Source organism: Squalius cephalus, assembly GCF_949319135.1.
Source record: "Squalius cephalus genome assembly, chromosome: 13".
NCBI classification, from domain to species: domain Eukaryota; kingdom Metazoa; phylum Chordata; class Actinopteri; order Cypriniformes; family Leuciscidae; genus Squalius; species Squalius cephalus.
Genome location: NC_137134.1, coordinates 19,914,121 through 20,058,299, shown reverse-complemented (window position 1 = coordinate 20,058,299; position 144,179 = coordinate 19,914,121). Strand labels below are relative to the sequence as shown.

Below are 144,179 nucleotides of genomic sequence, written 5' to 3'. Positions count from 1 at the left end.
CGTGTAATAGATGCATGACACAAACCGAGTCTGAGGTGCAGCGAGAGGCCTGTCTGAGAGGCGCCCCAGACATTTTCCCACATTAATATGTGTCTGGTCCTGCGTTAGGGGCCCCAGCAGATGGAGTCTTGTCTTAGCACCTGGCATACGCAGCACTGCTATTGTCTACGTCTACTAATCTGAATTAAATGTAACCAACTCTGCATCCTGCAGTTTAACTGCAGATTCAAAATACGAGGATAGATGCTGCAGGCAGGGTTATGTGGGGATATCTGAGCAGTTTTCGATGCATTGCCTTTATTTTGTTCTGATAATATATATTTAAAGAGTCTATTTATTATTAACAATATGCATAATTCATTTGATGCTTATAGAGACTGTGTTTGTGAATTTAGTAAAAGATAAATAACACAATGATTATTTTATCATGCTATATATGATGTCAAGAAGCAGTTGTACTTTTGCAACAAGGCCTTAAAATCGGCCACAGTGTGTGTGTTTCGATTTTCTTTGGGTGTGAGTATAAGGGTGTGGCTGTAAATTAAATATTTCGAGTGTGTTTTGGCTCAGTTTTGTAAGATGCATGCTAATTTACAGTCAGGAAAGTGGTAATACAATTTTATTCGGTTTGCCTGACTACTCTGTTCTGAAAAACTGCCATTTTTAAGGTCAAATCCCTTTTTTTTGGTCTAGCAAAACTAGCTTGTAAATATCAGATGACAGACTACATTATTTAGACAGTAGTATTTATTTAAAAAAAAGATGATGGCAATTGTATAATATCTATTGTTTCCTTAATGCTGACATCCTGTTCACTATCAGTGGTGGAAGCTTTAGTGACAGTACTGGAGTTAAGTTTGTATTATTAAAATTGGTGCTAGTGACAAGTTGTATTTTTTTAACACACATAACACATTATATTTAACCTATATACCTTGTATTTTCTTGTAATTTTGTTTGCAGTCCGCTCTCTGAATTTCATTCAAAAAGATTAAGTTTCAAACAGGATACTGCTACTCACAATAAAATTGGACGTTTTATCTATTATTATTCCTCTTTCATTTTTACCTCAAAAAGCAAATGTCAATCATTTCTCCGCTGAACTTATGAATTCTGAGTTTGGTATCTTAGCAACGGCCTCTGATCCAAGAAATGAAATGGGAACGAAAATCATCCTTTATTTGCAGTCTTACATTGGCAGATTTAAACGGGCCCAATACAGTAGGCGGCCTATATTAAAATATTTTACATACACCAGAGACTCGCTGGCTTTTTTAACTGCCTCGCTATGCACTGTTGTATGTCCAAATAATGTGATAAAACCTCCGTTTTTAAATATTTTAATTATTTATTGTATTTGACGAAATATTTTACTAATTCACATACAGTTAAATGAAAAACAAGAAGTCTGCGTGACTGGGTCTCAAAACGAAATAAACTACAGTCTACCTAGTCAGCACTTTTGTTTATCAACGCGCCCAAATGTGCCAAAACCCCTCAGGTGACTCTCGACGCGTCGGTAACGCCCAAAAACTCCTGTTTAGCCGAACAGCTGACTAGATTAAGACACCACCAAATAATAGCCGAGATAAAAGATGACTGACTCGATTTTTGTTCTCATTAGGCAGTTTGAAGGTTGAAAATATGAATCTATTCACCTAAAGTATTTTCCTTTGACGTTACTGTTAGGTCTCTCTAAAGTTACGTCACGCGCTTTTAACCGTCAAAAGAAACTTTAAATTGAATTCCGCGCAAACATTGATAAAACTGACATGAACCGAAAGAACTGAAGCGAAGAAATATATTTTTTATTATGTATTCCGCTACTACACTTAATTTCATTAGTCTGTAATGTGCTAAATTATTTTCGCTCTTTTTTAGAAAGCATTTACAAAGTTTTGTTTCTCATATTGTGTCAGGCATTGTTTCTCATTAATGCCAAACTTGAACTTTTTTGAAATGCATGTGGAAAATTAGTGACCCTTCACCCAGATTATACATTATAATTCTGAACAGATCATTAGTAAATGTTCGTTCAAATAGTTAGAAATATAGGCTAGTGAAAATTCAAGAAAATATATATATAAAAGGCCTAATATGGCTTTATTATTTCGCCAAACACCCTTGAGTGCCTTCAGGGACCCTCAAGGGTTTGTGGACCCCTGTTTGAAAACCATGGACATAGATTATTAAAGCTGAAGTCACAGAATTTTATTTTTTTTAAATCTGCATAGCTTTTTAGTGGTTATGTAAGAAGATGTATCTATTGCATAATAAGCTTTTTATATCTTTTTTCAAGCATGCCATATTATTTTTGAGTCCTGCATAATTTGCCTGCATGCCATTGTGTTCTGAATCCTCATGCATGACAAAGAAAGCGATGTTAAACATGAATTCAGGTGACCTTTTAAGATCTCCTAAACATGTTTGAAAAAGAAAGTTGTTTGAAAATTAGTTTACCTATTTATGTCCACTTGAGTAGCTCTGTGAATGATCATCAGTACATGAGCCTCACAAAGATGAAAGATCAGCGAAATTCAAGCAAACTTTTAAATAAAATAATAACAGCATCATGTTGAAATGTCCCGAAACACCCAAAGCTAGATTAAAAATGCTTGTATTTTGACTTGATATGCTGAAATCATTAAGATGTGTAATTTTGTGTTTTTAAAGGGAAAGAAGACTTCAGAAACCGGTGATAAGACAAAGAAATCGAGTGACCACGGATCAGGTGAGTGATGAAGCATTGTCATACGCTCTATGACCTTGAGTTTCCTTCTGCATGAGGTTGCATGTTTAAGAATAAAATATGTAACATATTCTCTTGTTGCTTAGCACTTTAGTTTATTGGTTGTCCTTTATGGACAGATATTAACATAAGCATATGCAATTAATAATTAAACCTTTATAATGACTAACCATATGTTATGTGTTTTTAGAAACTAAGAGTAGATGTCTGGTTATTGTTAATATTTCAAGTTAAGCCATTTTTTGGTCCAGATGTTCAGTATTTATATCAAGGGAATATTTTTGTTGAGATTCTGTGGCGATATGGCTTTCGCGTGACATCAAAACGGGTTTCTTTTTTCCCCCAAAAATGCTGGATGGCAAACATAGGAGGGATTACTATGGCAACAGTGTTTGCCCTTGCTCATTGGTGGTAAGGAGTAAAGCAGACTTATGTCACATGACTCTAGTCAGAGCCGTATCCTGCCAGGCATTGGCTTACATGTTCATTTCGAAGCTCAAATTTATGTTTATGTTTTACCCAGGAACAAGGAGACAGAGGCTAGCATAGGATGCACTGTGTTTCATGTTCTCTCCCAGCAAAGACCAATATTTTGTGCACTATTTAATATCATATATTGTTATTTATGTGACACACAAATAAATATATATTATATAAAATACCATTTTAAAAGTAATCGATTGAACTGCAAATATTCTTAGTACAAGACCATCTTAAAGTTGAGGATCTAATTAAATATTTATATGTTACTCTGATCATAGTAGTTTAATTTATCGCTGTCTTAAAGTGTGATGCTCATCTTTACGAGCTTGACAGTGTAGCGCCGTACTCATTCACTCCCTCTCTCATCCAATTTGTTTCCACACTGTTGCCGGACAAGAGATGGGAAGGCCGTTTGTGTGATCTATATTTTAATTCTTTTGTTCAGAGCCTTATCCCTTTAAAATATTGCAGTAGTCGAGGCGGTGTGTGTGTATATAAGGTGTGCTCATGTGGAAAGGCTATGAGGGTGGTTCAGTCCTTCACCTTCCTAATTCCCTTCTTTCTCTCCTCCGCCACCCCCCTCTCCTCCAACCAAAGTCCTCACTCTAACCCTCTTCAGACTCACACCCTCTCTCTTTCTCTCCCTTCACAATCTCAAGTCAGAGTTCAATGGCACTTTTTTCATTCTGTCCTTTTTTCCAGCCCCCCTTCCTCTCCCCAACTCTAGTGGGTTTTGCGAGATGGGGGGCAGGTACCTTCCCTCCCCCATGTGAACTTTAGCTGCAATTCTCCAGGCACACATGCATTGTGAAACACAGATTGAAAAAGAAATGAGCACCTTTTTTCTCTTTCTCTCTCTCCCTTTGCCTTAACACTGAATTCTCAAACTCACCCACTCTCTCCCACGCAGTGTATTCAGCGCGCTTACGCCGCCACACAAGAAAGTAGCCTCGTTTTATGGCACTTTCGTGAAGGTAGTGTGGCGCAAGTCAGTCAGAAAGCAGTCCATATAAGTACTAGAGTTCATAGAATTTCATATTGTATCATACAGATGAAATATAGAATATATGGACTATGGAAGTCTTTTTACAGTTGAAGTACTTCCATGTGAAGATCTAGGATGGTTTTTGAGGGATTGAACAGGGTTGCATGCCAGCGGCCATGTTAGTAAACTTGATATCCTTATATGTAACATTTAGGTACTAATATGTGACCCTGGACCACAAAACCAGTCATAAGTCGTCGCACGGGTATATTTGTGACAGTAGCCAACAAAACATTGTATGGGCCAAAATTATCGATTTTTCTTTTATGCCAAAAATCATTAGGATATTAAATAAATATCATGATCCATGAATTTCCTACCTTAAATATATCAGAAATGTATTTTTGTGAGTGGATGCAGCAAAATCACCAACAGAAATGGACAACTCTAAAGGCGATTTTCTCAATATTTTGATTTCTTTGCACCCTCAGATTCCAGATTTTCAAATAGTTGAATCTCCGCCAAATATTGTCCTATCCTAACAAACCATGCATCAATTAAAAGCTTATTTATTCAGCTTTCAGATGATGTATAAATCTCAATTTTAAAAAATTTACCCATAAGACTGGTTTTGTGGTCCAGGGTCACATATGTATACTTTAGGTACTAACATGCAACCTTTAGGGGTAAATAAAGTACAAAGGTGTACCTTTTAAAAGGATAACGCCCCAGTGTCTTTTCCCCCCTAAAAGTGTAGGTGCGTTCCAATTCGCGTACTTATGCACTAATCTATGCTGTTTTGATAAATAGTGCGAGTAGTGTTCACACTGAAAATTCCAAATAGAAAAAGTGGACTTTAAATACCTGGATGATACAGTAAATTAACTGAAAAACCTCATGCACTCAACTGTCCCAGCTTTAATTATGTAGCAGAGAGGGAATGGTGATCAGACTCTGATGTTGAATGACAAAATAACCTTATGAAATTCATAAACTACACAGTTGAGTACATAGTGTATAAGTGATTAGTGCGTCATTTGGGACACAGCTTGTATGTTGAAGCGCTAACTATGAAAAGGGCTAGTGGAGGGATATCAAGTTGGTCAAGAGAAAGATTAAGAGAGAGCAAGCAAGCGAGTCTCTTTTTCCCCCATTCTTTAAGCCAGAAAAACAGTCTGTGACATTGGCCTAGTTCTAGATCGCGATTGCCCAGAGGAAGAATTGAATTGTGGAATCAGAGACAGAGGATCAGAGGGGGCTTAGCACCCTGTGGCTATGAGCCTTCTCGCTCCATACCAGCTAGCCACCTTTCACCCTCATCCATGGCTTTCCCTTACTCTTCACGTACCCGGACGAGCCCCCACTTTTTATAGAGGAACTCAATATCGCGCTCGCAAGGTTCGATAGTTCAATGCGAGGCAAAGTTTCTGAAATGATGCACGTAGGAGAGAGAAGAGGCAGCATGTATAAACAAATTCTCCGCGCCTCACGCACACACACAAATCTATAGATTTCTCAAGATGTTCTGTCTGTTGACTTGCACTATTACCATTTGTAAATGCCACGGAAGATTGCGCTGTTAGTGCAATGCTTTGAAAATGTATCAGGAATTATTGATATTCAGTTAGAAGGTGTATATACGCACATGGACAGAACCATTGTGATCAAATGTTTATGGGCAAACGTGGGATCAGAAAACCAGGAAATTACTAGTGCTTTAGATCAAGTTCCTACAATTTTCTCACTAAAATGATTGTCATTGCTCATACTTATTATTTTCCACGCAAAACCTCTTTCTGTGCTACAGACATGAATGATACCACAATATGTTATTGAGATACACTACCATTGAAAAGTTTGGGGTGAGTAAAAACATTTACTTTTATTCAGATGCATTAAATTGATCAAAGGTGACAGTCAAAGACTTTAACATTGATACAAAAGATTTCTATTTCAAATAAATGCTGTTCTTTTAAACTTTCTATTCATCATTGAAATCCTGAAAATAATGCATAATGTATTGCTTTCCACTAAAAATATGAAACAACTATTTTCAACATTGATAATAAGAAATGTTTCTTGAACAGCAAATCAAGCATATGAGAATGATTACTGAAGGATCATATGACGCTGAAAATAAAAAATTCTACTCTATTTTTATTTCTATATTTAATATATTTTTTTAAATATACTGTGTTTTTACTGTAACTTAAACTTTTCAAGCAATCAGATGATTTTATTTTCGCCTGGCTGATTAAAACATAGGAAAAAATTCCATAGACTTCCAAGACCTCAAGCATTTTTTTGGGGTACAGAATATCATGTAAACTTGAGGTTGGACTCTTTTGGTGCATAGTAACTTCCCAGAACACCTTAGCATTCCCCTAGCAATGCTATAGAAGCCACTCAGAATGCTTACTAGGAAAGTTATCAGACCAGCTCTAATATTGTGGCAGTTTTAGGGTTAGTACGGGCAAACAATGCACATTTACTTCAGAAAACATAAAAATCTAGCTTTATCTCTCCAGTTGATTGCTGTGAAGTATCTTACTGGTAATTATACTAGTTGTATTAGCATTACAATGCCGAACAGCACTCTAGAACAGCATTGCATCATAAACTTTGATTCCTTTTGTGAAGAGAATTCGTCCGGCTAAAAGTTTCTTAGCAACAATTTATTTTGAGATTTATGGAGTGGTTTTCTCAGGCTGTGAACCAAACCAAATTGTAGATATATTACTCATGGTAGTTTTCATTTGTTTGAAAGCCTCTGGTCTACAAAAAAACAAAAAAAAAAACAAAAAAAAAAAAGCAGAAAGGAAAATTCTTTATAGATTGGAATTCATATACAGGGCTCGATAGCTGGCTTTGTAAGTTCATTTGAATTATAGGCTACCCCCTGCATTATACGCCTTGATAGGAAATAAATCTCTTTTAATGCATGCGCTCGAGGGGGTTGCGTTCAAGGGAGGGTTTTGTTGGTAGCGCTAGCATATGCTAACATAAATTAAAGCCTATGTTTCTCTGCAGAAAACTGATTGATGTTTCTTACTGTTTAAAAGCTAAAAAAAGCCTACATTTTCTCACAGCGGATTGCTTAAAGTGGCTACTGTGTGCTGGCGACGTCAAAAGCGGGTGCAGAAATCGGCTGATTTTCTCAAGAATAGAAAAGCTAGCCAAGCTGAGTAAGGCCTCTGTGACATTGCCATGCAAAACACTGCCTCAATGGTGAAGTGTATTTATGAAGATGAGGGTGGTGGTGGTGGTGGTGGAGGGGGGGGGGGGGGGGGATAGAGGGAGAGAAGGAGGGAGGTTTAGCGGGGGACGTTATGAAAAGGCAGCAGGCTGCGAAGTGAATGGGACCAGCGGGGAGGGGGCCGGCAGGGTCCGCGCCTCCATTGGTTCAATGCAACGGCCAGAGCAGCTGTGAAAGGAGGTCTCCCCTTTTTCCCACGACCCAGCAATGGGGCAAAACAGTGGCCCGAGTCTGCCAGGGTCAAGTCACTTTGCTAATATATACACTGAGCTTGTGTACGCAGACAATGCATACACACAACTCATTTATTTGGTGTGTGCACACAGCCACCTTCAGACTGGGAAGACGTGGCAGCGTGAAAAGACCCTGACTCTAATTTCGGTCACATTGAGGCCATTGTCTAGTTCTAGACCAACAGTCCTAGATTTTGAAAATTAACAATCTAACCGGGACTTGGTCAATGCACACGCACAGGCATACACCTGCTGTTCAGAGATCAGTCCGTTCCCCAAATATTGACATGTTTTTGTCATATATTTTGATCTTAGACGCATGGATATTCAGATAGATAGATGGATATTTGCATATTCGGATGGATGGATGGATGGATGGATGGATGGATGGATGGACAGAGATTGATTTTAGGATATTCAGACAGAATTATTGGGCCGGGCCAATTGGGATGCTAAACCAGAGCCATTTTTTTATATTTTTCAGAGAAAACAGCCTTACTTTTAGTAGTTAATTCACAAGTTAATATTAATATATATTAATATATATTTTTTCACGCTTCACCTTTTTTGTAAAATATGTGAAAATAATGAATAATGCAGGAAAATTACATTATGAATTTATAGTTAAAAATCTATTTTTAGAGTGTATCTTTTGTTGGTTTTTAGTGTGTTTTTATGTTGAAAGGTCCATAAAATGCTTGTTAGTTTTAATTGCATGTTTGTTTTTCCATCTTCTGTAGAGCTCACTCGCCTGACTACACGTTTATGGCCCTATACATGCAGTCTATTAGCGAATATGGACCCTGCGTCTCTCCCGGGTTCGTCTTCTATAGAAAGTGCCATCTTGTTAAAGGCGTATTACAAACTCCGCCAGTGTGTCACAGTCTTTCTGCCTCTCCCCACCCACCTTGTGCCATTTACACTCCTTTATGGTACATTTGTCCTGCAATAAGCCCCATTCTTTTGATAAACAAGCACAGGCTCTGGCATCGCCCCTCTCCTCTTGCCTCCCTCTCCTATTCAGAGGCTCCTGGAGTACAGCAAGACAAAGAAGAGACTCACTTAATTAGCTGAGCGAGAAGATGCATTGGGGCAATCACCCTGCACAATGAGGGAAACGTACAGCATGTTAATTCAGCGTGGGGTTGTAGCGAGCTTCCCGGGGCCCAGAATGGCCTTTTGTTTAGCGCCTGGCCGGCGTAATAGATCAGATGTGCTTCAATTAAAGAGAAAGTGTTCTGAGCCTCGTTTGGAGAAGGTGCGGATGTATATTATCGTTGTTTGTTTAAGGATCCTGCTTGTTTGGTGCGGTTCTAGCTGTTAGCCATGCTACCAACCAGTGAAGACTTTCTAAAGAAGCTGTTTGACCAACGTTCAAATTTTGGTCCCTTCCTCATACATTTGTTATTTACCGCTTCTGAAGAATTGACCATTAGTGTATCACTATATTACTATTAGTGTATCACTATAGTCATTTTTTGTTGTTGTCTTTTTGCAGCTAGGAAAAGCGCAGCCAGGATAGCTCACTTTATCATTATGAAGTGAAAAATATGTTTTGCACTTAAAAATAATAGTCCAGATCACTAGTAGTTCCTGCAGACTGACTAGGCAACACTTAAGTAATTAGTGATGCATTTTATGACCACGTTCTGAGTAAAAAAGATGACTGATTACGTCTCAGACACACAATAATGTTTAGTAATTAATTAGTAATGCTTTATAATTTGTCATAGTTAGTTGATAGTTATTAATGAGGCTAATCACAATCAGTAACTATTGATTACCTAATAAGTAACTATATCAGTCCTAAATTTGCTATTACTTACTGATTAGTTAAGCTTTTTTCCATAGTAGTAGCTGAAGTGTTAAGGCAGTATAAGTCATGCATTACTTCCTGCATAGTTACCTATTAATGTTGGACCATTATTCTAAAGTGTTACTGGATAGTTCACTCAAAAATCAGTCAAAAATACACTTTTTATGTTTGGAAGAAATAAGGTCATATAGATACTGTATATTCTCATATATCTTTTCAACAGAGGGACTTTCGCTCCATTGTATTGTTAGTTTTTTGTTTTACTCATTGTTTTTCCGGTTGCACTTTATTTTACAGTACATGTACTTATAGTGTGCTTACCTAAAGTACTGGTCAATATAAGGTAACATGGGTTAAGGTTAGGTTTTGGTATAGGTTCAGGGTTAGTTACATAGTTATTAACCAGTTATTGTAATTACTATAATAAGTACAAAATATGTACATGGGGAACAGGACTGTAAAATAGAGTGCTAACGTTTTTTTTTTTCAGTATATTTAGTATATATATATATTCATACATTTTTAGAAAATTTTACTCTGATTAAAATGGAAATTTCACTCAGTGAAAATAACATTTTACACCAAATATTCAATATCCTTCCATGTTTAGCATGTTGTTTTCGGAAAGAGTGTATTCACAATGTGACTTACACATTCTAACTAGCGCATAACTTTAAGTTTCCTTGTGTGTTCATGTCATGTCATAATTATGTTTATGTTGTGTAAATATTAGATTAATCTCATACTGTAAGTATAGCATGCAAACACTAGTAAATTGTTTATTCCTTGTTTAGCTGCTGACACTGCTCAAGCTTGACATTATTGACTCTGATTTGATTACTTGAAACAATCATATTTGTCAGATTTTTCTTCCAAAAACTTTCTTAGCGCATTAATACAATGCGGTGTTAAATGTTTAATTATCATCATGATGTGCATTTTTTTGTCTAGACTCAGTTATCATTGACAGTTATCAAAAAACCTTTAAGTTTTGTTACAAGATAAACACCGTTTGAGCAATTAGCGCAAACTTCCATGAACGATGCTGTGTTGCGATCTGCGGTCGTAAATCTATTTCTGTTCAATTGAGTGGGAGGTGTGATTGTGTTTGGGGTTGAAGTGTGGGGGGGGGGGGGGCTTATTCAGGTTGCTTCTGTTACAGTGGCACCCTGAGGCGGTTACTTTCATGAAGACAGATAAGCTCACCGTGAAAATCCCTCTCTCTCCCCTCCACCACGCCGCACGAGTACCACCCTAGCCTTCTCTTCCTCTTTCTGGAGAGTTCTTTAACCTTGATGAGTGAGATGAAGGGGTCAGAGAGTATAGACAAGTGACTGTGCTGTTACAGTGTATGTATAGAAAAAGCCCACCCCTCCTCCTTGTCAGGATCAATATGGCTAACAGAGAGCTGGGCTAGTCAGGCATTGAAGGTGGTGGTGGGTGTAGGAAAGCTCTACTGAGGGCCATAAAGAGTCTTAAGTGCACCTGGTATCTCGCGCCTCTGTTTCGGCTGTCTTTACACATAGCTGTCATAGGCTCGCCTGTTAATACCAGATTTGTGAGATTTAGCATGCTCTGCGGTCAGAGCTTTGTGTCCATGTCTGTTTCATTTGGCTCTGCCCTACTTAAGAAGATCTGTTTTTGTGATCTGCTTCTTTTTTTGAGGAGGGGCTCGAGTGTGTTCCCCCCCCCCCCCAACACTTAATGACAAAAATGTGTTTAGACATAATAGACGCCATAGTGTAAAGTATGAGAATGTATAGTAACTCGTATACATTTTTTCAGGAAGTTTGTGATATCGACATGGCCTTATTTTGTTTATTGGCTCTCGAATCCGGAAACTTTTTGCTGCAGATATGGAAAAGTATTTCATGCTTTTAAGAGTCATCGAAAGAACTTTTAAATGGTAGACAGTGATGAAAGTTGCTTTATGCTGGCATGATGGTGTAGTTGTGGTATTTACCACTAGGGCAAACCAAAGTTAACTTGACTCAGGCTGCATCCGAAATTGCATACTTCCCTACTATATGTGACAAAAGAAGAATGTCCGAATTCACGTTACTCAAAAATTAGACAAAAAGTACCTGGATGATCTACTTCTTCTGGTGAGATATTGAAGTGTGGATTCGATGGACACTTTACTATCCCATGAGGCCACGGGAGAGGATTTATGAATGGCAGCGAAGCGACACAACTGACGCTGGTAGGTCGCATGATAATGCGGCATGACGAATGTAGTACGTCCAGATCACATATATACTACACACATTCATACTATATAGAACATAATTTTTTAGTGGTCGTGAAGTAATTATTTATTCAAAATACGTACCTACTGTACTCAAGAGAGTATGCGAATTCGGATGCAGCCCTGGACTTGTTTCAGTAAGAGTATTACATTTATATTTTGTCAAAAAAAGAAACATCTCTAATCATTTACTTATATATTTTAAATAGTATTATTTATTACTATTAGTGTTATTACTCATATTTATTATTTTATTTAATATATTGGGATAATGTACAGTCAGCCCATCATTATCGCAAAATAAACCCTTTCTGAATAATACAAGACTCTTCGCGGTTGTAGGTTTAATTTGTGACAATGACCAGCTAATGTTACACTGTAACAAAATATTGTTGGTTTAACTTAAAAAAGTAAGTTACCTGGTCGCCAGGTAAAAATTTGAGGTAACACAATGAAGGAGATTGGTTTAATCAACAGAAAGTTATTATCCCTTGCTTGTTAGCTATAATTAGTCTTTGCTAGCCCTCCTGTCATTTTCCTCTCCCAGGTTGTTGAGACGTTCTCCTGCTCGTGAGTTCTCCACTCCCGCTCAGCTTAGGTAATTGAGTTGAGTGAGAAGTTAACCACCCGCCTCAATGGCAAAGAATCCTGGTGCCCCTCCCTCTCAGGAGGGTCACATTGTCCAACCCCTCTCCCACCGGTGTAATCCCTTCCACTGGGACAAAGGACCTACCCACGGGCCACAGAGGTACATTAACCCACCAGCCAGCGAGCCCTCTGACCTGAGCGGCAGAGCCCCGTTCATCCAGCCCAGCTAACAGCTACCGGCACTCGGCACATCAAAGCCGAGAGCTGAGCTCGTGTGTGCGGTTACTTATTCATGCGGGCCTGGGAGACAGTCCATGGAGATGAAACGGCAGTGGCGAGGAGGAGACCCACTGATGTGCAGAGTGGAACAGCTCCCCTGTGGTCTCAGTAAGGAGTTAGAAAAGCCAGATCCGACGCTGGTTGGTGCTGTGATCTATGTCGCAGCGCTGAGGGGATATCTGGCCCCTACATCAAACATCTTGTCCCAATAATGCGGCCTGTTATCAGAGCGAGTGATGCCCACAGCTTGGCTTTAGCCGACTGTGTACTGTACTGTGATCTGCTGTAGTTGAGCTGCAGCATTTGTGATGTGGAGATTATGTCAGACATATCGGCGACATGTGAATCCAATACACTGTGAAGGCCGTGGAAGAAGGGAAATTCAGTATTGTTGATCTTTAAGTGCATTGTGTTAAAGTGAAGTGAGACCAAGCAGAATGGTTGGCCGCGTCCGAAATCGCATACTCTCTTGAGTAGGCACTTATTTTGAATAAGTGATTACTTCACGACTGTATGAATATGTGTATGAATAAATTCCGGAAATACATTCGCCATGTTGTCATTATCATGTGACCTACCAGCGCCAGTGCGTCGCTTCACTGCCATTCATAAATCCTTTCCAGTGGCCTCATGGGATAGTAAACCGGTCATCCGGTTACTTTTTGCCTACTGTTTTATGAGTACTGTGAATTCAGACATACTACTTTTGTCACATACTTTTTTTCGCCTACTATATAGTAGGGAAGTATGCGATTTCGGATGCAGCCGTTGTTTTCGAACTGGTGTCAAGAACCGCTCCTCTCATCTGCTATTGGTTGGTCAAACAGGTAGCCACACCCCCAAACCCACAGCATCGGTTGAGCCAGTGTTGCTAAGCAGGCCGGTCGAAATGTTCAAACAAAACAAACAATGTTTTGACAAAGTGGCAAAGTGTAATGGTAATCAACCAACAATTGGCTTACTTATAGTTGAAGGGATAATTAAAGAATAATGTTAGCATTTATTCACCATCATGTCATTCCAAACCTTTAAGTAGGCCTATTTCTTCTGTGAAATACAAAATATTTTGAAGAATTTTTCCATACAATAAAATGCTTTGGACCCCTTTGACCTTTATTCTATGGACAAAAAAGCCTTATGTATTCTATTAATAATGTGAATACCACTACACTACGTGGTCAATAGTATGTGGACACCCACATATCACACTTATTATTTCAAAACCAGTTCTCCTCATTGTTTTTAAAGGTCTTAACCAAGGGGAAAACGTACATTTGGCCATATAGCGTATTTGATCACATTGTGTTTCTCCTTCATGGGCTGCAGTGAGATGCAGGGGGCGTGTCCTCGGACGGGCCGCGCCCCCGCTGCCCCAGCATCAGTCAGAGACGGAAGAGGAGGTGAGGTTGCCATGGGAACAGATGCTCTGTATTAACCAGGAGGGAAACAAACAGTAGCGTTTCATAAAGTAGCGTTCTTGAAAAGCAGGCTTGGTGTTGTGCAGAAGAAACTGGAGCTTTTTTGAGTATTTGTGTAAGGACAAAACCGGTGCCATTTAGTTGTGTGTGTGTGTGTGTGTGTGTGTACTAATGTTTTGTTTCAAGTTGTGTTGAAGTAAGCATGAAGAGTCAAATAGATTTTGCAGGGATCTTTTTAAACCTTTGCAACAAGGGGAGATTGATTGGCCTTGCTATTGTAAAAGTGAGAGGCAATGCTTTGGTATCTTTTTCTTTAGTAAAAATCGTTATGGCAAATACAGTCCTTGGATTCAAGTATTCCACATCTGTAAAAAAATGAAAGCTCATGTTCAGCACAGTGTACCTTATTGCAGAGGAATAGTTCACCCAAAAACTAAACTAAAAAATGTAAATTGAAAAATCAAAAAATTGACTTAAAAGCATCGTAAAAGTAGTCCACGTGATATTTGCTATACATCATATTATAGCTTTGTGTGATTAACATTCAAATCATTATTCATTGATAATCTTCCCCTCCACTGTAGTTTTCTCTTTCATGCTTGAGCATATTTGAACTTGCTGCATGATAACATTACGGCATGTTTGACTTTTGATGACACCAAAAACAATTGGTATCTATTAAACGTTCAAAAGAGAGCGAGAGATACAGCGGAGGAGAAGAGTTTCCGCAAATAATAATTCTAATTTTAGGGTGAACTGTTCCTTTAATAAAATGGTAATTTGAGATGTATCATGATGCATATCTTCCTTATATGAGATGTATTGACTTTTGTTGGTGAGTGTTACAATGCTACTTATTGGCATACAAATGCATAGCATTTCTGCAAGAATGTAGCCACATATTTAGGATTAGGTGGGAACAAATGTAATTATTTGAGTATCAAGCATGTATCAAAAAACATGTATCAGTCAATCACTAATCTAAATATGGAGTAAGACCTCCTCAATACCTAAATATCATGTTTGTCATTATTTAATCTGATATCTGCAATGCTTTACCTGCTGAACTAGTACTGCAAAGTTCGCACCCTCAAATCGCCTCTCCTCCTTTCTGTCTTGCTCCCCATGTGGACACACAGGAAAGACAGGAGAAGCTAGCGAGAGATACTTCTCGCGGTAGTTGGATGTCAGTGGCGTACCTGATTTCGAGCGTGAAGCGACTGCAGCAGCGCCCTCCCTCTTTCGCTCTCTCGTATTCTCTCACGCTCTCCCTTGTAAGCTCCCTGAATAAATTTTTTTTTATCCATCGCCACACAGTTTCATTGTTCCCCTGTGCTTTGTAACTATGGCAGGCATGAAATTCACCTAAACGCAGAAAGCGGCTTCCCAGCCCCAACCTTCATACCCATCCCCTCCGCCTTCTTTCCCCGCCCCCCCTTCAATAATATTTATAGTGCAATCTTTTTCTCACCCCCATCTTCTTTTTAGGGAATTTTTTTCCTTTTCTTTTTCACAAGTCCAATGCCATGCCTCAGCCTCCCACTCTCCCATCCCCTTTTTTTGCCCCAGCCCTCTCCCTTCGAGCTGACAGATACACTGTTCTCTCTTTCTTCGCCTTTCACCTCCCTCCGCCCGTCCTGCCGGCCCGGCACAATGCCGACGCTTTCTCCCGCGGCCGGCCGAATGCTGCCGTGAACTAACAATATCAGCGAGGCTGTCTCAATGCCAGGGAGCCCCATTGTGTGCTGCCAGAGGGGTGTTAACACCCATGTCTGGACCCAATGAATAGTATTATTGTGTCTGAGACATGCAGCTCGCCCCCTCGGTTGCACCCTGCCCCCAAACTCAGAAGCGGTCCCCCATTTTTCAGCACTTAACCTACTTGAAGACAACGTCATTTTGAGGTGAAACTTTGAGCACTGGAACATGTATAAGTGTCGTTTAAAAATAATCATTGTAGTTTAGTCGCTGGGTAAAATATGAACGTTGTGGGATGTTCCCACGGTCAAGAAAAGTCCATAAATAACATGGAAAATGTGATTCCCTGGCCCGGAAAAGTCTTTAGTCAAGTTGCTAGCTTTACAAGTTCTGTTTAAACCGCCTGTTTAAAGTCCCGGTTTTGTCCGCTGTACGGGGGAAGCATCAGCATAGGGGCTCTAAGTGCACTTGGCAGACAGTTTCTTTCAGCCTGACATCCTTAACTCAAAAAATCTCCTGCCTCAGCTTTTTTATTCCAAGGTTAGAAAGTTCACATTACTAACTGAGAGCAGATGCCAAAACATTCACCTTGCACATCTCCCTGATCAAAGCTGCGGATTGACATTTGCAATGGGCAAAATGCTGAAAGTTAAGCTAAACTTGTTTTCTCTCTCTCTCCCTCGCTGTTGTTTTGGCAGGAGTCGGAAGACGAGCGGAGAGTGGGAGTAGTGATAGTGGTGGAGGAGTGAACCCGGAGCAGGTGAACACAGCTGCGGACCGCCATGGGCTCTCTTCCATCGGTCCCGACTCTCCGTCTTCGGGTCTCTGAGAGACGGCAGGGGCCAGCCAGGGAGCGTCGGAGTGGGCAGGCGAGGCAGCTCGCTTTCCCCGCCGGCTACTGGCTCCTCAGCAGCGAGGAGGGAGAGAAATCAATACTGAGGAGAGATGCTGCCAGGGGTCGCCCAACGCTGCCTCCAGCCATGGAGCCATGGGAGCCTGTGTTCCGCTTTCTCTCTCTCTCAGCCCAATCTCAGTCAACTTGCATCAGCTAAAGAGAGGGCCAACAGCCTTGACGCTCTTCATGCAACACCGAGTGTGTGCGTGTGCGTGTGTGGTTCTGCCAGAGGGCCTTTCCAGGCTCGGCATCACTTGATAAAACTTTGCCTGCTGGAGAACGAGTAGAAAAAGAATGTCAAAGGTCTTTTTTTCCCCCGTCTTTGATTCCTTTTTCGCTATGAGTGCACATTCCCCCTGACTGTTGTAATGAGTGCTTGACGGAGATCTCTTTTACGCTAAATCAAGAGGCCTTCTTTTTTTAGTGGTCCTCCTCCTAAGCATGCACAAAGTGCTCTACATCTGATGGGCCGGGATAAGAGAGCATTTTGAATTCTTTTTCACCTTTTCCACCATGGTTGGATTTTTTTGATGGTTGCCACTATTCGAGTGGCTTGGAAAAGGACTTGGCTTTGATTTGTAGGTGAAGGGCTTGGCACTTCGTAATGGCTTTCACCCTTGACCAAAGCATTTGATGGGTATTAATAAAATCATGGACCAATGGAGAACAGTGCGAGATGGAGCAAGTTCCAGAAAAGTTGCTCCTGCAAGGCCGCAGTTCCGCTTGGGATGTGAATGACTGAAACGTGGCCTGCCCATGATGCTAACAATTCAAAAAGTGGAGTGCTGGTTGCATTGGATAGTTCCTGTGTCCCTGGATGCTCAACAGGAACGAGTTGGATTCGGTAAGGAAAGATTTCAGTAATCTGTCACGCGTTGGTTCAGTAACATCAGCTTTACGTTGTGTTCCAGTTGATGGGGTGTCTTGTTTTAAGGTCCTTATTTGCGTTATGTTAATTGAACAAAGTGGCAGATGATTGTATAGATTTCCGTCATCCTGTCTCGTCTTCACTGGGCAGCGCCTTCGACAAAATGGCCGCCGATGCCTGCCAGCTGTCTCCCTGCCAAGATGGCGGTTCTTTAAACGCTGCCCATCTGCCTAATCAAGGGCCAGTATGCAGATTCCAGATAATTGCATTTGCATATGCTTATTTTCCTCGCCCGTTATTGGTGGGGTCAGTTAACCACGCCGCCTTTGAACACGCAGGGCATATGCACATGTTTCCTTTATCGCTTAAATCTTTTTACAGTCTGTCTGCTTTATGTTAAGCTGCAGTAGCGTTCTATCATTGGAAATGGGTGAAAAATATGGCGTTAACACACACAAAGCATCTGATGCCTGTGCCATCTGTGACATCTGTGACTGGGTAGTCTAGCTACATAAATCCCTCACTCGCAGGGCCCGGTTCCAGACAGCCTCCCATAATGACCTCATTAGCATGCACAGCACTCCTCACTGTAGGCCCTGGTGCACTGCTGTGCCGTGGGACCCGACAATCCGCGCCCTTCACACAAACGCTCGCCGGGCAACATTGTGTTCCTCCTTACAATACAAAACTTCACACTTGTTTTATTACAATCATGTCAGTGGAGCTGAAGATCTGAAAGGGGCTTAGGCAGTTAGCCTGCATGCTCTGGGAGATGTCTGTGTACATGTCTGTTGGATTTTTCAGCCAGGCTAATGAAGAAGTTGTTGGGTTGATTCAGATTTTATTTATTTTATTTTCATTTCAATTGATTTTAAGCTCTGTGTGCTGTTTCACGAAAACACAGAGTTTAAAAAGTCCTCAATAGATGTAAACTATTTAGCTTGAAATTGCAGCATCGTAGTAGTCGAAACTGACTAGATCCAAACTCGCGCAAAGACATAATAATTTGTAGTAGATGGCAAAATGGCAAGAAATTGTACAAGTTGGGTTTGACAAAAATGCATGACCAAAACCGTAAAGCTTGTATAAAAGGGTACTACGTTATACATTTTTTTCCTATTACATTTACGAGACAAATTTTCGCCATCTTGTACGAACCATTACGAGTCATGATGAAGTGTGATGACTAGTTCCTGTCTCTTATTATTATGTTTCATAGTGATAAAAGGGGTGAAATTCTGAAACTAGGGTGGGGTGACTAGTACCGTACGGCAGTAAAAAGAGAGACTGCTCTACGATATTTGTAAGAGCGATAAAGAAAAAAAAAGACCCTACAAATTTATTTGGTAGCATTGTTAGGGACAGCATGACGTTGTCTCAGCAACTGTAAACAATTTGACACAATAATATCGAATGCTCGTTTAAACTATTTTACATACTTAACTCATTCAATCAGTATTTCTCAAAAAAGGTAAAAAAAGAGAGATTCTTTTTAGCCTATTGTAGCTTTGTTTCAAGTCTCTTTTTTCAAATTTGATTAGCTTTTTTTAAAAGTAGCATATTGGATGCTAGTGATGCTAACTAGAATAACTGTCTGGAATAACCGTTTCTCTTATTGGTTTTATCGTTTGTGGTTCATAGGTGTGATATGCCATGTGGGTGGGGTGATTTGGTTTAAATTGGGCGGAGAGGGCAGTTAAATTTTGGGGTGGGTGTGGGGTTATGCGTCTGTCTGGACAAGTTGATGTCTAAAACGCATATTAGCAGCAGAGTGGTACGTCTGGGTCAGGCAGTCTGCGTTTGTTCCATATTTGCATATTTACAACAGCTGGGGAGCCCATATGTTTTAGCCTGAGCCAGACAAAATTATATATAGCCTGACACGCTAGCAAGGCTACCGCACCCTATGCCCCCCCCCCCCCCCCCCCCGCCCCCCACAAACAAATACACACACTCACACATGCTGCAAATCTAGTGCCATTCAAGTTCTCTTCAAAACACAAAAATATCCCCCTCCCACCTGAAAAAAAAGGGCAACCAAAAAGCTTTTATGCTAATCGCAGCGTTAGCCATGCGTGTGAGTACACTAGTGCAATTATGCATAATTCAACGCAAAGCTAGGCTGGGAGACTGAGTACAGTAAATCCTGTTAGCAACCCTGCAAAGGCGGGAAACGAAAGGAGGGGACGGTGGGGCGAGTGTTACGCCCATTAGGTGCCAGAATAAAGGCCACGTTTTCACTAGGACCCAGCGATATGTTAACCTCCCACCCCTGTTGTACAGGTATACACGTGTGGTGGACGGCACAAGATTTATGTGTCATAAGATTTTTATTTTTTTTAGAGACTTTCATTTAATTTATTAGAGCTGCCTTTTTATTATCTGCTGTAACAGCTACATGTATCAGGCTTCAGTTTTTCTCACAATATGAAACCACACTCCTTATGGCTGTCTTACTTGTAAACCTTTTACACTTCTACCTTGAAGGCCTGAAAGTTTTGAAGCTTAATAACTGGGTTGAACTATCTCAAATGAGTGGTATACTGGCTCCAACGCTCTATCAAAATATAAAAACGACAACATAAAAATTCCCTTCACTGCCTGTCTGCTACAAGCTTTTCTCCAATTCCTGATTAGGCTTGAAGAAAAAAAAAAGTCTGGACCATTTTTACATTCCACGAGTGCTGTAACATCATGTGAGAGCGTTGTGGCTCCCCTCTGTGCAGAGACCGGCTTATATGTTTAATGTTTTAATGTTAGCCGTGCCTTAGTGCCGTCTCACCGTTATGAGGGGGTTTCTATGCTCTGAGTACCCGCTGCTTTTATTTGCTTGGTTATTGATTGAATGTGGTCCACCCACAGAAGTAATAGTTGCTAAAAGCATTTATTGGCACTGCTCAGTTCTGCCAGGGTGATATGCAGTTTTTTTTTTTTATTTGATTGTGTTCCACCTGTGATCTGACAAGTGGCTAGCCAGGCTAAAGACTCTTGGGAAAAAGGGAAACTGGCTACTCAATGCTTGTGTATTTATTAACAGCTCATTTAATAATATTTTAAACTTATTTACCACAAAGCATTCATGGATTTTTTGTATAATAAGTCTCTCTTTTTGTCAAATTGATTAGCATTTAGCATGTTAAGCTGCATATAGCAGCGTTTAAGAAAAGAAGACCTTAACTGATTTTGGTTGTTGCCTTTCTATTTTTTTTAAAACAACCTTCATGAATATTACATACATATAAGCAGTGCATTTTGTAAGATTTTAAGATGTGTCTGTATATATATATATATATATATATATATATATATATATACAGCATATATGATTAGCATGTCATGTTTGACTTTTGTTTAAGCACTAATAAGTTATTTTTAAGATCAAGTACAATATATGCAATATCAAAAGCATCAAATTGTGCTTCATCTACACAACTTGATCCAAAAAGAGCTACTGGCCCTTTAAAACACACTAGCGTCAACCATGGCTGATTACAGTCTGAGAGAAAACAGGCGTTTATCCAAGTCACTGATTATGTCATTTTTAAGCCAAAACACAGCGCTGCGTGCGTGCGGAGTGTGTGGGGCGCAGAATTATGAAGCGAGGAGTGGAGTGTGTGAAGGAGAGAGCTGGAAATGGGAATGGAGTGCTGTTTGTATGATTAAACTGTCGGCTCGGTGGCACAGGCCACGTTGAAGAGCCGGGCCTGAGATTTGACCGTAATGAAAATGCCCCCGAACTGCACCCCCCACCCTTTCAAAACGTTGCTTCAGACCAGCCCGGGCCTGTCTGTACGCTGAGAAGTGAAAGGAGACGTGGAACAAGATAGACAGACAGGGAGAAAGAGAGGGAATGAGAAAGTACCGTTCCGTGGCAAATGGTTTCGTGGCTGCACGGGATGTAGACGGATGTAGACAGGAAGTGAAAGGTTGGGATGAGGGCTTGACGAGTAAACTTCAAATTGTGCTGTACCTCATATTCGGCCATTAAAGGGATAGTTCACCCAAAAATTAAATTTTTGTCATTATTTACTCACCCTCATGTCATTCCAAACCTGTATCACTCTCTTTTTTTTCTGTGGAACAAAGAAGATATTTTAGAGAAAGGGTTTTTTTTTTCATACAATGGAAGTCAATGGGGTCCAAAATGTTGTTTGGTTCCCCAATGTTCTTTATAACAAATTCTCTTGTGTTCTGCAGAAGAAAGTCCTACAGGCTTACAATGACATTAGGGTGAGTAGATTATGACAGAATTAAAACATTTTTGTGAACTATCTGAGCGTTTACACTGAAACGCATTTTAATCTGATTTCACTCCACATTTGGATTGCATTAATAAACATCAGACTTTGTGTTTTTAGTTGTTTAGACTACACAAAATCTAACAGATTTGAGTCAGATATACCCCCTCCCCCCTCCCCCCCCCCACCCAGATTTTTGCTGCTTTCTGTCTGAACAAACTTAAGATGTCACATATGAGTCAAAATCTGCTAAGGGGTAATAATGGAACAACAGTTTTAAAAAGGGAATTTTCACTATTTTTTACAACAGGATCTGCATTTTCATGAATTTAAATATTAGATTTTTGTTATAAGAGACAATAAAAGTAACTTTGTGCATCAAAACCACTCCTTTTTCTGGTATTTCTTTTTTACTTTTTTACGAATTTTGAAAAATCATTGACAAGCCAAACATATCAGTCACTGAGTAACATGTAATCTATTTTAAGTCATGAAATTAACTTCATTCCGTAAAATAAGTATAATGAACTACGCAAAAAGCATTTCGTCTCCAGTGCATTTTATAATTACCCAAAAATCAAACAGTTCACACCTTAAGGTCCTTGCACACTGAGTCTGAAATTTTGTATTCGCCATTCGGTGGCTCTGGATTGTCAAAACACCATTCAAAATGCTTGCTGTGGATGCGAAAAACGCAAAAAATCAAACCCGATCTGAATTTTTTTATGACGGATGAAAATTTCGGAGGCAGTGTGTAAACGTGAGTGACACAACGTGAGGTCGTATTTATTTTTCTGATGCGAATTTCGTGCAAGGACCTTTACTCTCGCTATCGCGTCCGTCAAAAACTTGGATGGAATATTAGAAGTAAAAACATCGACATAACACATTCATGGGCATCAATCACTTCCCTGAATACTTGCCAGCTAATAAATGAATAATTATTACCTTACGATCCATCTGTTTTCAGATCTACATCATTTGAATATCACAACATCAATGTCTGTCAAAAAATAACGTGCACAATACACACTAGAATTTACGAGAAGCAGAGGTCCAGGGAGTAGGCCTACACGCATTTCCTGGAAAACCCACACTACCGGATGTTTTGACTATGTCATCGCTTTCTGAGAAGAGGGAGAAAATGGCGGCCTGAGCGGCTTCAACATGCTGTCTGTCAGAGAAGATAGTGCATAATATATAACGCACGTGAGTATAAATTTGTTCTTCACTCGCTGAAATTGAATCGGAATGATCAGAGAACTGAGTGAAATACTTCACACTGCATGCTAAAGAGAATAAATGCCAATCCAATTGAAAAATTTCACCGGGTTAGTGAACATCGTTCAACGTGTTGGTTTTGACAGACATTTTTTATACTACGCATTCTGATTCTGACATTCCTTATTTAAACATTTTAAAAATATATATATTCTTGACTGATCTTGTAAAAAAAAAAAAAAAAGCCAATAGATGAACTCGAGATGAATCCATGTGGTGATTTTTATCAAATGTAGCTTGATAACTATCTTAGTTGTTTAAAAGACTAAGGCAATTATCAAAGTTTGGTAAAATGTTGTTTAATTTTCCAATAAAAGATGATTTTGATTTGTTTCCCCTTAGCAGATTTTGACTCTTACATGACTAAAGGCCTACTCATACCAAGGATGATAACTGTAACAATAACCATAACCATAATGTTTTAATAATTGTTTTAATTTAATAAGAATAGGAAAGTCCTCATCACTATAACAACACAGAGGAATGATTCATTATAGTCACTTTGATTGACAGCCAATTAGAATCTACCCAACTTTAAAGAGCTTAAGCATTTAGAGTGATAAAACTGCAAGCACACTTACTATATAATAAACAGAAAGGTTTCGTTCCTTGGTGTGGACGCTAATAATCTTTATCATTGGTGTAAACGGGCTTTAACTAGGAGAAATATCGCAGATAATCGAACAACGAGCACAGCACACATTACTCCCTTCCACAAATACTAAAGATTGTCTCGGTTGAGCGTGGGAACGAGTAAAAGTGTCAAATATTCAGCCATTCGCTGGCTAGACGGCCCAGCTGCTCTATTCAGCTGCAGGTGAAGAAGGACCCTAGAGGTCAAGGTCAGGGGGGTTTGTTGTACGGTCAGACGTCTCGCTACACCCCAAAACGTATTTGACTAGCAAATAAGGGGGGCGCCTATTACTGCGGCTTTTCTGCGCAAACCTAGCAACCGTTTTTTAAATATGTGTTCATTTACATGATCCTAAGCATGTTTTAATGAAGTCCAAGGACATTTATTTATAGCATCGTTTGCAAGGAATCAACATCGCCGCTATGCCACAGTTGTTCCTGCTGTCCATCTCCTGCAGTGTAAACAATGATACCCCTTTAAGAGGAGGGCTTTTCTTCCTCTCAACATGTTTCTCCAAAGAAACCAAGTTTTTGAATAGGTTACGAAGACACCAGCCCACCCTCTGGAAGATTCCATTATTCATCTCCACCTATGCTTCATTAGCTCAGCTGAAAAAGCCCCCCCCCCCCATACCAGCGTCTCAATGGACCGGTCCCCATCTTTCCCAGAGAGCCCCCTCTTCCTTGTCCTTCACCGTTCCCCCTAATCGTCTCAGCTCGCGCTGAAATCAACCTTAGAAACGTCGCTGCTGTGAGCCTCGCTCCTTCCTTCCCCCCTTTCCGGCTCATTCTCTCACCTAGCTCACACACGCATGCACACACACCCACCCACTGCTTAAATCCCTATCAGCATGTCAACAAAATGTCCGCCCAGCTGGGGTTGACACTCGCTCGCCTCTGGAGCTTCACCTCCTCCTCCACCTTCACCCCGATCTCTCATGGTCATTTGTTCTGTCTCTAGAGCTGCTCTCGGACTCAAGTATATGATGTTAGTTTGTGTTTTAATGATGAAATGGTTCTTGCAGAATCCAGTAGTTTTTAGTTTGTAGTTTTTAACTAAAATATGGATGATGAATAATTTCAGTACTTAGAAAAAAGTAACTCAAATTAGAAAATTATTGTCATTAGAATGAGCGTTAAGTAAAAAAATTATATATATATATATATATATATATGTGTGTGAGTGTGTGTGTATGTATATAGTATTAGGGATGCAAGATATATCAGCCACCATATCGGTATCGGCCGATATATGTTCATTTTTAATGTTATCATTATCGGCCCGATAAGAAAATTTGGCCGATATATTAAAGCCGATAAATAATGGATTATTTCCTTCACCTGAGACACATCAGATGCACACTGTTCACCATGGTTTTGAATTGCATGAAATATGATTGGAATCACTTCAAAAAAGGAAAATACAGTTAAGTGCAACACAAGTCTGTCATATAGGCTACATAAAATTATAATGAGGTCATTATAATTGTGTTTGGGACGTGGCTTTTGACGGTGAAACTTCTGTTTTTGTAATCAGGCTCTCGAACATTATTAAAAAAAATTGGATTTAGATTTATCGGCCAATATATCGGTTATCGGCTTTCAAATATCGGCTATATTTTTAAAAATATTTTCTAATTATTTTTGTTACTTAAGTCTTTCATGTGAACTATTAAGATAGGGACTATTATTATTATTTATTAACAAAAACAACACCAATACTTAATGTCAGGCGTTGGCTGCAGTGAAGAGCACGACGATGGAGAATTCAATAACTCATAAAAGTCTTTTATCACAAATATAACTGGGAAAACATAGGAGAAACTCAGGAGAACTATAGATCTTATTCAAATTAGCGCCATCTTTGATTTTCAACGGGAATGAAAGCGAGGCTGTGAGGTATAGGCATGCATCTCTTCAGTGGGTTGAACTGTTATTTAAGGTGTTTTTGGTTTGTTCTGCTGATGAAACACTGAATAAATGTCTTTCAGAGACATTTCAGTAGACAAAAAACTCCAGACAAACGAGCTGTGGAAAATTTTAATTGATCTGGGAGCTTTATGCAGCTTTTTACAGCAGATGCCATTGAAAACACGGGTAAGTCTGTCCCTCACAGCCTTTCATACATGTCATGCTGCTCTGAATAAGATCTATAACATATAGACGTAAAACATCAACGCAAACAAGACCGAACACGAACTGAGGAAACTCAGGGCTTAAATACATGGGGAGAGTAATCAAGGTAAAACAGAACATATTTTTAAGTATAAGTATAACCAGAATACTGAATTATCTATTTATTTTTAAACATGTGGATGTCCAGTTGTGTATGTTTATGTGCATTTTAGAAATTAGGCATATGGACATATTTTTATACCTAATCTGTCCCTTAAAATCGTTTTCATTGGACTCTTATAATTATTATTACATTTTTCGTTTACCTGACCAAAACATTTTTGTACATGTTGATTTGTGTATTTGCATTAGTTTGACTTTGTTTTATAATATTCTAATGCATTTGGCTCATCCTGTCCTGCTTGGCATCTCTTTTCCCATCTGGATTGTTCAGTTATGATAACGTAATTATGGGATTGCAGTAAGATCGTGACACTGTGGTAAATATGTGGCAGATTTAGTCGAGAAGCTGTCTGATATGCCTGTATATTATGGGTTTTTTGGACACTGTCTTGCTCAGTGAAGTCTCAGCGGTGCTTAGTGTCTGCCAGCCTAGCACAATTTGCATGTAAATGTATTCAGATGAAGGCAAGCAGGGAGACCACCAGCTTTGCTGGATCTTGTGTACCAGAATACAGGTGTCTGTAAAAATGAGTCACATCCCAGCAGTAGATTATGAGAAGAAGAAAATGCCTGTATTGCCAGAACAGGTCACATAAACCCCCAATAAATCGCATCTGAAAGTAATTACATTCACCTAAAGCTCTGTGATCCACACTGAATAATGAGTTTTTACGTTCAGCTCCCGACACGTCAACCCCGTTGTTTTGCATTTCAGACAGGCACGTTGCAGGCAGCCACAAGGAAGTATCCTGGGGTCCTCATGCTGACAGTGGAGAGAGACGGGCGAGGGAGGGAGCGTGATGGTCTACAGTACAGTACTGGCTGTGTCCGAAATCTAAAGTGAATGACTAAACAGGCAGCATTTTGTGTATGGAGCTACTTTTTTTGTTCAGATAGGCTTAAAAAATCATGTCTAATGATCTAAAACAATTTCAAATGAGCAAATATTAAGTGACGACAATTCTTTCACTCTAAAAAATGCTGGGTTGTGTTAACCCAATATTGGGTCAAATATGGACTAACCCAACGTTGGGTTAAAAATTCAATTTAAAAATGGACAAACCCAGCCGTTGGTTTACATTTTTAATGTAACCAATGCAATTTGTCCATTTTTAAATTGCATTTTTGTCCATTTTTGTCCATTTTTGATTTTGTCCAAAATGCAATTTGTCCATTTTTAAATTGCATTTTTTAACCCAACGTTGGGTTAGTCCATATTTGACCCAAAATTGGGTTAACACAACCCAGCAGTTTTTAGATAGACAATTAAAAATATGAGCGTTCACACTAGCACATTTGAATCTGGTTTCACACCACATTTAAATTGGATTTGTAAACACCAAATTTCATGTGTTTCGATTACACAAACACAAACATGTGTGTCAGATATATGCCTGAAAAAACTGATTTTTATGCTGCTGCTTGTCTGAATAAGGCTTGCAATGACCTGTGTGGTCACCGTGATTTTGCCAAGTAAAACATGTTCCTGGATCAACATATTTTGTTGATCCTGGATCAACATTCCTGTCTGAATATTTAGCCCTAACCCTACCCATAAGTTATCCCTAAAATCAGAGGGAAATGATAAGGGTGAATAACACTGATGTAGAAGCACCTAACCCTGGTTGTCGCTCAAATCTGATTGGTTGATTGGAATATTGTTCCAGGATCAACAAAGGTGTTGATCCAGGATCATGTTGTACTTGGTGAAATAATGTTCACCCTATCCCCCCCATGATAGAGCATGGGAACGAGTAATAGTGTCAAATATTCAGCCATTCGCTGGCTAGACGGCCCAGCTGCTCTATTCAGCTGCAGGTGAAGAAGGACCTTAGAGGTCAAGGTCAGGGGGGTTTGTCGTCTCGCTACACCCTGAAACAAATTTGACTGGCAAATAGGGGCACAATTATTACCGCGACATTGGATGTAAATGTTCGTTTCACTGCAGACCTGGCAACCCTAGGGAAGTCTACATATCCTTTCTTTCTCTTACAGTGCTTAAAGTTTGCTTTGCTGAGTCCATAAAGAAGAGTTGTTTTAAAGCAGTGTTAAACAGGGGAACAAAGCTTGGTATGAGCCCCCCTTCATTGGAGACTGGATGCTTTTCTCCACTGGCCTTGCCTGGTGTCTGTCTCTCATTCAGCCTCTGTAAAGCCCAGCAGAATACATGATTGAAGAAACAGTGATCCAGTGGCATGTATTTTAACGCCTTTTTACAACTTTTCAAAAAACATAGATTGCACTTACTATGATAATATCATCAGAAGGCAGAATTATTACTGTAGTATCAAATTGAAAGTAAATTTATTAAATGTCCATTTTTATTACATATTTTTAAACATTAAATATAAAAAGACTGAAAAAAGTTTTGTTTTATTAAAATATTAAACAGATTTTCTGAAAATATTTTAAAAGCACAATAATGATTAAATTAAAATATGTAATAACTAGGGCTGTCAAAAGATTAATCGCGATTAATCGCATCCAAAATAAAAGTTTGTTTTTAATAATATATGTGTGTGTACTGTGTATAATTAAATTTGTATATATAAATACACACACATGCATGTATATATTTAAGAAAAATGTGTTATTTATATATATATATAAAAAAAATATATTTATATATAATATAAACTATATAAATATATATACAGTATATATATGCAAATATTTCTTAAATATATACATGCATGTGTGTGTATTTATATATACAAAATAATTATACACAGTACACACACATATATTATGTAAAAACAAACTTTTATTTTGGATGCGATTAATCGCGATTAATCTTTTGACAGCCCTAGTAATAACATATGATATTTAACATGTTAATATTTTAATAAAATAGGAATACATTATTAGATTTATTTTTATACTGTATATTTTTATTTTGTATTTATATTACATTTTAATAAAGTATAATTTTAGTTTTAGTTTAATGTGCCAGTTCTTTCATTACAGTTTTTAATTATTTGTAATACATTAATAACATAAATATTACAATTGAAAATAAAAAATATTTTAAAATAAAAACCATATTTAGTCATATTCTATTTTAATAAAATATCTATTTTATTTTGATAATAAGGTAGTCATTCTCTATATTTTAAAAAGCTTTATTTTGTTACAATTTATTATAAAATAATCTATAAATGATATAATGGTGAGAAAAGAACTTAAACTAAAATGATACCAAAAATATTTAACTTATTTTATAATGTATTTTATTTTAATTTATTGTGCTTTTAAAATATTGCTTAATAATGTTTTAGTAATATTTCAACTAATTGTAAATATAAAAAATGTCCCTTCACTTCAATAATAAATATGAACATAAAAGTTCTATGTAAATGGTCTAGTGGTTAGTGCATGAGCTCTGACACATTAATCTGTGGCGCTCCTGTGGATGATGCAAGTTCAAGTCTGGCTCACAACATTCCCTGCCATTGCTGCTCCCCATCACTTCCTTTCCTCTCTCCTGACAGTGTGTATCATTAGGCCAAAAGGCCTAAACTAAATGAAAACGAATGCGGGTCATTTCAGCTGCATGATTCCAGGCTCCTCCTCTTCCCTGCAGAATGATGCAACTAACCAGTTAGCAAGCTGTGTTAACCAAGCGAACCCTTTTTTATATCGTTGCACTGGACGTTTGCCAGTGCGAGTGTGTTTAGTGAGCATATGCTTCCTTCCTTCCATACAGGGCCTCCCTTCTGCACCACCTTTATTTCAAACGCCGCTCCTCGTACAAGCCCGATTCATGACTGAGTGATGCAGAATTAGTATGCAGCCAACAGCTTGCCTCAAATAATAGGACCCAGGAGCGGTAGCAGAAGTCCAGGGGGGTTAACCAGCGCTCTGCCCCTCACCCTCCAGTCCTGGACTCAAATCTTAATGGGACATCAGACTAGACTGTCTGAATCGAGGACTAGCCCCCCCTCTCCACAAAATCCCTGCCTGCATCCTAGGCGCTTTCCTTCTCTATGGAGGGGGGGTCCCAGATGGGCGATTCCTGCCCCCATCCGAACGCTGGGTACATTAGAACGTCTCCTGACGGCTTTGGTGCGACTCGTCCTCCCAACCTGTTCCCTACGGTTGCTAGCCTAGCATCAAGCTAGCTGTTTGTTTACAGTAGAATTCAAATAAATCACATCCGCGCCTCTCGTCCAATAAAACACGTCCTGTTTCAGACGCTATGAATATTGTATCTTTGTAAGATGGAGATGAAATAACTTTAAAGCTAGATCTGTTCTTTAATACAATACCATAATATTGTGCAGTTGTTGTTTTTCAGCTGTTTTGGGTTTACCTTTGTGTTATTGTACTTTATTATCTTGATGGTTTTGGTCTGGTTTGAAAGATCTCACTCAAATTCATCAGAAATGCATTGCAAAAATATTGCATTCTATGGACAAAATACATATTGTGTTTGAATTTTTATTTACAGATTTTTTAAAACTATATATGTATGCATGCATGCGTGTGTGTGTGTGTGTGTGTGTGTGTGTGTGTGTGTGTGTGTTTGTATATATATATATATATATATATATATATATATACATATATGTATTCACACACACACACACACATTCGCATCAAGTTTTTGTTAACATAATATGCATATGTGTGTGTGTATGTCCGTGTATATATACATATATAAATATATAATATATATATATATACATATATATAAATTTACACACACACACACATGTATATTATGTAAACAAAACCTTTTCTTAGATGCGATTATTCGCGATTAATCGATTTTACTGCACTAATATATATATATATATATATATATATATATATATATATATATATATATTGAATTATTATATTCAAATAAAATACGATTATGGCAGCCATGTTTGACTTCCATAACTCATGACTTGTACCATGACCAAGCAGACTAGACGTTGCGCACTGATGATTAAGCTGGGTCAGTCGTTGAGCTGTCTGCACCTCAATCCCCAGAGGTGATATTAAGCACCCTAGACTGGAACCAACAAGCACCCCCCACCCCCACAGCCCTGAGGTCAATCCCACTGCCCAGACAGTCCTTCCCCTGACCCCTGTCTGGCTCTAGGCTCGGGGTCAAACATCACGGCTGATAAAGTCTGCTTCCCCGCCCCTTCAACCTGCGTGCTGGTAAACACACTCATGCCGTGGCGTGGCACACACGCAGCGTCATCCCCACACACACGTGACTCTGAGCATCCCGGCATCCGTGTGCTGTCAATCAACTCTCAACCCCCTCCCTTCTCATCCGAGTCTGCGCTCAAGCCACACCTCATTCAGACGGTGTGCAGTCAATGGCTTGACCATTTGCAAAAAGACACCACAAAAATGTTCATGATAGGAAGTGCATTATTGGTATAACATTATAATTCTTCAAATATTGAGTGAAACTGATACTAATTGTCTTCTATTTTCTTGTGTCTCCTCAGGTTTTGTGAGACTGCAAGAGAAACGGACTAAATCTTGATCCCAGGACCATCAAGAGGAGATATTTTTTCATTTTTTTCCCCTTTATTTTTCTATTATTTAATTACTGTACATAACTGTTTTTAGAAAGACTGTCTGTGTTGCTTTTGTCGGATCTCTTTCTTCATCAAGTAAGTATTTTTGGACAATAAAGGTAAGTTCAATATTTGAATAAAGATGTTTGAAATCTACAATACAATGGACAGGTAATGATACTGAGACTTTGACTTACTGATAATTTGAATATTGTACAGACAGATAGATGGATAGATGGATGGATAGATGGATGGATAGACAGACATATTGATAGATAGACAGATAGATAGATAGATAGATAGATAGATAGATAGATAGATAGATAGATAGATAGATAGATAGATAGATAGATAGATAGATAGATAGATAGACAGACAGGTAGATAGATAGATAGATAGATAGATAGATAGACAGACAGACAGACAGACAGACAGACAGACAGACAGATAGACAGATAGATAGATAGATAGATAGATATATAGACAGACAGACAGGTAGATAGATAGATAGATGGATAGATAGATAGATAGATAGATAGATAGATAGACAGACAGGTAGATAGATAGATAGATAGATAGATAGATAGATAGATAGATAGACAGACAGACAGACAGGTAGATAGATAGATAGACAGACAGACAGACAGACAGACAGACAGATAGATAGATAGATAGATAGATAGATAGATAGATAGATAGATAGATAGATAGAAAATGCTATTGCTGTCAACTATTCCATTTTACTAATTTATGCCTATTGCCTTGTATAAAAAATAGAAAATTACTTTAATAAATCTTGAAAAAAACGTCCTTGTTATCTTTGTGATTTTTTTTTTCTTTCTGTGTCTTTTGTATTTTTTTTTTTTTTTTGCCACTTTCCATAAGGAACATTTTGGTGTCTTATGAGTGTTTCAAAGCATTGGATGCAAAACTGAGAGCCAGACAGCATTTGATCACTGGTTTACAGAAATCATTTAACCATGTATTACTGTCTTTGGAAGGCTTTTTTCTTTCAAACACATTCAAATTGACAAATTCACATAATTTCATATTTACATGCAATGCAGGGATTCCACAACTGTTTTGTCAGCTGACCCTCTTTGACCAAATATTTACTTGAAGTACCCCCTGAGATTTTAAGTTAATAAGTTAGGTCAATAATAGAATTAAGTCAATATAAATAATAATAATTTGGTTATTACTGGTGTCGGTTAATGTTCACATGACATACTGGTAAAAAAATCAAATATTTTCTTAGTAAGTGCTTTATTTTGATTGTTTTTATTTTAAAATTATTTTCATTTTACATTCTTATGATTTAATTACTTTAGTAGCTTTTGATTAAACTCACAAACCCCTGTTCCATCTCACAGTCTGGGAAACCCTGACATAATATAATATTTAATGCACTTCATGTTGTTAATAACAAAGAATGGGATATATTTTCTTTGTATTTTCTTTCTTGTATTTTTATATCAATATGGTACAAGATTATCCTATTCAAATCAATGTGATACACAACAAGTTAGGTCAAAAGTAATCTAAAAGTAGTCCGATTACATTACCTTAAATGTGTAATGTAATGGATTAACTACAATTTGTCATGTAATTTGGAATCAGTTACCAATTACAATTTGTAAGTAATCTGCCATCACTGTGTACAAATCCCATATTGTTTGGTGGGGGAAAAAATATTAGGCTTGTTTAATGAACTATTAATTATCCCACAATGAAAAGTAACTCACTTTTAAACACCTTAAAGGCCCGTATGGTGATTTTGGCCTGTCCCACCTCAACGGTCATGATACTTTATACAACTTTATAATTTTGTCATGATCTGTTGAATTACTATTAAAAATCATTAACTAATTTTCTTTCACAAGTGTAATACACGCTCAACCCTGTTACTGCATTATTCTGTTGTGAAATTGTTTTAAAATTGTATCATTTGCCCTTTTATATTTGTATAACTAATAGAAAATTATATATATAAAAAAATCACACAAATCAGGATTATGAACTGTTTAGAAATGTATTTGGTAACAGGGTTGCAAAACCAAACGTCCTATAAATCTAACAGAAAGTAAACCACCTTATATAATATTTACTTTGACCTGACATGAAGTTGAAAATCAGAATTTTCTTAAGGTTAAACACTGCCTTTATTTAACCTCAGGTTAAATAAAAAATAATTTTGTAAAGTGCCTTTTGTCAGCTGTTAGGAGGAACTGAGTCAGAAATGGTGAGTTTCGCTCAGCCAGAAAGTGTTCATTACCAGAGAAGGAATCCAGTTGACTCAAACACACACACATCAGGCTTCTCCGGTGGCAGTCCTGCTTCCTATTGTTTTCCTTTACTGTCAGCTCAAGCGCTGGTCCAGTGCGCTCCAGTGCACCTACTGAAATCTGCCCCTCTTCTCAAAGCGCCTGCGGTCACCCAGCCACACTGACCCGGGATCAGGGCCAAGCCACCCTGGCCATGACTCAGACACCGGGAGGCCAGACTTTGGCCTGAAAGAAAGCGAGAAGGAGAGATTATCCTATTCTGGGCCGGTCCGGCGGAGGGTACGGCGGTATTGACCAGGAGGGGCCACCCATGGAGCATCCATTGAGCCATGAGATGGCCTGATATACATGCTTACTGAGCATGGCAGATTCCCTTACTCTCAACGGGATAAACCCACAGCGAACAAGCCTCTTTCGGAGAGATTAGGGTGGCAGCTCTTGTCCTCTTGTTCACCCCCCCCTCCTCGACCATCCTCTGCCCAGAGACAGGGCTCAAAATCTCCGGTGAAACAGTTCTTGGTGGTCTGCCAAGACATTCATTGTCTTTGCCATAAGAGGTGAGGAGTGAGTTTAGCCGTGAAGTCCAGCTACCTCAGGCTGTTGCGTCATATTACATTTAGGGTTCTTCTAACAAGAAAATACACAGTTTAGTCACCTCTACAAAATATGCATGTAAAAACCAAAGCATAACAATATGTATTGTTATGGTGTATTTAATTACAGAATGTCCCTTTACCTTTTAAAAAATAGTTGGAAATGTCTTTTGAAAATTCCCATTTGTTCTGTCACTATGATTTCAGAAGTCAAAATAATTGTCAGTGATTTATCTAACAAAATGTTTCCAGTATGATTTTTGAATTCACTGGATGTTTGTGTTTATTTAAATTATTATTTTTTTTCAATAAAAATACTGCATTTATATAGTTTTGGTTCTTGGTTTAATAATAATAATACATATTATTTTTATGTTTAATTACTTTGTATTTATTTTATGTTAACCATTATAAAATGTTTATTGTTGATTGTTGAAATATTTAATGTTGATGACTCTTATTATAACAAGCCTTTACAAGATGAAAAGACAAACAAAATGTGTCAAACAATATGTTTTGAAAATCTGTTTTACATTTTTTGTTGTGACTTGCTGTTTCTTTCATCTTTGTGGTGGTTTAATAAATAAATAAATAATGATTATTTCTCTGAACAAACGGATCTGAAAAAATATTTATGTATTAAGAAAACAATTATTTATGTACAAAAGTGTTTGTAATGCAGTCTGTGTTTGATGATGATGATGAATGAGCTAGTGTTGGCAATCATATTTAAAATAAATAGGGAGATGAAAGAGTGAATGTCGATTTTGAGGTGAATTATCAATTACATTTAACATTAGTCAAATTATAACATATATACTACATATTAGTATATGTAACATAAATCAGGACAAGTGATAAAATATAAACAAATGCAGAAAATAACTAAAGGGGGGAAAAAAAACAGTTTCACAAACATCAAATAATAAATCCATTATTTAAATTTAAATAATTGTTAAGATTGAAGATTATCTTGAATATGATAGATTCTGTGCACGTCTTAAATTTGTACATTACATGAAAAGCCAAACACACACATCACATTAACAAAAAAACTTCCACAATAGCTACATTTCCTAATACATTTTTAATAGATAAATAGTGTTGCGTTTTCAGTTTGAATTACCATGTGAGAAATGCTTCGGTTGTTCTTAGCCTACATAAATAGGCTAAATAAAAAGAAACTCGTGACCTTAAACACATTTCCTCCCAAGCAGATAGCATTATTGAAATTTCAGAAGTAAGATGCCCTTTGACTTGCCTGAAATAGACTTGAGAATGAACGAGGGTCAACAGCGGGAGTGTGTGTGTGTGTGTGTGTGTGTGTGTGTGTGTGTGTGTGTGTGTGTGTGTCTGCGTGCGGGACGGGGGAGGTTAGGCTCCTCTGTGAACTTGAAGAGCAGTTTGTCATGCTAACCATGCTGGAGCTATTGAATTCACACACAGGGAGCAGAACTTTCACAGGACCTCGTCTTTTTTTATGCAAAACCAGTGAGACCCCGCACCCCCTGGGTTCATATATGTGTCTGTATGGCCGTCCGCTCAATGCACTTGGGGGGGCTCCCATATTTCTCTGAGAAACTTGACCACGTAGTTAATAGACTAATCCATGTGGAGAGGTATTAACTCGTTTTATTATTTACAAGTGGAATAATGTAGCACCATTGCTGATTAAAGTAGAAATACATTTAATAAGCAATAAGGCCTACAAGAGGCCGCGTTACATTGTGCGATTAGTAACGGTTACAGCGAGCACGGTATTTAGGCTATTCAGCAGGCCCTGAGTGCCTTAATTGCTTTAAAAGATTAATATAATAATAAAAAAAAAATCATAATACAAATATTAGGTAGGCTACACATTTAAAAAAACTTCATTTTATTAACAAATTAAATGGAATTATGCCGCTACAAAATAGTTCTGCACGATGATGTGGCAAAGTGTTTCACGTCAAATCTGTATATTGACCAATCAGATCTCAGGACCGGAAAGCCTTTCAATTATAACGCTTTATTAATTAAATACGATTGTTTAATTTATTTCAACCTGCAGTTGAACTTGAAAATATCTGATATTTTGACATTTAAATAGCATTATTAAATTTTCGTTTCAGGGAACATTTTTATTATCAGCAGACAGGCCTCTGTCGATTTTTAAATAAACACCTGCTCTCGTTTTTGCTTTTATTCTGTTCACCTAACCAGTTTATTTGTGAATATCTTCTGTCTGTTTCTTGTTAATACACCAAATGGCTTGTTTGAATCAAACAGCCATGCATGTTTCGCAGTCTATAATCTTCAGATTGTAGAGAAAGGGTCACTCACAATTATGTGCAATTTATTTTTTTAAATCATATGGGGGGAGTCTAGAATGCAGACTTGCACTTGGAACAATAGTACGGCGAGCGCATCTGATTGGCTGAAAGGAAACTCGGGTTGCGCGCTTCTTCTAATGGAAGAACCAATCACGGTTCAGTAATGCTCTGACCCTGAACGCTTTTACTGCACCGCCCGCTGATAAGCAGCAACACGCTCTTTCATATAAAACCAACAAGACTGTAGAAACGTGGGAAAGGCAAAAACAGGGGTAGATGCAGGTTAGCGACTAAGTGTGTAAAAATAGAGATTTTTTTTCCCCCTCTGAAAATGCCATTTGTCTTGTGCGTGTAAATACTTTTTTTAAAAAGTTTTTCCTTGGGTTTTTACAAGCCTTTCCATAATGTCGTGTGAGGCATTTTAATGTGGCGGTAATTTATGGAAGGTTCTAGTAAGTGGATGCTTGTGAAGCTGCCAAAAAGGCCATATAATGGGACGTCGCTCGCATATAGCCTAACTAACACACACACACACACAGTGCCGCATTTGTTTTTACCTGAAGGAAGCCGTAGATGTGTTTTTAGGACCGTTTTCCTTTTTGTACTGGCCGAAGATGATCGCGAGTCGACTGATATTCTGTTTTGTCTTCTTCAAGCCTTGTGTAAATTATTCATGCGTTATTTAAATACATGCAAATGAGATTTCACCCATCCCTGGTACCCTAGTGTGTAGAAACAACCGTGAGTTTGGCGAGAAAAGCTGCCCGGAAGTTCAGGAAAAACAGTTTCTCATCTCTAACAATCACTCAGTTTATTAATTAACAGGCAAATAATTCAAGATAAACATTACGGTTCAACACACACAATATCTAAGGACGTTTGGGAACCAAATGGTTTTTATTTAGAATTTAAGGTATTATTGTATATTGCATTTACAATTATTAATAAGTATATTTATATGTATTGGTATTGTTTTCTTAATTCATTTGTTAGTTTGTGTTGAAAACCTTATGTAAACCTTACTGATTTTATAACTTACTTTAGCCCTAAAAAAAACTTCAAGCATGATGAATAATAATAATAATAATAAAACATTATTAAATAAACACACCATAGGAATTTATGTTGCAATGTGTTGTTAAAGGGCACATATATTGTACTGCCAAGGTCAAGTTCAGGCCAGAATCTCATCAGGGTTTTTGTCAATACATTGAATTGCTATATAATAACGCCACCTAGTGGTAGAGGCCCAAACTGACTCTAATCTGACGTGTCCTTTTTAGCCTGGAGAACTATTAGGGTAATTAACTCTATGATGTTCTAAGGTCAAAGATTTGGTTCAAAATTAGACGAGAAGTATTTATCAGACTCTTTTAATACGCATCTCAACATAATTCATATATTTGCTAATCATTGTAGGGATACCCTAGCCTTTGCTGCCACCTAGTGGTGTGGAATGGGTGTTTAAGCACGTCATCATTTAAAGAATTATTTAAAAACCCGAATAAAATCTTTAAAATGAAATGCAATTAGCGATTCTATAAATAATTAAACTGGGAATCGTAGTAACTGGACGTATGTTGCTTGTTTCCAATGGTATTTCATATTAAATATTTTATCTAGCTATAGCCTATTTTCTAAAATTATTAGTAATAATAATTATTAACAGAATTATTGTATTATTTTATGCATATTAAAATAATATAAAGCGTTATTCTAAAAATAAACATATTTATTGTTTAGTAATTGATTTGTTTTACTATTTTTTTTATTTTTATTTTTTATCCTTGTTGTTAAACTTTTAGGCTCTTATTAATGTCACTTGAAGATGTAACACACGCCTTTAATAACCCCCATCATGTAAAAACACAAACTTAATTTAGGATAATAACTGATGAAGTTAGTTTAAAATTAATACTGCCCTCTAATTCTTGGTTAATGATTTTTGAACTTGCTTCTCTTGTGTTTCTTAAGAAATTATATATATATATATATATATATATACACACACATCCCCAATTATGTCTTAGAATTGAGATATGGTTGTAAAGTAAACCATAGTAAAGTGCTCGAAATTGCATCACTAGTTAAATAGGTTGTTCATCATGAGCTGTCATACCTCAAAACAACCAGTAGATGTCACTGGATATCCAAACAATCTATGGGTGGATTCTGTGGCCTGTTGCACAAAGCTGGTTTCAGTTTCTACCCAGGTAAGTTCAAGATAAGTTTGAGCAAACTCTGGGTTTTCGGGCCCATTTAGGCTACCCATGAAGACAGAAACAGTCCACACAGACCCAGCCTCAAACCCCATCTCTGCAATAATAATTAATAAAGGCTGGTTTCTAAAGTACTTCTTCCTGCCTCTATGTAGTAATGATCATGGGTAGCCGAAATGGGTTCCATTCAGACCTGAACATTAAGTATTTTACTGTTATGTGTCAACAAGACATTTTCACCTGGCTATACCCAATGTTTAGATCTGTTGTGGTATTTATGCAAATTAGCACATACGCAATTAGATTATGCTCTGTTTGTACATGTTAACAAACAATTTCAAAAAACCTGTAATACATTTTTTGTTTGTCTTGATGTAAGTAATCAACTCAGTAATTTTCATGGTGATATCTAAAGGTTAAAGTTTTTACTCTATTCACGTGAGAAGAAGAACGAATAGGCGTATGAATGTGGGTCTTTTTCGAAACTTTCCCCTAATGGGATTCTTCGTGGATTTTTCTTCCTTACTCAGGACATATTGAGGATACAAAATCAGTTGAGTTTGCTTCTGTTGCAATTTGTTCAAGGTTGACCCCCATTTTGGCTTAAAATGACTGGACTATACAGGGGGAGAGGCTTTATATCATCAGAGACATGTCACTTTACTCACAGCGGACTGGTCCAATTTTGTTAATGCGATCCAATGTTTATACCAAGCGTTGTGAGCCCGTTAAACCTGATCTAAACCAGGTTGGATTGGGTTTGTCAACTCTAAACTCACTCTGAAACCATTTGTTCAACTAGCTTCATGCAACAGGCCTCAGATCTGAATTCTTTTAGCAATATTGGCCCGGGTTCACAGACAGGGCTGAGATTAAGCCAGGATTAGGCCTTAGTTCAATTAGGACATTAAGTAGCTTTTATTAACTTGCCTTATAACTGGTGTGCATCTTGAGACAAAACAATGACAGACATATTTTAATATATATCAGAGCAAGTTGCTTTCAGTGCAGCTCAAACGTGCATTTTAGTCTGAGACTAGTTTAAGCCGTGTCTATGAAACCAGGGATAATATAATCTCATATAGCCAACAGTAGGCTATGCGATCATTTTACTTCATGATAAAACTTGTAGACATTGAAAATGTGAAACTAGAAAAATCATTTTGGGATGAAAAAAAGATAAATATCCTACGATTTAGTGTAAGCTAAGTCCAAACCACAGCTGACAACTTGTAAAACCTCTTCTAAACCTTTTTAAATGCTTTAAATATTTATACATTTTACGTTTTTTATAATCTAAGTAACTATATGTTGTACTGCTCAAAATAAAAATAAAGTTTGGTTTGGAAAACAATGCGACTTCACTCTATTTCCGTTTGCCGGTGTTCTACTTCCGGTCCGTCTCATTAAAAAAAACAAAAAACAAATATTTTTATATACGCATACAGCGAACTTGAGTTTAAAATGAGCTCCGGTTCGACATGTGCTGTATCTGGTTGTTACAACAACTCGAAAAAGCTCAAGGGTTTTCAAGAAAATATATGTATTGAACACCAAAAAACCAGGGATGAATGTCCGTGTCCTGCGCCGTATGCATTACACTGTATGCCGACGAAAGAGGAGAGGAAACAGGCTTGGCTCGCGGCTCTAAAATTAAAAAATCCTCCGAAGAGAGTTTATGTGTGTTCGTTTCATTTCGTCGATAAGAAGCCCACGGAGCTGCACCCGGACCCTGAGCTATACCTGGGTCACACTCGACTTCTTCAACAAGGCAAGCGGAAACTAATTCAGGAAGCTAACGGACTTGGTATGTTTACGGAATTTGAAAATTTGATTTACATGTTTATAAGACATAAAACCATGATGTATAAGACTGTTACGGTATTACTTTTTTCTGTTATGGTATTACTATATTAGTTTGAGTCTGCTTTTCGTTGACGGCGTTATAACGTGGTTTCTGTTACTTTTCTCAGCGCTTGTGGTTTGGATAGACAAAATACAGTCGTTTGTGATTACAGGACGAGTTTTTATTTATTTATCATTATTATTTTATTTATATTTGTGCAGAGGATTTTAATTTGCACGCCAGTTACTAATATTTTACATTTAATAGATTAAAAGATTAAATATATTTTGTGAGCCGTAGAGCGCCCCCTGTTGGAATACAACTGTTTTTTCATTCGGTTTGGATCGAGATAATAATAGTTGACAAGTTATTAGATGAAGTCTGGTCAAATTGGCCAAATTATGTCGGAGTGTTCTAGAATCGCGTTTAAGATTCAATAGCAAATATCTAAATCAATGTACATTACTTTAAAACTTTTGCCACATCTGAACTTGTCATGAAGCAATTTGATTTAGGCCTACCTGAGGAAAATTTGTGTCTTGACATTTTAAAAATAAGGCTGTTCTTCATAAGGACCAACATATATTCTAATGGCACCACTTTACAATAAGGCTCATTAGTTAACATTAGTTAATGTATTAACTAGCATCAATTAACCATGAGCACTCCATTTGTTACTGTATTTGCTACAGCTGTTCAATGTTAGTTCACAGTGCGTTAACTCATGTTAACAGTATTTTAATAAAGTATTAGTAAATGTTGAAATTAACATTAACAAAGATTAATACATGCTGTATAAGTGCAGTTCATTATTAGTTCATTCATGGTAACTAATGTAGTTACTAATTAACCTTATTGTAAAGTGTTACCATTCTGATGAATGTAATTTAAAGTGTTTTTTAGCCTTTATTTAATCAGTTAAGTTACTTCAAATCAAAATTATTATTTACATTCACGTCATAGCAAGAGGAAATTATGGTACAATTGATATTTAGGAGGTATTTCTATTTTATAAATGTAATGGTTTTAATTGAAATATTTCAACATTTATTTATGTTGTCAGTCCTTCGTAATATTAAGGTGATTTCTTTTATTGAAACAACATGATCTAGATTATTATATTTTAACAGTTCCCATTTTGCTTTGCATTTTTATAGTCGTGAACTATTTTTTTTGTAGCAAAAAAATAAACATTTGGTTTGTTGTCACCATTTCACTGATAAATAGGCTATCCAAAAATGTGACTGACATCATTGCCTTTACAAAAAAAAAAAATAGTAAAGTCAAGTCATCTTCATTTATATAGCGCTTTTAACAATGTATATTGTTTCAAAGCGGTTTTACAGTAACAAACGGATAATTTAAGGTAACAGAGATTGTTTTGGCTTTATAGCGGTTCTTGAATAAAGATATTTTCCAGCTAAAGTAATAAGGAGTCAGCAGAATACAACAGTAGCCATTTAATCTGAAACTATGGTTACCTGAGTAAACACTTGTAATGGTGACTATGGTGTTTGGATGCTCTTCCTCATATAAATCTCCTCTTCATATGGGCCAGTGGGCCAGTGCGCCAGTGCGCATGCGCGCTGCGGTGTCTCGGGTCCATGTGTAGGCAGCAGCAGCGAGGATCTTTATTTGGCGACCGGAGCGGCAGCGGGCAGGGCAGATAGACAGTGAGGGGATCCCCGGGATAGTTTTACACCAAAATACTAGGGTAAATAACAACAACCAGACGCGTGGAGGTCCCCCAGAAGACCAATAAGCGTTTCATCTTCTCAGTAAGTTCTTCTAAAGAGAGATTGAGTGATACTTGAGGCTTTCAGGGTGTTTTGACTTCACATTAGCTTTGCTAGCAACTGGACTGTTGAGTTAAACAGGGGATTTACCAACTTAACCATCCATTTCATCAAATAAATTTGACAGATTCCATCTAACTATATCGATACCGATACAGTGCGATATAATAATCAACTTTAGAGAAGAAACTGCTCAATTGTTTTCTGTTTGGGGGATATAAACTATTCATTTAGCTCGCCTGCTAATTGGACTTGATGAGTAAGTCAGCATTAGCTGATGTTAGCCGGGTTAGCTAACTAGTTTTGCTTCCTCAGCACTAAACTCACCGAGGTCTTATTTATTCAAGAATTGGTTTGTTGCCACTGAGCAAACTCCTTTTTAAACACAAGTTAAGAAATGTTGGATTTAGTCATTGGATTATCTGAGAGAAATTGATGTTTATGACCATTGTATTGGATTTGATTAAATATAGGGAACTGGGTAGTCAAATTAATTAACCCATTTAATCCCATATTCTTCCAGATAAAGTGGACATGTGCATTTTAGTCTTTGAACACCCCAGTGAAACACTTTTTATAATTTTCAAAGTTATGAAAGTGTGTGTGTAATTCCTGCTCACAATTGAAACCAGTGGGAAACTACAGGGTTAAAATGGCTCTGTTGGTCAATAAGACCCAAGAAAGTTGAAAGCAATAAAGCAATTTTACTTTCACTTTGTCTTGGTAAATTTAACAGTACAGTACAGGTCATCAAAATGAGTCTCTGGGTTTCCCACTGGTCACAAATGACTGTTTTCATTGTGTATTGTGATTATGATTTAAACGAGACAGATCTCTCGTAATAATATTTTAATAATTGACCCTTTAAATATATATACCAAATGTGGTGGTATCTGTATTATGCCATGTTTTACATACTTCTGGACCTTTGACACAGACATAATTCTTCAGAGAGGGCAAACTGGCCATTTGATATTTACACCAGCCATGTAAAAGTGTTCATGTGAAACCAATACGCTCTGAACTTTCATTTACAGTGTCCATTGCTCTTAGATGTTTCAATGGGTCTGAATGGGTTAAAGATTAAGAGTTGGTCTGCTTATTGTATTCCCATCATAGTACCGTTTAAAAAAATGTCGTCTGCCTGGTTTACGCTGTTAGATTTGTGACTAATAACATGTAAGTCGTTAGTTCAGAGGTTGAGACCGAGGTCAAGGTTCAGAGTTTCACTAGTTTAGGCTAGTTGTCCTACCATTGATGTTTCATGTAGCGCATTTAAATATGATGTTTTAGACAATATTTACTCACTACCATTCAAAAAGGTTTAGGTCAGTAAAGAAATTGATACTTTTATTCTGCAAGGATGCATTAAATCGATCAAAAGTGACATTAAAGTCACTGATAATGTCATAAAAGAGTTCCATTTCAAATAAATGCTGTTGTTTTGAACTTTCTAATCCACAAAGAATCATGAAAAAAGGTATCACCGTTTCCTCGGAAATATTAATCAATATGTTTTCAACATTGGTAATGATAAGAAATGTTTCTTGATCAGCAAATTAGCATATTAGGATGATTTCTGAAGGATCATGTGACACTGAAGACTGGAGTAAAGATGTTGAAAATTCAGCTTTTGATCACAAGAATATATTTCATTTTTAAATATATAAAAATTATTTTGGTGCGCAGAAGAGACCAACTCCAAACTTTTGAATGGTAGTTTTAGATGAAATACAGCATAAAGGATTTTGTTTTGTTTACGTGCACACTTGTAATTATCTTCTAATATTTAAATCCAGTAAACATACACCAACTGTCCCAAGATGAATTTAAGCATCTGTGTTGGTTATAAAATGCCAGTTTCAATTCTGAGACTTTGGACTTGTGTAAAAGTGTAACTGACCGTCAGCTCTGATGATGTATGATATGGGATGATATCATGATCATGCCGAAATACTTGTGCCGTTTCTCATGGTGGAGCAGAGGTGTTGTTCAAGGTTGGTCTGCATGGGTGTGGTGGCTTAAGATGTTTTGTCTGAAGGATGACTTGAGGTGGCTTTTTGTAAATAAATAGGGTGGGACCAATTTAGTGTCACAAGAAACCAACAAGTATAATCAGAGTACATAAAAAAAAAAAACATTTCCACTTTGATTTCAGCCCTACCACACAGCTTTTCCCAATGTTCTCCTGGCGTTATGTGCGGGGTGTTGTCGAATGCTTGCGTACCATCTATTAGGCAACCAGTTAAGCCACTTTGCACCTCTCATGTGAGTTGTAGTAGGCATGTCTCTCAATCTCATGCCATGCCAAGCCTGAATACCAGTGGGCTTCTCCTCCATAACCGACTTGTTGAAAAATAATAGTTTTGTTTCCATGTATAGCAGAAATGAGGGCTGGGATCCATTCATCAGTACCTGAGAAACACACCAGAGCTGCTGTATCTGAGATGGTGGCTGCTGGTAAACAGGAAGGGCTGGAGACTGATACACGGCCACTGCAATCTAGTGAGATCTTTTTACTGTTTTACCTCAACTTCCTGATAACGCCAGATAAGGAAAGTGAGGAGCTGGAGACTTATAGATGTGTAATATGAAGGACACACTAGAGCGTTTACATGGATGGAGGAATTCAAAGTGATTGGGTTGATGTGCATGTTTGTCTCAAGCTTCAAAGCGGAATTGATTTTTCAAAATGCACACACTGCATGAATATGAATGTAACATTAATGTAACAGTTTCCTGCTGTTTACGCATATTGTGGATCCTTATTAGGAGACGACAAACAGTTTGTCCTGCTGCTTATATTTATCAAGCAGTAAAAATTCCCATTGCCCAATGAGAGTCCGAAGGACTGGTGGGACGTTGTCCTGCTCCACTTCACAGACGATGAATGGAGGGACATTTTAGAATGACACTTCATACACCAACAGCTCATTATGTGTGACATGTCATTACGCCATTTCCACAACATTGCACATGCGCAGTACTTTCCAGTTTTGGTGGATCAGATTAGAAAAGGATTAAACCACCCCATACAATCCGAATGAAATTTCAATCGGATATGGCCAATTTATTCCGACTGATGTGGCTACTTGTGACTTTTTTATTCTACAATTTTTTGAAAGACTCTTCTGTCTTGGCTATAGACCAAAAGTACATGCCATTGTATTAGCTACAGTTTGAGCGTTTCACTTTCAGCTGATTGTCATTATCAGTAAGGTGTTGTTTTGTGTAGGGGTTGCTCACTGGATTTCTTGGAAATCGCCACCATTTTGCAGGGTTCATAAAAATAGAATTATGAAATTAACTTGTCTATTTCTTACTATTAACGGTTTATTACTTGTCAATTAATAGTATATCTTTTTCATTTCACTTACATTACAGTTTTGAATTGGCACAGTTTGGAAATAGGGTTTTTCTTTTGTGCATATTTTATCATTTGGTTATTGTTATTGGGTAAAAAAAAGGTTGTTATTAATACTATTATTATTATTATTATTATTGGGCATAGTTCATAATTATAATTTCCTGAAGCTCAAAATCAAACAGTTAGTTATTTGAGTTACTTACCATGAATTTTAACAATATTTTGAGTTTCTGACTATTTGTATTTTGTAAGTTAAATCATATACAGTATACCGTTAATGTATATCAGCAGTATACGTCAACAGGTGTGTAATTAAGTACTTTTACGTTTAAATACTTTCTCATATCCCAATTTAATATGCAGAAACAAGAGTTCTTGTGGCTTATTTGGTTTACGAATGTGTGTTTACGTTTTTGCCAAAACCTGATAATTCAAAGTTTCATGTATAGAGTTGTTGGAATGACCAGTGATAATGGTTTGGTCGTGCAGAAATTAGGTTAACTTTAACATAGCATACCCGAGCAAAAGCATGAAAAATTGGTGTAAAAAGCTATTTCTAAAAAAATGTGTAACACCCTTAATTTCATAGATTTGTTCATATTTATGTTTTCATGTTACTGTCATTTAAAAAAGCAGCAGAACAAGTTTTTTTTTTTTTTTTAAACTCCTCCTTGTAAGAGTTTAACTATAAATGCTTCTAATTTGGATCATTTACTTTTACAGGCAGTTTAAGCTTAAGGACTTGTTTAGTAAAAATTTGCCAGAAAAAAAGTTTGATCATATCTAAATGTGAAAAACAACTGCTGCTTTTTATTTTATTTTATTTTTTTAGTTATTGTATTTCTGCAACTCTTGTAGGCTATAACTTAGCTCAAGCTCTTGCCATGAAAATAGCCTCAGCTGCTGACATGGCAGTAACATTTCTACTTCTACTACTAGGCTACTATACTGCCCAAGGAAGGTTTAGTAGAGCCCATAGTAATGGTAAAAAGTCTGTGAATGTAAATCAAGGCTAGTGAATTCAAGTTCTTGAAGTTCAAAATCAAGTGGTAATCATTTTTGGAAGAGAAAAGGGAAATTAAGTTGTCTTGAGTAATAAACTACACATTTATACATCAGACATGTTTTTTTTTCCCCCAGTGCATTGAGTTGTATAAGAAGGGGGCTTGTTTTGAACCAAGAAGCTAATTCTGTGTTTTTCTAGAGTTTCTCCAGTAGTATTTTCCACTGTGTGTCAAAGCTGGACTTTGCTGACGCGGCAACTCTGGAACACTCTGTGTGCCGTAGTGACATGAATACACCATTAAGGTATTCATCCAGGAGTGAAGACTTATGGGTCCTCGCACACCTCGGACACATTGGGGCTTGTTTGCATTTCGCCCAAGCGTAGAAGAGATGTCAGCGATGATTTTATTGTCCTAGATATGGCTTGGGTCCCTCTGTCAATGTAATTTCGGGTTTTTGTTGTCCATCTTATTGTGCAAATTGTAAATCTGATCACTTGGAAAAGTTTTAGCACACCTCTCCTCAACAAGCTGCATGATTTGTGGTATGATACCATGTGCACCACAAATTAAGATGCAGTTGCAAAGTTCAGAATCATGTCTGGGGTAATACGCTTCAATATTTGATCAAAATGTAGAAGTGCAGAAGTTTTCAAGATCAGACCAAGCCTATCCACTTGTTTCCTCTGTCAGTTCTTGTAGATCTGGCTCTCGGCCTGACAGACCAGAGAGATTAACTGCAGAATCCGGCTGCCATTCAAAATAAGTGCTTCAATCTAAGTTTAAGTCTTCAGCCGATTAGTTAAGTTTGACACTGGGATTATGAAGGTGAACTGTCCCTATGGATTTGTTCATACATCCTGGATTTATAACGATCAAATGGCTGTCATAGACCTACAATTGTTGATTAGCTTTAACTAGTCTTAATAATAATATATAATTGAGCTGGTTTGCGTTAAAAGTTGAGAAACATTAGAAAAACATTAGTCTGAATGTGATATGCGACAGCGCTTAAAGGGAATTGAACTTAGACATAATTTTTTCCAGAGGGTTTAATGTCTTTTTGCATACTAATTAGGGATGCACTGATATGAACATTTTGGCTAATACGATAACCGATAATTCTTTATATTGGAAAGCCGATAACTGATATATTGGCTGATAAATCTGAATCCAAATTTGTATAGAATTTTTGAGAGCCTGATTTCAAAAACTTGCAATTAAAAGCCTTGTCCCAAGCACACAATTACAATGTTCTCATAAAAAAATGTATCTAGCCTCATTGAAATGTGACCCAATTCCGACCGTGTAAACAGGAAAAACATGCATGCATTCGGATATTTCGAGATCGGTTTGTCCATATGTGGAAATAAATCAGATATAAATCAGATATGTGCCAATGTCATGTAAACAGGCAGATCGGATTTTCTGAGGCATTAGGCTACGTCTCCGAGGTTTAATGACGAGAGCAACCCCGATGCGGATCTGCAAAGGGATGGATGGCTCGACGAAACGTTGTGTTGTCGTAGGATAGGAATGTGGACAAACGTTGACACAACATATCAAATCTCATCCTAAAATTTTGGACCCACTGCTCCTCGTTAAAGCCCGCCACAATATGCTCCCACCAGTCCTGAGATCTCTCTCGCTCACAATAACTGAAGCATATGCACAGGCTGCAATGATGGCACTTTACGTCCTCCTCCGCCTCAAAATCATGGTGATGTTTGGCGAACTTCGCATATATCGCAGAGTTAGCATCAATCATCTTTCGCGTTTGTCCATCTGTGCAAGAGAATTTAACCCTTTAAGCATGCACAATGTTTCAGATAGTATGGTGAGTGTAAACACATGAATCGGATATGGGTCACAATTGAAAGAACGTGTAAACGGATGGTCAAAAAAATCGGATATAGGCAACAAATCAGAATTGGGCATCAAGACATCTTTTTGAAGTGGTCACTTTCCCCTTTTGAAGTGATTCCAATCAAAGTTCAATGCAAAGGGAGATATTTTCTTTTACAGAAATCGCTTTATGGACTACAACAAACATCACAAACCCTAAAATTAACATAAACTCTGCCCCCGGGGAACACACAACAAAGGGGTTGAGGCCATGTTGGGCTGCTTTAGAGAAGAGGAAGAGTTTTGTCGCTGGTTTTTACTCCCTGGATAAAGTTTGTCCTAAGGCTGACGAACGTAGAGAGGTTAAAATTTATTTTTAACATTGTTCCTGAACATTATCACCTCAATGTTTGTCTTTGCGCTGCACATTTTACGGAGAACAGCTTACAGAAGAGAGTATAATGAAGGCTATACACGCACAAAAGCTTCTCCTGAAAGACGTAGCCGTTCCCATTTTGTCTGGACAATCTGTTGTTTATGGATCACAACTTGTAAGTATGTCTTATTATTTGTAGTTGTGTTTTCTATTCACAGGTCTAATTATAAGCTTTATGTAGTTGCTAAGATAGCTATGATGTAAAAGAAGGGCAAAGCTTTGCCTCCGCTAGCCTGCTAATTAACATTATAGTATTGATGTTGTGTTTACTTTAGTTTTTGTAAGCCCCTTAAGAAAATTATTCATGATTTTGTGATCGATTACTGTTTGTATTACCATAGTTTTCCAACAAATATGATTAAATAGTGGATAACATCGTATCTATAAGACATACCACTCTTAAACGTCCTGTGAAATCCGTGCTTTCAAAGTCTGTGCACGAAATCCGTTCAGCACAATCCTCTTGCTCGTAAACATTGTCAGGGTCTGAATCAGGCTCGAAATGGTTTGAAATTGACAACATCATTAATATTTACATCTGAGTAGAGCTCGCAGTTATGAAGGGGTGTGACATTTCTCGAACGCGCTAAGCGCTGCCAATCACAACACACTGGGCCAGCTAACCAATCACAGCTCTTTTCGGAAGGAGGAGCTTCATCTAACAACGCGTTCGAGCCAGATAGGGGAGAGAGGAGCTGTAATAAAGTAAAATATGTGAAAAAGAATGTGTTTTTTTAACAATCAAGCATGAAAACATATTCTAGTACACCCCAAAAACAAAATCAAGACTTAGTAAAGGGCATAATAGGACCCCTTTAAAAGTTGCCACCCCATTTGAAAAAAAAACACAGCATGTTCAGCAACAAAACCGGTTTTAATTTGTTTGGGTGTAGCAATGGTGCTCAAGAGGGATGTATTTCCAAGAGAGTTTTTGTGTCTTCTGACATGCATAATAAACCACACTTAATGTGGTTTGTCCAATCCCACTCAGATGCATTTCTTACGGGGCGTCTACATAATATGCTCTTTTTGTGTTCAAAAACAGCTAACGAGCATAAAAAAAAAATAAAAAAAAGTTGGTTGTGCTGGCTAAAATGACATTTGATTGAGTGTGTTTGGCTATAGCAACATCAAGGGCGCAACTTTTCCAAAAGTTTTCTTTTGTATTGGATGCTTCTTAGGGGGCGTTTAAAAAATAAGTATTTTGTGCCTTTTTAAAAGTTTTTAAAAAGATACTTTTTACTTGACGCACCATAAGATTACTGTTTATTGACGCACCATCTTAAAAATGCAACACTCATGACAGGATGTTCAAAAAAACATCTGTTTGAATGTGTTTGGCTATGGCTATAGCAGTCGTGCTTTGAAAGGGATTTAACCCAGTCAGATATGACTTGTCTGAAATGGTTTGACTATCTTTTAGCATGCTAATTTAAAATATTGAAGTTGAAAAAAAAAATACAAGTTGACCTCACTAATCAACAAGTCATTGGTTATGACCGTCCCCAGTAATTACTGGAAATTTTAACACACTGTGGTGCCCCAGTGGTGGTTATTCTTATCTACCAATTTGACTATAGCTAACTGATCTGAAGACCAGTATTGTAAATGTGTGTGCGTCAGTGTACATTTGCACTCTAGTCTGTTTGAGATCACAGTGGGGGATGGGTAAATGCGCGTGCATGTGTGTGTGTGTGTGTGTGTGTGTGTGGAGAGAGGGGGTGGCTGCTCACGACTGTTCTTACAGCACAAGTTATTCTTGTGCCCACATGAAAAGCAATCGGGTTTACTTTCTTTCTGTGTCGTCCTGTTGTTAGGGGGCACACCAGGTGGATCTTCCAGCAGATACAGGGTTAACAACGTCCATTTTGTTAGGTAACACCCTCGTGGCCTGATCTGTCTGTGGTGTTAAAATGGCAGGGCTTAACCCTTGATATGCAGGACTGGAGACGACAGAGGCACCTTTGGCTCAACCCTCTTGGCAGCCACTTCGCCATTGTTGGATGACAAGATGAGCTAGTTGTTAGAGATCCAGAGGAACATCTGTAGTACGTTAGACTTACCTGGAACTTTGTTTTTCAGTGCTTATCTAATTGGTTTTTTAGAAATGTGTTGGTGACTCAATCAGGAAGTCCTTCTGAACTGGACAAGCTCTGTTAAAGCAACTCTACTGTCCAGGAAGCTCTTAGACTTAGGCACGATAATCCTGTGCAGTTTGGCCTGTGTCTTGGTTCTCATCTCTATTTAAGGTGACCTGTTGGGGTGTTTTTTCTAACTTCTAACTATAGTTAAAGGCCTGTGGTGAAAAATGAAAATCAAGTTTTTAATGTGGTTTATGTGTCTGTTGTTTTTAATATGCTTTAAGACAAACCATGTGCACATTCATTAGTCAACACCATTGCTGAGTATTTTCTCCTTAAAACTGCAGGGAACCAAAGACAATCTCAAAAACGCGGTTTGAAAACGCCCTGGTTCTCTACTACGTCACATATGTTGTAACCAATCCCGTCAAACGTATATGGGCCGAGCTTTAGCATTTCATTTACTATGACGCTCTGAAGCAGGGGAGTGCCAAGAGAAGCCAGTTATCCTGGTATTTTTTTCTGCTGATAGGTTATGTATATGATGTATATTACAATGTTATAATGAACTATATGCCTTTTGTTGTTCAAAGCGTTTCTAAGTATACTGATTTTTAGAAGGCAGCTGTCTTACTCTGAAATGGCGAACGAAAACATGGTTTGTGTAATATTAGCAACACTTTATTAGCTGTTTGATAACGTAGTCAAGCAAAAGGCTAATCATATTAATTACTGTTATGTGTCCGTTACCGACTTTGTTGAGAGCGATACATAAAACGCATTACCAATTCTGATATGTTGACTTGTAGACGAGCCTGTATAATTCACTCTTCCACTTCTTCTTCTGAATCAGTTTGTTTCAAACATACATGGCTGAATTAAACCAGTATTTCCACTTGCCATTGTGCAGCATTTACTACAGTAAAGTGGACCGAGTGGGGCCAATTTGCATATTCGTGGGTCATTAAACTTGATTTGAATCCATTAAATTCGTAGTAATTTGATAAGGATTTAATAACAGTAGCTCAGATTTCAACTTGTTTTGCAACACACACATACGTCACCTACACAGTCTCAGACTAAAATGCATGTTTGAGTTGCTTTAACTGAAAGAGTTGCTTTTGCACTGACATATCTTAAAATATGTGAGTTTATGTCTCAAGATGCACACCAATAATGTTTTCCGAGGCACGTTTCTAAAAGCTACTTAAATGTCCTAACTGAACTAAAGCCTAATCCCTGTCTGTGAAACCAGGCCTATAGGTTTTATATTAAATAATTTTTTATACATTTTTTCTCATATACTTTCACATATGCTTCATATATTCTTTACAAAGAATATATTTTAATATAAATGTATTTATTTATTATTTTTAAATAAAATTTTAATTTTAGCCTATTCTTATTGATGCTATTAAAAGTCATTCTTGCGATGTCAACCAGCTTGATAATTTTAACTAGATGACAAGTTTAATAAGGTCCACAAGCAGAATTTGTCCCAGAAAATCAAACGTGTACAGTTGCAGTAGGTCAAGTGACAATTTCATCTCTTCTGGGCCAGCGGGTCGTCCTTATAGTTGACCAGCTGGATGTACCGATCCAGTTTGGGTTGTGTTGCCGCCATGCTGTGTTGTTGTATAGCACTAGCGATGCCTCCTATTGTCTTGCTCGGCCTGCGCCCTAAGGGCAGTCATTACATCAGACGACCCCATGAGGATAGTCGCCGTGCTCCCAGCTCATCGTGGCGTTGCATGAACAGACATGTTTTTCACACAGCTCAAGACAATCCATTACACCGCCGTTTACGTTTTATCGAATGCAGACGTCACCGAGATTTGAGTATTTCCTCACTGTAATTGTTAGTAAACAAACAAATGCTAAAACCTTTATGTGGCAAGTGGTTTTACATGACGTCTCAATCCGATTAGTAAAACCCAAACACTGATGTATAAATAATCCTCTGCAAACTGTTTGTTGATATTAAAATATTAAGCTTCCTGTCTAGCGTCACACTGTGGTTCGTTTTAAGCTTCGGTTATATGAAAGTGAGGAAAATGTGTAGGTTGACAACCTTTGATTCTTTTTAAAAAAGGGTTTGGATTCATCATTTCAAAACTTGTTGTTGTTGAGGCACGAGCGTTGCATATATATGATGCCATCCGCTTCCCATGAGGCTGTGCAAGCCACGTGTCTGCAGCTTTAGCGACAAGCATCCATTTCCTAACCAGAACAAGTGGCTTGTGTATGACTCAACTGGTCGCTCAGTATGAAAACATGGCAGTCCGGTTCTCAGTATGACATTAAGTGGTGAAATGCTTCTCTTTTTTTTTTTTTTTTTTAAAGCTTTACTTTGTCTTAGTTGGAGATCATTTGGGATTTAGCATGTACTTTAAAAAGTCTCTTTACTGTCATATGTTTATTATGGACAGCAAAGACTCCTTTAAGCTAATGATTTTCTTTCTGATGGACATGTGATTGTGCAATGGGCTCGGCTGACTCCATTTCTAACTGACAGAATACATTGACAGGTTTGGTGACCTACTTTTAAGAGCCCTGTCCAGTGTTCATTTACATGGACGATTATATCTGTGACCCCACAAAAAAAAAATTGACCAGAAGCTACTTTAAACGTTAGTGTGGATCTTTCAGAAGTCAGGGAATTGAACAGTACAGTTACTTAATACGGTTGTAATATCATTTCTCTTCTGCTCACCAAGGCTTTGATCAAAAATACAGTACAAACAGTAATAATGTGAAATATTTTCTATTTTAAAATGTAATTTATTCCTGTGATCAAAGCTGAATTTTCAGCATCATTGCTCCAGTCTTTAGTGTCACATGATCCTTCAGAAATCATCCTAATATGTTGATTTGATGCTTAATGTTAAAAGAGTTGTGCTGCTTATTTATATTTTTGTGGAAACCGTGATACATTTTATTTTAAGATTCTTTGATAAATCGAGAGTTCAAAAGAACAGCGTTTATTTAAGTAACAATATAAATATCTTTACAGTCAGTTATTTCATTAGTTTTGAGCAAGTTTGACTCAAGGCCACCATAGTGTTGTAAGAAAAGGATCATTTACTTTTATTAGCATTTTAAAGATCGGATTATTCAATTACCGGCCAATTCAATGCTGTCCAGTAAAGCAATTCATGATGGAAAAGTTGTTTAAAGTTAATACATCAATAAAAATGAGTTTGTTTTGTCTGTTACATACTTAGCTTTGATGTTCTTCAGAATCTTGGCAATATTAGAAATTGTGGTTTCCAGGCTTAATAAAGCTTTGGAAAAAGTACCTGTAATGAATATATACGTTTCTACTCTAAAAAATATTTCATCACCTTTAACTTGTGAGTGCTATCTCTAAACATCCTTGTTTGATAACCACAAACAAATGTGAAAGTCATGGATCACGAGACACCGAAACTCTTTCAATTTCAAGGATTAAGATTATCAGATCCTGCAGTTTGCATAAGCCTGTTTGGATCAACATGATCAAATGTGCTCTTAAAGTCGTTTGGTTTATTGACTACCTTTATTGTCGAGACCACTGTGGCGGTTGTTATTTTGCGAGCAACAAAGGGGCGGACACTTCCTCCTCATCTCTGAAAGACTTGTGTTTTGGAATGCGTGCGGCCCTTCCCCCCACTGGCAAAACTCCTGCGTCTGTGTGGCCGCATTCGCTGCCAGTCAGTCTCTGAAAGGGTTAAAAACCTGCTTCAGTCTCTCGGCTGCGTCCACCAACCGGTTCAAACTGGTTTTCAGGGGAAATGCTTTATGTGTCCCATGGAATCTTGGGAAGGGTCATGTGGAGCCCTAGTGATGTCATGGCAGATGAGAGCAGGCCTGGGTGTTGAGTCAGCTGTCTTGCTATCAGATGGCTGATATCATATGTAAGACAGGTAGGTCGGCACGTTTCGTATGTGCCTTGATGTTCCCAAATGATGGATTTGCTTCCTGTAAAGTGGCTGTTGGGGTTTGAATGCATGTTTTAAAGCTCACGGCCTGGCACAATTCAGGCTTCTGCTTGGTGCGATTGTCTTTCCTGTTTGTGGCCTCTCTTTAAGAAATGCCACTTTAAAAACTGTTGTTTGAGTTGTCTTGCTCAGGTACTACAAACATCATCATATACCTGTAATTCTCGACCGGTCGTGACCCAAAATAGGGGTGCAGATCTGTTCTGAAAGGATTAACAAGGAAAAGCCATGTCAAATGCAAGTAATCGTTTAAAGTTAGGGATGCTCATGATTAACTGGTCAACCGTTAACCAACAGTAAGAATTTTTACCAATTAATACTATGTTAAATCGTAGGGATGCACGATATATCGGCCACCATATCGGTATCGGCCGATATATGTTTGTTTTTAATGTTATCGTTATCGGCCCGGTAAGAAAACATGGCTGATATATTAAAGCTGATAAATAATGGATTATTTCCTTCAGCTGAGACACTTCAGATGCGCACTGTTCACCGTGATGGTTTTGAATGGCTTGAAATATGATTAAAATCACTTCAAAAAGGAAAATAAGGTTAAGTGCAGCGCAAGTCTTATAGGCTACATAAAATTATAATGAGATCATAATTGTGTTTGGGTCATGGCTTTTAATGGTGAGACACTTTTTTTTTTAAATCAGGCTCTCAAAAAAAAAAAAAAAAAAAAAAGGATTTAGATTCGACTTTCGACTTTCAAATATAAAGAATTATTGGTTATCGTTATCGGTAAAATTTTTAATAATGGTGCATTCCTATTTAATGGTTTAAAAAGTAATTCAAGTAATTTAAGTATTCTTTCACGGCTGCATGGTTAAAAAATACGATGCACAGAAAATTGCGCTTTTTAGAGGAAAAAACAGCCACATATTTGTCACATTTTATTATTACATTCAGAAATAATGTAAAATACCGATAAATAAAGCGAAATGTTTACAAACTTTATAAACATTATGATAGGCTATTTAAGCTCCCCTCACTCCACAAAAAATCCTTTAAAGCTACACTGTGTAAGTTGATTCTTAGCAAAAAAACACTTTGTTCTTTCAAAATGATATGTGCTCATTAAAGGGATAGTTCACTTTGAAATTAAATTTTGGTATGTTTTAGCTTACCTCAAGGGCATCCAAGATGTAGGTGTCTTTTTTTCCGCTGTAGTTTCAATTTTGATTTTTTTAGGTCAAACCGTTCTTGTCTGTCAGTCATTTCATGCAGGTCTGTGGTCACTGTCTCAAAGAGCATGCACAGAGTCCAAATTAAAACAATTCCCCATCGTCCAAATTAAACAATTCCCCATCGTAAGTACACATTGATGGCCTAAGACACGAAACGAGCGGTTTGTGTGAGAAAACGAACAGTATTTATATAGTTTTTACCTCTTGTAACACAGCCACGTCCAAGTGATCTGAGGGCGCGCGCGCATCCTGGTGTGTGACGTGTGCGCAGACTGGTGCATAGATGTATACACTAGGGCTGAACGATATTCTGTTTTAACATCGACATCGCGATGTGCGAATGAGCGATAGTCACATCGCCGGAACATGCGATGTGAAGGGTAACGTTAGTAGTACCCATAAGAGAACGGTAGCACACAGTAAACACGAGTTTGTTGTATGGCTTTTTGCTGGGGTGACATACGCGTTCTGCGTGCCTGCACAGTGATTGGTTCGCTGTGCCGCAGCTCACCGCGCTCACAGCCAACATTCAAAAATGCGCGACGAAGAGGATCCGCCGCAAAAAAAAGTCAAAATCAGCTATTTGGGACTAGCCTATTTCGTCTACAAAAAGGAGGATGCTGACCAAAAAGAGGTAGGCTACTTTGCTGGAGTGTTATAAAGTTGTGGATGGTTGTCTTTTTTAAACATTCGTTTATTTTTCGTGTTCGCATTTATGAGGAAAAAACAATGTTACGTGATATTACGGACGCGACCGTTATGAAAGCGACACTAAAAGACTGCTTTAAAACTTTCACAGAGACCTCAAACAGAAAGCACAAAGCCTTTCTTTAAAACGAATTTCGTTTTGTATTAATTGTATCTTAATTTTAATCAGTATTTCATTATCCAATTTCCTGGATTTAATAATGATTAATAATAATTAAATATAGCAGCCAGCGCCTGAACCCGAGATTAAGCTATGATCCATGAACCGAAACTCAGCGTAAAAGGTAGCCTACTCGCCTCACACACCTAAAAAATAAAAAAAAAGAAAGAAAGAAATATATCTATTATCTACAGAAATCTCTACTTTTAAACAGAACCATTAAAAAAAATATAGCTATTTTTAATCTGTATGAAAAGTGCATTTCTCCCGATCACTGCTGCGAAGATCGCGAGTCAGTATATTGTCAACTTCATCTTTACAGAAAACACTTGTTTATTAATAAACAATTAAAATGTCTCATTGTAATATTTTACATATTATTAATCATTACTTTTGCTGGGTCTAGGTGCCGTTTACATGAACACGTCACTGAATCAGCACAGAAAACATAATTTTTCAGGTCCTAGAACCCGAAGAACGTTAGGTCCTGCGTAGAACGTTCACCGAATTCTGAGAGAAATATGTTTCTGGAATAAAATATTAAGTGGCCTTTTTGTTACTTGTAATGAAGCTTGCTTATTAGTGAAATTATTAATAACATGGAATGGTAATTATTGACTTTAGCCTGGATTGATGGCTCGCAATATCGCGATATATATCGTTGGGAAAAAAATATCGCAATGTAATTTTTTTTCCAATATCGTGCAGCCCTAATATACACTAGATGTCGCCTTGGCTGCGGCATTCGTTAAGAACTGCCGTAGCCAAGGCGACATCTAATGAATATATCTATGCACCAGTCTGCACCAGATCACTTGGACGTGGCTGTGTTACAAGAGGTAAAAACGATATAATTACTAATTATACATAACTAATTCATTTAAAGTAAAACTGAAACTGCCGTTGGGCTCACGTAGCCTCTCTCATTCGGCACAAATCCAAATGCTTACATTCGCGATGTGTTTGGATGCTAAACGTATTTATTATGGAAACTAGGCTTTGTACCTCACTCGCGTATTAGTATCGACATAAAACATCATCCTTCACATGCACAGATTGTACTGAGGACTAATTTAGTATTCATTTATAATATAAAGTATTAATGTACTAATTTAAATTGAGCACAGTGTAACTTTTTATGTTTGGTTGACTATTTTATTTTGATAATGAACAGCCTGCGATGTCAAGTTTGCACTGCTAGAGCTTATATGTTGTGCGCGTGAGGCATCCATCATTTATGGTCATATGGATAAAAGTAAGACACCATTTGAAACGGTTTACTTTTATTTGTGTATTAATCTCACAATAAAAACAAAACCATGTGTTTTTGTAAAATAAACAAAACAAACAGGATGTGCTTTCTGCTGTTTCGTTTTTCTTTTTTGTGGAGCGCGTCACAAACATGAACCGAAACTCAGCATACACTACTTGTCTCACATTGTGTTAATTAGGTGAAATAAATTTCGTGCATAGGCCTGTTTATTCCTTTTATATCATTTTATTATGTTTTTCAATATGGGATCAGTGAGATAAACATGGTTTGATGTTTCATCTGTTGAATTCTTGGCTGTCAGTACCAAAATTATTTATTGTCCTAGTGAAATCTGGGTCCTTGATATGGTATAATGTTGTATTAGTGATAGATTTCAAAGTTCAAAAGAACAGCATTTATTGGAAATAGAAGACATTATAAATGTCTTTAAAGTCACTTGACCAATTTAATTGTTTTAAATGTTTCTTTCAAACAAGTTTAAAGTTGACGCATCAAGAAAAAGGAGTGTTTTGTTACATACTTAGATTTGATGTTCCTAAGAATCCTGGTGGAAATATTGGAAATTGTAGTTTCCAGGCTTGGAAATAGCTTTAGCTTTTTCTAAAGTGAAAATATACATTTCTACTCTAAAATATTTTTTCACCTATAAGTTGTGAGTTCAATCTCAACAAATGGGAAAATCATGAATCATATACATGTATATTGATATTGTTTTTAGTCATTGTATTGTACAGTTTTAGATTATTGGCATCAGATGATCCAGTTCACATCACAACGCCACTTAACACCTGTGTGAACGCTCTCTACATATTATCATTTACTAAGTTTATCAATATTGTTGAAAAAAAGCATAGTTGTGAATTGACCAAATATTGTGTAAAATATGCATTCATTTGGTTTAGCACTTGTGTGTACATATTATTTGTCATTAAGACAAATGACACTATATAATATAATAGTCTGAATATGCCTGACTCTGTGATGTTGTTTTACAGGTGAGAAGATGTCGGAAGAGGCGGTGCGTCAGACTCGTAGTCAGAAGCGGGCTCTGGAGCGAGATGCCCCTGCTTCGGAGGCCGACTTGAAGAAGGTCAAGCTGGAGAGAGGAGAACTGGGAGCTGTAGATGGACTGAAGACCAAAAGTGAACAGGCCAACAAGATGGCTAACATGCTGCGGGCTGGGGAGGTGAAGGCCACCATCAAGGTGGAGGTCCAGACCAGCGACGAGCCTGTGGACATGAGCACATCTAAGAGGTACACCACAGGTCGAACATAAGAGTGTATTTTTATTCCCAAAACTCCTTTAATGAAATAACAAAGCTGCTAACACCAAAACGGGTCTTAGGTAGTCGTGACCTGTGAACCTGAGAATTAGCGTGATCTTGGTCCTGCCGTTTCTCTTTTGTGTTCGTGCCGAGGGGTTTTAACCTCAGGCTGCTCCGCTGAGACTTCCTGCTAGTAGTTCTGAATATAAAGCATCTGCTAAATGCAAAGTAAACAAGGTATCAAGTAGATGCAAAAGAGAACGGCCCGAGTTCAGTCTGGTGCTGCTTTTGCTTTGCTGGTTTTAAGGCCTCGTTTCTATACCAATGCGTACGATTCGAGTTTAACTTGAATTCCACGAATTTGGTCCAACATTGAAAAATAACAACTTGGGATGTATAAAGTCAGAAACCATGCAAAAAAGCATGTGCAATAACTTTTTTACTTGATTTTTCTTTTTTTTGAAGTTAAGTGATGCAGATAAAAGACTAAGTGCATAAATGGGAGAACGTTTGAATATTAATATGGTACCATTTTACAGCAAGGTTCAATTAAATAGCATTAGTTAATTTTGCAGAATTTATTATTCTAGTTTAATAATTAACACTACCATTCAGAAGTTTATGGTCAGGTTGATTTCGAATGTTTTTTAAAAGAATTCACTTTTGACTTAAGGTTGGAATCATTTAATCAAGAATACAGTAAAACAGTCATATTTTGAATATTATTGCAATTAAAAAAAATTATATTTTAATATATTTTAAAATGTAATTTATTCATGTGATCAAAGCTGAATTTTCAGCATCATTACTCCAATCTTCAGGGTCACATGATCCTTCAGAAATCATTCCAATATGATGATTTTCTTCTCAAGAGATTAATTAAAGTAGATTTCTTGCGTTTTTGTAAATAAAACTTGCCAGGGCCGTTGCAAAGTAATTGCAAAGCTATTCTTAATGGTTTTTAGCATTGGTTGCTATTCAAAAGTGACCATGAATCCATTAATAATAAAAAAAGATCTTGAAATGGTAACAAATATTTCAAATGGCAAATAATGCACCTTGATAGTTAGTCTCGAAAAGTTTGTTTTGATTGTTAAACTCATTGCATGATAAACTGAAGGCAATTCCTATTTGTTTGTGACTGCATGATTAATGTAAAAAGCAACAGAAGTTGCGATGAAGCAGAGTCGAGCTCATGATAAAGGACAAAGGAGGTGGCCTGATGCCATGCGGGATGGGGGAGGGGCAGAAAGTTGAGTTGAAAGATGTCACACTCCACAAACACGACCGTCATATGCTCAACTCTTCCCAAAGACCACGCTCGAGTATGCGCTTGCTCAGCACGTCGGTCTTCCCTCGGGTGGCACGCTGCCCCACTTCAAAAAAAGAAAGAAGCAGCAGTCCGAAGCACTTTCCCCGTCGTACCTGAACCCTGACTGACTTTGCAAAACGAGGCCTATGTCACAAACTGGTTTGAACCGGCCGTTGCCATGGTTTCCACACTGCCAGGAACAGTTAAAGAAAAGGGAGGGTGTGAGTCATGTGACCAGAGGGAAATTCTTGCATCACGTGATCTTGTTGGTGCTGGTTAATACACAGGAAGTGATATAAAGTCACTTCTAGTGAAATTCTGGTTGTGCACGTCATAAGATAAACTCCCATGAAGAACCTCAGTGTTTCCAGTAAACTTGGGCATGTTGTGTTTTGACGGATTGATTTAATTGGTCGATTTGCTTTTAAGTAAACTGAAGTGCTGCCCATGGATGTGTTTTGTTTCTTCCTGTCCTTTTACTTGAATGGGCCGTACTTTAGGAACGTTTACTTGACCCTTCTTCCTCATCTCGTCTGCTGCCTGATGAAAAGGGTACAGTGCTTGTTGCCACACTTGTTGAGAAATGAAAGATACATCAAAATGTGCAGTGTTTTGTGTGCCGTTATTTTGAGGGAGTGTGATTTTTAGCCTAGTGGGCAATAAAACACACAAACCTAATGACTTTTTAGTCTTAGACCAGTATGCATCTACTTAGAAAACCCTAGCAACACCCTAACAACAGCCTAGAACACTATATCATGAAACAACACATTAGCATCCAAACATGTGAGTGTTTGTTTTTGCATGCTCTTACTTCAGGAGGCAGTTTTACAATTTTAGCTTAGCGAGCAATATAAATGCACAAACAAAATTCGGTATAATGGAACTTCAAGCATATCTAGGGACCAGAATGACTTGGGGAATAAGCGTCCATTCAGAGAACCCTTACAGAGGCCTAAAAACAACCTAGAACACCCTAGCATTGTCAGCGGGCAAACATTAACTTGTCTTCAGAAAAAGCAGTTGCTACAGTTGCCTCCCAAGAAGCCAATTTCACTATTGACGAGTGTGTTGTTGCGATATGTTTAGTACTTGACCCTTATCCTATAAGCAGCAGATTTCCTATTGGCGGCCGGAGCAGAAGCATGAAAGAGGGTGTCTTTGTTGATATGCGAGCACCCTGTCTGCAGTGAAAGTTGAGGACGGAGTACACACAATAGCCTGGACGCTAGCCATCCCATCCCCCTCCTCCTCCTCCTCCTCCTCCTCCTCCTCCTCCTCCTCCTCCTCTGTCGTCCCTCAGGAGGGGCCGTAGACCTACTCCTGGTACAGCACTACTGTCCTTACAAGTCGTCAACGTGACACCGCTCTCGTATTGCTCCTTATGGCTGATTTGAACTCGGAGCAGCTTGTGTTTAATCTAACCGTGAAAATGTTTCATTTTCGTGTAAAGAGACCTTCTAAAACTTCTTGCGCCGCTTCCTTGAAGAGCATTTCTTTTTTCTTTTTTAAACAAATGTGCAAACGGAGGTCATAGGACGACCTCTAGTGGGCAGTGCAGGAAATGCAGCTTTAGGTGAGGAGCAGTGGGCCATTAGTATATAGTATATACTGCATACTTAGTTTTATAATATGTAAATATATACTATTGTAAATAATCAGACAAATAAAATTGTAAATGTCAAACAATGCTAAACGTTTCAAACAATAGTACACTACATTGTCATGATGTAAATCATTATGTTGTCTTCCTGTAGTTATCTCTGAAAATAAATAAATTAAAAATACAATCAGAAATAATGAATAAAGAAAATAATAACAAACACAAATTGTTTATAATTATAATAATACTAAATTGATTATAAATGCAAAATATTTCCTTTATTTTGTTTAATAATAATCATCGTTAGTTTTTTATGATATAAAATAAAGAAAATATTTGGAGGAAAGAAATCATAATAATAAACAATAATAACAAACATTAAATTATTATAATGATAAATGGATTATAAATGCAAAATATTTCCTTTATTTCATATAATAATAATAATAATAATAATAATTGTATTATTATTTTATAAAATAAAGAAAATATTTAATTGTTTTAATCCAGTTTTGATTACAAAATAATAAAGACGATATTTAGCATATTTAATCCAGCTTTTAATAAAACTCTTTGGTGGTATGAGCAAACAATGAGTCTAGAAAGTTTATTGCATTGTGGGATGAAGTACTCTGCTCTATGTACTTCACATTCTGAATATTCAGGTATTTAACATCATGTTTTCAGCCTTGACTCATGTTTTCCCGTCTGTCTCTCTCAGCGACATAAAGAAAGAGCGACCTTCGACGCCAGATGATGATGTCATTGTTTTGTCAGACAATGAGCCTTCTAGTCCTTGTATGAATGGGGTCAGCTACAGTTTTAAGAAGACAGATACCGAGATGCTAATGGTAACTATGTCATGTCTCTTTGACGCGACTTATCAAGTTTTGCACACAGACTTCATGCTTTAAACGCCCCGTTCACTCGCTAACGTGACTTTCCTTCTTCGTGGCACGTGCAGAAAAGCAGCCCGGCAGAACGGGAGCACATCATAAAGCAGCTGCAAGAAGAACTGCGTCTACAGGAGGCCAAACTCGTCCTGCTGAAGAAACTCCGGCAGAGTCAGACACAAAAAGACGTTGTGCAAAAGGTAACGGGTTTAAAAGAAACGTAAGATGAACAGAACACAACAACAAATGATGCCTTTCTAGACGAATCCAGTTGTTTGAGGTATAAAACGGACCTTTTCTGTTTTGCAGTCAACCAATTCTGTGGCTGCTCCTCCACCTCTCGTCAGGGGCAGCATCTCATCCACTAAAGGACCCCTTCAGGTCAGTGCCATTCAGTCACCCAGGACATGTTTTTACGAGTTGAACTGTGAAGAGCTATTGAGACTTAAATACGTGGGTTGATTTCAGGTCTCCAACCGAAACTCAGGGACAGTCATTCCTCCTCCTCTGGTTCGAGGTGGAGCGCAGGTCTCCAAGCACGGCTCCGTAGTCATGCCACCCTTAGTCAGAGGCTCACAGGTATGCATAGTTTTTGCTAACTTTAAAAAAAAAAACAGCTTTAGCTTTGAAACAAATCCCTTTTCTTTGCCGTTTGTGTGTTGTAGCCCATTGCAGTGACCCCGCAGCAGATCGCGTCGCTACGGCAGCAGCAGCACCAGCACTCGGGGTCTGGTCCTCCTCCTCTCCTGCTGGGTGCGCGCACCTCTGTACCCAGTGTGCAGGTGCAGGGCCAGAGGATCATTCAGCAGGGCCTGATCCGGGTCGCCAGCGTAGGCGGCACAAACGTCCTGGTCTCACAGGTCACTGTCATTCACTTGTTGTTGATTTACAGTTATTATATATTTATTACAGTAATATTAGTAGATGCCGTAAAAATAATTATTACGCTAAATGTTTATAAATAATATTTTTATATTTATGTGTGTTTTATATTATATGGGTGTATTATTTATAAATATTTTATATTGTATTTTTACAATTAGAGCTACTAATGAGCATATTCATTTAATATTTAGTAATATTTAAGTATAATATTAAAACATTTAGTTTTATACATTTATTTGAATGATTTTTATTCATTTTTAATAATATTGTTTTTTTTATTAAACTACTAACTTGAAGCATATACAATTTATAATATACATTTTTGCTATTATAGTATTAGAACATTTACATTTTTTCATTTTATAATTGTATACATTGTTATATATTTTATAAAATTGTTTTAATTATAATATTAAAAACTAGTAAATATTTGTATTTACTAAATATAAATATTTACTAGTAAGTGTATATATATATATATATATATATATATATATATATATATATATATATATAGATAGATAGATAGATAGATAGATAGATATTTATATAGATGTATTATGTTAGTAGTTTATTGTATGTACACAAAGCTTCTATAACTTGGTGTGTGTGTGTGATATATGCATATATACATTTTATATTTAATACGGCATATAAAAGTTTAGAATTTTAAATTTTTGCTATTATATGCTTAGATTTAGGTGCAGGGCCAGGTCTTATATTTTTTAAGAAGACTAAGAGTTCATGGCGTTGACAAGGATATTATGCTACTGTTTTATAAGGCAGCTATTGAGTCTATTGTCCGATATGGTATTGTAGCTTGGTTTGGTAACCTGTCAGTTAAATTAAAATCACAGCTCCAAACATTGATTAAAAGGGCAGGAAAAATAATTGGACAAGTGCCACCGACTACTCTTAATGAGCTTTTTGAGGAGGCGGTGAGGAAACAGAGTTTAAAAATTACTAATGATCCCAATCATGTCCTTTACAGCGAGTATGAGATGATGCCCTCAGGCAAAAGGTACAGGTTACCAAACTGCAGATTGAATAGGTTTAAATTTTCATTTGTACCACTCTCTATAAAAATATTAAACAACAACAAATAGGGTGTGTGGGTTAGCTGCAATGAGATATAGAGGCTACTGACTACAGCATGCGTTAACAGAATGTGCTAGGAAGGTGGGATGTGGGATGTGGTGGGGGGGTTAAATGTTTTTTAAGGTGGTAAATTATGTGTAGGTAAATCATGTTATGTGTTATGTATATTGTGTTGCATCTGTTATCTCGAATGCCCAAGATGAATTTCTCCGTTAGGAGACAATAAAGGCTAATCAAATCAAATCAGATATAGTAGCTATATTATACAAACTATATACATATAAATGCCATAATAAAAATGTATATACTTCATGAAGTATGCTATGAACAAAAGGTTTTATGAAAGAACAAAAATGCTTGCAATATGAAAGATATATTGTATATTTCTGTGTACAACATCAAATTTGTCTTGATGGACTGATGTTCTAGAAATCATCTCACCATCATGTTTTCTCATGTCCAGGCCTCTTCAACCGGTTTGAAGACCTCTCAGTCTGGTCTGGGCAGCAGCACCTCAACTGTCAACTCCAATGACTCTCCCGCCAGCCGGCAGGCCGCCGCCAAACTTGCGTTACGGAAACAGTTGGAGAAAACCCTCCTTGAGATCCCACCACCTAAACCCCCAGCACCAGAGCTCAATTTCCTGCCCTCGGCGGCCAATAATGAGTTCATCTACCTGGTGGGGCTGGAGATGGTGGTGCAGAACCTGCTAGACACACTGGCTAAAAGTGGGTACAGCCTAGAAAAGCACATGCATGAGCTGTGAAACTATACCATGCTAATGTCACTTGTTTTCTTTCCAGGTAAGCAGCCGCAGACTGAATCTGCATCAACCCCGGCACTCAAGGAGCCTTTTAAGTGTTCCCAGTGCCAGACAGACTTCACCTCTCGCTGGAGGCAGGAGAAAAGCAACGGCTCCATCCTGTGTGAGCATTGCATGAGCTCCAACCAGAAGAAGGTGCTGAAGGCCGAGCACACCAGCCGCCTGAAGGCCGCATTCGTCAAAGCCCTTCAGCAGGAGCAGGAGATCGAGCAGCGCATCCTGCAGCAGGCCTCCTCCTCGCCCGTCTCCAAGACCACCACCACCTCATCTTCGTCCTCCTCATCCTCGCCGGTGATTAAATCCGAACACGTGCTGGTGTCTCCGCAGTACAAGCAGGTGCGCACGTCGCTGGCCCAGCAGACCAACAGAGGGACGACGGTCGGTCGCTACCACACCATCACCACTAAGCAGGTAATGGATACTCCAAGCTCGGCTGGTGTGTGTCTATAACACCATAACATAGCTTTTTTTCTGATTTTGAACATGTCCCCCCCCCCCCTCAGACTCCAGGCCAGCTGTCCCGCAGCATACAGCAGGCGGTGAGCGCGGGCGCACGCGGGGTGAGCCACAGCTTCTCCACGTCCTCTCAGCTCCAGAACGCCGTCACGGCCGCAGCGCTGGTCAGCAGGCCAGGTAAGCATGCCGTGAGGGCGGGGGAAAAGGGCTCCAGCAGCAGCAACCCCAACACCAATACCTGGAGGAAACAGAACAGCGGCACCACAGGTAGATGATGCCTACTTAAAAAAGTGTCTGCCCCTTCCTGTCTCCTCTTTTCCTGTATCCTTTTCCTGTATCTGCGCACCATTTTTGGTGTACAGTAGCTGATTGATACTGCAAAGGGCAAACATACAAAAATGGGCCAAAAGTGCCCGTCAACATACATGTGACATTTTTCTTAACACAAAAATCCAGTATATTTTATTTTATATATATACAGTAGTCAACATTTAAAGTGGATTAAAACCTTTCATACATTTTTTTTTGGGGGTATTTTGATGAACGGAATAGTACAGAATTTTAACAATGATCATACTTTTAATAAGTAAATGTCCTCTTTTTTTATCACTTTTTTTTATTGTATTTTATTTAATGTTTTACATTTTTTGGTATGTAAAAAATTGACAATTTTAAGTTTTCAACTCTGTTACCACCATAACTATTGATTATTACAGTTCTGTATTATTTGATTATTCAAAAACAATCATGTCATGACATCCTTTCAACTCTGCATGGACAAGTAAACGTCTTTTTATCACTAACTGCAACCCTGTTACCATCGTAACTATCAGTTCTTAAAAATCGGTGATTTTTCAATGAATCAAAAACCATCATATAACATCATCCTTTCATTTGGTACTTTTTGATTATAAAAAAACTGTTTGTCTTTTTTTTTTTTTAACTATGGACAAGTAAATGTCTCTTCTCTTTTTTTAACTACTTTATCTTACATTATTAAATGTGTAAGAAGTGGGCGATCTTAAAATGTCAACCCTGTTCCCATCACAACTGATATATTTACTAAAATTCAGTATTATTCAATTCATTAAAAACTCAAATGGCATCATCCTTTCTACTCTTTGTGGATGCGTACATTTTTCCTTTCTGTACCTTTTCTTGCGTTATTTGGTATGTTAAACTAAAAATCTTAAATTCCTCAACCCTGTTATCATGAATTTTGCATAGTAAACAATTGATTATTGGAAAAAATGGGTATTGGTAAAAAAATATCAGCTGTTGTTTTTCTAATAAACAACATGTAGTGTCATGACCTTTAGCATAGGGCTAGTAATTGCTAGGTAAATATCAGACTGTCAACACTGTTACCTCACAACCCTGTTTTGAAAGGCAAAGCTAGCTTTGTCATTAACAGTCTTCAAACGGTCTTTGTTGAAAAAAATCTTGTAGATATGTATTTGGTCAACCATTCGAAATGAATCATCATTAACCACTTCACATTCTCCCCCGACAGGTGTCACCATGGCTTATGTCAACCCCAGTCTGTCCGTGCACAGGACGACGTCTCCGGTGGACCGTCAGCGAGAGTACCTCTTGGACATGATCCCTTCCCGCTCCATTTCCCAAACGGCAAACACATGGAAGTAGTGCCCTGATCAAATCGGCCTAAATTTTCACACAATTATAGTCCTGTCTTGTTGGACATCTGGTCGGTTATCAGTATCAGACAACCAGCCCTTAAGCAATAATAAAATTAAAAAAATATTATATTTTCTCTCTATTTCTCCTGCGTTCCGAGACCCTTAGTTGTACAGTCTAAGGTAAGACCCCATAGGCCGAGTGTCCTAGAGAAGAACTGTACCGGGATCAGAGATCAAGGAGACACAAGGACCTTTTCTACAGGCCTTTGTATCCATCTACTGAATTTCACCATTACCCAATGGGCTTTAGTGATCTAATACACATCCATGGTGGCGATATCACCCACAACTCTCAATTTACGGCCCTCCAGGTGGAGAAATTCCTCCATTATGTGAAACTAAAGCCTCCGTTCAGCGTTTTCAGAGCCTCATGGACATACTTACCCACAGGAAGTGGAGGACACGGGACCGGAGAGATCCTGCGTGACGCCACGGATTGACCTTTTTGTGGACCATGCTATCCAATCACTTCAGCTACGATTTGTGCCCCACAGCGTCTCATGAACAGATATGAAAGTGTATGTTTGTGTATTTGATGTCAATACATTGCTTTTTTTGTTTTGTTTTTAGCTTCACTGTGGACTCATTCCACCCTTTTCAAAATGGCCTTTTTTAAAGGCTACAAGTTTAAGGAATTGTTATACTGTTGAGGTGGTTATACATCTGCTGGTGTAGTGTGTGTTTTTAAATACTTTGGGTTGTTTCTTTTTTTTCTTCGTAAGCTTCTAAAAGACATTTAACCAAGAGTTGTGCATCAGGGATGGTTACAGAGATGGACGTAACTAACAAAAAGCAGCAGCCACAACAGGACTACTACTACTAGACCTTCATGTTTGTGCGATTTGTTAATCAGATGAGTCTGACGGTAGCTCATTTTTATTTTTCTTACAGGAACAATTGATATATTACGTTACACTTTGTTACCGTTGTGATGTGCTCCCCCTTAGGCTTTCTTATAACGGCATCTAGGTAATATTTGGATGTTGTGTTATTTATAAATGTCACTTTAGATGAAGGAAATCTTGTTAGCTCCTTCCCAAATAGCTTCAAAGGGTTGTGAATTTAAGATTGGACTGTATTTAGGGTGTATAAATGCAATTTTTTTATTATTTTTTTGTCTAAAGCACAATTCATTTGTGTCCCGTCTATACCATTTTAGATCCTGTTGGAAGTCGTACCGCTTAAGTCACGGCTTTATCTTTCCTTAAAGGAAATGTTTGGGTTGAAAGCATTTCTGCTTATTGAATGTAGCACACAATCTTAGCTAAATGAAACTGAGTCCTACCTGTCAGGTGGTGGTCATGTTGTTTTTACCATCTCTTATTTTCCTTTCATCCGATTTGGTTTGCTAGCAGTACGCTCTGTATTTTAGCAGTTATATTATATACCACAGCTCGGGTCCTTAGTCATCGCAGTACAACAAACACGTCAAGTAAGGTCTGCTTCAGTCGATTCATCTTTTTCTTTTCTCGGAATGATCCGTTCAGTGATCTGGAATGCCTGTGTAGTGTTTCGGACACAAAAGCTGACTGTTGTTCTGACTACTGCTGACAACTAACACCATTCCATATCCCCCGGGATGCTGCCATTGTGTAGCATCTCTTTTATGAATTGTTAAAAAAAGCATACAAAAAAAACTTTTTTTTTTCATCTGTTTCTGCTCTGTCAGCTAATAATTATAATAAAAACTAATTTTAACCAGTTTCATCTGTTGTGTGGGTGTATTTTTTTTTTCTTCCAAAATAGAATCTAATTTGAATTAATTGAATGTGTTTGAGGGGCAATGTGAAAGCTTTTAGTCAGTGTAGGTAATTTGATATGAATGAAAGGGCTATGAGGGATAAAGATGTAAGTTTCAAAGAAATAAAATTAATATTGCAATTATTTGCTCATGTTGCCAAACTGATTGCCGTTATGTTCAAGTAGAATGGAAAAGTAGAATTTTTAAATAAATTTGAATAGCGCTAACCATACAAAATCATAGCGACCAATTGATATTTTTTTTAGCATTTAAATTGTTGTATGATATTAAAATTGCATGTATGAATAAATAGTGTAAAATAAGTTTCGGCAATTTTGTGTAATGTCAATTGTGATCATTAAATTGTATTATATTGTCATTTGGCCACTTTGCTCTCTAGATATCACTATCTTCATGGGCCATTAATAGACAGACTTTGGTCACCCACTTACCTTTCCTAACCATTCTTATTAGAGCAATTTACAAGTTTCTCCATTGCTTGAGGATATTCAGCCTCAGACTGTTCTCCCAAAACAATAAAACTGATCATTTTCCTCAATCATGATTGATGTCCATGAAATTCAGAGATTATGACACTCTTATCTAAATACTTTGTTTTTCTGCAATTTGCTTATTGGTGGGCACATTATTTAAATGGCTGTCTGATGGGCATCTTTTGTATTCTGTAATATCCGTCTATTAGAAGTTGATGAGATGCAAATAAGGTCCTATTCAAATATCAGAAATATCTTATGTGACCATACCTAAAAACATCTTAACAGACATATACTTACAACTGCAATTAAAAAAAGACAATAAGTCTTTTATACAAGAGCCGAGTATTTTTTATTTAATTTAAAAGTAGTGAGAAGATAGTTTAATTGTATGTTAAAAAAATATTGCGGTATTCTATCTGTATGCTTAAATGGCCTATTAATTATTGATCTGATATTGTCTGATGTAACCATGTACCATTTAGGATAAATAATTGTATTCAAGTCACAAAACAGGGTTACGCCAAATCTTCATTTCAAATATTTTATTTGTAACAAACACACTATAACAACAACTTAAAATGATTGCTGCTGCATGAACTGTTGCAGAGCACTTCTTGTATCTGAGCATCTTTATCACGATCACCACACCACTCTGGCACAAATCTGTCCATGTACAATTCACACAAGTTGTGCAGTGTAGAGCATCTGTTTCTGTTGTGGAAATCTGATTGGTATTTAATATAGGGATGTGAGAACCATTGATAGCACCCACGCACTGTGGAATTCCAAACCTCTCTTCGAAGTAATCTGCCATCTCAGATAGTTTGTCCTGGTCTGGTGTTTAAGTCAAGTCAAGTCATCTTCATTTATATAGCGCTTTTAACAATGTAGATTGTTCCAAAACAGCTTTACAGTGATAATAGGAAATTAAAGTAACAGAGATTGTCTTGGCTTTATAGCAGCTCTAGAGTAAAGTTAATGTACAGCTAAAGTTATTTTTGATTGATTCACTTCCGTCGCAACGATCATAAGTTATTAACTTAGGGGCCGCTAACACGACACCGTTTTAACAGAAAACTCTTTTAAGTTCTTTCTGCGCAAACTTCAAAAACGCGAACCCGTGAGAACGCTGATGGCGTGCACATGCGCATTACGAGTTCAGTCTATAGTATTCAGTATACAGTCTATAGTTCTTCCCTACAAACCAACCCTAAACATACTACTATTTATAATACAGAATTGTTATCGCTTCCTCGTAGCCACGCGAACCGGAATTATCCCGACAACGCTTTATCTGTAGAGAGGTAAAGGGAAGGGAAGGAGGCCTTCAAAGGGGATAGACTAGTTGACACTTCAGGACTGCGTTGTCGTCGCGTCCAGGCGCAGGTCCTTCATCAGACCTGGATACGCCCTGGATCCGGCGGACTGCGGTAAACCTCGGGATAAACAGAGAGACTAATATTAGCGTAGACGCCATTCTTCTTATGATGTAACGAGTACATCAGGATTTATGGGAAGTGTTCCCGGCGAGTTCAAATGGACAGCTGATCATGAACAAGAATGGGGATGAATAAAGACTCTCCTCACTACAGAGCCTGTGCTGACGTTCTTTGACCCAACAAAGAGGACAAAGATCTCGACAGATGCCTCCAAAGATGGACTGGGTGCAGTTCTACTGCAGGCGGAGGGAGAGAATTGGAGGCCAGTTGCATATGCCTCAAACGATGACTCCGTCTGAGTGTCGATACGCACAGATAGAAAAAGAGTGCCTGGGTTTGGTTTATGGAGTGGAGAGATTTCACAGCTATGTGTACGGCTTACCGACATTTGTGGCAGAGACAGATCACAAGCCATTAATAGCCATCATTAAAAAGAACTTGAATCAAATGTCTCCAAGAATCCAATGACTGATGATGCGACTGCAGAGGTATGATATGGAGCTAATGTACACTCAAGAGAAGTATCTAGTTCTGGCAGATGCTCTGTCCAAAGCTGCAGAACAGAGTGGAAAATGTGAAAGTTCCACAGAGGCTGATTTGTCTCAGCTCTTCCAGTCACAGATGCAAAACTCAAACAAATTGCAGTGGAGACTGAGAAAGATAAATGTCTGCAGTTGGTCATTACACATCTGAATGAAGGTTGGCCTAGGGGAGAATGTGCCCAGTACTACAACATCAGAACAGAGTTGAGTGTTGTCAAGGGGCTTCTGCTGAGACAGAACAGGATAATTATCCCTCAGTCACTGCGACAGGAAATGTTGAAAAAACTGCATGAGGGACACCTTGGAGGGCTAGAAGGGCTAGAACTGCAATCTATTGGCCCGGAATAAACGCAGACATCGACAGGATGGTGTCAACCTGTGATACTTGCTTGAAGCATCATGCTAAGCAACAGAAGGAGCCAATAATCATCACTGATCCACCAGATGAACCATGGCAGAAATGGTTGGAAAGTTCCAAGCAAAGTTGGGACTGACTTATTCTTCCTGGATGGACGAAACTATTTGCTTGTGATAGACTATCTGTCAAACTATCCAGAGATTGCATTGCTTCCCAATACATCTGCTGCTTGTGTGATAGCACACATAAAATCCATCTTTGCGAGACACGGCATTCCGCAGATGCTTTGCAGTAATAATGGGCCGTGCTACAGTGGCAAAGACTTCCAGAACTTTGCTGAGGAATATGGGTTTCAACATGTGACATCGAGCCCATTATATCCACAGTCAAATGGAAATGCAGAGAAAGGAGTACACATAGTGAAGCTACTACTCAAGAAAGCAGTGGACAGCCAATCAGATCCTTATTTAGCTCTGCTGAATTACCGTGCTCCACTAGAACACGGTGTGTCTCCTGCAGAAATCCTGAATGGGGCGCAGATTACGAACCACACTTCCTTGCTTAGCAACACCAAATGAGAACAAATATCTGAAAAGAAAACAAAAGCACCTGAAACGGAGACAAAAAGCTAATTATGACAAGGCATCAAAAAGCCTAGAACCACTCTCCAAAAATGACACAGTAACCCCTAATTTCCACCAACTGCGGAACGGCTGCGGATCCGGAACGGCGGTGGAGTCAATAGGTTTCCATTAAAGTCAATGTGTGTATTTTCACTGACTGCAGAACGGCTGCGGAACGGCTGCGTTCCAACTCCGACGATCCGCAGCCCTCCGCAGCAGATACGCAGAGCTGCTATTTTTGCCGGATGGCGGAGAGCTCCGCAGCAATTCAGCATTTAAATCGCATGATCATAGGTGAATTCACGAGATCTCGTGGGTCCTCGTGACTTCAGCTGTCAGTCATGGCCGCAGCCGTTCCGCAACAAATCCGGACCTGGTGAGTATTGAAGGACGGCGGAGCACAGCCGTTCCGGAGCCGTTCCGCAGTTGGTGGAAATCCGGGGTAAGACTTGAGGATTGCAGTACCTGGACTAAAAGAGCCACAGTCCTGGAGGAGGTGAAGCCAAGATCTTACACTGTCAGGACAGAGGATGGTCAAATCCTGAGGAGAAATCGGAGAAGTCTGTTGAAAACAAAAGAGACAGTACTAGTGGATACATATACAGGTGACACAGACTGTGCAGAGTCAACAACAACAACATCTGAAACACTTCCAGTACTGGATAACAAAGAGCCAACTAAAGAAATTAGTTCAGATTTGCATTCACCTGTTCTGAGAAGATCGAAACGCACAGTAAATCCTCCTGATAGACTTAACCTGTGAATTTTGCTTAAACATAACATAAACATTTGAATTTTCATATAAGAAAAAGTCAAAAAGAAATGTAATCGGTTGATTATTAATACTGTGATTGCAATGTACATTTTTGAGATTGTTGTTTGATGCATTACATCTTGTATAATGTGTACAGTGTTTGCTCAGTGGTTAGCTAATCTATAAGTAATTAGTTGTAATAACTTGTTCTTTAACGTTACGTCTAATGGAAAGGGGATGTAGTGATAGTGTAGTTGTAGATGTGAGTACAGAAACTAACCATTAGATGTCAGTAGCATTACACTTACCGGTAGAGTATGCAGACTGAGAAGCAGTAGAGTGGAGGTGTAGTTGCTGTTCATGTTCGCGATCTGAAAGTGAATAAAAGTTTTGTTACAAAACTGTTTCTTTACTGAATTAAGAAACATTACACTGCACTTCTACAGCATTTATTAATCTTTTTTAATGTTAATGTTAATGTTAATGTTAATGTTAATGTTAATGTTAATGGAGGGGTTGTATGACGTTTGATCCAGGAAGGCGTGTTAAGGACAGGGTTTAGGGCGGCGTTGCGGGGCTATGGCCCGGCAGTGGAAACGCAACTTATTTTGAGTCCGGTGCTTGAGGCCCGAGGCCACTGGCCTGGCTCGGCTCGCTGTTAGCCCTGGCTTGCACTGGCCCGACAGTGGAAACGTGGCTATTGTTTTATTAGCTCTAGTTCTTCAGCCACTGATGTTCTGCCACCTCTTGAATGGTTGGACGTTTGGAAGGATCAACCTGGAGCAGAGTACCGATGAAGTCCCGACACGGTTCCCCAACAGCAACGTTGTCCGGATAAACCAGAGGTTTCTGCTGAAGACGGAGAATTCGAAACTGACTGGTGTCATCGAACGGCAACTGTCCAGTCAACATGCAGAATAGAATCACCCCGATGCTCCATACGTCATACTTCTTTGGGTCATACGGCCTTCCCATGATGACTTCCGGTGGATAATAGGCTAAAGTACCGCAGAAGGTGTGACTGAGCTCTGATGGGTCTTGACATCTGCGGGCGAAACCAAAGTCTGTAATCTTTATTTGTTCTTGGGCTGTCAACAGTATGTTTTCGCATTTGAGGTCCCGATGGACGATGCCTGTCTGGTGGAGGTAGTTGACAGCACTGACTATCTGAGAGAACAAGGTTTTGCTTTGGACTTCTGGGATACGATTCACTTCAATTATCTTCTGATAGAGATCTTTTGCAGCAGCTTCCATCACGATACCGACTCGCCTACCGGGCATCTCGATAATTTCGTGCATATTTATAATGTGGTCGTGCTTCACTTGTCCTAAAATGGACAATTCCCTTGGCATAAACTTTTGGACGAAATCCACGGGGGCCTTTTCACGGTCCATGATTTTGATGGCCACGTTACAGCGGTGCCTCTGAGAGGAGTAGAGTTTGACTGTGGAAAAACTGCCTTCACCAAGTGAGGAGAGGAACTTGTAGCCAATGGATTTCAAAATGTTATCAACAGGCATGGTTGCATATCTCACAGGAGTTTAGAAACCTTGGATTGAGTTTGGATCACGTTCCTCACCTTTGCTGCAAAGTGTATTTTAACAGGCATTGGCATTCATACAGCATTCTATTCTGTGACGTCATAATGGAACACCCACTGATACCCACTGACTGGATAGCTCATGACGTCATAAACAGTGACGCCACAGTGCCGCCGTATTGGTATTCCCTAGTGAGCTCACGCGTTCTATTGAATCAATAGGAAATGTTATGATTTGACGAAATGTTATGATTTGACTGAGAAAACACTGCCTAACGAGACACCGTTTTTAAATCTAAAGTCTCCCTGTACATTCTTACAACGAAAACATCCTAAGCATTTAAATGGATATTTGTTTAAAGTCGGAATTTTTTCCTGCTTATTTGATACTGGGGAGAGGAGCTTGGAGAGTGTCTGTCTAGGCTAAGAGCAGGTGGCAGTAATGAAGTGATGTATTTAATGATTTGCCCTTTGAATGAAGAAGAAGAAGCTTAAGTTACCTCCTCGTTAAAATACACGTTTAAAATATAATATTTAATTTTTAAGTGTCCAGTGTTCGTTATTCACTTATGGGACTTCCGTGTAGCTTAAGATCAGTGGTATAGCTAGTTAAAACTCCAAAACGTTAACCTGAACGACAATTTCTTTGCAAAGGAATAAAAATCTGTCGGCGTTCACTGAAAGAGCTATCTTCACAGGTAAGAAAAACAGTTGATAACAGTTGGTGCATAAAGATGATGATACTATTACTTAAATAGTGAATGCTAAAGACCAATACTTTTGTGAATTGGTGAATATTGTTTCGTGGCCACGAAACAATAATACCTCAGCACGTTTTACTCATTTGTTCCCTCGTTTTACTATATTGTGGCCACGTTGTAATTCGTTAAATCAAAATAATGGAGGGAAATAGTTAAACGTGTCCACGATTTATTAAAACGAGAGAACAAATAAGTCGTCGTCGTAACAACGAATTACATATAGGCTATCGTAATAAAAAAATATGATCATTAGAATACCTAAATTACGTTGCTTGTAAAAATGTTTTTGCCTCAGTTATGGAATTAATTTTGTTCCAATAATAATGAACGTAACTTTTCAAGAAACTAATTAAAATATAAATTGAAACTGAATAAAATATCTTTGAAACTGAAAAAGAATAAATCGCAGGCAAATTTTTTGACTTCGTTTTTAATACACTGCATGTTTTGCTAACTATTTCTCATATTGCGTTCGCTGATCTGAACCATAGATGCGCTTCCAGAGTTTTCATTTACGCTTCTGAAGTTTTCGTTTACGCTCCCAGACTTTTCGTTTGCTGTTCTGACACATTTCTCTCGTGGGGGCGGGGCTAGTAGCAGTGCGTTCTCATTGGCTACTGAGGTTTTTATTGACAGCTTCTTGACCAGGAAGTGAAGACGTCAGTGCTGTGTTTATGTGTGGATTTGAGCGTCTTAAGCACAGCTTTCTATTTCATTTTAATGATATTAAGTTAGGTTTGTTTTTTAATTTTATCTGTATTTACCTGCTGCTGCTACTACTTTGTCGACAGAAGCTTTTAGGAGCACAAGAGATCTATTCAGTCTATTCAGGTGTAATTGTACATTAAAGTACTGTATAATACTTAAAATATTGTATAGTGTCCAATGTTTTCGGAGAATATTTGTTTATTCCTGATGATTCTTTTGCATGTTAGGCTCTGATTAGGTTCAGCTGTTACAATTTAAAGAGAATACTAGTAAACATGTTTGATATATTCAGCCGTCAAGAAAGTCAAACCTCAACCAGGTAATCAAGGTTGGCAACCATGGCCATCACACTACTCACTGTTAGCATGATATACATTTACACCATCAAAATTAATTGTCACTTAAATAAGAGGAATTTAAACAATATGAAAATTACACTCGTGGCCTGCTGTCAGATGATACAAACCTCAAAGGGCATTTCATTACATATGTCACCCAAAGAATGTTCTTGTTGCCATTTTTTTTTAATTGATAATTGTATTTAGTTATTTCATTTAATTAATACTATCTTCTAAGATTTAAAATTGTAAATATATTTTAACAATCATCAACCATTTCAATTGTGACTTATACAACCAGTTAAATTAATGTAATTGAAAATATGAATTCAATTAAATTTACATTCTTTATTATCACCAAAGCATATACACAAGTATCAGAGTGAAGGTCTTGGATGCAATTATGTTGTGACAGGAAAGACCAGAATTAAGACCACAAAACATTAACTGCATAATATACATGTAATGCACAGTATTCTCATGATACATTACTATACAAAATGAAAAATTACAAATACAGAATACATTTTAAAAATTCATATACATTTTAAATGTTGCAATGATTCTTTGAGCAGTTCCTGTTGCAGTTCAAGTAACAAAGCAGTGACTGGACACAAGCAGTACAAGGATAGTCCACCCAAAAAAATAGAATTCTCTCATCATTTACTCTCCTTCATGCCATCCCAGATGTATATGACTTTCTTCTTCACATAAACATAGACAAAGATTTTTAAGGAAATAATCCATCTCTGTGAGTCCATAATACAAGTGGATTGTAACCCATGTACGTAAGACAGTTGGTCGGAAGTGATTTTTCGCATGGATTACCGTCACGCTCACTGTGTGTGGTTTTTAAAGCGTCTTTAGGACTCGCAGAGATGGATTACTTTCCTTACAATCTTGATTCGTGTTTATCTGTAGAAAGAAAGTAAAATGCATCTGGGACAGCATGAGGATGTAAATAAGAGAGAATTTTATTTTTGGGTGAACTATCCCCTTAACATTCATTTGCTGTTGGTATGCTAATCCAAGATCAGCATAGACTAATAAGAATAAAGTGCAACCTCTTGTGAACTGTGTTTGTTTTAATCTAGAGGAAATTAAAATATTTGCTAGTTTATATTAAAATAAAATAAATCAGGTGTCTGAAGATCAAGATCCCAGTCATTCAAAGGTGATGTGTCTGAACCAGTGTTGTATAAAGTACTAGAAAGCAATACTTGAGTAAAAGTACAAGTATCGTACTAGAAAAAGACTTTGGTAGAAGTGAAAGTTACCTTTTAGAATATTACTTAAGTAAAAGTCTTAAAGTATCTGATATAATCTGTACTTAAGTATCAAAAGTATTTTTCTGATATTTAATGTACTTAAGTAATTAAAGTAAAAGTAAAAGTTTTTGAAAAGCAAGCGGTTAGAACTTTGATTGTGAACTTTATTGTGGCTTTATTGTGGGGTGGGTGGGGGGGTTGTTGGGATGTAAAAAAATAATCTTGCATCACAATATGCAATATTGACTAATTTGGATAAATATTAGGTACACAAGATAGGCATTAATTCGCAAGAAAAAAAATCTCACCTAATGCTATAAACATTATTTAAGGTTAAAAATAATTCAAATTAAATATAATGCTTTTTTTGTCATAATAACAAATGTATTTAATGATAAGTAAAAATATAATAAATATGTAATATAGTAGTCTACACATATTTAGCTAAATACTCTCCATAGCTCTCTTTTTTTCTAGCCAACTAACGTGCTAACGTTATACTATAGCCTGGCCCTATATTATGGTCATCAAATGGCTTTCCTGAGGTAAATGTTAGGCTAGCCTATGTGACATAATTGTTCTCCAGCTGTTTTACTGACCCTTTCCGCGGTTGAAAAACACTGATTGATCGATATTATGTATAATGAATATACATTTTTGGAAAGTTGTACTGTTTCTTTTAACATTGTTCATTTGTGTTTATTTACTATTAGCTAGTATAGATGATCGGTTCACGTGCGCTAGGGATCTGTCACGTCACATTTACAAACGCCAAAACAGTATTGTTTGAATTTCGTAATAAAATTGACAGAATCTGAGAGCTGAGATTTTTTTTTTTAGATCATAACTAACCTGCTCTGTCTAGTCTGTCTGTCGGTCTCCGTGTCCTCTTTGCTTCGCGATTTTTCTGTGCATGAGAAAATGTATGTGTGGCATGAGAGCGTGTGAAAAGTGTCAATTGCGTGTGTCTCACGGTGAATGCGTGTGAGTTGGCAGCTCTGGACGGTCGTCTACGATAACGGGAGGTCCTCCAGTAAGTGCTCGTGCTTCCATGGCGGTTTCAGTTATGCTATTTTTTACAGTCTGTGTTTCCTCCTCCTTTGGCATGGCAACAAACAAGCATACGCTGAAATAGAGCGCGCGCCGTGCGGAGCGTGCGTAATGCAGTCTAGGAGCAGTGATTCGCCAAACATCTCTGTGAATGCAGTCGCACACATTTCTTCTGATTTATTTTTATTTATTTATTTTTTTTGTTGTAACGAGTAACGAAGATGCTTAGTGGAAATATATCGGAGTAAAAGTATATATTTTATCTAGGAAATGTAGTGGAGTAAAAGTAAAAGTTGAAATAAATTTAAATAGCGAAGTAAAGTACAGATACGTGAAATTTCTACTTAAGTACAGTAACGAAGTATTTGTACTCCGTTACATTACAACACTGGTCTGAACAGAGTAAGATTATTGTCTGACAGGGACAGTGGATCTCTGGTACTATCACTCCATCAGCATCACTCTGTGTCAGCATCAGAATTTTGTTTATGGAAAAGCTGCTCCACTCCCTGGAAAATGAGAGAGGAAATGTATTATAATCTAACAATACAAACTACTTTGAACTCCCACATACAGTAACAAGTTGCAGATTTAAAATATTTTTTCCAAACAAATTATATAAATGTTTTAAGGGATTTTACAGTACTAGCTTAAATATTTACCTCGGGAGTCATGAAGCATTTATCATCTGTAATACTGTTGTGTAACCAGTAGATGGCTGTATACCCTATATATAAACATATGGATGTGTATTCCCTAGTTGCTGGATGTTTTCAGTCATAATTACTTGCATGTATTAAGGTTTTAATTTGGACATATATTTATTATTAAAGACTATTAAAGATTAAGCATTTTTCTCAGAAATGTTCATTTGAAGTGCATTTTTTGGCATTATTATTAGTCAAATATGGACACAGAAAAAGCATTTACTCATACTAGCTACATATAATAGCTTTATCTATCAGTCATCTTTATCACACAAAAGTAATCAGAATAAATAATTTCTAAATAATTAAATAATTTTCAAGATTCAAAATAATTGAGTGTTTATTATTATGAACAGAGACGTGTTCTGGGCAATTCCACGCAAAACTGTCACATCCATAACGCCAACACAATGCCATGGTATATAGTTGGCGTTATGGATGTGACAGTTTTGCGCGGAATTGCCCTTCTGTGGTCAAGTCGTGTCTCTCCTCTTTCAAAAACTCTGCATCGCAAATTAATCAGCAATTGAGAAATTCAGGTTTAAATAGCTTTATTGGCATGGTAAAAAAAAAAGGCTTTACATTGCCAAAGTTGAATCAGGCAGTGATTGACAGCGCTCTCTGGTCCTTTGGCATCGGTCATTGACTGATACAGTACTTTTTGTACTGTAGGCTACAGTACAGATACTGTACATTACTCTAGCCCAATGTTGTTTGGGGTGGCTGGGGGGAAATATGATCTAATCGAAGACTGTAACCGAATGTAGATAAACAAGTCATGTAATGGGCTAAGTTACATCAAGACAACACAGCTGTATAATGTTATGGGCTCTCACTGAGCTCTAAAATGCCTCTCCACCTGAAAAAAGACAGTACTGTATTATAAATAGTATTAGTATAGTATTGATTAAAAATAAATAAATCTGACTTACCACGAGTAGGCTATCCAGTATCCTGATAGCGACGATGGCTAATGATAATGATAATGATTCGTCTGTAGGCTACTATTCCTTCTATAAGAAATCATCTCAACAATATAGTGTAGCAGCAAAAAAATACAGATATAAACTTAATATCATTAAAATGAAATAGAAAGCTGCGCTTACAGACGCTCAAATCCACACATAAACACAGCACTGACGTCTTCACTTCCAGGTGAAGAAGCTGTCAATCAAAAACTCAGTAGCCAATAAGAGCACACTGCTACTAGCCCCGCCCCCACGAGAGAAATGTGTCAGAACAGCAAACGAAAACTCTGGGAGCGTAAACGAAAACTTCAGAAGCGTAAATGAAAACTCTGGAAGCGCATTTGTAAGTTCAGATCAGCGAACGCAATATGAGAAATAGTTAGCAAAACATGCAGTGTATTAAAAACGAAGTCAAAAAATTTGCCTGCGATTTATTCTTTTTCAGTTTCAAAGATATTTTATTCAGTTTCAATTTATATTTTAATTAGTTTCTTGAAAAGTTACGTTCATTATTATTGGAACAAAATTAATTCCATACTCAGTGACAGTCAGTTGAAGGGATGGTACAATGTGCTCATGATCAGGATGCCATGGCACCAGCTCTGTCAGGAAAAATGCAGATACTTTTCCTAACATTACAGTAGACTGGTTGTAAAACTGACATTTGATGCAAAAATTTACTTAGACTTGTTTGTTTTTGACCTTTTAAAAATTGATTATTTTTAAATGGATATAGGCTAACTACATTTAAAATAGAGAGAGAGAGAGATAAAGAGACAGACATGGTCAAGGTTTAAAATTAGATGTTTAATTTTTTTAATCTTCAGTGAATTCATGCTGGCAAGGATTGCTGGAAATTGAAACTGTTCTTTATCTTATTGATTTTTGTACAGAACAAGCTTGTCCAGAGTTTTGCGCAGCTGTCTGCAATACACTTAATGAGAAGGAAAATATGATTGTTGTATGGTTCTAGGTTGAACGTGTGCTTCAAGTTCCTTAAGTGCAGAGCCACCATGGAGTTCCAGAACCTGTGTGGATAGCCTGGTTTTAATATCGCTGTCCAATTCTGAGATGTGCCTTGTGAGTAAGTGCTGTTGAATCCACCTGTCAGCTGTTTTGCAGATTTTTAGGACACTGTCTGATGGTCTGATAAGTCCACCTCGGGACTTCGTGTTGATGAGGGTGGGTCCAAACTCATCTTGGAAAGAGCTCTCTACACTGAGTCCTGATAAACAGGTAGGGCAGTGAATCTTCTTCATAGCTGTTCTGACTACGAAGCCATGCTATGTATCCGACCACAGCATCTTTAAACATGGACAGACTGGGAAGGCTTGTGGTGATATTTGTTTCCGTGTTCTCTTCTGCTTCAGGTTGCGTGTCGCTTCGCCGAAATGACAACATATCAGAAGGTGTTGCCTCCAGTCCCACTGTGCTGTCCAGTGGAGAGCAGTTGCCACTGGCTTTGATGGCATGTCTCACTACCATTCTTTTGAATGCTGACTTGAACTGCCTCGCTGTGGGATTGTTGTTACATCCATTAGCTGAGCGAATGGCAGCAAAAAACAGCTCAAGGTGGTCCTGGCTAAATTTGTAGGTCAGCAGATATTGTAACTGCGATGTCGGTGGTCTCACATATAATTGTTTAAAACTTTTTATTGCCACCAGGATGCCAGGGAAGGCAGTTTTCTTGTATGTTTCAACAAGGGGTCAACCATTAATGTCTGGCTCTTTCAATCCAATAATGTAATTGTAAGCTTCCATTAAGAAGGCCATGTTGGTGTTTTCATTTACGGGCCTCAGGATTTTTAAATCCCCTGGCGATGGGATTTCTGGAATTCATCAGAAATTCATCAGATCAAAAAGGCGGTCGAATGTCTCCTGGAATTTACATGTTGGCTCACAGCTTTGCCAATCTATATGAGCTGATCTCAGTTTGTTGCCTAGATGTAGCCCTTCGTCCTTTTGCAGTCTGTGTAAAGACTTGATGTATTACCATTGTATGCTCTTTCCACAGGGATCTACAATAATGTCACAGGACCCCAAGGTTATCATATACCTTGAAGTTTTGCCTCCTGAGCTTTATAACCCATTCTCTCCTCCTGACAGGATCTTTTGGAATTCTACAAAGTTGTACACAAAAAGCCAAATAAAGTTTACATTTACACAACATTAAGCACATGGTTTGACAGTTTTTGAACATCACTTGATTAGAGCTGTTAAACTTGGCAGATAAACAATTTTAACAGTCAAATAAAGCAATGAAAGATTTGTTACTGATGAAAAATTCATTGTATATGTGTACTTAAAGTATAGCTCTTTCTGATTGTGTTTTACAGATCAGTAGTTTGTTCAAGTGTTTGATTAGTTAGCAAGTACATGTTCAGGAAATGCATAATACAAATTGTATGGGTTAATGTAAGTAACTAAACAGACTCTGCACGAAGCTCTTTTGAAGCTGTCAAATGGTGTCGCTATTGGACACTTAATTGTGGTTATTGCTGTTCTGAGGTTTCTCATAGGCTACTGTTGACTGTTTTAAGTGTGTTTTTTTGTTTTGTTTTTTAAGAAGAAGAAGCTTTACTCTTGCCTCGGAGAAAACAACACGGGAATGGCGACAATTGTGCTTATACATTACTAGGCCTACTTATAGGGCTTGAATCACAACCTGTGGGCAGTTTTTCATTATATAGATCAGTGGGAACACCACACACAAAACATGCTGTTAAGAAACAGTCATTTAGCACTGATTTTTATCTTTACTCAAATAAATCCCAATTAACGTCTGATATAGTTTTGTATTTGCTTAATTTTTCTCAAGTTAGACTGACTGTTTGATCGTTTAAAAAAAAGTTTTTTGTCTGTTGTTGACTTGTCAAAATTGCCCAAAGTCATAAACACAGCAACATTTAAATCGTTTTGGTTTGTTCTGACTCGCCCTGCTCCAGTCAAAAATAAAAAATGGAAGTGTTTTTAACCCCGACCAATTATGAATGGCAGTGTCCGACTTTCTGACTAAAAAATAAAGGTAACAACTTTATATCTCTGACTTAATATCTCATATTTGCCATTTTCTTCTCGTCATCTATTAATATCTCACAATGTGACTTAGCCTACTTTAAACACTAATTCACAATGACGTTTTTATTTTTCACTATTGAGGCGGGAAACAGGCTTCCACCACTGATCTATATAGCCTAATGATGACCAGTGGCTTCCACACACAATGGACTCCTCGCGCCAACAAAAGGTTCATTCAATTCCTAATGATTCTACAACCATAATTTTAAAGATGTGCAAGGAGAGACCAGCGTTGAATATTCGAGATAACCTACCAATATGTCTTGGGAAGTTGGGAACAGTTTATTTCACAGAAACGTCTATAATCCACTAACCAAAAATGCAGTTTGTTCAGCCTCAACGTATTATTTCGAAGCCCTACTTTACGCTTACATCAGGTTTATGGCCGGTGAGTGATGAAATTAGTCATTAAGTTGATTCTAATTGTACATTTACACATTCGTCTCATTAATTTTCGATTAAGCCAATTTATTTCCCCATTCTTTTAATAGGAGAACTTTGTGCCTGCAATGACACGATACGACCTCTAAACGGCAGTGTGGCGCTAATACTGTAGCCATCTCCATTAATCCAGGTTTGTTTCCATTAATTATAACACATTTAAAACATTGCATACTGCTCATGTTAAATGTAAATGAACTAACTAATACATATTTATAATAAGATTAAGTTCTTTAAAATGCAACATTGTTATGTTTATATGTTAGTAGCATCACAATTTATATGAATTAGTCTTATATTGTTCTCTAAAATCATTCTAAATGGTAAAACCTTGAATATGAATACTTCAGTGCATGAATATATGCATGACCAGTAGTATTTCATAGATGATGTGCCAAAACAGCACAGTGTTTAAACTGAAATAGACATATTAACACTCTCGGACTGAGGATGCTACATCTGAAAGGGATGTGGTTTATGCTTGCCTGAGCTCTCCAGCATCAGGGGTGCTCAGCCAATCAGACGGCACTCCTGGTGTCTCCCTGCCTCTTAATTGGCTGACACTTCCAGCAAGAGTAGCTGATCTACGCATGGAGCCTGGGTTTATCAGGCAGCAGACAGAAGCAGGGCACACAGTCAGAAAAGAGAGAGCAATAACGGGGTGATTGTTGCCAGAGATAAGTGCTACTGAATCAATCAAGATGAGCCACAGCTCCAACGAGAAAGACCCTGAGACCATAGAGCCACTGCGTTATCTCAGGTATGCTGTATTATTTTGGTATTAAGCATCATAATGTGACCAAATTAGACATATTGATCCTTTTAAGGCAGATTTGTGTTTAAATGCATCACAATAGGGAGCCTGTTAAGGGTGAGTAGCCTAATATTTGCACCATCTTTTCAGTCTGACTTTTAGGTAAATGTGATTTGTGACACAGAAGGATGGCTGTAATATCCCACACTGTCTAAAGAAAATGCATCTAACTTAATTTCCTCCCAGCTTTCCTGTTTACAAAAATAAGGCACACTGATTATGATCAACGTGCTTTAATAACCTGGAAACGTGGCTTATAGGCAAACAGGTGGAAGGAACAACGCACTTCAGCTCTCCCTACAGCAGTTTGTTGGTGATTTAGGCATGTCGGGAAAGGTGATGTGACATTTTAGCTGCTGGACGTTGTGATGGCAACATCATGGCCAACAATTTGCTCTTTAAAAAAGCAGGGGGTCGCCTGTTTCCTGATCTGAGTGAAATATGGCATGTGTCAGAGAGCTTTCTAAAGCATTATCAGTATATAAAAGTGTCTAATTCAGTCTAACATCTTACAAATTGCCTCATATTTGTGTGAGATTTAGATTTAGCAGATGCTACGGAGTGTAACCGGAGAATATCTTTAAAAAATGAATCAGAAGTTTCAGAGAACAAATGGTGTTTTGATCAGAAGCCCAAGCGGCACAAGGTTTGTTTTCCATATTGGGCTTTCCTGGCTAGAGAGGCCCTTGAAGCTCTTCACACCAGCCCACGACGTTTAAATACGCTGGTCGGCAAGAGACGAGGCAAATTATACACTTTAAGGGAGGATGGAATAATAGGATTTAAGGATTTGAGGTTTAACGGCATGAATTCTGGGTAGATTAATGTTCCTGCTGTAACTTAAAACCCTCATAGCGTGTTGGTTTTGGGTGGTAACCACGCAGTGTGAACGCAGACAATTGGCTTTTCTATTATTATTATTATTTTTAAATCAAATCAAAACACTTTGATTTGTGGATTCACAATGTGTATCCTGGGATTAATGTATGTTAATGGCCCCTGCGTCTTTTTATTGATGTCAGGTATTGACGCCAAAACCAAGACGAACAACACTGGGTCACAAAAAGTTGGATGTTTGAGTCGTTTTGCTAGTTAGCATGGCCTCTTCATTGATGGCCATTCAAATGTGAAGTGAAGTAAACCGTAAAACTACAAACTAGTGCGTTTATGATTATGTTAATAAATTAAAATAATAATAAAAAAATACCAGCTTATGACATCAAGCAGCATAATGTGCTGTTTTTGTACAGCTTATGTTACGCATTTTCAAGTTACAAGTGGCCACGCCCACTTTTATGTAAAAAATAAGCTGGATAAATCGCTTCTATTTTGTTTTATCAAGGTAGATAATGGTTTTTTGTTGGACTCTTAAAAGTGTAAATATTGAAAACATTTTCTGTCTGCTTCCTTTGACATCACAGCCCAAGATAGCATGGTTTTTATGTGTGATTTGACCAATCAGTGCTGTCTTGACATCATTTCCTGTTTCAGAATAATTAGTCATGGTATTGATGTTGCACTCAGTTACCGTAAATAAAGCTTTGTATGCTTTCGAATCGCTCTCGCGATACTTTTGGATACAAGTGGTGCAGTGGCCATGTGGTACAAGTCATAGCTCTCAGAAAATTACGTGTATTGTAATTATAAGTTCTACAAGCACGTGAAGACTTTTTACAGTTCAGTCGTTACAGTAATTATGACATGGCGTGAACACACCTTTACAGCTCAGATGATTGCCTCAAAAAACATGGCACATTTCAAGGCTCACATATTATATGTTGAACTTTATTCTTTATTCAGGATTGCACACTTTTCGACCCAATGGTTGCATCACATGAAGAAAAAGGTTTTTGTAACTGGATAGGAGTTAACAGGTGGATCTGATAGGGTGTCCACCCTGTTGTCGTTCTCCACAGCTTTGAGCAGCTCTGTTTCTTTTTTGCCGAGCACTGTTTTTTTTTTATAGGCCTTGACTGTAAATGCAATAACGGAGCAGCCTGCATGATTTGTGGTTTGTTACCAGGCAATGTAATACTTCTAAGGGAGGACCCCATTAAAGTTAGATTATGGCGAGGCGAGGTCTCGATTTACTCAGTTTGTCAAGAGTGAAACAGAGGTGTGTGCACTTTTACTAGATGTTCTGAGTCCTCCTGTATTGATGTCTAATAAGCCACTGATTTACAAGATCATGGAGCTGGTCCACAGTCATTGTTCTCAGCTGGTCAAGAAGAATACTGTCACACACCATCTGTCTCTTCAGCTTTGATGCCAGAAATGGTCTGATGCGCCATCAATCCAGATCTATCAAACATGGTCCAACCAGACTTAAGGTTGACTTAACTCTTGAGCCCACATGAGCACCATTTTTTAGTGTAACCACTGGGCTATGGCTCTGACCAGAGAATATTTTAAGAGCCAAAATTCCTCTTAAATTTGCTAAGGGAATAATAAAATAATAATGAAACTAAGGCTGATTGAGGATACACTTATTTACAAACAAAATGATATGACAGAACTAGTAAGAGTAGTATGATAGTATGCTATTTCAAATTCAAACTTATATAGGTGTGTACTTTGATGCAGTGCATGTCTTTTATCAGCGACAGCTTATCTGTTATTGGCTAGATTTTTGCTGACAACAATGAGGTTCAATTCTGTTATCTCTCACAAATTTGTTTTTATAAAAATCTCTTTTTGTGTAATCTTAATGTTTCTGTAATAAAAAAAAAAAAATAGACTTAAATAATTATTTACAATTGATTAAAATAATATATGCTTATATCATTCTTCTTGTATAGGCCTATAAGACACCGTATTAAGCAGCATATACCTTCGATAAAATATTCGAAAATATTCGCTATTCGATAAAAGTGTTTCTGGGCGTTAAATTCAAATATCTGTAAATATTACGTCTAATTCACTTCTTTTTTAATATATCATTATTTTTGCCTTTATTATGATAGGACAGTAAGCGAAGTGAGAGAGAGAAATGTCCACGAGCCGGACTCAAACTCGGGTCGCCCGAAGCGCAGCTGCTTTATATGTCAGCACGCTGCCCACGAGGCTATCGCCGTCGACTCTAATCCCCTTCTTGAGCAAAAAATAAATAAAGCGAACACCATGCAAGTGTCACTACTGAAAACAGAAAATGTGCCACTTGGTGGTTTCAGGCGTGGTAGAGTTTGTTTGTCATAGCCAATCTCAACAAACGTTTTGACTTTTTTTATTTCTGCCGGGTTGCACCAGGTAGCCCCGCCCAGCCTGAAATACTGCTCCTCGTGTGCTTCTCATTTCTTATTTGTGCATCCTTGTTTCCTTTCCTTGCTTCCTTTCTTCATGTCTCAGCTCCACCCCCTTAGAATGCGAGGGAAGGATACACCTGTCTATCCTCGCTCCTCGCATCCTCGCGGTGCAATTAAGACAATTGAGATGCCCTTCGAGATGGCTTAGTTCGATTGGTCTCCGGGTCACGAGCTGGAGGACGGAGGAGTAAGGAAACGAGGAAGCATCAATATGAGCATTGAGAAGCACCCCTCGCACATCACGCGCTATCGGAAATTTCCTACTTCCCTCTTCTGAAGTTGTGATTATAAGCTTGTCGCATTCAAGTTCTTTGTTGTTGGAAAGAACTGGAAACATGGAGGACACCAGGTTTATTCTTGCCTATTTATTGTAACAATCTTATTAAAGCCAAAATGATATTTAGCGTCCCGTTCATTGACAACCATATAAACATACACACGCTATCTAGGTCTGACGATTCTGGAATTTCAGTCAAATACAGGCTATTTTTGCTGAGTATAAAACACAATACACTTGAAATGGTTATTCATATATGTAAATATCGACTACTTTATCAACAAGACAAGGCGATGTTAAAGAACACCAGTCACAACAGCAATCGTTCTCCCCTCCGCCATGTTTAAAGTTTATGGCACTCCCAACTCACGAACTTGGGTATCAACATTATCCCCGAGCTTCCCAGTGGTAAATACGACTTGAGAGGCAGTTCATGTCCAATTTTTAACTAGGAAACAGCATAAACATCGAATGTGAATGAGGAGTGGCTGGGCGTGTTTTATCGGATATTATTCGTCAAATCCATGAAATTTCAAAGTGAAAAACATAACAAAAAATGCAGTCTGGTGAAGCATCATGGAAGTCATGAGGCATGTTTCTACTTTTAAGCTTTTCTACGCTGCCCTGCTTTACGAGGGAAAGCGCAAATGGAGATAACTGTTTTGATTGGCGTTTTTGTGCTGGATTGTGTCACATCAAGCCATATTTTTTGTGCTCTTGACAGAAAAACTGCTTGTCACTAGAATGGCGTCAAGCTTGGTTAGTGCGCAATCTGAGGGCTTGGTGACGTCAGCCAAAAGGATATCCGTTTCAGAATGGAGCAAGTTACATTTTATAAAAGAATACGAAAACAAATGGGTTTTAATGGAATAATGTGCTCCATGAATCGTTCACAATAACACCAGACATATTATGAAAGTTAATACAGTCAATATTGATTTGAAGTTGACTATAATTGAAGATAAAATTATTCATAATTGCTAATATCTCTGAGAACAGAGTGAAATAGAGCCATTTTTTTTGTTATGACACTAAAAGGACAGAATGGAAGATAAAGTGCTTCTTTTGGGAGCAGGATTTTAATGTTTGTTTTATTTTAACCACTTTTTCTTATCCATCCAAGAGCTTTCCCACCAGAGTCAGCTCATAATAGAGCCTCATTTATTGAGCTATAAAGAGGGGAGATTAAAGTTTATATCACAGGCAAAATAACTGTCTACAGTAAAACACCACCACTTCAGTTCAATATATCTGCTTTCATTGTTAGTTTGGTAAATCAAATCTCTATTGTAGATAGTTTACCATATGCTAATCAGGTCCAAATCTCTCCATATCATACCAATTAAGTGATTACAGAGGTTGATATTTCTCAAATGTCTATTCTTCAGTCAAGGGGTTGAAGGAGACTGACAGTATTTCTTTTTCCTCCCTTTGACGTGTGTAATGAGTGTCATCACTGCTTGTGGTTGGGGCTGTGAATCTGTTGGATAAGATTGACAGTGCTAAGTTTTTCTCCTCCTGATGTGTTTAATGAGTGTCTTCACTGCCAAGCTTCTGCGTAATGAAGTGCCTCTATTTCTGATAGACTAGGTGAGATGTAGGAGATGGGGGAGGTGGAATTGTTTATAAGAAAGCACCTTCCTCCATGCAGGCGCAGTGTCCTCAAGAAAACTGAGAAATCAAACTTGATTGAGATCACCTTGAGTAATTGTTCTCCATTTTTGTCTTTTTCTCTGATTCACATGGCTATTGTTTATTTAGCAAGTCAAATTACAAATGAAAAGAATATTTTTTGCTTAAAAAAAAATTTCAAAAGTCTGCCCTAGATTGCCCTACATTTCATTGATCTAATTGAATTTCATGTTTTACTCATATATATGTCAGATTAGGGAAGCAAAACGCGTTAAGGCAGGAATTTTGTGTAGAGTCCTTTTCCTTTGTTCCCCCTCCCCTATAAACTCGCCCACATTCCAGCATGGTGGAATATGAGTACGAGGAGGGTGTACAGGTAATTTTAAGACTCGAGAGGTTATCATGCAAGAAAAAAAATGCATCAGGTATGTGATGCATAATCATTGAGGCTAGATGCATGTAGTGGGCAACCATCAATTGTTAAAAGTGTCAATAGGAGCTGTTTGCACGAGCACATGGTACAATTTCCATTAGCAGAGAACAGCTGCGAGTCAGGGACTGATATATGGCCAAGTCACCATAGAAACAGTGGGACTGCAACATATTCCTATGAAGTCCACACACATATTTGACAGCATGGCAGTTTCTATGAGAATGAGGAATGAAAAAGGACCAGTTGACCAGTCACAAACTGAGGCAAATGTGAATATTCGCTTGAACTGTATCAATTATATTTTGGAATTTCGTCAGACAGAACGATGTCCCGCAGCCTTGTCCGGATTAAACATCCGGAATGTTCTGCTCCGGCTCAAGTTCTTTGTAAATTTTGACGGATGTGGATGGCCAACATTTTAGCAGTTTTCCGCTGCTATGCCTGTCTTAAATTGTCCCTTTTTGTTTTGCCAGAGACAGCATAATTGGGTTCACCGTCTCGCTCGGTTGGGCTTATTACAAAGCCATTATGGTCTGGCAAAAGCTGACAGTCTAGAAACCAGGAGTTATAATTTGGCCCATGTCTCTCTTTGCTCCGGGAATATACTTGGTTTATAGCTCTCAAATGTAGTTTGTGTTGTAATGCTTAGTCTACATTTATTACTTTAATTTAATAAATATATAGCTGTGGGTCATTCTTGGGAGAAGGTGCTGTTTTTTTTTCCCCAGTAAATTTCAGGATTTTGACCATGAATTTTGATGAAGATGATGTCCTGATGGCTTCATCAGGCTGTGACTTTCAGCATTTACTTGGGTGGTTTACCGCAAGCAGAGGAAATGAGGATCAGCACCTCCAAATCCGAAAAGCCGAAAAGCCGAAAAGCAATGGGTTGCCCATAGGGAGTGAGCTGCTTCTTCTAGTAGAAGAGTTGAAGAACCTCGGGTCTTCTTCACAAGTGAGGGTAGGTCGGAGCATGAGATCGACAGGTGGATCAGTGTAGCGGCAGCAGTAATGCTAAAAAGTGAATGGTCATGGTAGAGCTAAGGCTGGCAACACACTTGAAGATTTTAAGCCCAATTTTGGGCCTGATTTGCAACCCCCAATCATTTGGGGGATGTGGCCTGATTCAAGGCTTCTCGCAACTGACTTTTTGTCCAAAAAATCCTCAATTGTGTGGTGTCATTATGTTTATTTTACTGCCCCCGATCACTTTGGAGCCCGCACAATTCCAAATCGTAAATATCAAACACATTTGCTATTTGCGACTCTGACTCTGGCGTGATACCCGTGATAGCCAGTGAGATCGAGCAGGCTTCACCAATCGGATGTTGCCTGCTTCTATAGCTGAAACTTGGCAGCCACAAACATGCTACAAAAGTATTGAGCATTGAGAAAAAAGATCACCCATATTCGTTTTTTTCCCTTTGTTTTTCTACCCGTAAAAATGTTACTACAATCGACAGGTGCGTGTAATTGACAGGTGCGTGTAGTCTCTCGGTCCGGACGAATCTTCTAGTGTGTGCATTCAGAGGATTATAATGCTAAAAAAAGGTTGAAACTGTCCGTATGTCTGTGGTCTCCCACTAGTTAAAATCAGTTAAGATTTGAACTTTGACTAGTGTGTCCCAGGCGAGGCTTTCGAATTTACCAGTCAATCTATGTTCCAACCCTCGCCTATGGTCATGGGCTCTGAGTTGTGACCGTAAGAATGAGATAGTGGGTACAAGAGGCCAAAATTAGTTTTCTTCGCAGGGACCCTGACTCTGAGAGACTTGAAGCTCAGACATCTGGGAGAGACTTGGAGTAGAGCCGCTGCTCCTCCGCATTGAATGGAGCCAGTTGAGATGTTTCCGCCATCTGCTCAGGATACCTCCCGGACGCCTCCCGGTGGATGTGTTCCGGGCATGTCCAACCGTGAAGAGAACCCGGGGCAAACCCAGAACACGCTGGAGGGATTATATCTTATATCTAATCCTTCCGGATTAGTGATGGATGGATGGATAATGAATTTGTAGACTTTATTTTCTCAAAAGTATAAACACCGTGGTGCTTTCAAACCATTGTTTTGTTTGTTTGAGCATCCTGACAAGCCTGACAAAGCAACAGTGGCTCAACCAATGGCATGAATCTGGGGCGGGACTATCTGTTTATCCAATCAATGATGGATGTTGTCAGTATTTAGTCATTCTTTTTTGAAGTCACATAATCATTGTTTTAGGGTTGGGAATCGTGCAAAAAAAATTCTGGTTCCAGCTTTGATTTTGGTTCTGATTTTTAATAAAAAATATTAAGGAAAATAATGCACAATACTCAAACAGTGCTTTTTGTTTTTATTGCCTGCTGTCAAATGATATTTTTAACCATAACATCAACAAAGTCAACACGCAGTATTTTACAATTTTTGCAAAACTAATACATTTTTCTGAAGAAAGATCAACACCTTGAATGAATTCCTACTTGATGATGGGGAAGTGCAAGGTATAGTAGTGTTGTTTGTTTTAATTGTTATGAATTATGTGATTTATGATTTAATAAAAATGTCTAAAAACAATTATTCAAAAACCTTTAATCAATATTTTCAAATAAACAAAAATGATATGCTGCCAGCGCTTCGCCCACGGGGAATACCAGAACTGTTTTCGGAACCGATAGTTATGAATTTTGCTCGGTTCCAATAAAGTTCTACATTAGCAACTTTTCCACCATCAGGCCAAACCATTCTCATTGCTTAACTGTTCCATTCCATGTCGATCCAGCCCAACCGGTACGGATATGGTTTCATTTTCCATTTTAGGATTGATAAGAGCTCTTAGGAATGTAATGCATTTGTTGCCTTGATAAAGCAAAGGCTTACAGACAGTATCGGATGTAAATAGTGACCGCGTTATTGAGGATGATCTGATATTTCTATTATTAACTTGTGCTTACTTCACTCAAATAGTGTGCCTGGCCAGATACAGAGAAACTGGTACCCAGGCAACAGACAAGTGACCAATCCTGAGTGGCGACATCACTACACGCATTCTACCATCACAGAGAATTCTTGAGATGCCAAACAAAGCTCAAGTTGAACTGGAACCGTTCCCTACCGTTCTTAGAGCCAGTCGGCCTGACGGTGGAAAAGCAACTATTGGTGTTACTTCAGATAAATAGAAATACCTGTTGCCATTTTTTGCCATATCTTAAGTAATCCCTTCCATCTCTTTATCTCCAATACTTCTGCATTTTTGACAATTTTGAACCGACCATTCCCATTATGAATTTGTGTATATGGAGAAATTATGCTGTATTTACCATTGAAAACAGTTCATCTGTGAAAAGATGGACGTCCTGTGGGGTTAACACATGTCTTGTTGTTATAGGCCTAAGTGTTTTTTGTTGTTGTTGTAATGACAACAAAAAGGCTCTTAGAGGAGAAATCACTGACCTTTACCAGGCGTTTAAATCTCATCAAATGCAATTTTTTATGTGAATCAGCCCAAAGGCAGCTTAATGTCTTGTGATCTGAATGACCGTGACCAAGGATGAGAGGGGACTTGCTCTCGAGGCCGCTAGCGGTCTCTGTTGATTAGCGCTCTTGCTAATCACAGCCAACAATCAACATGTGGCGGCCCTCGGCAGCCCTGGTGTTGGGGAGAATATATTTATATGACCCTGCTGGAGGTCTAGAAGCAGATGTCATTTATTTGTTCATCGCTACTGACTGGAGCAGCATCACTCAGAAGCATTTAACGTCACATTCTGGTTGTAGTAAGCCACACTTAAAAGTAAGACGTAGAAATGAATGCAATCGACAGTTGTGGAGGTAGCCTCAATATAGTATCCTCATATAACATAGTTTTACTACAAAAACCAGATTGAACTGCAGCTACGTACTGAGAAAAAAATACATTCAGTCTAATTTGCAACATCTTTGGAATGATTTTAATTTTTTTAATGACAAGCTTTTCACAAAGCGTTTTTACAGCATAGTTGTACTAGCTGGGCATGCTTGCAAGACCAGAGCTGCAAGGTGTCTACGATATGATAATATCCATTTCTGTTTAATTAAAACATTTTTGGTAGCGGAATCTTGGCAGCTGGTTTGCTTATGCTTCCCACTCAACACATTTTCCATGATGAGTCTCCTCAGTGATGTTCCAGCAATGGTGAAAAAAGACATACTGTAGCAGGGATTTGCCAGCCCCAGGCAGCCATTTTTAACTCATCTCTGTGTGTAAAAAAAATCCAGTTTTAGGCAATAATAGACTCATTGTTCTTGTATGAGCCAGTAGCTATACATCCTGTTTTCTCTTTATTAGAGCCCTCTGAGAAAAAAACAGCAATAAACAAGGTTGGCAGCACATTAGTATCTCATAAAAGTGACAAAATGCCTCACTCCGTAACCTTTGATATATTACACTTTAGCTATGCTAGAATGAACAAATTGAGATACTTAATGTTTATTGCTTGGCACAGTTTGTTGAGACACCAAAGTGTTTGAAAACATCATCTTTCCATGAAATACATATTTTGCTTTTTTGTCCTTTAGTTGGCTTTGGTTGATAGGAAAGTACAAAGTAAATTTGACATTTCTGTAATAATGTTATCAAGGGCATCTGAAAGAAAATAACGTTCTCTTTCTTTCTTTTATTCATTCCTTGTCAGTCTCCTACTGATAGCATCACTCCTCGATTATAGTCGTATCCTTTCTATTCTGCCCGGGAGATTTTGCTTTACTGTTCGCAGGATTTGATTTTCTTGCCAATTATGCATGTCTTTTTCCTTCTTGGTTAGAGGTGTTAATCTTTTTATTTTTTTTATTTCCTCACCGCAATATTTTGCAAGCTTTTGGTTCATTTGAAATGCTTCAAGTGAAAAAAACATTTGTAATTGTAGGTGCTATTCTTAAATATCCAAAATCTCTGTATTAATCTGTCAACTTTTGATCAGACTTTATTCAAGATGTCAAGATATTAGTGGTTAGCAGTGTTATTTTAGTATTATTTATAGCTTTTATTTATATATTTTCAGTTTCCATTTTAGTTTTAGTCATTTTCTTATGTGCATTTGCCATTTTTTTATCAGTTTTTTCATTTCTATTTATCTTTAATTTATGATTTATTTCAGTTTTAGTCATTTCAGTGCTTCAACTTTAACTTTTTCATCTAATATTTATATTTTATTTTATTCAATCTTTATTCCAAAGAAGGTTTTAGCTTAGATTGGCTTTATTATCAGTTATTGACTATTTTGAAAATGTTTCACATAAACTTTGTTATTATTATATTAGATGTTTTATTGCTTCTGTCCTCCATCTCCATCTTTTGAGTATACATGATCAGGTTAACTAGTTTTATTATATTCAAGTAAACTTTTTTTCATTGTGACGGAAGTGCTTTGTCCATTTAAAATGGCAATCTCATATTGACTTCAACTGAATGTCCTCCCTTGAATGGGTTCCTAGTACTAGCGCTGTTTTAATCTCCATTAAAGATGTCTATAAAAGTTATGAATTGGACTCTGGGCACACGATGCAATCAGACGATGGAATATGAATGCAAGCTTGTTTTCCTTTGAGATGCTCTCAACAGGGGAATCAGAGTGCCAGAGATGAGGAACAAAGCTTTTATTCAGCACGGCTTGATAGCATACTTGTTTCCTGTATGAAAGACTTCTGAATAGGTAAACACGCTATGAAAACGTCTAAACTAAGATGTTTTATCGCATTTTTTATAATAGAAATTCAAATTGCGAACATCTGAGCACACATTCTCCATGTGCCATATGGCCGTGTCAATATAACAAAGCTGGAGTATTATATTGACAGTTGTCAACATGACTTATTTTCAGGATAAATTGTGATTCTCGGTTCAGCCAGATGAGGACATGGACCCCTGCCTAAATGCTCTGGCATAGTCTCAATGTAGTTTATGGGCGTCCTGAGCAAGAGAGCGCTGAGCTGGATGAAAAGGATGAGGAGAGAACAAGGATAGGTCAGTAGAGAGAGAATCTCAGAGGATGCACTCTCATTGGCTCGTGTTGACAGGTCAGGTCAGGACTGGAGCAATGCTATTGGTCAGGATGATTGAACATATTATTGATCCTTACACCAGTGAGTAACATTTTCTCAGGTTAATAGACACTTTGTCAGTGCGTAAAACACGCGGGCAGTTTATTAACAAGTGTACCCAATAAAACATTGTCCAGGTCCTATTTCTCCCCAAAATCAAAAGGATTTTTTTTTTTAAGGTAACACTTTATTTTAATGTGTCCTTGTTACACATGACATGTTACATAGTAATAACTATAAATTAGGCATAGTTACATGCAATTTACCCTAAATCAAACCTTAATCTACCCTAACCCTATAGTAAGTGGTCAGTACATGTAGTTAATTACTATTACTCAGTACTTAAATGTATAATTACACTGTAACACGGACACATTAAAATAAAGTATAACCAATATTAAGAATTTATATTTTCCTCAAATAAAGGCTGTTTTAGAGCCATTTAAGTTTTTTGGGCATTGTGACTTTATTATCATGTCAATTTAGCATTTCATTACTGTATAAAATAACTGTCATGCAAAAATATATTAGATTTTAGATAAATTGTTTTAAATATTTCTGTATTATAGTAGTATTTATTGTGCTGCTTATGCAAATTTTATGATTAAAAATAAAAAAACTAATTCTCATTACTGTCATGCAAAAATATATATTTTTTAAACTGATTTACAATTATTTTAAATATTTCTATATTGTGGTATTATTTATTTTACTGTCTTAATGCAGATTTTATGACTGAATTTAAAAAATGTATTATTTAAATGATTTTAAATAAAACAATTTAAATGTTTCTTTAATATGGTAGAATTTATTGTATTGCCTTAATGCTAATTTTATGTTTGAATAATTTTTTTAAAATTCTATTTTACAGTAAAACAATACTGTATTACATTAATAATTCAGGTAGCCTACAGTATCGTTTTCTCAAGAAAAAAAAATTCTCAACTAATGCTTTAAACTATTCAGTAAGTCAGCTGTTAAATTCTACTATAATATTAAAGGTTAAAATAAACTGATTGTATAAGCCTGCAAACAATTAAATTACACACAAGTACGTTTTTTTTTAATTTTTATATAATAATAAAGTAATAATACTAACTTAATAATTACACTTCAATTCTTTCTACTTCAATTAGTTTTTCACTGTCATAAAACCTTGACTGTTTTATTCAAGCATACATTAAATATTGAATATGTAATATGCTCCTCTATAGGGTATTTTTTACTAACTAACTAACTAACTATTGAGTTTATGGTCACTGAATGGCTTTTCTGAGGTAAATGTAACTAGGCCTGTCACAATAACTACTTTTGGTTTTGATCGCTATATTGTCCCAGAAATAATTGTGAAATACGATATTATTGTCATTTAAAGACCATTTTATGCCACTGAATATATAATCATAATATAACAGCATAATAATGCAAATAGGCTTACACACTTTCAAAAGTCAATGAACTTAACTCTTAAGAATATTTAGATACTGGAATTGAAGTGTCAAGTAAAAAACCCAAACACACTTGTGTAGATTTTTTACACCTACAGATTTTTCCCTGACCCTCTTTTCTCAGTAAAGTTAAGTAGCACACTATTGCAGAAAACACAAACCCTTCTTAGCAGTCAGATGTCCATATGAACAAAGGCACAGAACAGGTAATATCTGCTGCTAAATCTATTTTTCTAGAGGTGTTTTTTAAAAGGTGAAGAACTTGAAAGAACATCATGCACGTGATGCTGCAAAAGATGGTCGAACACGTTCGTCTACTGCACATTTGCATGCAGTGGAATGCAAAAAACACCTTCTCTTCGAAAATGAACTTGACACTCGCGACTGCATCCCGTGTGAAACGGCCGCTACGTTAGCGACGCTAGCCATGTGCGTGCACCATTTAGCTCTGTCATGTTTATATTTACCTGTCGATGTCCGCTCTCGGCTGTCTGAGCCCCGATATCGCTTCCGACATGGAGAGCAAATCAATATATCGCGTCACCAAAAATCATCTAGGTCATGGTCATATATCGTGCAAAACATTGTTTTGTTACAAGTTGTTTTATTGACGTCCTTCCGTGGTTGAAACACTGGTTGAGTGATTACACAAGACATGATATGGATATCTTATTATTTTCTTTGGATTTTGTGGTGAAATGTGAGATGGACATGTTTTCGTGACATTCATATCATATTATATGGCTTGGCTACTTGAGATCTTTGGAAGTTTTGCATTGTAACGACACTTGTTGTTTGAGCAAGCCCGGAGAAAGAGCATATTATAGTATCACTACATAAATAGCACTGCAATGGCAGATTGGGGTCAGTTATAATACATTGCCTTACCTAGCTTGTCATGTATCTGAGTTTCCTTGAGGAAACACTTGATGTCTGTGCGAAAATGCAGAAGCTACTCCTGCTGTCCTTTATTTATGTTCTGTAGTCCATTCAGAGCTTTGTGTTCCAGTTAATTTTTCTGTGAAAAAATAAACATCCCCTGTGAATATGAAAGGCAGCATGTTAATGAAAATTTATTGCATAATTCTTCTTTAGGCCGAATTTGTGCTGCTTCCTGCCCTGGAACTATACTAAACAATGCAATCTAACACTCTTTCATGACAATGTACTAATTTGTACGAGATTGCGAAAATCATATCATCATCATGCAGCTTGCTTTCTACTAAAAAAATCCCAACATTTTTTGGATTGGATAAAGTTTGGGTGGTTGTAGTCGTACATGTTTTTTCTCGTACAATTTCTTCAATTTCAAAGCATATTCGTCATTAGATGCCAAAAGGTAACACTTTAACCCTGAAATTGTACTGATCCCACCATTAATTCATGTATTATATATTCAGTGTATTCATTCAATATGGTGTATTGAAAACCACCAATATTCTGTATAATCACTCATCATACATCCTGGATAATTCCAGATGGCAGTCAGAGTTGTTTTATCACCCCTAGTTAAGCCTGTTAAATTACACTTGAATGCTTATAGAAAATAACCACAGGGCATTTTATTCAACCATATCAATGGCCAAACGCAGCTGTTACTAACGCTTGAATATTCACTTTCTTCATTTGCCTGGTTTGCTGTCGAACCCCGGTTTTAATTGGGCCTGAAGGACTGTACCTGCGCTATTTTCAGTCTCTTTTTCTTACATCCTTCAACCTGTCTGCTGGCATCGTCGGTTCGGTGACCTGACTTGCTCTGTTACCATGGTTTCCTCCACTTGCACAGTCTCCTGTGGCCCTCTCGATATATATCTAGCTGGGCACAGTTACTCGAGAAACTGCCAACTGGCACAGGCCATAATTACATAAGCACATGACCATCGAAAAAGTTCCACTTTGATGTAATGCTGTTGAAGGGAACGAATGGATTCAAGCCCTAAATTGTGGTTGCTAATTACATTTCGTGGTTTCTCCATCTTTGGCAAACCAAACTGTTCCTCAGTGTGTCAGTGTCTGGTCTACTTGAACTAAATGGCCTGTGTTAAAAAGTAACATCCCTCAATGGAGCATTCATTATCATTCAAGATCGTATTTTACGCGGGTGGACGTGACCACTGGGTCTTTGAGTCGAGCCTCCAAATGAAGATCTCCTGTAATCTCTCCCTTGGTGCCAAATGCAGTTCATCAAAATCAAGCCTCCGTGTCACCAAAAACGCTTCCATGGAGACGGGCAGCCGGCCCAGAGCTGACTAGCCGCGGAACAGGCCCGTTCCTGAAGAGGTTCATGCACTGCATGCTCTCCGCCAGATTCCCAGAGCTCCAAAAATGGAACAGTTGATGTATTATTGTCATTTTGGAGAGGAAGTTGAGCCGCCTCAGCAATGGGTTTCAAAATCGAGTTAACAAGCCCATCTGAAGTGTTGTGGAGATGAGTTTATCGGTCAGCGATAAGACTTGAGACGATGCCCATGACCCGTTTATCGATTTTTCTCCGAGTAATGGCCGAAACATGATCCATTAGAGGCATTAGAGTAGCTCCTTGTTTTCATGCCTTCAGAAAAAAAAAAAAAAAGATTTAAGCTCCGATGTAGCCGGCTGTTGATTTACCGGTTCATCTGGCCAGATGAAAGTCATAGTGCAGTGAGATGGCCAGCTGGGTCGAGGCCTGAATGCATTTTCAGGCGTGCCTGGATCCCTTTACACCTAAGTGGACAGTTGAAATGCATAATGAGGAAGGGATTTTAGGTCAAACATTTGGTCTTTGACCAAAGGTGGAGGTGAACATTTAATAATGCAAAAGTGGGGAGGATGATACCTATATGGGTATTAGTACATTATTGGCAAACATTTTTTTTAATCATAATTCTCCAGCATTATGGGACATTAGTCCTGTCATTTCTGTCAAATCCTCGTCTCTTTGGCCTTCCTATCACCAGTCCAAGCACCTGATGTTTATTGTGCCTCCACTGCTACCATAAATCTAGCACTGGGGATCTGAAAATGCTCTTCCCGCTACATGCACCAAGCCAAGATGATGATGCTCTTCTGGACCTATTGTAACCACTTGCTCATCCAAACAACAGCCTGGTTTCCATTACAGATTTGCACGAAACTTTTGCGATATTTTCTAAATGTCAATATTGCGAAATGATGGCGATTCCATTAACCGATGTTACGCGACTAAACATAAATTTAAAAAATCAATGGCAATGAAAGACCCTTATACGTGGGAGTGCCACGAATGAGATATTTATGGGTGTTTCTCCCTCATATCTGCTTCAAGGTCTTGATAAATTGTGCCATTTATTTGTTGTTTAGAATCCAGATCCAGTATTCCCGTAATTCTTTTTTTTTTTTTTTATTGATTTGTTTCCATTGTGCGTATTTTCAATTCGTAATTTCAATTTGCGCAATTTGAAGGGTAATCCAGCTAGTGATATGAATGATAAAACTTCTTAAAACAGATGTGTTAGTTTTTACAATCTATGTGACAATTAAGTGAAAACCTGAGCTCCTGAAACAACATTATGATGAGTTGTAATGTCAACACACTTTTAATGCAATTTGTAACTGTTTTATGCTTTTGCGTAGCCTGGCTAACGTCAGACCTCGTCTCATTGAGACATGGTCTGGGAACCACATGTTCATTTTCTCGTATTTGAGGCGTGGTTTACGAATGCCCAGAGCCGTTTATTGGGCGCTACGAATGTCTATCAGATGCGCCTGTACGTAGCTCATAGCCAATCGTTTCAATTATACCAGATGACGTATGTAGAGCGTCGACGAGGAAGAAGACGAGATAAACTTGCGTTCTAAACTACTTAGAACACTATCTAAGGCTGCATCGAAAGGTAACTGATGCCATGTTGGATCCATAGATATAAACAAACTGCTTCGGTGTGTCGCATAGACGTCGTCATCGTCTTGCTGCTCCCTCCCCGTTCTGTGATTGGTCCCCTCGCTGAGGCGAAAATCTGGTCCATGGTATCCAGGCTGCCTAGCAGCGTGAATAAAATCGCGCTGCCCTCAAGGCAGCATAGGGAAACCCAGGCTAGCTTTTGCGAATTGTGGCTAATATGTATGATTTAGTAAATTTTGTACGATCTCATTCATATGTTTTTGTACGATCTGTTTATGCTCCACTGATGGCTAGATTTATTTATTTATTAAAAAAATCGTACGTTTCCATATGAATCACAACATACACATTAATACGAAATCACCACCTCGTTAAATAGTTACCACTACCAAATAGTTTGTAATGTTATGAATTCTTCTTGCTTTAGTTTAGCATTGTCCGTGTTTTAGTGCATTACTACGGAAAGAGCGTGTTCACGACACAACATCCTGACTAGAATGTTCCTTAAGTTAATTTGTGCATTCATGCTATTACAAGTTCACTGTAAAAAATTATATGATCAATAAGTTATGAGAGCATATGTTTTTACATTGCTTTAACTCATCAAAATGAGTTAAGCAATTTTCAACTTTTTCAACTAATTTAAGTCAGTTTAATGTAATTTAAGTTGAAGTTACTTAAACATCCAAATTGATTGTACTTAAAAATTTAAGGCAGCAACTTTTTTACAGTGTTGTAATATTACGTTTATGTTGTCTGTATATCTTATATATCTCATATTTATTGGATTTGGCTGAGCTTGAGTGGGTTAATTAATCCGCTAGCAAAGTGCTTCGGTTTAACAGTTCATTCATTGTTTAGATTCGATATTATTGACTATAAGTGGATTACTAGAAACAATGTTCTTTCTAGATTTTTGATCTTCAAAAATCATTGTTAGTGCATTGTCAGTCAACATCTTGTGGTGTTGTTTTTTTCTCATTTTTTTGACAGTAAGTTGTAATTATAGTGTTAAATGATTGTCATGATATATTTTTCTTTGCAGTATTACTGGTGAACATTTACTTCAGTAATTTCACTGACAATTAAAATTGAAATTGTAGCCTAGATGCACAAATCTGTGTTGAGCTGTTAACTTTCTATGCAGCTAACGCATGTTATGGTAAACTGCTGATCTATTACACAGTCTGTTGTATTTTGCTTTGTACTGTTTGTACTTTGCACTGGAAATCTGTTTGGAAAGGTCAGGGGTGGGTATAAGGGCAGAGATGAATAGAGGAAGTGTGACTAAAATATGGTGTGTTTATGATGAGTGGATAAATGGAAGGCAACCATGGAACAATGTGAAGAGCAGACGGTACGTTCCGGCATTTGTTTATCTCTTTAATACGTAGTTCATCGAACATGGATAGGCTCAGGAAAGACATATCTCTTCAGATGTTAATACAAGACACGTTAAATATGCTCTCTGTCTTCGTGAAATAACACTTCCCTGCTCGATTAATGTCATACGCAGGCTAATCTTAGGATAAGATTGTCACGTTTCATGCATATTTCATCTCCTTTCTAAACATATGTCAGGCAAGCCAGGCTCCTCGCTGCCAAGAACTGTGAAGTTGTTCCAGAAAGCTGGTGTCAGCTCTCTTCCTCTGTTCTTTGGCTCTGAAATTACCTTTGGAAACCAACGTGTCCGCTGACTCAGACACTATCACACTAGGTGTTATCATCGCTCGCCATACCCTGCTCTTTTTCTCTACATCGACCTCACAGTCCCTTCCTGTTCTCTCCACTTCAGTGATTCTTTTCTATTAAAAATACATTTCTGATTCATTGCCCTCAAGTTTTACCTCACCATTTTGTTTTGTGTTTCTCATTATTCCCAAACCATTTGTGATATTTGTGATATTGCGGTCGATGCTTTCGTTTTCATGTTTCCATGTTACAGTCCTTATGTTTACTTCGCTCCAATGCAAGCTGTCCACAGGGCCCTGTGACCATTCCTCCACTCCAGTGCCTCAGACTGGCTTTTATGTCATTAACGAACAGGAAGTCGAAACACTCATTAGGAAGGAATCAGCAAAGGGCTTGAGCGTCGCCCCCTTTTAGAAGTTTTTAATTGCTTTAAGAGTAACATGAGAGTTCAGCTCCTGGATCTTCAGCATCATTAGATGTTGCTTCCCACTTTCCTTTCCATGACTCATTCGAGGCATTTGAAACTTTCGTATGAGTAACCTCTGTTCTGTCTGGGATTACAATCTATAAAAGTCACTTTATAATTGTGGCAGATGCTGTCAGTCACTTTTAAAAGGCAAAACAAATCTGTTTTCGTTAACTAAATAACCTGAAATACAACAGAATATAGCTAAATATTTTATTTCAGTTAGTTGCTGGAGCAACACAAGACAAGGCAAGAGATAACTAACTAAAAACACAAGCAAAATAAAAACTGACTAGAGAAAACAGAAACTAAAAATATATAGGCTAACTAGAGATTGCAAAGAAAAGGTATAGAGAATATATTAACTTGGAAGAACTGTGAAGTAGTTATCTGACACTTATGCGGTCACTATGGATATTTTCACATTTGATTCCTATTTAAATCTTTGCGTGTAGCAAAGCCAACTTTTTCATGTTCTGCCTGAGCACGTTGACATAATTATTAGTTTTTTATTTCAAATGTTACATTAAATTGTAAGCAAATGCTCATAGCAGCATTCACACCAGGGCGCATATCATTTGTCATTAAATAGTGCATGCGACACTGTGAAAATGGTTTTGTGTTGAATAAATTAGCATATGTCAGCCGTGCCACAAAGGCTATCCACCCCCTGTCTATAACCCCTATCCACCAATCGCATTATTGGGAGCCCGGTGGGGCCGTGCGCTAAGTTTGGTGGCTATGCAAATAGCAGTGTAATCTCTTGCTCCCTGTAGTCATTACTTTCCTTTGTATCGTTTTCACCCACTCATTTCCTTTGTTAAATGGTCCTCACTGAAAACATTGAGTTGTATACCGGATCCTTGTCAGAAGCGGCTGGTCCCCCAAAACAAGCCCACTGATTTATACAAGAAAGGTGGTTATTTAGCTGTCTCATGGCGTTCTGAGGTAATTACAGTAGTTGAAAATGAAGAAAAAAGGGGATTTTGAGAAGTATCCGCCATTTTCTGCTTCGCAAATGAAGGCTTAATGCAAACGTCTGTGTATTCCCTCACAAACAGGCGAAACCGTTTAAACTCTCCTTTGTGTTAAGCAAGCTAGCAGGCTGGAGGTAAACAACCTCATTAGCCGAGTTGTTATTACAGCTGATCAGCACAATTCATGACTCGCAGATAACGCGGCTCCTCGTGGGGACATTGCGGGGATATTAGGGAGACTCTCTGGGCTGATACTGTTGTTCATTTGGCTGTGCATTCATGTGTGTATTTGCTGTAAGGGCGATCAACAACAATTAGCCGTAGCTCTGTGGAATAGTAATGTCAGAGGAGAGGAGACACTAATGTAAACTTGGTGAAATTTTCAAGGCCTGTTACAAATTAGATACACGCATTTACATTTACTCATTTAGCCGACCGATTTTATCCAAAGCGACTTACAAATGAGAACAATAGAAGCAGTTAAACTAACAATAGGACAACAATATGCGAGTGCTATGACCCCTCCCAGTTTAATCTAACGCAGTACGTATAATTGATATAGAATAGAAGATAAAGTGTTAGTATTAATGGATCAAGTGTTGCCGAAAAAGATGCGTCTTCAGCCGTTTCTTGAAAATGGTCACGGACTCAGCAGCTCTGGTTGAGTTAAGCTGGTCATTCAGAGTTGGGCTTGGCATCACTGCAAAGACAAATCCTTTTGGAACCTTTATTTTTAAAAGTGTAGAACATTCATATAAGACAAAAGTGTTTCTTTAGATTATTACAATTGTCTTCATATACCAGATTTGCATGCAGGTATGATGTTCATTCTATTCATCAGGAGCAGTTTCCATGTTAGTATTGGGTATTTAGACCTTTATTTTCACTTTGGGTTATTTTGTATATTTTTGTATTTTGTATTATACACAGTATATATATATATATAATGTGTGTATACACACACACACACACACATACACATTTTAGATTCTTTTAGGAATTAGGTCAAATTCCTAAAAAAACTGGGTCACGGCTTAATGACCAGGGGGAAATTTTGGGTCCCATGGCCAAACCTTTTGAGAACTAGTGCTTTAGATTATTATTCACACTTAGAGAAAAAATGATTTTAACAACTGTTTACTGAAAGGTTCTTTGGGGAACCCAAAATGGTTCTTTTATAGCATCACTTTAAAAAAAATCATTTTTAAGAGTGTTGAACCTTCCCATTGCACAAAAGGTTCTTTATAGTGGAAAAAGGTTATTTTAGATTGCCATGAAAAAAAAATAGATATATTTTTAGAACTGTTCACTGAAAAGTTCTTGGAGTAACCTAAAATGGTTCTTTTATGGCATTGCTATGTGTAGATGTGCTGATATATGTCAATTGACCTAAGATTATAATGCAATTTATACTGATGAGTGTCAGGATGCTGGGAGAACATTCTGGGCCAGGCTGTCCCCTGGTGGCTAGATTTACTTATTGCAGTTTACCCACCACAAAGAAGCCTACCTTGAACAAATAAGGCTCAAAATGCATTTAAAGCGTTTTGATGTTTGAGAGATATTAAGTGAAGCAAGATAGTTTTTAAATACTGGAAACGTTACGACATTGAGGTTTGAGATACCTGTGTTCTGGTGCCTGGAACCTTTCTGAGAACTTTGGAAATACAGCCATCAGGATTTCCCTGAATAGGTCGTTGGGGACGGAAATATCAAAAGCGCTAGACTCGGCTGAACTTTACAAATATCACTGTGTCACAGTACGCCAGGAAATCTCCCCCTGCAAACTCGGCTTGACGGCTGTGGAGCTCTCTTGGAGACGGTAAATGCCAGAAGGCTGGAAAACTCCATGCCGAGGGTTACGGCAATGATCAGAGCGCATCGCCGACCCAAGAAAAGACTTGGTGACCTGTTGCATTTTAAGTGACCAAAGACAAAAATATGGCTGATTCTATTGGCTCTGTACATGGCCCCAAAAATGTCAAGCACATACAGATTATTCAGGCGACGAGCTCGTTATTTTTTGTTAGAGAACTCTATATTATTTTTTCTGAAGAGAGAATGAGAACTAGAGAGTGGCAGATGGATGCTTTGAATTGAAATGAAAAAGGCCTCATTCAGCCAGGGAACTTCATGTATAGAGTTGAGAGAACTCAATAATGTGTAAAAATGTTTTGTAAATAGTTCTTTCTTCTGTTCCTCTGGTGCCTAAAGCAGTAGCAGACAACAGACACAACACAAACAAACCTGTTGTCCTGGAAACACTGCAGAATATTCCTCGGGGTGAAATACTACGTTAACTAATTGCAAAAGACAGAAAGGTATGGAGAACATTAAACTCTGAGGAAAATTAAAGCCATCAACTGAAAAATCCTAATGACGGTGTTGTTTTAGTATTATTCATGTACTATTATATTATTTACTAATACTTTAAAGAAGGTTTTATTTTATTTTTGTTAGTTAGTCATTTTTATTCGTTTTTTAATATTTCTGTATAGCTATTTTAAATGTAGTTTTACACTGTAAAAAAAGTTGCTGCCTTAAGTACAATCAACTTGGATGTTTAAGTCATTTCAACTTAAATTACATTAAACTGACTTAAAGGGATAGTTCACTTTGAAAAAAAAGTTTGGTATGTTTTAGCTTACCTAAAGGGCATCCAAGATGTAGGTGTCTTTTTTTCCGCAGTAGCTTCAATTTTTATATTTTTAGGTCAAACCGTTCTTGTCTGTCAGTCATATCATGCAGGTATGTGGTCACTGTCTCAAAGAGCATGCACAGAGTCCAAATTAAAACAATTCCCCATCGTCCAAATTAAACAATTCCCCATCGTAAGTACACATTGATGGCCTAAGACACGAAACGAGCGGTTTGTGTGAGAAAACGAACAGTATTTATATCGTTTTTACCTCTTATAACACAGCCACGTCCAAGTGATCTGAGGGCGCGCGCGCATCCTGGTGTGTGACGTGTACGCAGACTGGTGCATAGATATATATACACTAGATGTCGCCTTAAAGACATTCGTTCCAATGAACTGCCGTAGCCAAGGCGACCTCTAGTGTATATATCTATGCACCAGTCTGCGTACGTCACACACCAGGATGCGCGCGCGCCCTCAGATCACTTGGACGTGGCTGTGTATAAGAGGTAAAAACGATATAAATACTGTTCGTTTTCTCACACAAAACGCTCGTTTCGTGTCTTAGGCCATCAATGTGTACTTACGATGGGGAATTGTTTAATTTGGACGATGGGGAATTGTTTTAATTTGGACTCTGTGCATGCTCTTTGAGACAGTGACCACAGACCTGCATTATAAGACTGACAGACAAGAATGATTTGACCTAAAAATATCAAAATTGAAACTACTGCGGAAAAAAAGACACCTACATCTTGGATGCCCTTTAGGTAAGCTAAAACATACCAAAATTTAATTTCAAAGTGAACTATCCCTTTAATGACTTAGTTGAATCTTGTATAACTTATAAAAAAAAGTTGAAAATTGCTTAACTTATTTTGATGAGTTAAAGCAATGTAAAAACATTTAGTATTTTTTTGTTTTCCATGTAATATTTATATTTTATTTTAGCTCTATTTCAAACCAAAACAATTCTTAAGTTTGTATTTACAGTCAATATTCATTGACATATAACTTTTTTTTTGTGCCTTGGCTACTTTTGTTCCTCAACACTTCATTACCTTTCTTATGTTAAAAATATAAGCAGCAGGGATGTATATACTAATAAATAAATGAATGAATGAATAAATAGGTAACATTCATTAAAACACTTTGAAGTAAGATTATATTTGTTAACATTAATGCATTAAGTATCATAAACTAACAATGAACAATTTCTACAGCATTGATTATATAGGATATATAAATATACTATATTGTTCATTTATCCATGTTCATTCATAATGCATTAATGTTAATTTATACAACTTTACTATCAAGATCTTGACAGCACATCTGTGTACTTCCAGCAGAGGGCTCTGACGTTACGACCGTACAGTAGGTTACTGAAAGACTCTTCATGTTTTAGATGTGAAGTAAGGGCCTGGATTTTACAGATACGTTGTGCTCCCATTAAACTCACAGTAACACAAGTTCTAAGTGCGGCTAAACAGGCATTAGGCAGCGAGGCACCATGCCTGGAATGGATGGCATGTCTAATACAATGTGCTCAGAATACACACGTAAATGTCAGGTGGTGTATTGCAGTCCTTGGTTTCCATGTAATCAAACCCACCCGGTTTCTATCTTGGCACTTTTTAGCGTTCATGTCGAAACATGAACATGATTTATTTATCATCCCCACTGGTAAGCTAATACCGTGCGTGTCGTGAGCTCTTTGTCAATGCAATTTGTTTCTTTGTCTGTCTTTTATAGTAAAACAGAGGTGGCGACCATTGAGATGGAGCTCCTGAGGGACTATCGCTTTGGGCAGCAGCAGCTGATTGAAATATGGGGCCATGCTTGCGCTATTGCCATCACCAAGGTTTGTCCGACACGAGAACATGAATTACACATAGTGTAAAGTGGCAGTTAACGTGTCTAAATCCTGATTCTAATCCTGTATTTACTGCATACAAGCATCACTGTGATTTACACATCTCTGCATTTACTGCTCTCAGCATCTGTCTGCATTTGCCGAACTTCAACCAATTCTCTTAAGAGACGAGGCCCTGCTGCAAGTGATGACGAAAACAGTGGGAAATCTTTGATCTCGCTGTTTCTGTTGAGGGGTTGACCGCATCTGTAGCTCTGGGGGGTTTCAAATAGACAAAATAATTATATAGTATATTTATTCATATAATATATATGTGCATTTATTTTTTGACTGACTTTATCCTGTGCTTTTTGCCAGTTTTATAGCAATTATAATACTATCACAAATTGATGATAGTGTGTTGCTGCCTCAGAGTAAATAATAAAAAAGATAATTGAGAATAAAAAAAAAAAAAAAGAATACTGTTAGTCAAAGTCATAAATGAGATTATAAGACAAAATTGCAATTCTGTTATTGTAAAGTAACAATTTCTAAGATATAAACTGGCGATTACAGGAAATGTCACAATTGAGTAGCAAAAAGACGTAATTATGAGAAATAGATGCTGTTCTGGGGGAAAAGTTGCAATTGTGAGATATAGTCATTTTTTCTGAGAAATAAATTCACAATTATGAGAAACAAAGTGACTGTGAGATTATGAGATTGCAATTCGGTTATTATAAAGTAACAATTTCTAAGATGTAAATTTGCAATTACAAAAAATAAATTAAAAAAAATCGCAATTTAGTTGCAAAAAGTCATATTTATTACGAGAAATAGTTGCAGTTCTGAGAAAAAAGTTGCGAAACATTGGGAGATATAGTCACAATTTCTAAGATATAAATTTGTAATTATGTAAAATAGTCGCAATTACAAGACATGTCGCAATTAGGAAAAAGTCATAATTATGAGAAATATTTGCAGTTCTGAAAAAAGTCACAATAGTGAAATATAGCCACATTGCGAGATATAAAGTAACAATTTTTAAGATATAAATTTGCAATTATATTTAATATAGTCACAATTACAAGAAATGCCACAATTATGAGTTGCAGAAAGTCGTAATTATGAGAAATAGTTGGAGTTATGAGAAAAAAACGTTGCAATTGCGAAACATTGTGAGATATAGTCACAATTTCTGAGAAATAAATTCACGTTTATGAGAAATAAAGATACATTGTGATATATACATTTGCAGTTAGGTTATTATAAAGTATATAAGTGCATATAAATTTGTAAATTACAAAAAATTTAATTTTTTTTAAAAAACGCAATTGAGTATCAGAAATTAATTAGTTGCTGTCCTCAGAAAAAAAAGGTTCAATTGCGTAACATTGTGAGATATAGTCACAATTTCTAAGATATAAATTTGCAATTACAAGAAATGTCACAATTAAGCATCAAAAAGTTGAAATTATGAGAAATAGTTGCATTTCAGGGGGACAAAACACAATTGCGAAATATTGTGAGATATACTAACAATTTCTGAATTTGCAATTATGAGAAATGGTCACAATTACAAAAAATGTCATAATTATTATTTCCAAAAGTTGTAATTAGAAAAATAGCTGCAGTTCTGGAAATAATCGGAATTGTAAAAATATTAAGTCACATTTTGATATATATATATAGTCATTTCTGAAATAAAACATAGGAAGATGTAAGGTTGCAATTATTGGAAAAAAGATGGCAGAAACAGGCTTCCATGTAAAAAAAAAAGGGGATTTTGCTTTTTTGGGGGATCATGTTATATCTTGCCGAGTTGCTTTGAGCACCAGTAGGGTTCACCCACCTCCAAAATCCCACTTTAACTTCTGCTTAAAAACCCCTTGTGACAGATCCAATGCACCATCATGGAAGGTGTTGAAAGTCTCTCGTCTGTGGCCGGCCTGCAGTCAGGCGGTCTCGGGGCCTTACGTTTCAGGGCGGCCTAAGGGTTCCGATAGAGCCAGGCCAACCCAAACCAGACTACTGCGGTTACCATCCCATCTGGATTCAGTCAGGCTGACAGGCAGCGCGGGGCTCCTCTTGACCTACCTGAGAGTCGGTTAAAGCCCAAAATTGTTTCCTGATTTGGCTTGTGTGAATTTTCAAGCCCTGTTAGAAGCGTTTTACAGACTGAACCTTCCACCCCTCAAAGGCCCTCGGTCACCAGCAGTCGCCGCGGTCAGCATCAACAAAACTTCCTGTGCTGTGACCTCTGTGAGGTAGCCATAAATTGCAGCTAAAGAAAACATGCCAACTAGTAGCTGTAAAACAAGCATTACATCAGCACACATCAGCGTGTGCGTGTGTGTGTGAGGGGGACGAAATCTTGGTTGAATTTTACCACATTGTGATTTCACAACCAAACTATCCACCGCAGTGGACGCCAAAATCAACGTCATCCGTCTACATCGGGGGGATAAGGGCTTTGGTGTTGAGCTAATTCAAGGCTGATGTCTGTGATCATTCCCTGCTTTAGATATCAGGAAGTTATTTATCACTATGGCTCATGAAACGCTCTTTGTGTGTTGAGTAAAAAATGCAGACTGACGTGACACTCTCTGTGATCTCTCTGTATTTGCCCTTTATCTCAACGTGGCTACACGATAAAACAGAATAAATGAAAAATGTAACACAGTTATTCACAGAAATGACCTAAATGTGACTAAACGGACATGCGTAGAAATTTGCAATTGAAAACAAACAAACAAAGGAAATAAGTTTTTTCTTTATTCTAAAAATTATATATTTTTGTTTGTTTTTAATAATTCTGTTTTAGAGGTCAGTTTTTGTTAGTTTTTATTCTATCGTTGTTGGTTTAAATTTAGTTTTAGCTTTAATTTGAGTATTTTAGGGGTGCCAAAGTTAATGTGCTTTGTTAATAGAGGGGTGCAGGTATGACGTCAGAACCCGTAAGACTAAAGGCCCTTGCACGCTGAGTCCGAAATTCGCATCCGAAATTTTCGCACGTTAAAAAATAAACACGACCCCACGTTATGTCAATCACGCTTGCACACTGCCTCCGAAACTTTCATCCGTCAAAAAAAAATTCGGATCAGGTTCGATTTTCTGCGTTTTTCGCATCCGTAGCAAGCATTTTGAATGGTGTTTTGACAATTTAGAGCCACCGAATCACGAATATTCACGAATACGAAAAAACGCATGCGAAAATTTCGGACTCAGTGTGCAAGGACCTTTATTCGCAGCTGGTTTCTTCGAGATTTTCCTGTTTTGTTTTATAATGGGGTTTTTAGTAAACATAACTTGACGATATTTTGATGTTTTTTTTATTTATTTTTTTTACAAAATAAATCACACACACCCATAGCGAAAACACAAATTTTGAAGCAGTTATGTTTATTTTTGCAAACATATGTTTCTAATAAGTAACTAGATAAGAATGTTTGGGATGTGAGTGTGTGCAGTTTACGTTGTAGAACAAAACGTCAAAGTAATCTCAAGTTATGTTTAACATGGTCTCATCCATATGGCACACTTAAACTCGTCTTTAGTCGTCATCTGATTGGATGAATTCTACAGGATGTCCGGGATAGATGTGTGTTGCGTTCTTAAACGCTCTGCCTGGAAACAAAGATGCCGTGAAGCCAAACCCCCTCATGGAAGAAGAACACCGTCGTTTTTACAACTGTGACAATGAGCGCTTATCAGTGTCAACTAAACGCTGGATTTTCAAAAGTATGTGAAGTTCACAGCACCATTGCTGCAGTAAACTTGCACAACATTTTGAATAATTTATTAGATGCATGCCGGTCTGTTATTGTACGGACAACGACTTTACATTTTCACGCCCCTAAACATTACGTAGAACAAAATGAACTGTGATTGGTTGCTTTACACGTCAGTCAGACGGCCTCTTGGGTGGTTTTTGGCCAATGAAAGCTGCTATGGAGTCCAGACCTTCTGCTGTCAGCAAAACTATGTTTACCACAGACCTTATTTTACTAATAAATTGAAAAACCCCATTATAAAACCCCATAGGAAAATCTCAAAGGAATCAGTGTTAATCAAATTAGTTTATGGGTTCTGATGTCATTCCTGCGCCACTCTATAGCTGCGTCCCATTTCAGAGGCTGAATCCATTGAGGGGGTGCATTCGAAGGCCTATTGCGTCTCCGCTGGTGAACACATTTAGACAGTTTGTGAACCCTATTTTGTTTTCAGACAGTTTAATATAACTTTAAAAAATAAATCCAGTCCAAACGTTACTGTCACTCATCAATGGCAGCTGTCACAGTTGCTAGACGACAAGAACAGTCCCCTATAGGCTAGACCGTCTCATTTACCAATGCTCAGTACAACCTTCCCAGCCTTTGAAGGATGCAACCTCTGAACTGGGACACAGCTTAGAGACCTTAAGCGCCAGAGAAACAAGCGTGCAGACATCTTTAGAATTTTGTCTTTGAACTTAGGTTTTTGCGGAAGCTCTGTATATTTCTATGGCATCGCTGTCAAAGAGTAATTAACTGGTGAAGTGTATTTTCTTATTGTAGAGTTAACGAAAATTATCATGAGCATTGTAAAGCCACAACAAATGTCAGTAGACCGGGAAGATTTTAAAACGAGCGGTTCATTCATAAATCTTTCATTACATTCTAAATCGGTTTTAAATTCAAATTGGAATTCTTGATCCTTTTTGAATCCTCCTCAAAAAATCCTCCTTAAAAATCATTCTCAGTTCAATTCTGAATTAAACACAGCCCTGGTGTTTCTGTGTGTCATGTTGAGGGTAAAAAAACTGCAAGGCTAATTAGTCAAGACCCTCTCTATAGAGCTCATTTGCTGGAAGCATGGAAGCGAAATCTAGGGGTTGAGTTGCTCCGAACAGGAGCAGATCAAAGCGGCGGTCTCCAGAGTCCTGGCAGGAGTTGACACAACGGAGAATTCCAGCACAGCTGCAGCAGACCTGTAAAAGAAATGAACGGTGAATCCACTGGCTACGGCTCACAGGAACACTCTATTCCATGTCATTTTCCAGAGAAGAAGAAACGGACAGAACAGAGATGGAGTGAGCGGTTGTTATTTCATGCGACACATACTCACATAAGCTTCATGTGAATTGACTGTCCACATCACATGGTTGAATCTTCAGGAATTGGTCATCGGTATACCATGAATACAAATTCGAGCACTAGCAAAGGACTCAATCCATTACATTTTGATAAATTGATGACTCAATAACCAACAACATGATTGTGAGCAGATGATGCAAACTGGTTTTATGGTGCATTGAATTTCTGCATTTGGGAATTTTTTTGGTAGGAAATGTTGTAGTGCACTTGATTTTGACAATGAGACAGCCCTGGAAATGGTTTCCTACTACTTTAGTAGACCACTAGGGAGCATATTGAGACGCCTTACTTTCCATGTCTATACGGCTAGCGGGCGATGATAAAATTACATCGCACCCATTATCAGTCTTGTGAAAGCTACTTTAAAACTTCAAAAATAAGATTGTTTTTGACAGAATACTTCTTGTAAAAAAGATGCAAGGACTGCAAATCTGAAAATGATTTCCATCACCATTTGAAAACAGTTTAACTACAGTTCCGCTACTGAAAATGGAGTTAAATTAACAGCTTTTCTTCTTTTAGCAAATACTGCCCAATGAAGCCTAGCGCAAGTTCTGCCAGGAAGACTCAATCGTTCACGTCATGTATTACCTTCTCATCTATCCAATCATATCCTAATAGCCAGTATAAAAGGGTGGTACTTACACATGTCTGAGTTCGCAGATGCTGTCGCTTCAACCACCTCCATCCTCCCCATCCACCACCAAGATGGGACTTTTCCTTCATCTCCCTAACATTTCTATGCTGGGTCCTCCCCTCCATCCTCCCCATCACCTCCAGACGGGCTCTCCCCTCTACCCTGAAGACGCCAGGATGTCCTCTCCTCCTTCCACCCCACCACCACCAGATGGCCCCCTTCCTTACTTCGCAGGGGGTGAGCTGCGCCCCTGCCTTCGTCTTCAGGCAGGATATGCAGATTCCGTACCCTCGGAATGCGAGTTACGGACGGGGCCTACGCCAAAGAATTTGATTGTTTGCTGAGCTCTTAAATAAATGTTCATTGTCACAGTATTAATTCTCCCGAGTCTTTCTGGTAGAACTATAATCAACTTCATTGACAAGCTCAGTTTTGGCCAATGGGAATTTTTTCCACTCAGATTCCTCTAAAAATGGCAACAGATGAAGACAGACGTTCATTTTCCACACTCAGTCGCGTGTTCAACTCTTGTTCACCCAGCACTGTGCCTAAGAAACCCTGCAATGATTATGTAATCTAAACTTCATCAGCTCACTAATGGAACATCCATGTCAGCTGATAATTTCTCTCCAAAGTGCCATTAGCTTCATTAGCGTCTGGCTTCTTCTCTTTCTTGGAAGTCGGCAATTACGCCCACAGTTGTGCCGAGGTCCCATATTTCAGCGACGGTTAATTGGAGATGAATAAAGCAGGCACATTACCTTAACTGTTGGTTTTACTTCATCAGTCTGTTCATAACATCATCTTTATGGTAAGATATGCATCAGGTGGATGAATAACAAATGTCCTTTCAGGTTGACTGCAAACATGTAAAACGTTAAAATATTCTAGAGCATAATATGCATAAACGACGAAGTACGGCATTTGCAGTCTGATTTCCCTAAAGAGTGTAAACACTTGCTCTGTGGCCTATCAAAACATTGTTTGTTTAAGTATCCCGAGCAGCCAGGTTTAGCAACAGCTCAACCAATGGCATGCATTTGGGGCGTGGCTATGTGTTTTGCTGTCCAATAGCACATGGAAACCTATTAGACAACAATTCTTATTTTAGCAATTCTGTTTAGTGACACAGAAAATACACTCTTCACCTTTAAAGACTTAGTTTTGTGAGTGTGGAGAGTTGGACACACTGTGCAGGCCTAGTTTAGAAACCTGTCAGAAAGTGTGTTATTTTAAGCCTGCCGCCTGTGGTAATGTCTCCACAGCTTTTTACTATAGTTGCAACTGTTGCTGGGTTATTGTGATGAACATTGCCTCTCCAAATGCAGATATAGAGCAAAATGAGACATCTCCCTTCCCCGTTTAACTGTGTCCCTCTCCTTTGTCTCTCCCCAGGCTTTTCCTTTGAGCTCTTTGAGTAAAAAGCAGCCCACCCTGCTGGTTGTTTGTGGTCCTGAGCAGAACGGCTCTATCGGTCTGGTGTGTGCCCGCCATCTGCGTATATTTGTAAGTATAGAACACCATGCCAAAGGGCACTGAGACAGAATGGATACTGACAGGGTGTATTTGCTTTCCTAGTGCACTTTTCTGCTATTATTGTGTATGATTCATTGCACATTGTTCCAAAGTTAGTTGTAAAAAGTAAGTTGTAATCGGTCATTAAAACGTAGCAGCTTCCTCCATTTCTTAAATGACTTTTTTTTACTTGCGGTCTTCCTACTTGTCACACTTTCGTGACGTAATGGCGCTTTGACTGTTGGATAGATGTCTGCTGCGGAGCTCGCTTCAGTGCGGGCGCGACGAAATTGTGAATCGAGGGCGCATATTGGCCACAAAAGGGGCGCTCGTGAGCACCCTTCTAAAACCTAAAATGACAGATGGCATCCTACGGTCTCATGGACTTACATGGCCAATGTATAAGTGCCTACGGAGTGTGCCATTTGGGACAGGGCCTTTGTTTTCCAGCCCTGTCATATTCACCATGCTCCTCTGTGGTGCTAGATTTATGGAGCATCAGTATTCGTCTAATAATCGTATACTCTGTTAAAGTTATCCTTCTTTTCATTCTGATGGAGTGAAATTTGGCCAGTTAAGATTTGGCCAGTTTACATTATGGGATTCTTGGAACGGATAAAAGAACGGAAAACTTAACAAAAACGAACAATAGAGGGTCATCACATGATGGCAGCTGTTTTATACATTCCCAGTGTACATCTGCGTGGATTCTTGTGTCCGTACCAGCGTTATGTAACAAATACATTAAGTTTAACTGCAGGATTGTAATGAATTTACCTGGCAACTTATCCAGGCTGTGTGGACTTCATCCTGTATTTTGAGAAAATGAGGTGTCTAAAACCATAAATTTTAGTCCACATTAATCACTACTAATGTTCTTCTGAAATGAAATTATGAGGTAATTATGTTACGTGATTTATGAACTCAAAAATCCCCCTGCATATACATGGGGGAAAAAAATATTGCTTTAAAAAACAGAAAGCTTTTTTCATGTTCCTCCTGGAACAACATTCCCAATAAACCAATCAGAATTGAGGGACAAGTTTACAGTTTATGTCAAGTTTAGGCTTAAAATCAGGGTTAGGTGCTTCTATTATTCACCTATCATTTCCCTTTGATTTTAGGGATAACTTTAGGTTTAGGGGTAGCGATAGGTTTAGGACTACATTTTTTGGACAGGAATTTTGTTCCAGGATCAACAAAATACTGTTTGACGATCCAGGAACATGTTTTACTTGATAAAATCACGGTGACTGTCTGGTTCATGTATGGCTTCCATGTATCACATTTTCATGTCTGTTTTTCACAACCTAGGGACAGATTTTTGAACAATTAATATAAATATACACACAATACATTTTAAAATGGTTCACTCTTTGTTATTTTATTTTATTCTTTATTAATCTCATAGTTTAAAATGGAAAGTCTGAATCTGGGAGAAAAATAAATGAAGACATAATAAAAACTGGCTATGTGCTAATCATCACAGATTGAAATCTGAAAAGTGATGTTCTGGATGGAAACTCATTTTTCCCTTGTCTCTCACATGTAGGAATATGAGCCCACCATTTTCTATCCCAAGCGTTCTTCTCAAGGTTTGCACCAGGACTTCACTGTTCAGTGCGAGAAAATGGACATCCCTTTCCTGTCCTATCTTCCGACAGAGGTGGGTGTCAGTCTTAAACAATTAAGCTCACCGGCAGAGAGATGTCAATGTGATGTTCACTCTTCTGGACATTCTGTCAATCCTAATCGAGTCCCGTCTGACCCCACGACCAGGTCCAGCTGTTAAATGATGCCTACAATCTGGTGATCGACGCCATCCTGGGACCAGAAACCAACAATACGGAGGTGAAGGAGCCCTATGCTGGGATGCTGGTGACTCTCAAACAGGTCAAAATACCCATCGTTAGTGTGGACATGCCCTCAGGTATGTGCTCATTAAACACACATCCTGAATTTTAGAGAAATTCTGCCCATGGCATCTTAATTGTGCAGTGCCGCAACGAAAATAGAGTGGTTACTTGCAAGGAAAAGAAAAACATAAAAAGTTTCAATCTGTTCAGAAAAATGTTATGTTATTTTTGTCAGACTGCAGCTTATCGAGACGTACTGTAAAAATGCTCGTTAGCATTCATCAGCACACTCAAGAAAACTGCTAACAAATCTGAAGTGTCTATTTTTATACACTGAACATCGTTTGTGGAATTCATTACAGCTAACCATATGTAGTAAAGTAGGCTATATATGTTAGCATCCTACAAATTCATTTACATGAACATGATTCCATCCTAAATTCTGTTGATTGAGTGTTCAGAAAACCTGTTTCATCATTATTTTGCAGTTCTAGTTCGGTCACTGTTGAGGCACAGATATTACTTCAGCATTAATTTTAGCTAATAGCTATTAGCTGCACTGGCTAATAGCTTGCTAGCAAATACATTCTATAAAGGTCAAATCAAATACTAGCTAAAAAAAAATTACATTCGTGCAAGTGAGCAAAATAGTCATAATATTAATAAGAACTGGATTAACTCCTTCAAGGCTAATTCGCTACTAGCTAATACCACTGTAAAAAAAAAAGTTGCCTTAAATTTGAAAGCACAATCAACTTGGATGTTTAAATCATTTCAACTTAAATTACATTAAACTGACTTAAAAATTTGTTGAATCTTGTATAACTTGTATCAACTTATTTTGATGTGTTAAAGCATTGTAAAAACATATGTTGTCATAACATATTGCTCATATAATTATTTTTTTACAGTGTGTTAGATACTATAGAGGTCAAACTCTAGTAGATAAACATAACAAATTGCTAGTACATCTTGTAAGTATGCTGAAGTCAGTATATTATTGAACAATTAATCACTAGCATCAAAGGCTAATAGCTATTAGCTACCCTTGCTAATAGCTAGCTAATGCTGTCAAACTGAATACTAGATAAATCATTTAAAAAAGAATGATAATTTTTTAAGTAGGCAAAATAGTCATTCTATTATTGAGAAGTACATTACAAACCAAAGTTAATAGCTACTAGCGTGCTGTAAAAGTCAAACCGAATAACAGAGACTTAAATAAATTGTTGATACATTTTTGTAAGTATGCGAAATGGGTTACTAACACCTCCAGGGATATTTGAGTGATGAAATCTGTTTGAAATCCAGTTTTTCTGATAAATGACCTGACCAGAGACCTTCATGTGCAAATGTGTTGCACTGGACCTGAAGTGTTCGCAACAGACAAATAATAAAACTAAAGTGAACTCGCAGCCGTTATGTCATCGGGAGACCTTATTTGAAAATTGCAGCTGATGGCTGACACATTGCATTTTTGCTGCTCGCTTTCCACATGACAATATTGTGATGAATGATCTTTACGAGCCAGTTTTCCACCTCCTATCTGGGAGAATTTGGAAACGTTGTTATGTTACAGTTAATGACCAGTGGCTTGTGATGGTGAGAAAGGATTCACTTTTCCTATCTCTCTTTTCCTGAAGGTTGGGATGTTGACGAACCGGCCAAAGATGGGATAAATCCAGAAGTTCTCATTTCTCTGACAGCTCCCAAAAAGTGCGCAACAGGTTTCTCGGGAAAACATTTTCTGGCGGGGCGATTCCTGCCATATGACATTCAGAAAAAATACGAACTTAATCTGCCAGAATTCCCCGGCACGGAATGTGTTATAGAACTGTAGCCGTTTATACAAACATGTATTTTGAATAACAAGGATGTTTTTCCCCTTTTGTATTTTATAGATTGTTCTGTGGCATTCAGTTACTGACAAATATAACTAGATACTTTGGGTAGTTAAGGTGAGTTTTCGCTGCTAAGAAGTGGGTTTAGAATTATCTATTGAATTTTGCAACTTTTCGACATTACCTGTTGATTCGTCAAAATCGTCAATACAGTTTTGTTCAATACGCAAATCTTTTAAATGTTGGATGTATTGAAAGTGCATTACCCTGATAGTGCCTCCAGTCCAATGTGCACGACACCTACAAATCCAATGCATTTCTGCTGGAATTTTACTCAAATATTCACCGTACTTTTTTTTTTTTTGGCAAAGTTGTATAGTATATATCTGAGGCTGACAAACAACATGTAAATCGTTTTGTTTTTACTTAACATTCCTCAATGTACATGTGTTTTCTTAGTTCTTATAGGTTGAATGAATAAATTATCTATGTAAAAACTGTTTATTCATTTAGATGTCAAATTCGGGTGTTTAAAGAAACGTTGGATGTTATTATTTAGCCAAACCTTGAAAAATGTGCTCTATTAGCCAGTATTTGGGAACAAGCGGTAGCTACGATATTCTTTAGACCATACAGTATATTATTTCTTCCCAGAGATTTATTCAAAAGACAGGAAAAGGCGTGGGCGATATAAAGGAATGTTTCTGTCTAAAGCAACAACAGTTACAGTATGTGGACAGGAATACCGGAGCAGCGTAATGATTCATCACTAATGCTGTTTCAGGACATTGTGTAAACTCAGATATATTCATCAAAAGGTGGACATGAAATCATCCGGAGATCATATTTCTTATTCTGCCAATAAACATTTTACATTTCTGTCCACCCCACTGAAGGCCAAAAAGTAGGTTTATTGTCTTTAAACACGCATAGAGAGCTTCACAAAGGTAACCGGCAAAAGAAGCCATATGCACTCAATATGGTGACAAAGGAAAATATGAAAATCTGTTTAGACTGAGAAGGAATCAGGGGGAAATATTTTGGTCTGTGCTTTTCTTTGCAAATGTGGCTGTTTATTCTGTTTTGATATCACAGTTTCCCTAATCTATGATCATTATTATTATTTTTTTAGACTCATTTAGTAAAATATTCCCTGTGTTTGTCAATGCTTTCAAAACAGTTGTGCCAAAATGACCCTAAATATTGGACGACACCATGAATTGCATGATCCAGACAGTGGAACAGTACTGTACATGTAGCATGCATGGGAATATTTACAAATGTTTAAACACAATTACCATTGCTCATGAACCATGAGTTAGACTTCAAAGCTCTGCCTTTAACCATACGCTCTGGCTTAAAAGCCACCGTGCACTACTTTGTCGAAAACAGTCAAAAAAGACATTAAATGCACATTAAAGATTTTTTTTAGTTTATTATTATCAATCAATGTTGGAGATTTATGCTCATTTCTTCAATTTTTACATTTAGTTTGCCTTTGCTGTCATCTAATACACTCTTAAAGTTCATCTTTAAAAACACTAACAATTTAAATACATCTTTAGTAAATCTAAAAATCAATATACATTTTTCATACTGCACTTTGTAATATTGTTATGCCTAAATTCTCTTTAGCGTTTCAATTGATTTTTAATACAAAGCTCTGATTCTGAGAGGCTGATTCTTAACCCATTCTTAAAGGAACACTCCACCATTTTTTGAAACAGGGCTTATTCACCTTATTTCCTACATTTAGATAGGTGGGCAAATGCATTTTTGTCTCAGTGCATGCATTGTTTTAGTTTGACAGGGTCAGCGCTAGCTTAGCTTAGCATAATAAATGGAATCCTTTGTTGCCAGCTAGCATGTCCTGAGTAAAAGTGATATACATTTTTTTTTAAAACCCACCTAATTACTTCTTGTGGCCTGCGTATTCACAACAAGTACAAATAGCGATGCAGATTAACACTAGGCGATTTCCTATGCAGATATTGACTTGGGACTATATTAGGGGGAAGCAAAGGCGAAGCACTGCTACTTGGGTGCAGAGATATCACGCCCAAGTAGCAGTGCTTCACCTGTGCTTCCCCCTAATATAGTCCTTAATATATAAGTCAATATCTGCCTAGGAAATCGCCTAGTGTTAATCTGCATCGCTAGTTGTACTTGTTGTGAATACGCAGGCCACAAGAAGTAATTAGGTGGGTTGTTTTAATTTTTTATATCACTTTTACTCAGGACATGCTAACTGGCAACAAAGGATTCCATTCATTATGCTAAGCTAAGCTAGCGCCGACCCTGTCAAGCTAAAACAATGCATGCACTGAGACAAAAATGCATTTGCCCACCTATCTAAATGTAGGAAAGAAAGTGAATAAGCCCTATTTCAAAAAACGGTGGAGTGTTCCTTTAACTCAACCTGCTTGCAATCACATCATTCTCTATAGGGCACAGCTGATTGGTTCCTGCTGTATCAGTAGCCAATGAGCTCGCTACTCAACTTTTCAAATACTTGGTCAACATTTGCTGCAGCAGTTTGCAGCGCGCTTTTAGAAACCCTCCACCTTCCCCAGCTCCACTTGTATAGATCTGCTATGGGTAAGATTTATTCCGCTAAGACCAAACATATCAACATTGTCAAATCCATTACCATGCCAAACACTCTGAGAGCTGCCATGACCGTAATTTGTTTGGATAGTATTATCAACCATTTATCGTTATCGACTTATCGGTATTAGTCAAAATTGTAGTATTGCTGCAAATTAAACAAATTAAGGTGAGGTATGTAATTTTTGCGCAACTTGTGGCATTATACCGAATTACGAAAATAATTAGTTTCAAACTGGTTTCCTGAACACTCCCACAAAAATCTTTTATGCACTCGTCTTATTTTTAGTTGTCTATTCACATTACGCTGAGATATTAACAGAACAATATTACCCACTTCACCTTCAAACAATGCAAAATAGTTATTGTGAATCAGTGTGTGTGTGTGACAGTTGGAAATTTTGAACCATTCAGCTGTTTGCAACTCCCTTTGTATGCACCTATTTTTGCAACAGTCATTTTACTGTCACTGAACATTGGAGGAACATTCCTGAAATGCTTAACAGTTGCATGTCAGTAAAATATGAAAATTTCATTATCAAATAAACAGATTTTTTTAAAAATTCAATCCATCTGCTGCCATCACATTAACATCTTCATTTGTGGTTGAAATGATGTAATGCGCCAGGCCAGAACATAATAAAACACACAATGTGATTTATTGTTCTGCTCAAGCACACATATCTCTGGTAATGCAACATATCTTGATTAAAAACACAAACATATAATTTTTTTCTGTTGCAACATTCACCTTTCTCCTACATCTCTGCCTGTTGTTTTTTGTCTGTTGGAATGATATAAGGACACAGATGTTAGCGCACCGGCCAATGGCGAGCGTGAGGGGGCTGGTCTGGACCATTCTCCACTCCATCCTGTCTTTTAAAACTCTGGGAACTTCACAAAACTATCAGACTTGATATTGAAAGACTGGGGAAACTAATTCATTGGTCAAGTCTCTCAAAAAACTTTTTCTTTTTGTGCGTGTGTGTGTTTCTTTAATTTATTTTTTTTGTTACCAACAGCTGCCCATCAGTGACAGTGGCACTATGTGGGACTTCACAGTCTTGACGTCGGTGCTGTCTACCCTCTTTGTTGTGTCACTGGCACAAGGTAATGTAATTTAAATAATCTCATAACTGTCCTATAGAACATGTAAGGATGCTATTCATTAATAATAGTTTGGTACAGCTGTCAGCACTTAGAAAGACTTAGAAAAACAGCAAAAGCTTGTTTGTTTGTGAGAGGTTTAACTCACATGACTGGAGTGATCTTTAGTAAATTTGCTTACAAATCTGCTTGTGTTTGACTCATTGCATATTATTTGACACTTTGAAAAGAAAGCTGTTAGGCTAGTAATTATAAAAATTCAGTAAGATGAATGTGAATTTTAAGCAACTACCATCTAATTATTTTAAAGTGTTCTGACAGAAGTGTAAAAAGCACTTTATACTTTTGCAATTCATGCCAAAAAGCTTATACAAAATAGTAAATAAAGCAGCACTATACTATTTCGGATTCTGTCACAGCGTCATTCAAACGTCTTTACTTTGGAAAAAGTATGACTAGAGGTAGCCTATTCATTATTTGAATGACCGATTGTCGCGAAATACTGGGAAACTGCCGCCCCAGGCTAAAATTTGGATAGCACCGGTTTATCCCTCATTCACTGTCACTCCACAGTGGTCTCCGGTCCTCAACCTCTCTGCGGAATTTATTACCTGTTTCCCAACACGAGTCGACAGCAGGCACGGAAAATAGCGCCTGACATTTCTGAGGTCTAAGTCAAGGCTTTTAAAAATCTTTACTAAAATTCGGTTTTAAATAACCAGATGTCGCTCAGTCATCCGGTAATGAGCTGCAAGCGCGCGCGTCCGTGCCAGTTTCATCCAGGGCACGGGGAAGACATTTTCAACGCGCCAAAGTAAATATTGCCACTCTGTAATCTGCTCCATTCAAACGATTCATTCTCCAGATGTTTCACTTTGCTCTGAAGTTCAGCTGCCCGTTACATCGATTTCTGTTGCTTTGATGTGGAAAAGAGGGTGGATAGAGGGATCAAAGGTAATGCGCGAGAGGTTACATGAAGTGAAGTGGCAAAAAAATTAAACGGTTTAACGAACAAATGTGATTCTTAATTATAACATTCTTAATAATTATATAAGTGTATATATATACATACATACATTAAAACGTTTATGTTAGATGCGATTAATCGTGATTAATCGATTTGACAGCACTAATAATAATAAATCCAGTTTTATATGTTTTCAAAGATTTTTTTTTAATATTTACTGGAAGACTAATTAGAATCTTTTTAATTAGAAAAATACTTTAGTCCAGTGTAAAACGAATTTCTGTATTCAAGCTGACACTTCAGCTCAAATATATGGTTCAAACAGTTCAAAGACGAGGGAAACCAATCCAGATCATTTTAAAAAACACACCAATCTGGCTATGATATCATTATTATGCAGTGACAATGAGGCAGTTCAGTTTAGAATAATAGAGCACAGATGCATCACCCCTCAGAGTCTGTGGAACAGTTGGTGTCTTCTAATCTTCTTCTCAACCCAATCAGACAGAGCTCACCATCTTCCATTCGAGCACACCTCAGCCAGGACATGTGCCAGATGCACAAAACTACTTCCACATGTTTGCCGACGCAGGATAAACACACAGACAAAACCACTTTGGAGCTCTCATTTGCATTCATTAAAACACGATGGGATGTGGAATGCAATTTTGAGACCACTGCCCGGGCACACTGCCTTCTTAAATGAAATGCCTCTGATTTCAAACAAATCCTTACTTGTTACCAACCTTGTATACTGCGTTAAAGACATCACAGTGTTTTCGCACTCGCCAGAATACATATGAGAATGCGGGTTAGCACTATAGCGCTTTGTCAAAGGGATTACGTAACATGCCAAAATGATTTACCTTTCCATTTTGGAGGAACCTGGGAAAAAACGTTCAGAAAGGATAATACTAGAGCCAGCTAAATTTTCCCATGTTTTTAAATCTATCCTGGGAGGCTTTTATTTACAGACAGAAGAGGGGACCAAAAATGATTCCCGCATAAGCAGCACGTCTACAGCATGCTCGCTAACCACTTTGCTCTTTTATTAAAATCCAACCCTTGCATGTTTTTTGATTAGCTTCTGGCTTGGGTAGCAATACTCTAAACGCACATTAAAAATGGGGAATGTCTTATTAAAAGGCCACAGACTGTTATTTGCGTGAATGGATTAATTGTCTGAGAATGGCTATTGGACACTGCAGACTTTATGAGGTGACGCGAGAAGTCCTAAAATAGTAATGATACTGCACTTTATATTGTGGGCTGAAACCCCTGGCAGCACAAAACAATAAAAAAATTGCTGAATGAAGTTTAAATGACCCTCTTGTGTGAGAGCCATCTCCCAATATAAACTTGGCACGAGTGGTTTGTTATGGGAGGGCAGGGTGTCAGTCTATGTTAGGAGGACACTGATATATAAATAGTTGCTAGTTTCCACTGCAAGGTAAATAATTTTTACACACCTGATCCTAATAATGCCCTGTTACTGGGTGTGGATATTACAAGGTTCCACTGAGGCCATGGACACGCAGTTCTTCCATCCTGGAATAAAACCGACTATATTATGTGATGCGGTTAGTGCTAATTATATTGGTGGCCTTTGGGTTTAAGCCATAGCCTATGCAACGCAGACGTCATTGGTTGTTGTGATCACAATTCACCAACCAATTTTCAGGCATTACTGAATACTTGTTCCATGTCTTGTTCTATGTTTGATTGTCTCTTTCAGATCAGTTGAGGCCTGCTCACACCAAGAACGAAATCTATAACAATAACTATAATAGCATCCACAGCAACAGGAGATGATGACGTTCTGTATATTAAAGTGCACACTGCAGTTATGTTTATCCTGCTTTCAATGCTCATGCTCTTTAAAAAGATATGATTATAGTTATCACTGCATTTATCATCCTTGGTTTGAAGGCCCTTTACTATAACGATTGAAGAGTTTGAATAACATCAAATGGCGCAGACAACTAAAATGATCATTCATCATTTCTTAATCATTATTTTTTGTGATATTTAGAAAAGTGGTTTAAAAGCGACTCAATGCCAACAGGCCACTCAGGATAAGTGTATAACTGAAATAATGACATTCTCATATTCTGTGATCTATACTTTGTGAATGACAGGCTCTCTTTCAGGTGAACCTGCAAGGTAAATCAATGCAGTATTTGAGAGGCATATAATCACAGTAATGGTGGCTTGGAGTAAGTCCTGCAAAGCTTCTACAGTGACTGACATGTCTGCCGCAGATAAGCGCTTCAGTGTGTGTTGAGTAAAGCCAGTAACGATCCACTGTCAAGACACTGTGCTGTTTCTACTTGAGCATGTTGGCTATATCTGTGGGACACGTCGCCTTTGGGGAAAAAAAAGTAATGGCATTGGTGAATGAATCCCTCAGTCTATGATTTCCTTATCACAGCACACTATAAGCAAGTTCTGGAAAGTGGTTCAGGGATTTACCTTTGACAGGCAGGACAGTCAGCATGAAGCACCAGAGGCCCACTGTCCTCCGCCTGGGATGTGGGAGTGTATCTCCTGGTAATGTGTCATCTAGAAAGCATGAGACACCATGTGTTTGTACCCATTACTCTATCTTCTGCTTTGGGGCCCTGGCTAGTAAGCGTCTCCAGATTAGTTTGAGAATGGATGTAGGGGATCAAGCCATCGTGCGTGCTCCACTACCATATGTTTGCAGCATCTCCCGATGTGACCAGACAGAGCGGAAAGAGATACAGTGCAGAAATGGACCAAATGTGTCCTCCTCAGGCCAATCATGAGATCAGATATCAGGTGCTAACTCAAAACTGGTTGGACGTGGTTCAGAAGGGCCGTAGATGCCAAGGGATGCTGAGCCGATAAAAGTAGGCCACTTGGACTCTGGTGGCACCGATGCCGAGAGCACACACACAAAAAAATCAGTCCTTAAATATTGAATGTCTTTAGCACACATTCCATTTACCATGAATCCGAGCAGGATTTTCCGATCACATTCGCAGACGTGTCTGCAACCTAAGGAACGTGCAAGGAATGAGTTTTTCTGATCTATTACATTGCAAATGATATTGCACTGTAATAGATCAAACAAATTTTGTGTCCAACTTTTTAAGACCAAATTTTGTTAGTCCCTAAGGAGGTCAGTGTTCCTTGTAGATTTAGTTGCAGCCAATGTTCCTTTGGTAGCACCTTTGTTGAGTGCGCTGTAATAAAGTTTGCATTCCCACAGGACCCATCTGGGACAGCTCACATCTTCGGAGGTTAAACCAAACGGACAGGAACAGAAAGCTGGCTTACAACAGCCTTGTGGAACCACAGACCACAGGTAGTTATGGATATATTAACATGCTCTCTTTATGCAATCAATTAATTTGCGGCGTCCTATTTGATCCAAACCGTATTGTGGATCTTAAATTGTGATGTAATGGAGTCATCCGTCTTCATTAAATGTGAGCCTTAATGATGAAGGCATATAGCCACTGCAATGCTGAAACAATTAGACATTAACTCATTTACGTGTAAATGAGTTTACACATGTTCCTAATTGGAGAAAAAGAACAAGTTGTCTCTTAGACAATTCAGGCAGCTCTCTCTGCCTCGAATAACGTCATCTGATTCATACCTCCCATGGGATAGTTAGACATATAGCAACAAGCACTTTTGTGAGACACGGATTGTATTTTAATATGATGCAAAAAAGCTAGACTAATCTCTTGGAGTAAACCGAGCACAATGGGGCAGAAATTTGACGTAATCTGGAAACTCTTTTTCTTCACATCTTTGGGTCACTGGTAAGAGCATAGCCTACAGTTCTTGTAAAACATCTTACTCTGATCTTTGTTTTGTGTAACCCAGGCGTGACCGAGTGGACATCCTGGTTCAATATCGACCATCCGGGAGGAAACGGCGACTATGAGAGGTTAGAAGCCATTCGCTTCTACTATCGGGAAAGGGTTTGCTCACGACCTGTAGCCATGGAGGCCCGTACCACGGACTGGGTTGCAGCTGCGGATACAGGGGAGGTGGTCCATTCCAGTCTGGAGAAAGGCTTCTGGTGCATCAATAAGGAGCAGCCATTTGGTCGCAGCTGCTCCAACTATCATGTGCGATTCCAGTGTCCACCAGGTACAATTAGTCAAGAGACAATCCATCAACGTAGAGAAGTGTATTCCATATGGAGGCATATGCATCATTTTAACACATGAGTGTTATGCATTTTATCATATGAGTTTTTTTTGTTGTTGTTTCTTAAGTCCACTCATACTGGACCGACTGGAGCGAATGGACCCCTTGCTCTGCCACCGCCTGTAATGATGTTGGCATCCAAGTCCGTCAGAGGAAATGCATGAGCACACAACCTCTTCCCTTGCTGCTTTCGCCCGTCTGCGTGGGACCTCACATCGAACGGAGAGAGTGCTCAACCCCACCATGTCAAGGTAAACAAACAACGAATATGAATTTGGAGACAACCTTTACATTTTTATAACACTTACTGATATAATATGCATTTTAATCCTTCATTGCAAGGTTTCAGTAGCGTCTGCTAAAAACCACTTAAATCAATGGAAGTTATTTAGTTTTGATCTGTTTTAGTTGATCTCCCAACTTGGCTAAGATGGCACTATGATGGCTTAGCTGGTCAACCAGTTGTTTCAAAGTACCCCAAAAAACCCAGCAATCCATTTTAGGTTGGTTTAAACATTTTTCGGCAGGATAAAGCCAGATTTTTTAAACAGCAGCGAGGTGTCACACTCTCATTGTATTCTCTTCATAGATACGTCCAAAGGTTTGTTTTTGACACATTTTTGAATCACCTAAATTATTATGACAATCAACTCAGAAATGAGGCTTATTTTCCACTCATGATCCTCGAGAGCGATCACATCCTGCTGACATTTACATGACACATGTGGTGCCCAATTAGATGGTTAAACCTTAACATGTTTCTGTATGTACAGACTAAGCTTTGATGTCTTTGATCATAAAATCAATGTAACCACACTGGCAGAGATGTCAAAATGCAATATGACATTTCTGTATACACACACACATCACATTTTTAAATAGTAAAATAACGTGAGTGGCATTTTCATGTGCAAAACTTGCCGTGATTCTAGGGCATTGTGGGTGTTTGCCAAGACATTGCAATCTAGTTATGTTAATTAACCACTATTTTCCCTCAAATCTCGACTAAACAGCCTTGTGGAGCCAATGGGGTTCATGGAGTGCTTGCTCAGTGACCTGTGGGAAGGGACGCAGGACAAGACGTAGGACATGTCACAGATCTTCAACTAAAATTCAGTGTACAGGACGACCAGTAGAGGTCCAAAAGTGTGGAAATCCATGCCCAGGTATTGTGTATTACAAAACACACAATCTTTGAAAAGCCATAATATTTGTTGCTACCTTGAAATCAAAATTTCTGAAATTTTTACAGTGGCATGCAAACGTGTCTGTCCTGGGGGACGTCCCAATAAGGACTGCAGCTACTGTATCTGCGATGGACAGACACTACAAGGGGAGGTCTTCAGCGTTACAGGTGTCCCAGTGGCTAACGCCACAGTGGCTCTGGCCAGCCAAGCCAAGGTCATCCGTGCCCACACTGATGCCAAGGGTCAATTCAAGATTGAAGGACTGTGCACCAACCCTCAGACCCGAGTAGTCATAAGGAAGGATAAATTTGCACCCATCACTCTCCCTGTTTCCATCAACAGCACTGATGAACTCTGGGTACGGGCCGTCTTACAATCCTCAGGTAAAGAAATTAAGAATACGTGAAAAAGTTATAATATTAATAAACTGAATTTGGATATTTATTGTCCCACATTGATAACTTAAAGGGTTAGTTCACCCAAAAATGATCCCATAATTTACTCACTCTCAAGCCATCCTAGGTGTATATGACTTATTTTAGCTAAACACAATCTGAGTTATATTAAAAATATCCTGGCTCTTCCCAGCTTTATATTGGGAGTGAATAGTGAATAGATTTTAAAGCCCAAAAAAGTGCATCCATCCATCATAAAAGTAATCCATACGACTCCAGGGGGTTAATAAATGCCTTCTGAAGCAAAGTGATGCGTTTTTGTAAGAAAAACATCCATATTTATAACTTTTTAAAACTATAATGACTGGCTTCTGTCAGTCTTCTATAATGACTGAACTAACCCTTTAATTTGAACAAATCTTACCGTGAGTTGTTGCATTATTGGTTTCTCTGTTTTATGTCTTACAGAAAAGCCATATATTGAGAAACATCCTGAAGACAAAGTACGTTATGAGGGACAACGTGCAACCCTTTGCTGTAGAGCAACAGGAACACCAAAACCTGACAAATATTACTGGTAAAAACAATGATGTTTATAATTAGATTTTCTGACATATGTGACCCTGGACTACAAAACCAGTCATAAGTCGCCAACAAAACATTGGATGGGTCAAAATTATCGATTTTTCTTTTATGCCAAAAATCATTAGGATATTAAGTAAAGATCATGATCCATGAAGATATTTTGTAAATTTCCTACCTTAAAAATATCAAAAATGTATTTTTGTGAGTGGATGCAGCAAAATCGCCAACAGAAATGGACAACTTTAAAGGCGATCTTCTCAATATTTAGATTTTTTTTGCACCCAGATTCCAGATTTTCATATAGTTGTCTCAGCCAACATATTATCATATCCTAACAAACCATACATCAATGGAAAGCATATTTGTTCAGCTTTCAGATGATGTGTAAAACTCAATTTTAAAACAATGACCCATAAGACTGGTTTGGCGTTAATGTCTTAGTTACATTTTTTTTCATTTGTTTGATTCAAAGGTATCACAATGGAACTTTATTGAATCGCACAAAATACAAGTACGATGAAGATTTGATATTGCGGGACCTGAAGACAGAGCAGTCAGGACAATATCACTGCAAAGCTACTAGTCTGACTGGCAGCATCAAGTCTACTTCAGCCGTCCTCACTGTTTTCGGTAAGTGCAAAACCATTTTAGAGGGCAAGAGGGATATGTTAAAATGTCCCTAAAGAAGAAAAATAATCCCATTAAATATTGAGGTCTCCAATGAAATATTAAAGTCTATAATGTCTAGTGACATGTGCGGTACAATGTTTTATTATGTTTAAGTTGGTAGAAATTACCACTTTCTAAACAGGGAATGACTGGCAAGAAGTCGTTGTGAGCAGACTAAAATCCTTAAATCCCACAAACTCTCCATATTAAAGTGAAATCCAAGCTCTTCAATAAATCCTGTTTTTTCATCCTCAGACAAGTATGTATTTCTACTTTTGCACACATAACTGCACATTTAGAAAATTCCCATGATGCTTATTATCCAAGATATAGATTGTCAGAAATAGTCTGCTGAAAACGTGTGCTAAAGCAATCAGCCCTAGACTTTGTCTGAGGGATCTCTTTGCTTCTTAATCATTATGGCATATGAAATGTGCTTTGCTGAATGAAACACTTACACCTGTCACAGCAGGATTCTTAATGGAGTATGATTAATGTGTTTTGTATTCACTCTTCCATTTAAACAACAGCTACAGGAGGAAAGTTTTCTGTAAATTCAATTTCATCAACCTCAAATAAGATTACATGGTTGCTGTCTCGAATAAGTGTCATTTTAAAGGAAAAAACAGCTCTCTAATGAATAAATGAACAGCTTTTACAATGGAGAGGTAATGTGACAATAATGACAGCAGTCATTAATATGGTAACAGAATGAGATTTAATTTAATCAGAAACAATACTTTGGCAAGTCATCAGACTCCCATTTCAGGCTTCCAAGTTCAGTGACCCAGTTTTATTTGTTTGCAATGTTCCATTCATTACAATATTATATATATTTTTTAAAAACTTATTAATATTTTGCTTTAAAGCAAAGTGGTATGTAAAGTCTACTAACAAGATAAACACTGTAAATTATTTATGTAAAACATTTTTTTTTACAAAATACTATCAAAACATCTTTATAACACGGAAAATATACTTAATAGAATTTTCTTTCTCTCTGTTATAAGAATTAATCTTACAAAGTTTTGTGAGTTTTATGCTTAAAAAAGGAAAAAGCCAGTGGGATAAGAAAAAATAAACATAATTTTTTAAATAAACAAATTTTTTAAATTTAAATATTTAAGAAAACAACATTTTTACAGTGCCCATAAATATTCTGTATGCATTGAAAATGTAGCACACTGATCTCGCATTTTGTTTTCACAGCTAAAGGATCACCAGCATGCAACTCGACACCTGATTCTCACTTGATCAAATTGCCATTTGACTGCAAGCAGCCAGGAACAGACTCCAAGTTTTACAATGCAGGTCGCTGTCCACACAACAAATGCCCTGGGTCGCTGGACTTTGATATGCGCTGCAGGGATGGATCCGGCTTCTGCTGTGGGGTCAAACAATTGGACTCTAGAGAGATCAACTGTGGCCGTTACACCCTGCCTATCAAGGTTGTTAATGAATGTGGATGCCAAACCTGTGTGGAGCCCAAAGTCCTTGTACGGGGCAGGGTGGTGGCGACAGACAATGATGAACCCCTTCGCTTTGGATACATTTACATAGGGAAGGAACGGATAGGTACCACAGGATATCAGGGTGGGTTCACAATCCAGGTGTCTCCAGACACACAGCGTCTTGTGGTAAATTTTGTCGACCCTTCTCAGAAGTTCATTGACACAATCAAGGTTTTTATTTTTGACAAAAGAGGAGGTGCAGTCTATCATGATGTAAAAGTGATGAGGAAGCAGGAACCTGTTGATATCAATGCTGCAGAAAGCAATACCATTTTCCTAGGTGAAATTAAAGGCGAGGACCCTATCGGTCAACTGGTCATACCTCCAAACTCTTTCCATAAAAACACTGGGGAACTGTATGAAGGGACCGTTAAGGCCAGCGTCACGTTCCTTGACCCACGCAACATTACCATGGCTGCTGCTGCCCCTGGTGATCTCAACTTTGTAGATGATGAAGGAGACATGCTCCCTCTCAGGACATACGGAATGTTTGCAGTAGATTTCCGAGATGGGGCAAACCAGGAGGTTCTAGGAGCCGGCGCAGTCCAAGTTCTCCTCGATACAGAGCATGTTAAAATGCAGGAGCACATTCCTACTATGAAACTCTGGTCCCTCAATCCCGACACAGGCATTTGGGAGGAGGAAAGTAACTTTCAACCCACACAAAGCACCATTGCTGGCAGTGGGAGGAATAAACGAGAGGAGCGCACTTTCCTAATAGGAAACATGGAAATCAGGGAGCGTAGATTGTTCAATCTCGATGTACCTGAAAATCGCCGCTGCTATGTCAAGGTGAGGGCGTACATGAACGACAAGTTCCTGCCCAACGAGCAAATAGAAGGAGTAGTAATAAACTTGATAAACCTGGAGCCCAAGCCTGGTTACTCGTCAAATCCAAGGGCATGGGGTCGCTTTGATAGTGTGATAACAGGACCAAACGGTGCTTGTCTTCCAGCTTTCTGCGATGCTCAGAGGGCTGACGCATACACGGCTTACGTCACGGCAATAATGGGAGGTGAGGAATTGGAAGCAGCCCCCTCAATGCCAAAAATGAACCCAAACATTATTGGAGTGTCTCAGCCTTACTTAGGGAAGTTAGATTACCAGCGCTCAGATCATGAGGATCCAGCACTAAAGAAAACAGCTTTCCGAATCAACCTGGCCAAACCAAACCCTAACAATTTTGATGAAACGAACGGTCCAATCTATCCTTACCAGAGTTTAATTTCATGTGAAAATGCACCTGTTGATGCCAACCACTTTCGTTTCTTCCGTGTCGAAAAAGATAAGTACGAGTACAACGTGGTACCCTTTCAGGAGAGTGACCTCACATCTTGGACTGGGGACTACCTTTCCTGGTGGCCAAATCCACAAGAGTTCAGGGCTTGCTTCATCAAAGTTAAGATTCATGGAGCAACAGAAATCATGGTAAGGTCAAAAAACCTTGGTGGCACTCATCCTCAAACAAGGGGCCAGTTGTACGGCATCAGAGACATTCGTAGTACCCGTGACTTAAACCATCCCAACACCTCTGCAGCTTGTCTTGAGTTCAAGTGCAGCGGGATGCTCTTTGATCAAGGTAGTGTAGACAGGTCACTCATTTCTGTGATTCCACAAGGCAACTGCCGTCGGATAGGCACCAACGGTCTCCTGCAAGAGTATCTAATAAAGCATCCTCCTGTTCTTCAGAACAATGAATCTCATGCATTCAATATGTTAGCTCCTGTTGATCCCCTTGGACACAATTACGGAATATACACCGTCACAGACCAGAACCCACGCGTTGCCAAAGAGATCGCCATTGGCCGTTGCTTTGATGGAACTTCAGATGGTTTTTCCAGGGAGATGAAGTCAGATTCTGGAGTGGCACTAACGTTCAGCTGCCCTAAAAGAACTGTGAATCGTGAGAGCTTATTCCAGCGCTTGCAAACAAATCCTGGCCTAACACTAACACAGATGGCGCGGGAGATGAGGGAGTCCCAGGGACTGCAAGTCAGAAGAGGGTCAACCCAAATGGTGGCCTACCCCTTTGGCCAACAGGGCAGGAGCCAGAACCGCAGAGCCACGAACACTAACAGAAGGAGACCTGCTACAAGGACACAACCAAGACAGTAGACCTTTCTTTAGGTGAGTTCTTCTTTAGGTGAGCAGTTTTTATAAAATAATTTCAAGATGTTGATGAAAATTAAGTGTATGCTTTCTGTCCACACGCAGGCTTCTCTGTTTGAAAAGAATGAAGAAATGAGACAAAAAAAAAACCTGCAATGGAAATCCTAAACTTGGCTAGCTGGGTGATATTGGATGCTGTGTCCTAACGGAGCAAAATCCTTACCTGATTTATCCGAACACATTTAAACTCTTTCTGTTTGTGTATGGAAAACTGTCCTCTCAAGTTTATTTCATTGTTTAAGACATTGATTTTTTGATTAGGCCAAATACTAATACAGGATGATGTCATTTATTTATTTTAAATGTCAAAATGTGCTTATGTGGAGTGTCCTACTTTTGCCTTGTCTTCCATTGATTACAGGCTAAATAGGTGAGACAAGTCTGTATGGAGACTTATATGCAGAGGCGGACAGAGTACACAGCTTCATTACTTGAGTAAAAGTACAGATACCCTTTGCTAAATTTTACTCAAGTACAAGTAAAAGTACTACAGTCAGATGTCTACTTAAGTAAAAGTACTAAAGTACTTGTTTTTAAAAGTACTTGAGTATCAAGAGTACATTTTCTAAATATTGCATTACTACTGCCACAGTGCTTACATTGGTAAACACAGCAAACACTTGAAGCGAAAACTATCATTAACTTGTTCAGAAAATTGAAATAGTCTGGCGAGGTGGGGCCACGGCTTGGCACATTTTTTTTCTCCAGGATGGTAGGGGAAGACTCATGAATATTCATTAGGGAAGTCATCCCTGATTGGTCTGATGACCTACCCCTAACCCCACCCCTAAACCTACCCATCACTGGGGGTCTTATGACCTCCCTAACCCCGCCCCTAAACCTACCCGTCACTAGGATTAAGACCAATCAGGGATGACTTCCTAATGAATATTCATGAGTCTTCCCCTACCATCCTGGAGAAAAAAAATATCGCTTCCCGGGATGGACCTGCTGCGTCTTCATCCATTGTTTCATCCATGGTTTCGTCTCTTATCTAAATCTGACCATGGAGTTGACTTTGGCGGAAAGCTGAAGGTGATTGCTGATAGGCTGTCCCAATCAGTGGCGCCTGCACAATCCAATCACGTTTGAGAGGGAAACAACAAATTGAGGGTTTCCGAGATTTTTCCTTTTTTTTTTTCTTTTTTTTTTTAGAAGAAGTAATGGGTACTCACGGTTATGGATAGAAATGTAGTGGAGTAAAGAGTACAATATTTGCCTCTCAAATGTACTTGAGTAAAGTCATGAGTACTCCCCAAAAATGATACTCGAGTAAAGTACAGATCCCTCAAAATTGTACTTAAGTACTGTACTCAAGTAAATGTACTCCGTTACTGTCCGGCTCTGCTTATATGTATGTTAAGGTCAAGTGTGACAGCTGCTAATCCTTTCATCAACGACATTTGTTGTAATTTAGCCAACTATCGGTCTGACCAAAGCACGACTGACTCCAGCCAAAAAATTGCATCCCTTAACAGAATAAAGTAGCTTTAACAAACATGTGGTGACATATAATGAATGATAAAATGGCCTTAACTTGCAACATCGCCTTTTTGAAATGCCCTCTTCATCCTTTTAATCGCATGGCTGGCCTAATTAAATGTTTTCTTTTGATATGAAATCCAACTAACACAGTAAATCTCAGTGTATATGATGTCTAGATTTTAGGGTAAACTGATTGTATTTTGTTTCTTGTTTCTGTCTGTCTTCTAAAGTGCAATATTGTGTTCCAATAATGACTTGAGAGTCCTAACAAAAACGTCCTATGTAATGAGCCAATCAGCCATAGGTCTGTTTAAAATGTTGGGCTATTCCCTCAGTAAGTGTATATCTGAATTTCAAATTACATAGTACCTGTTTTTTAACCTAGATATAATGAATCTGATCTTGCTAATCCAATCCAGCCTTCTCTCATTTAGCCAACTGACAATGCAACATAAGTGCAGTTGCAGTATTTTAAAACCACCCTGAAGTAATGGACATTTACAAAAACAATTTAATGGACCATAAAAAAATCATGCAGACCTGCATGAGCAGGACAACTGTATTTTCTGAGGTATGTTTTGTAGCTAAGCATTGCGAATAGGATTTCATTATGGTAATTCTGCTTTGATTTGTCTAATCCCTTATGTGTTCAAATTCCTCACTATCCTGCGTTGGTTCAGAGAAGAAAGTTAATTGGGTTGAGGGATTATGCAACGTTTTAACAGATAATGGAGGAAAAGTTTATTGTCTGTGTCTCCAAAGTGTACAGCTTGCCCAATGCAGGTAGGTAATATAAACAATTTTGTGAAATAAAATCTAATTAAACAACAATGTACGTCAAAAAAGAAAAAATATTGATTCATCTGAATAAAAGATAGATGATCCAATGAAGAAATGTACATTATAAAATTGTGGCAGAATTGTTCTAAAATTGCAGTTGATCACTATTTGCAAAGTTGCTGAACTCTCCTAAAAGACCAAATGTAATCGGATATTAAAACAGACTGCAATATGTAAAAAGTATGTTAAATTGTGCCATTAACAGTACATTGTTGTGGCCAACTAGATTCATTAGGGAAATCAAATACCATTTTTCCAATTTAAACAGTAAAACATTGCTGTACACCAAGTACGCACTTAAAACAACTAAAATCATGTTTTTTTCTATCCCAGACAGTCTCACTATAAGTGATGCTGAGTCATACATTTGTAACTTGAATAAACTTCTGTAATTTTGTAATATATCCAGTTATTGTAACCTTTGGTCTTTCAGCATATCTATACTGTACATTTTTATTTCAGAGGCGAGGTGGATATTGGATGAATACGGTGCTAAAAAAAAATAAGTTGGCCTCCAGTTAGCTTTCAAAAGAGTGTTTGTCCTCGCTTCAACTGTCTGGCTGGTCTCAGGGAGACTACAAAATTTCAAGGAATATCCTCTGGCAAAATGTGCGTTGATAACGCATTGTCTACACTACAAAGTGAGAGTTGAATAGTTGCCTCGGCGCTCTCGGAAATCTCTTCATGCTTGCTTCACAAACATCTTATGTAAAACAAATGCTGCAAATCATATCGTAGCTTAGACTGCATGAAATTTCCAGCCTTGCTATCTCAAAAGCCAGTTTTATGTGTAAATTGTGGATTAAAATGTCTGTCAGTTTTACCAGAATGTAAATAAAGATCTCTCGTAAACATGTTCTATTGACATTGTTTTTATTCCATCGAAGTTAAATACAAAATGTGTAAACAAAAAAATTAAAAAAACAACCCAGAAATCACAAGCAGGCAAAATATCACACATAAATATTTTAAATTGTAAAAAAAATATATATATATTTATATTTTTTGCATTAAATTATATTTTATAGGAGTAGGATGCTGCTTTAAATGGGAAGAATGTTCGAAATAAGAATGTATATGTAATTTTTTTTAACAAAGACAAGTACACATCATAATGGAATCACAAGATTAAAAAAACAAGTCGACAAAGTAATTAGGGGAAGTCACTTAATTTTTTCCCTCCGGTGAAAGTCATTTCTACCTGACACAAGAGGATTGGATCTAGGAATGTATAATTATGGCAAGTTACAACTGTAAACATTAATTACAGCCCTAGAGAGAAACACATTAACATCTCCAGAGTACTAACGATTATGAAGCTAAAACTAAGAATAATTAAGCCGCTGTCTGTGACCTTATTTTCCCTGAGTTCAATAAATCTTGCATATAAATATTGACAATTTACATTTTCAAATGAATCATAAAATATATCATCTAAATGTCAGAAAACAATGTTCATTTTAGTGTCATTTGAAGCAATTTGCATACAACATTAAATTTATCTTTAATTCGTAGTGTATATATACAAAATGTCACAAACGTTAACAACTGCTCCAATGGAGAACAGGAAAGTTTATTCAACAAAAATACTGCATCATTTTCAAATATTACCCACAGTAACTAGAGCCAAACAGATGATTTAGTTCAAGGGAAGAGTAACCAAGAACTTCAGTGCTCTTTGACCTGTCCGAAAGGCTGTAACGAGAGCTCGCTTGCGTGCTTGACGTATACATTGCCGTCCTCCAATTTCACTTCATAAACTTGTTGCTAAAAAAAGAAAAGGAAAAAAAACTATACATTTTGAAGGAGAAATAAAACTAAGCCCGCCTGCAATGCATCTGACTCTCTATTTCTGCTTGCACAGCTGTAAAAGCCTAAAGCTAGGAAGGTACTTTGATATACGAGCACGGTGGATGTGAACCGGTGGTGGGAATAGAGTCTAATTACTGAACATTTCAAGGCGTCGAGCCCCCCAGGATGACTGTCGTAATTATGGATTGGTTTTCAGAGACTTTGCCTTATATTGATTGGATGGAGTTTGCTGTCACGTCCAACTGCCCAATTATTTATTCGCAGCATGAGAGAACACATTTCGTCTGTTTATTAAAAAAGCAGATGCTTGGCTAAAATGAAACGTGCCGAAATGATGGTAGTTGAATTCTTAGGAACTTTCCAAACGTCTGTTTGGCAGCAATGCCTTCTGTATGTTTCTGTTGATGTACAATCCATTACCGCGTGAGATAATGTTTGGTGCCATACTGAGTTAAAGTGATGGCACAACAAATGTGGTTTTAATTTTAAGATACAAGTGTTTTTCGGGGGCGCTGAATCATCGGCTGAATCACTGTTTAACTTAACTGGTTCAACTGGCTGACTGCTGCCCCTTTACTGTTGAGTAATGAAATCTAGTGTTTACAATGATCTCTAGGAGGAACATACAAGCATCTCACTGATTCAAGAAATGCTAATTATATTAGAGATTCATATAAAGTAACATAGTTAGATCTTCTCATACGTGCTGCTTATGTTTGGATAAGCAGCACGTATGAGAAGATCTAACTATGTTACTTTAAGGAATGTTCCAGAGTCAATACAAATTAGGCATTTTCAACAGCATTTGTTGTATACTGAGTTACCACAGAAAATAATTTTGATCCGCCTCTTAGCATATGGAGAGTTTGAAGGCCGAAATGTGAAGCTCATATTTTTTTAAGCACATTAATTCTTACTTAAGAAAAATATTTACTCATGATAACCTGTGTAATATTTTAGCCATCTTGCGGTCAACCTTTGTTGCCTGGCCCCATTTACTTCCATTGTAAGTGTCCAACTGTAATAGTGATTTTAAAGGAAACTTGTTTCCAACACGGAATAAAAAATAAAAAAGGTAATTGAGACTTTTTGAGATATGACTGTGAGATATAAACTTGCAATTGCAAGAAAAAAAAAAGTCAGAATAGTGAGATAACTCGAAATTGCGAGAAATAAAGTCAGAACTGCGATTTTATATCCCGCAATTCTGACTTTATAACTTGCAATTGCAAGTTTATATCTCACAAGTCTGAGAAAAAAGTTCTAATTGCGAGATAAAAAACTTATTCCGTGGCAGAAACAAGCTTCCACAGATTTTTGCTAAGGTAAAAGTTGAAATAGTTTTCTGTGGTAATCAACAACCCAGACAGCAACATGGTGTTGGCCCAGATCTGGCCCACAACTGGTACATGAGGAATCCGTATCAGATGTGGGCCGGATCTGGGCCGACACTATTTTGCTGTCTGGGAATATACTACAAATGTTATTGTTGAGCTTAACTTCTAATGAACCTGGAACAATCCTTTAAATATGAGTTAAAATGTTGAACCAAAAAGTTCTTTACCTGTAAACCTGTGCTCGATTTCCCTGTTTTGAGATTGAAGTCATAGTCATGCCAAGGACAGAAAACTTTGAGAACCCCATCGGCCTCCTCGATATCTCCATCACACAGCGGACCTCCTGAAAGTCATTAAATACTTCATTTCACAATTCAGATAGCATTTAACGTGTAGACATATTATTTGTTCCATACATATCAAAACAGAAAAGACATGTTGCCACAATGCTCATTATCATCCTATATCATATCATATAAAAAAAAAAAAAGTGAGAAAGACCCTGAAAACTTATTACGTTTGCAGGACAACACATAATATTAATGTTTTACAGCATACGCACCGCAGTCAGTGAAGTAACTGACATTTAGGCAACTAACGTATGTATGGTTACCATGGTGATTTAATGAAATGGTGCGTAGAGAATGAACACATCGCACAACCGACAAAACAAATACCATTTAAGTCGTTGTTGCTAGTTAGCTGGCTAGCTAAAGTAGCTTTACGTCCCTTTCTAGCGCTTTAAAAACTGATATAAGCTAATAAAAATATTCATTGTCATACCCGAATGAGCGCAGCGAGCGTCCATCGCCAAGAATTCACCGCTCACATAAAACAGACAAACATCCGCGTCGCCTCCATCAGATGAATAGATCAATCTGCATTGTTTCTTTGACAGCTCTGACACAGGCCCCACTAGCCTCCAGGGAACACTCTCATCTTCTGGAGAAGTCATGGAGGTGGGTTAACCGGCTCATTAACGTGTTGTATTTCTTGTTTGATATAAACAACGCGATGTAATTCAGCTCACCGACAGTCGCTGGTGTCGCCGGGTTGTCGCTTCCTGGAAGCTGCACTGCGCCTTGTCGCCAAAGAGGGGTCTCCAAAGGCTCGTTTAACAACCCTGCTGGGAGAAAAGGAAAAAAGAAATACAACGACAACAAATCCTGCCTGGCCCAAGCTGGTGTTCAGCTGGTCTCCCATCTTGACAGGCTAAAATGGTCAAAACCCCTCGAAAAAAACTAGCTTGCTAAACCATATGACCAGGCTGGAAGAACAGCTCAAACCAGTCAACAAGTTTGGCAGGTTTTAGCCGTTTGTTCATCAGGGAAGACTTGAAAAATAACCATACTTTGTGGACTGTTAAAAAATAAAAATAAAAACGTTTAAACTAAGCAGTTTTGTATGTAAATGAGGAAAAAAATGTGTTTCATGCAGACTGATAGGCTAC

General features: G+C 38.0%; 5 protein-coding genes across 20 annotated transcripts in view; 3 read left to right on the top strand and 2 right to left on the bottom strand.

The window, feature by feature from the left end:
- gatad2ab (GATA zinc finger domain containing 2Ab) overlaps positions 1-70,325 on the top strand; it is an 82,390-nt gene extending 12,065 nt beyond the window's left edge. For 4 of the 14 annotated variants that reach the window (XM_079890098.1, XM_079890097.1, XM_079890087.1 and 1 more), the window contains 12 exons: positions 2,674-2,731; positions 16,452-17,492; positions 59,582-59,840; positions 63,488-63,617; positions 63,731-63,859; positions 63,969-64,040; positions 64,128-64,238; positions 64,325-64,519; positions 66,106-66,370; positions 66,446-66,876; positions 66,969-67,188; positions 68,435-70,325. In XM_079890098.1, coding sequence (XP_079746224.1) covers positions 17,405-17,492; positions 59,582-59,840; positions 63,488-63,617; positions 63,731-63,859; positions 63,969-64,040; positions 64,128-64,238; positions 64,325-64,519; positions 66,106-66,370; positions 66,446-66,876; positions 66,969-67,188; positions 68,435-68,568 — 2,034 coding nt within the window. In that variant the 5' untranslated portion in view covers positions 2,674-2,731; positions 16,452-17,404 and the 3' untranslated portion in view covers positions 68,569-70,325. Of the gene's footprint in view, positions 1-2,673; positions 2,732-16,451; positions 17,493-40,422; positions 40,708-42,302; positions 42,525-44,924; positions 45,048-52,905; positions 55,181-59,581; positions 59,841-63,487; positions 63,618-63,730; positions 63,860-63,968; positions 64,041-64,127; positions 64,239-64,324; positions 64,520-66,105; positions 66,371-66,445; positions 66,877-66,968; positions 67,189-68,434 lie in introns of those variants that run through there. The other 10 variants (XM_079890086.1, XM_079890096.1, XM_079890095.1 and 7 more) reach the window with 10 other exon arrangements.
- Positions 70,326-75,289: 4,964 nt separating this feature from the next.
- tssk6 (testis-specific serine kinase 6) lies at positions 75,290-76,096 on the bottom strand (the record flags this gene model as incomplete). The annotated part of the gene is made up of 1 exon (XM_079890348.1): positions 75,290-76,096. The coding sequence occupies one exon, from the start codon at positions 76,094-76,096 to the stop codon at positions 75,290-75,292; it is 807 nt and encodes a 268-aa protein (XP_079746474.1).
- Positions 76,097-85,125: 9,029 nt separating this feature from the next.
- On the top strand, positions 85,126-123,265 carry yjefn3 (YjeF N-terminal domain containing 3). Of its 3 annotated transcripts, XM_079889603.1 has the most exons (8): positions 85,126-85,163; positions 85,276-85,382; positions 85,486-85,568; positions 110,784-110,892; positions 118,051-118,161; positions 119,723-119,836; positions 119,950-120,100; positions 121,670-123,265. In XM_079889603.1, exons 4-8 carry the CDS (start codon positions 110,809-110,811, stop codon positions 121,864-121,866), a joined length of 657 nt encoding a protein of 218 aa, XP_079745729.1. In that variant the 5' UTR covers positions 85,126-85,163; positions 85,276-85,382; positions 85,486-85,568; positions 110,784-110,808; the 3' UTR covers positions 121,867-123,265. The 3 variants fall into 3 exon arrangements, with proteins under 3 accessions (XP_079745729.1, XP_079745728.1, XP_079745727.1); XM_079889602.1 differs by having other exon boundaries at positions 85,149-85,382; XM_079889601.1 differs by lacking the exons at positions 85,126-85,163; positions 85,276-85,382; positions 85,486-85,568 and adding an exon at positions 85,891-86,195.
- Positions 123,266-125,381: 2,116 nt separating this feature from the next.
- On the top strand, positions 125,382-137,436 carry cilp2 (cartilage intermediate layer protein 2). Its single transcript, XM_079891484.1, has 10 exons — positions 125,382-125,584; positions 129,784-129,879; positions 130,410-130,679; positions 130,808-130,990; positions 131,753-131,905; positions 131,992-132,309; positions 132,790-132,898; positions 133,379-133,536; positions 134,785-137,213; positions 137,301-137,436. The coding sequence occupies exons 1-9, from the start codon at positions 125,521-125,523 to the stop codon at positions 137,199-137,201; spliced, it is 3,768 nt and encodes a 1,255-aa protein (XP_079747610.1). The 5' UTR covers positions 125,382-125,520; the 3' UTR covers positions 137,202-137,213; positions 137,301-137,436.
- A 3,177-nt stretch (positions 137,437-140,613) lies between these two features.
- On the bottom strand, positions 140,614-143,773 carry LOC307169565 (Rieske domain-containing protein). The gene is made up of 3 exons (XM_079890292.1): positions 143,513-143,773; positions 142,957-143,072; positions 140,614-141,347 (listed from the first exon to the last, which is right to left on the bottom strand). Exons 1-3 carry the CDS (start codon positions 143,682-143,684, stop codon positions 141,249-141,251), a joined length of 387 nt encoding a protein of 128 aa, XP_079746418.1. The 5' UTR covers positions 143,685-143,773; the 3' UTR covers positions 140,614-141,248.
- Between the last annotated feature and the right edge of the window lie 406 nt (positions 143,774-144,179).

Coding starts and splice junctions, on each gene's coding strand:
- yjefn3 (XM_079889601.1), top strand. CDS start 86,137: ATGAGCCACAGCTCCAACGAGAAAGACCCTGAGACCATAGAGCCACTG. Junction 86,196..110,783: donor GAGCCACTGCGTTATCTCAG/GTATGCTGTATT, acceptor TGTCTTTTATAG/TAAAACAGAGGTGGCGACCA. Junction 119,837..119,949: donor TGTCCTATCTTCCGACAGAG/GTGGGTGTCAGT, acceptor CCCCACGACCAG/GTCCAGCTGTTAAATGATGC.
- cilp2 (XM_079891484.1), top strand. CDS start 125,521: ATGTGGGACTTCACAGTCTTGACGTCGGTGCTGTCTACCCTCTTTGTT. Junction 130,680..130,807: donor GCGATTCCAGTGTCCACCAG/GTACAATTAGTC, acceptor TTGTTTCTTAAG/TCCACTCATACTGGACCGAC. Junction 132,899..133,378: donor AAACCTGACAAATATTACTG/GTAAAAACAATG, acceptor TTTGATTCAAAG/GTATCACAATGGAACTTTAT.
- LOC307169565 (XM_079890292.1), bottom strand. CDS start 143,684: ATGACTTCTCCAGAAGATGAGAGTGTTCCCTGGAGGCTAGTGGGGCCT. Junction 143,073..143,512: donor CGCTCGCTGCGCTCATTCGG/GTATGACAATGA, acceptor AATGACTTTCAG/GAGGTCCGCTGTGTGATGGA. Junction 141,348..142,956: donor AATCGAGCACAGGTTTACAG/GTAAAGAACTTT, acceptor TTCTTTTTTTAG/CAACAAGTTTATGAAGTGAA.